The sequence below is a fragment of the Crassostrea angulata genome, chromosome 3, assembly GCF_025612915.1.
Source record: "Crassostrea angulata isolate pt1a10 chromosome 3, ASM2561291v2, whole genome shotgun sequence".
NCBI lineage: Eukaryota > Metazoa > Mollusca > Bivalvia > Ostreida > Ostreidae > Magallana > Magallana angulata.
The window spans coordinates 30054925-30199103 of NC_069113.1; the positions used below are offsets into that span (position 1 = coordinate 30054925).

General features: G+C 34.1%; 10 protein-coding genes, 1 long non-coding RNA gene and 1 pseudogene across 14 annotated transcripts; 5 read left to right on the forward strand and 7 right to left on the reverse strand.

The window, feature by feature from the left end:
- Positions 1–2863: 2863 nt before the first annotated feature.
- Positions 2864–12608, forward strand: LOC128175624 (neurofilament heavy polypeptide-like). Its single transcript, XM_052841398.1, has 4 exons — positions 2864–3534; positions 4563–4785; positions 7566–7698; positions 10927–12608. The coding sequence occupies exons 1-4, from the start codon at positions 2972–2974 to the stop codon at positions 12381–12383; spliced, it is 2376 nt and encodes a 791-aa protein (XP_052697358.1). The 5' UTR covers positions 2864–2971; the 3' UTR covers positions 12384–12608.
- A 5085-nt stretch (positions 12609–17693) lies between these two features.
- LOC128175625 (tubulin-specific chaperone C-like) lies at positions 17694–19431 on the reverse strand. The gene has a single exon (XM_052841399.1). The coding sequence runs from the start codon at positions 19407–19409 to the stop codon at positions 18393–18395; it is 1017 nt and encodes a 338-aa protein (XP_052697359.1). The 5' UTR covers positions 19410–19431; the 3' UTR covers positions 17694–18392.
- Positions 19432–24998: 5567 nt separating this feature from the next.
- Positions 24999–35198, forward strand: LOC128175623 (uncharacterized). The gene is made up of 10 exons (XM_052841397.1): positions 24999–25460; positions 26655–28378; positions 29000–29227; positions 30298–30423; positions 30988–31140; positions 32548–32677; positions 32840–32967; positions 33252–33329; positions 33657–33827; positions 34657–35198. Exons 1-10 carry the CDS (start codon positions 25070–25072, stop codon positions 35065–35067), a joined length of 3540 nt encoding a protein of 1179 aa, XP_052697357.1. The 5' UTR covers positions 24999–25069; the 3' UTR covers positions 35068–35198.
- A 2675-nt stretch (positions 35199–37873) lies between these two features.
- LOC128176833 (uncharacterized) lies at positions 37874–41876 on the forward strand (annotated as a pseudogene).
- A 6016-nt stretch (positions 41877–47892) lies between these two features.
- Positions 47893–68673, reverse strand: LOC128175694 (uncharacterized). The gene is made up of 10 exons (XM_052841516.1): positions 68435–68673; positions 62115–62290; positions 59010–59154; positions 57951–58057; positions 57142–57283; positions 55036–56720; positions 54398–54503; positions 52880–53140; positions 52500–52580; positions 47893–50657 (listed from the first exon to the last, which is right to left on the reverse strand). The coding sequence occupies exons 1-10, from the start codon at positions 68574–68576 to the stop codon at positions 50485–50487; spliced, it is 3018 nt and encodes a 1005-aa protein (XP_052697476.1). The 5' UTR covers positions 68577–68673; the 3' UTR covers positions 47893–50484.
- Positions 68674–76093: 7420 nt separating this feature from the next.
- LOC128175695 (uncharacterized) lies at positions 76094–91898 on the reverse strand. 2 transcript variants are annotated; one of them, XR_008242711.1, is made up of 4 exons: positions 91739–91898; positions 84819–84842; positions 81544–81656; positions 76094–76343 (listed from the first exon to the last, which is right to left on the reverse strand). It is a non-coding gene; the product is annotated as an uncharacterized LOC128175695 (long non-coding RNA). The 2 variants fall into 2 exon arrangements; XR_008242710.1 differs by lacking the exon at positions 84819–84842.
- A 3728-nt stretch (positions 91899–95626) lies between these two features.
- On the forward strand, positions 95627–108460 carry LOC128175552 (cell death regulator Aven-like). Its single transcript, XM_052841301.1, has 5 exons — positions 95627–95950; positions 99119–99278; positions 99612–99775; positions 107427–107742; positions 108018–108460. The coding sequence occupies exons 1-5, from the start codon at positions 95741–95743 to the stop codon at positions 108056–108058; spliced, it is 891 nt and encodes a 296-aa protein (XP_052697261.1). The 5' UTR covers positions 95627–95740; the 3' UTR covers positions 108059–108460.
- On the reverse strand, positions 99797–104714 carry LOC128175547 (uncharacterized). The gene is made up of 4 exons (XM_052841295.1): positions 102325–104714; positions 101837–102016; positions 101491–101676; positions 99797–101334 (listed from the first exon to the last, which is right to left on the reverse strand). Exons 1-4 carry the CDS (start codon positions 104605–104607, stop codon positions 100993–100995), a joined length of 2991 nt encoding a protein of 996 aa, XP_052697255.1. The 5' UTR covers positions 104608–104714; the 3' UTR covers positions 99797–100992.
- LOC128175550 (dehydrogenase/reductase SDR family member 7-like) lies at positions 108376–113338 on the reverse strand. The gene is made up of 9 exons (XM_052841300.1): positions 113242–113338; positions 112601–112741; positions 111999–112148; positions 111805–111911; positions 111102–111294; positions 109660–109706; positions 109451–109570; positions 108783–108949; positions 108376–108529 (listed from the first exon to the last, which is right to left on the reverse strand). The coding sequence occupies exons 2-9, from the start codon at positions 112722–112724 to the stop codon at positions 108454–108456; spliced, it is 984 nt and encodes a 327-aa protein (XP_052697260.1). The 5' UTR covers positions 112725–112741; positions 113242–113338; the 3' UTR covers positions 108376–108453.
- Positions 113339–113379: 41 nt separating this feature from the next.
- Positions 113380–128780, forward strand: LOC128175549 (thymus-specific serine protease-like). 3 transcript variants are annotated; one of them, XM_052841298.1, is made up of 12 exons: positions 113380–113529; positions 116737–116885; positions 117859–117973; positions 118886–119015; positions 119261–119381; positions 120683–120808; positions 121172–121435; positions 123072–123219; positions 124173–124355; positions 124699–124847; positions 126852–126913; positions 127969–128780. In XM_052841298.1, the coding sequence occupies exons 1-11, from the start codon at positions 113463–113465 to the stop codon at positions 126891–126893; spliced, it is 1494 nt and encodes a 497-aa protein (XP_052697258.1). In that variant the 5' UTR covers positions 113380–113462; the 3' UTR covers positions 126894–126913; positions 127969–128780. The 3 variants fall into 3 exon arrangements, with proteins under 3 accessions (XP_052697258.1, XP_052697259.1, XP_052697257.1); XM_052841299.1 differs by having other exon boundaries at positions 126852–126905; positions 127971–128780; XM_052841297.1 differs by having other exon boundaries at positions 126852–128780.
- On the reverse strand, positions 128669–140552 carry LOC128175548 (synaptotagmin-4-like). The gene is made up of 4 exons (XM_052841296.1): positions 139831–140552; positions 134498–135998; positions 131710–131821; positions 128669–130531 (listed from the first exon to the last, which is right to left on the reverse strand). Exons 2-4 carry the CDS (start codon positions 135959–135961, stop codon positions 130191–130193), a joined length of 1917 nt encoding a protein of 638 aa, XP_052697256.1. The 5' UTR covers positions 135962–135998; positions 139831–140552; the 3' UTR covers positions 128669–130190.
- On the reverse strand, positions 129060–129743 carry LOC128176834 (uncharacterized). The gene has a single exon (XM_052843381.1). The coding sequence runs from the start codon at positions 129741–129743 to the stop codon at positions 129060–129062; it is 684 nt and encodes a 227-aa protein (XP_052699341.1).
- Positions 140553–144179: the final 3627 nt, after the last annotated feature.

Below are 144179 nucleotides of genomic sequence, written 5' to 3' on the forward strand. Positions count from 1 at the left end.
ATCCGGGGGGGGGGGGGGTGTCTCATGGAACGGTCTTTAAAACGAACAAAATTTATATCAAACCATTTATTTACAACTATTTTGATTTCCATTATAATATTTTACAGATATTACAATAAAACATTGATTAGTTTGTGATTAATAAACATTCATTAATTTGGTCGTAAGTTCTTTTGTAAAACGCAGCCCAGAAACTGCCGGGAAACTCGTTTTTGAGATCGAATAGATATATGATTTAACAATTATTTTCGAAATAATTATTTTCAAATAATTACCAACACGTAGTTCATTCACACATTGCACTCGCCACAAACTCGTAGGACAATCGAGATAACTCGTGAAATATTTAATCGCAATATATCGCAAGTACTACGTACAGAACTCCACGAGTGTCCTACGAATGTAGTGCGAGAGTCTTGCGATTGTCTTTTAATCAAACACGATTGCATTGAGCAGACTTAATGATAACTTTTTTAAAATTCAGATATAAAACTAATTAATTTCATTTAAGTTATCATACATAATTAATAGTATTTTTAAAAATCATCAATTATTTTAAAACTATTATTTAACCAACCAGTGTTAGTTAGTTGCCATGCAATAGTATACAATTATTTAATGCTTGAGCAGTCAATAATTGTTTTATTACCTAATTCCTTTTTTAGCTTTCCGGGTTTACAATTTCCATATTGCAGATGGTTTTCGTGCCATTATGCAATATTCTAAGATTTTTTTTTCATCTTTTACATGCACCAAACCTGTTGCATGTGTTACAACATTTCAATTTGATATCAGTTTACACAAAGAAGGAGGAGTCTTCAACCCATTAGATTTTAAATAGTCTTTTACCTTATATGAGGCTTTAAAACTGTTGATTATTTGATACTGCATTTTGATAACATTGAATTTGGTTTCACCAAGTACTAAAACAGCGTCTATGTAAAGGAATATACATTCCCTGAGAAAGGATGTAACACTATAACATACACGCGTTCTGATATACGTTGCCGGTCCAATAGATCGCAGTCTATTGACCGGCGGTCCAATAGATCGCAGTCTATTGACCGGCAGTTCAAAATAGACGCAAATATTTAATTTGTAATAAAACAACAAAATCCCTTTGATTAGGTAATAATTATTGATATAAACTGCAGCTTACTCAAAATTTGTGACATAAAAGAACTCTGAGCCTCCGAAACATACTCTCAATATAACAGAGTATTTGGTACCTTTTACGAAGAACAATCTAAAGAACGTTGGCAAGCTTTTTTGTAGGTGTTCCTTTTAGACACTTAGGTAAAATTAAAGGGACTTGGACACAATTTTAGATCAAATTTTTTTATTTACTTTTGTTGTTGTTGAAATTACCATTTCTTTTGCTAAATAACTTGCACACGTAAGAAACACGACAAACTTTTATCAATAGAAGAAAGCAACATTTGATTGAAACTTATAACAATAAAACACATTTGTAAACAATAACAAGGCTCGAGCTTTGTTTACAAAACAAAGAACTCCAAACTCAATCTGTATCTTGCTTATAACTCAATATCTGACTTTCAAATTTTGATAAAGCATTAAAAATATCCATATTAACATTTCTTAACATTAAAAATGGAAAGATAAAATTTGAAATTATGAGCCCCAATCGAGTCCAAATACCTTTAAAGAAGACTGCATAAATTGCAACCTAAATTGCTGCTGTTACTCATCGTTTTAAAAACAAGTAAAGATACCTGGTGATACAAGAATTTAAAACATTGGATATTGTATACTTGCTGTCGGTTTTTCATCTAACAGATTGAATTGATAAAGTAATTGACTTGTAAGCCAACCAATCCAAAATGTACAATAGAGTTCACTACAATCCGATAATCCATGTTATGACGTGTTAGGTCCATGGACAGTCAAATCACTTCCCAATTGACGAGGGTTGTGGGCATTGTTCTGTGCAGAGAGCGTTGAGGAATAGGTGCCACCGCTTTCAAACTTCTGGTCGGGCGGATCTGCTAAATGAATTTTGCCTACATCAACCATCTTGGGTGTACAGGTGAAGGTTGTAGTCTTGGTTTTCACTCCAACAAATTGAACTCGTTTTGTCTGGGATTGGATTGGCGATTTCAACACAACACGAAAATCAGACCTCTTCTTTGTTCCGGCAGCGTTTCCCATTTACATGGAACAGCTGTAATTAAGAAATGTTATTAGTGTAGACATTTTGTCTTACATCGATTTTTCTAAGGACAGTCCCGAGCTTCATGTTTTGAAATCATATACGCTTTTCAACGGTTTCTGGTGTATTTACTTTTCTTTATATTAATGAGATCGTCATGAATGAAATAACATAAAGCTTTAACAGCTTCTAAACAGGACGACTTTTAGATTTAAAGTTTTGAATACAAGACATGACCCTGGCGATATAGAAAGGATATCTTAAAATTATGCAAAACAATTGTGACGTCATTTAATTGTAACCGAGACTGTGACGTAGTTGGGGCGCAAAACCCAAAATGTAAAATATGACACTGGGAACCCTTTGCTAGCGAAGATGTGAAGGGGAGGCTAAAAAATTTAATTTAACCTTACATAGTAAAATTACCGAAAATATGCCTCGGACCCCCCCCCTTCCCACCTTTACTAGCAAACTAAAATATATCCATCGGGCCCCCGCCCCTATAATAAAACATTCTATGGATCCGCACAGGAAGGCGCTACTGTACATGTACATGTGCATCCCCCTTGGGCGCCACCTTTTGTATAAACATCCCTATTATATTTTGTCATTATCAGGTTAAAGCATACAGTGTATGCAACCTCCGTTTTTTGGAGGATATATTAACGTTATTTTAAATACGTGTAACGCCCTTATGGATAAAGGGCAGTTAACTCTGTTTTAACAAAAGAAGCTGAAATCTACGTCACAGTAATGTGATTTATTACGTCATATCATTAATGGAATACGGTGCACAAAATGTGTTGTTCAATAGAACTCAGCGAAAGAGGAAGACGTATTCTTGGGTTGGTGATATGTTTTATAGACGCAATTCTGGCTGTTGCTGGTGTAATCGTTGCAGCACTGAGTGTTTACTTAAGCTCGCACCTGGAAACTAATATGAAATTTCTGCACGACTATGACACAGGGACGGTGCCAACCTTTCTTTTAATCGTTGGAATCGCTATGCTTATATTAGGATCACTGTTTTCTAAAGCAGCGTTTGACTCTGCATTTCCTGACTCAAGAGGAAGATTTCAAACCTTTTTAGTGTTTTTCCTTGCAGCAAAATTCATTATGACTGTGATCGTTTTCTCTGCATCAATGGTATGCTTTACTCATCGATCTGTAATTGATGAATCTCTTAAGAATGGGCTATATTCAGTAATGAGACTTTATAAGAAAGATATGGAACTTAAAGTATTGATAGATAAATTACAAATTCAGTACATGTGCTGCGGAAGCGAAAACTACGTAGACTGGTTCACAACTAGTTGGGTAAACGAAGAATTTCTTGATGTGGATGACGAAAATATCAAAAGGTAACACAAAGCATTACATGTCCTGATGTGGCAAAAAATGAATGTTTCGCATACATTAATCACGAATACCTGTCAGTGTTGTTCAGTTTGAAAAAGTTGAATCGTTTACTGATAATCCCCCCCCCCCCCTCAAAAAAAAAAAGAAAAAGAAAAAAGTAGAAGACCAAAAATTTGAGATAAACGTCACCCCTGTCAAGTATTCGAAACATACAAAATCTACATGGGTATCATCTTCGCTAGCCAAGTGTCCAATTCGTTTTTCTCATCTCGTGAGAAAAACGAATCGGACACTTGGCTAGCGAAGATGCATGGGTATTATAGGATTAAAGGTCACTATAAAAAAAAAAAAAGTAAACCTGTATGATTATGATTGATCAATATGTATACTTACTTGTATTATTTAACTGTTGTTGCAAAAGTTTCTCAATTCATGACACTGCATTGTATTGTTTATTTGCCAAAATTCATACGAATTATAAACTTCAGCATAACATATTATAGCATTGAATCATGATTTTTTGAAGTATACACTCTCATAACTGCCGCGGTGTGTGCATACAAATTGAGTAACGCGCGTTAGCGCGTTATGAAAATTTGTATGCACACACCGCGGCAGTTATGAGAGTGTATACTTCAAAAAATCATGATTTAATGCTTATATTTACATTTTTTAACTTCTTGCCTTGTCTGCAAATGTGAATTATACCTTAAAATTCCGATCTTATCCTAAGGGTAAGTTAACATTAATGGAAGAGCCACAGTAACAGCCACAAGCGTGAACTTTGATTTTCGCTTGTGACGTTGCAGTTTACAGCGTTCAACGTTTGTGACGTCATAATAAAACTCGTCAATTTGACCTTTGACTACTTGTTGCATTTAGAGGCATTTAAACATCACGGAATTTAATGGAAAAACACAGTAGAATGTAAATATTTATATATATTACACTGTACATTAACTAATACTATCATTAAGGCATAAAGAATTCCATAGTTGTATTACTGTAACAGTAGTACCTTTCGTTGTAGCAAAATGGAAAATGGACTGTATATGGGTAAAGATGTTCCATTTAGTTGTTGCCATGTGCACTCTTCTAAACCATGCATTCATCGTAATGTGGTCAAGGGAACTCGCGTTAAATACAAGCCAACATTGTACACTCAAGGATGTGCTGGAACCCTGATAGAATTCTTTGAATCCGAAATTCTGGAGCCTTCTGGATTTTTTATATTGACTGCCTTTTTTCTTCAAGTAAGAATATGTATGATACAAAATTAGATTTAATTATGATTAGTTATCAAGTGTAAAAATTATTGATTTACATGTACTTGACTGTATTGTATGTTAGATTGCACTGTTGTGCAAAAATAACAGTAAAAGATTTTATCTCAAATATTGCCATAGATTTTGAAATCATAAAAGGAGAAAAGGATAAATTCATAAACCACTAGCATCACTTTAAAACTTTCAGTTTTGTACATTCGTAATTCTTACTTAAATACATAAGGTTAATATCTTTGAGACAGAAGTCTGTCAGACAGCTACATAAAACATGTTAAATGGTATTTTTTTCCTAGGAAAACTACTGTAAACTGTGATTTATTCATGACGACTGTTATTTTGCGATTAATCGTAAATGCACTGCCGACTGATTCGCTTGTACTTTTTCACAATCAAAATGCAGACAATGAGAGTATCTTAAAAATTTACTAGAGATGTTTGAAAACTGGTTTGTGGCAAGAAATAAATGCGAAGACGAGGCTCTTGAGAACACATGATTATTTTTCGCATATTTTGCTAGCGAAGTTGGTTTACCATATTTTAGGGATATTTGCAGATATAAGCAATTACATGTGACATTTTCTCCCCTCTCAAAGAAATGAACGTGCATATCATTACTTCACAATCAAGTAAAACTGAAGTGTTAACAGAGAAAATGGCATTTAATTTCTTTTTGATGTAAAGGGATGCTTACTCCTCCTAGGCACCTGATCCCATCTCTATCCTTTTAGAGTTAAGTTAAAATGTCTTAGACTCTCTGTGGTCAGAGGTTATATAACTCACTATCAGAGCTGTATCTGAATATCTTAAACAAGTACATATAAAAAAAATTCACCATTGTCTGCCTCGTCACATTAGAATTAAGGGTTGTCTCTAAGACCATGCAGGCCGGGAATTCCCCTGCCTAAAGTTGATGTAATTACCCAGCTATTTTTTCATTTCAAACACAATCTAGCTATAAGCTAGACCTCCAGACCCCCTTCTACCTTATTTCTCCCTTCTACATCAATTTTTAGAGACAACCCTGTAATAGATCTATTATATACATGTAGCAATCACTTGCTCATTATTTAATGTGATTAAATCACATATTTCTTTAATTAAAAAACCCCCCAATATTACAGAATACTTTAATCTGTGTGTCTCTAATCTATGTGTCTCTGTGTGTGTGGGTAGGTAGGAGTGCAGTCTGATTCAAACCCCTTCCCAAAGGTTCACATTGCCATTTTAATATTAATAGTAACTATAAACATTGGAAATTTAATACCCCACACCCACTTGGAAACACAGTTTCCAACACAAGTTGGTAAAAAGTTACATATACATGTATAAAGTATGTTCAATAAGTGCTCTCTCTCTCTCTCTCTCTCTCTCTCTCTCTCTCTCAACAACAAAGTTACTGGAAAACCTCAAGTACTCATAAACATGCCTTGATAGGGGTTATTATGACTCAATATTTCTTTTTATCAAATTATGTTTTTATGAATGCAATACTAATAATCCCAGATATGTTTTCCGAGGTTGCCGGTAGGGCCCAAGAAGATATGATGTCTACAAAACAATACCAATGGTTATACTGGTCTCATATCTTTCACCTAAAAATTGAAATTACAGTACTAGTTACAAAACGATTAAAGCACAGTTAATGAGCTATGCCATTGCCGATGTGAAGCCCGGCCGCGCGCCACTCTATATTCACCATTCTTAAAAGAGAATCCCACCCCTCCCCATCCCACCCACCCCAACATAATTCCAGTGCACCACTGTGCCTTCCTATTACTCAGTATTGATAAATCAATATTTATATACCAATAGTTAAGAAATCTACTTTTTGTATAGCTACCAATCTTTTTTAAAAGATAAGCTTGTTTTGGATCAAATGTGTTTCTTTATTTAAATGAAACTTTGTGCTGGGACACTCCATCTAAATATGTATTTAAACACCCCCCCAGTAACACATCTTCTACCCCTCTTTGGTCACTGTGATAACCAGATGACAGTACTTCATTTGTAAAGCAATAGAGACTGCCTGGACACATTTGTGAGATCACACAGCTGATAACAGGGGAAACAACCAAGTGTTAGGTTACTCTCAGTGAGGTTTGATATTTTGATTAATTCCAGCTAAACCATAAATCCTACAAACTTGGGGGGGGGGGGGGGGGGGTTGACACTGTGTTTTAAATAATCAGATCAGTATTTTCACAAAATTAAAATTTTTGACTGGAGAACCAAGTTTAAGGGACAAGGTACCGGTAATTTCTATTTCAGTTAAAAAGGAGATTTCTGTATGCTTATTACTTTGTTTTACAACTGACAGATAAAATGCTTGTTAGATTTTAGAAACTCTTTATTTTATTAACCATAATAATATTATAATGTATATGTAGTGTACTATACAAAACTCTCAGACAAAAAAAAAATCATCAAAATATTAGGCTAATACATGAAGCTTCAACTCCATGAGTTTTACATGCAGTAGCTACCCTTGAGTACTAATTGAATGTGAATGATTTTTCTATAATTTGAAAATTTGTGACATAAGGTAACTTAAAATTGACCCTTAAGATCATATACCAAGATCAAAGATCAAGGTCACACTCAGGAATTTCTTTGTGATTTACAGACTTTCACGAATAATTTTTGTATTCATGCTTGTTATTTTTTGTGTCAATTTAAATAAATAGCTTTACTTACTCTTCACAGTTAACAGACAGTAACAGTATAGTTTTTCAACTTTTTTTTTCTAGATGTTTTCAGCAATCCTGTTGCGTTATTTGCACACATCCATTGATGATGCTGCACTAATGGACCCAGAAGGAATCGGAACGGCCAAATGTTGTCCAACAGTATGTGCAGGAGATTCTATGAAGTATGTTGAAAGTAAGTATTGGTATCATTCAGTTATACTTTCCATCATACCAATAATATACTGTAGTTTCATTAATATTTACAAATTTGATAGGATTAAGGTATTCGATGTATAATGACCACATTTTGTACCTTATAAATTAATGGTCCAATATTCTTAATCATGATATCATTTTGAAGGTGTTATCAAATAAAAATACTCCACCAGAGGAATATTCAAAATTTTAATTATGGTCCAACTAATTACACCTGGAATTTTGCATTGAAGTCTGTGGGCAATGTACATGTATGTTTTTTAAGATATTTTAAAAAGTAACTTTAAATTCGTAAAACTCTCTCAGTTAATACATGCATAAACTTTTTCTTTTTCTTTTTTAACATATGAAATAAATTGAATCATTTACAGCAGATATTTTGATGAAATTAAACTTTCTTTTTTTTCAAGGGCAGATAACTCTTTAAAAAAATTTAAGGTGCAAAATGACGGGCTTCTTATATGTTGTCATGTGAATTTGGTTCATTTCACTATTATAGTTATCTGGCAATACTTTTTTAACTAGTTTAAAATTATTCAAAAACTGTTCAATATCCCTTCATTATACATTGAATACTTTAAGTGAAAATTACAGTTTCAAGGATACATTAATTTTTTGGCCATTTGGCCAATGATTTTATCCTGTTTACTCTAAGGAACATTTTATTTCATGGAATAACTCAACCAGATATCCCCTAAAACTGGCATTCAACGAGATCAATATTGTTGAAGTTCCAGTACTCCCAATGCTCTATCATTTACCATTAAATAAACTGACATAGATTCTATTACAATTATAATTATGATAATATATGAACACTACTATAGTCTGTCCCAGATAATTTCAATCAGTTTTTTAATACCCGCACTTTCTAAAGAAAGTTTGGGTATATTGTTGTTACCCTGTTTTGTCTGTCCATTCGTCCCGAGTTTAGTAGGGGTTTACTCTGGTGCTAGATTGGGTCTGATTGGTACTGTATGTCATGTGACCCATTTAAGACGGGTTTATTCAAATATTTTGTATTTTTTACCGGTACAAAAAAGATAAAATATATTTTTTTTATTTCTTGTATCTTTGTTATGCAATTGACTTATACAGTGTAATTTATGTGAAAGTCATATCTCTAGATAAAGTAATGAAGCAAATAATCAGATCTTGTTATTGTTATTTACTAAAAATACACTGCATATACCTTTAATTTGGATAAAATGTTGTTAAATAATAAAGGTTTTAACATGATGTTCAACTCAGAATTTTTTCCTTTTCAAGAGTGATTGTAAAGTCAGTTCACCTTGGCAAATTAGGTTTTATAGTGTTGTCTGGTTGGCATTACTTTTAAAAACTCCCCCCGAAAATCAAGGGTCAGGAACACCCAAAATTCGCAAAAATCACAGGAATCTCTTAAAAAATCTATTAAATGTGAACATCCAAATGAGTGCAAGTTATAATTGTGTCTTACTCTCAGACTCTGAAGAAATTTTCTTATTCTAAGCTTTTTCATGATTTTGAGAGGATTTCAGATTTTTTTCATTCAATAGTTACAGTAATTACAGTTAGAGTTATTTACCCTTATTATAATATAACTGTGATGTCAGAGTTCATGTCGGTTTTGTGTCATCTGGCTCTCTAAAATCTTCCCTGGTTATTAAAACTAAGTATACAAGTATACTGTTTTATTTTCTTAAAAAGCATGATGTTCTGCCATTTACACATTACATTTTATCTGGTTCTCAAAGGTTTTACTTTAATTCTAACAAGAACTTGAAAACGCCATTTGCAATGCTTGGAATTGCATTGTGGGTTGAAATTTACTGACGCCGAAAAATTCTGATGGATCAATGTGCAAGAAAACCATTGTGACGTCACTCGATTGCATTGGTTAAAGGGCGATAACTCATGTAATGAAATTATGTATATATCCGTGTACGTTGTGTCAGCAGTATATTTACAATTCATGTACACAGTCTTTAATTATTGTTATCTTGCTTGTTCTCGTGAGAGCGTGGAATACGAAACCGTCTTTTAAGGGATCTGCTGGTCCGATAAAAACAGGGCAGTACTGGTCCAAGAAACTAATGCCAAAAAAATCTGTTGAATGAATGTGCAACTGGTCTGAATGTTTTATTCACAAATGCCTTGCCGGTAGAGCTCTCTTCAGCGCTATGTAGCGAGCTGTGCTCGCTATAAGATTTACTACTAGTTATTACTTCTCTTATCTGTTAAATTTCGGCAACTTCACCTATTTTTCTTGAACAATGGTAATTGTTAAAGTCTCTGCGCACAGAGATTTTTTCTCTCCAAAAAATAGCTAAATCAATATGAATTAAGGTAAATGCAAGAGCACTTTTTTTGCATGTGTTGATATGGCAACAGGGTTGTCTCTAAGACCCGGGAGGCGGGGAATTTCCCCGCCTAAAGTGACGTAATTACCCGGCTATTATTGCATTTCAAACACAATCTAGGTATAAGCTAGACCTCCAGATCCCCTTCTACTTTTTTATTTCTCCCTTCTACTTCAATTTTTAGAGACAACCCTGGGCAACATTTTAAAAGTCTTTTAAACTCATCAGAAACCCTATCTAAATATATAGTATATATATATATATATAAGAATATGTGCTTTAAAATATCAAAAAAAGGCCACATGCAATGCTAGCTCTTTTGGGTTTTAAATCTACCTATTTTTCTCCACTTGAAGTTAACATGTATGCATCTACAAAAGATTATTATTGAATTTCACTTATAAAGTCACGCCGATTTGATAATTTTAGAAGTTCCAGATAGAGTCATATGTGTACCTTTAGGTGGCTGTAGGTACAGCTTGTTTGTGACCAAATTGCTTACCAAAGTACCAAGCTTAAAAAAACACACACACATACTCCCTCTCTTAATAATATCTCTCATTATCTACTTAAGATACGAATTGAGGTTCTTTCTATTAAAAGCATATGGTTGCCAGATATTTTTTACAATGAGTTTAATCCTTTTTAGAAATCCAAACAATACTGTTATTACGATATGGAAAGTTTAGCCATGAATTTTTTACAGAAATTTGTGATGTATTGCTTTTTTGGTTATCTCCATTTCAATGAAATTAAATATGTTATGAAATAAGAATAAAAATACAATTAAATGTCAAATCATACATGTATATATGATAAACAGTTAAACACGGCGGACATTATATAACAAGTGACTTTCATAGGCAGCGGAGGGGCTCCTCTCCTTGATGATGATGATGATGATGATGATGATCGTCAACATGCTGGAAGAGAAGAAATGGGTGATTTTCAGACAGAAGATAATGATGACTCAGCAAAAGATATGACTGCTTTTGAAAATTTCATGGGTGGTGGAGGTGGTGGTGGTGGTGGTGGTGATGATGGTTCACATGATGGAGAAGGTAAAGACAAAGAAACAAAAAAGGAAAAGGGAAACAAAGATGAGAAAGAATCAAAAAAAGAAAAAGAAAAGAAAGATGAAAAAGAATCCAAAAAGGAAAAGGGGAACAAGGAAGAGCAAGACTCAACAAAGGAAAAGGGAAAAAAAGATGACAAAGAATCAGCAAAGGATAAAGATGGGAAAGATTCAACAAAAGAAAAAGGAAAAAAAGATGAGAAAGAAACAAAAAAAGAAAAGGGAAACAAAGATGAGAAGGAATCAAAAAAGGAAAAGGGAACCAAAGATGAGAAGGAATCAAAAAAGGAAAAGGGAAATAAAGATGAGAAGGAATCAAAAAAGGAAAAGGGAAATAAAGATGAGAAGGAATCAAAAAAGGAAAAAGGACATAAAGATGAGAAGGAATCTAAAAAGGAAAAAGGACATAAAGATGAAAAAGAATCTAAAAAGGAAAAGAAAGAAGAGAAAGGAAAAGGAAAAAGTGATGAGAAAGAAAAAAAGAAGGAAAAGGGAAACAAGGAAGAGAAAGACAAAAGAAAGGAGAAAGGAAACAAAGATGAGAAAAAAAAGAAAAAGTCATCTGAAGGTCAAGAGAAGGTTGATAAAAACAAAGAGACAAAAAATAAAACCAAAAATAAAGAGGAAAGCAAAAAATCAACAGCTGATAAATCACAAAGTAAAAAGAAAACAAAGGGAAAAGCAGATGAGAGGTCTCGCAAAGATAAATTTGAAAAGGATAAATCAAAAAAAGATACATCGAAAGACAAATCTAAGTCAAAGGAAAAGTCTAAATCTAAGGAAAAATCCAAATCAAAGGAAAAATCTTCATCTAAAGAAAAGTCAAAGTCTAGGGATAAATCAAAGTCTACAGAAAAGTCAAAATCTAGCAAGAAATCCAGAGAAGATAGGTCTAAATCAGGAAAAAGATCTACTCAAGATAAGTCATCAAAATCAAAATCTAGAAGCAAATCTCCTAAAAATGAGTCAAAAGGTAAAAAAAAGGCCACTTCTGGTAAAAGTAAATCCAAATCACCACCCTCTAGGTCTAAGACGAAGAAGAGCAAATCAGCGTCACCAAGAAATAAATCCAAGTCACCTGCTAAGAAGTCACCTGCTAAAAAGTCACCTGCGAAAAAGTCACCGAAAAGGAAGTCACCAGCTAAGAAGTCACCAAAAAGGAAGTCACCGGCTAAAAAGTCACCGAAAAGAAAATCTCCAGCAAAAAAAAAGTCACCTAAAAGACGTAAAACAAAGCGCAAATAGACTATTTCTATAAATACAGAGAAATATTATGTGTGAGTGTATAGAATGTTGCCGTATCTTATGGATCGAGTGCCAAAAAAAATGATTCACATAAAAGAAATTTTGTATTGTATATTCAATGTATTAAGTTGTTGTGTGTGAAAATTCAATTGTCATGAACCCATTCAATGTAAAGTGTTACATAATCAGATGTTATAATAATTATAAATGCCATCAACATTTAAATTTATGCAATTTTTGAACTTTTTTACTGCATCATTATTGGTACTAAGTCTTTCATTGATTCAAAGTTTGGAGATTTACTTTGTTTGCTTAGTTTCAATTACTCTGAATGTGCACCTCATTTTCTGTTCATGAGGTAAGCTCTGCCTGCATGGCTAAATTTTAAGGTACCATCCCTCCTTCCGAAAGTAAATATTTGCAAAAATTGGTTCTTCAGTATAGAGATCTCAACAATTTTAAAATGAACAGTTCCAACACACACTTATACCTTATAGAACAAAATGTGACCATATTTGTCATGTATTTTAATTTTTATCACTTAATGATTAAGTACTTGTATAAAATGCATTCAAGCTTTTTAAAATATTCAATATATGTTGCTAAAGATTATTTGTAATTTCTGTAAAAAATATATGATTTTGCTAAAACGGTCAAATTCCTACATCGATTCCTATTATGACGTCAGCAAACCCGCAGCTACATGTACCTTAAAACAATTAAAGGATATTATTCATAAACACTTGTAAGAGCAAAGTGAACTGTAAACAGTTACATGTAGATACCTGATTAGACTTTTACAATGGTAATTGTGATGTCATACAAAAGTACATTTTCTTGTCTTTTTCAAAAAACAGAGCAGAAGACACCAATTCTTCAGTAGCTTTTTTTTTTTTTATTAAAAAAAAATAGGCCCACAGCCGTCACCCACAACGGAATTCACATCATAACTTGATCGTGTGATATCACTTGAACTACAAAAGAGAGTTGATTAAAATCAACTCCCAAAATCAAAACAAGATACACAGACTTTTGGCGGTAATTCTCTTCCATACTAACCAGCTGCTAACGGCATCGCGATATTACGCCACAGGCAGTATTCGAGAACGACTAAACAAGTGAATATTCGTCAAAACAAAGAAGTAACAACAATAAACTGAGTACATTGCCTACATTCATCACCTTGAGCTTTTTGAAAATGTTTAAATACATATTTGTGTCTGTACATTGCCATCTAATATCAAAGATATCAAGCACTTGCGTATATAAATAAACAGAATACTAGTTTAATTAACCAAAGATAATGATCTATTACCAATATAATCAAATTTAATAAAAGAAATTAACAATTTGGGTTTTTGTAAATGCTTTTTAACGTATATGTAACGTACATATAAGCATGACGTCCTGAACGTCGTTTTACTCAATCACCATGATCACGTAGATTTCTTACTCGTTAGTTCAAAACTGTATAAATAAACACCGGATACTTTACTTCGATAAAGTATCGATAGGTGTTTTTTATTAATTTATAACTTTATATAAGAAATAAATGGTCCGTTGTACAAAATTCATTCTTTAAATAAGATATTTTCAAAAGCATTTATTGGAGATAATTGTAGTTGAGAAAAATCGCCTTTGAATTAAACATTAAATTTTTTTAAAATTCATATGCCTCAGAGATTGGGGGGGGGGGGTCCCGAATCTCCTCCCTTTCTGGATCCGCCAATGTGGAACAGTTTCAGGAATGAATGATTTTTTAGTACTTAACATGGAGTGATCCATTATACCCCAAATGAATGTACGGTAATTTCAAATGTATGCATGGAAATGTTAGTTCGTACCATTAACTTCAGTATCATTTTTTTTTTTGTACTTTAGTGAGTGACTCAGAGACCTATATGTTACGTAGGTTTTCAGAGCAAAAATTGTGAGAGGCGCTTCCACCTCGATTATAGACATGCATAGAAAAAGCTTTTTTTCAATACTGCTGCAGCCAAAACCAGAAATTATCTAGTACCTATACATTCTGTGTTTTCGACATCGAATTTGTCGGAGCGGATCAAAGATCTTATTTTAATTAGATTGTGTTTTGCGGTATAAATTAATTTTCCCATCAAAACAATCATGTGTTCCTGCATTTTTAACAAAAAAGACAATGTCCATCTATTACAGGAGACAAGAAGCGTAAGGAGGAAGAAGAAGAAAAGGAATTTAAGAAGAAATGAAGCAGGATTTGAGGATAAAATACATTGTCGTGATAGGCACCAATATATATAAAAAACCAAGAGACATATATATATTTCAAAATATGAAATACAAATGATTTCTTCAATATGGATGAAAGACATTGTTATTAAAGAAAATGAAAATTGTAAAAAAAAAAAAAAAAAAATGCGTTTTATCTTGTTATTTGGGGATTAAATTTTTTGACAGGCATCGGAGGCCAAACCACTTATAGTCCAAAAAGGCAACACAACTAGTAACGCAGTAGTACTTTCATCATTTTCTTCACACGTTCATTCAGTTTAAGGGAACCGACTTGGGCTTTTGTGTGTTAAAACGACAGAAGCAAATTATCTTAATAGTGTGTAGCATGTACATCCACTCTAGCGTACCTGCAACGTTTCATAAGTGTTTTATGCTTTATAGGGACCATCTCAAAATACAGCGTATAATTATTTTTAGAATATAATTATGGGGAATTGCCATTTTTCGCATTCAGAAGCAGATTATCAAAATTCTCAAAAAAGACATTTTCATCTCATACAGACAGTTATTGCTCTCCCATTTCTCCATGTATAGTATAAGGCATCTTTTTCAATCGTTGATATCAGTGTGAAGGGACTGAATATACATGTATCATTGACATGTCTTTTAAGAGATGTTCTGACATACGAGTAATGATATAAGTAATCAAAGAAATTTAGGGACACCCCTTGTTTGCAAATTCATATTATTAATTATTATTAATTCTACTCATATATCTTATAGACTCAAGTGAGCTTTTCTGTTCAAGATTTGTCCGTTGCCTGTCGTCGTCGGCGTAAACTTTTCACAATTGCATCTTCTCCAGAATCACTGGGCCAATTTCAACTAAACTTGGCACAAAGCATCACTGGGTGGAGGGAATTCAAGTTTTTTTCGAATAAAGGGTCACACCCTCTTCAAATGGGAGAAAAATTTTCTTTTCAAAAACTGTTAGGCCAGAAAAGCTAAAATTTGAATGGAAGCATCATCAGGTAGTGCAGAGTTAAGTGTTTAAATCATGGTCCCCGGGGGTAGGGTGGGTCAACATGGGCTAATTTTACTTAGAAATATATAGAGATAATTTCTCTTCTCAAAAACTTATGAGGCCTGAAAAGCTCAAATTTGTGTGGAAGCATCCTCCACATAAATTATGGTCTCTGGGGATGGGGTGGGGCCACAACATGAAGATCAAGTTTTACAAGAATATAAAGAGAAAATATTTAAAATTCCTTCCCGAAAAAAATAAGACCAGATAATCTTGAGCTTGTGTGAAAGCATCCTCAGGTAGTGTAGATATAAGTTATTCAAGTCAAGGTCCCCGGGAGTAGGGTGGGGCCACAATTGGGGGAGGGGGTCAACTTTACATAGGAAGATATAGAGAGAGATATTCAAAATTCTTTGGGAAAAGCATTCAGTCAGAAAGCAAAAACTTGCGTGAAAGCATAGGTTGTGCAGATTAATGTTTGATCAAACTATGATTCCCAAGAGGCCACAAAGGGGGGGATATATATGAATAGAGAAATTTTTTGGATATTGTAATGCTGATTTGCAATTGATCAGAGTTATGGCTATTGTTGCTCAGGGGTCCGTTTCACAAAGATTTCCTAAGATAGAACTTAAGATATGCCTAAGTTATAACTTAGGAAGTTCCTAAGATTTGTCATAGCTGTTTCACAAAATTTTCTTAGCGTAACGCAGTTGACCAAATTTTATACATTGTAAGCCACTTTTTAAATCATTTCATTAATTCCTAACTTACTAGTATATCAATCATGTAAATTCTTTTCAATATACCACGGATGTAAACTTTCATATGCATACACGAGTAGATAAAAATAACGTAATATAACCGTATATTCTTTAAAAACGGTATGTTTTTATTTGAGAGATCGCAGTATACAGTACATTCCGAAATGGAATACAATACTCACATGCAGTGACAAGTAAGATTTAGAATGGAAAGGTGTGGAACTTTAAAACTAAGTTTAATGTAATGCGTGTTTTCTTGTAATGGTTGATATAAGAATTTTTTTTAACAAAAGGAAACTGCATCTTGTCTGATAGAGCAAGCGAGGATAAAAGACAACAATTTTTTAATGAAACAACAGTCCCATGGATGATTAGTACTAAATCACTTGCCGGTCACTCCTACCCCTCCCAACAAAAACTGACATAAAGAACCCATCACCCCGACGCAAAGAAAACACCTCAAATTTCTTTCGTAAAAGAAAAGCTTATCTGGTGGGGGATATGACAAATCATCCAGTCATTCTGTAATTGATTTTTACTTAGTATTTATTCCTGTTTTTATCAAACTGCTTAAGATATCAGTGACTCTCGTGAATTACTAATTTCATTATCATCAGTGCACTAGCTATAACAATACCCACTAACCATCTGCGCGTGCGACCTGATAATCTAAAAAAAAAATGTTAAAATTAAAAGTCTACACGAGAGATGTTAATTGAAGAAATATATGTATATTTTGATCGTTCTAAAGTTTTCAGTTAAGAAGTAAAGTGAACAAGTCCTATAAATGATTTGTGTATTCTTGTATTTTTGTTAAACTTTAATGTGCATGTAATTCATTACAATACAAAATAAACAGTCGCTATATTTAGTTTGTTCCTAAGACATCGATTTACCTGTCTTAAATTTAAGACATAGCTTAGGAATTTCGCAAGATAAGACAAGAATAGTGAAACGGATAAGTAATGAACTTTCCTAAGATATAACTTAGTCCTAAAGCAATGTGGCCCCTGCCTCTTGTTATATTACGCAATGCCAAAAATGGTTAGGGTAACTACATATTTTGAGAGTATAGTAAGGCATTTTATTTTGTGGCGGAAGGTTTTCAAGAAGAAAATGAACAATTTTCTTGTCTCAACTGTACAAAAGTTAGTTCCCTTGGCCGCCACTTTTGGAGAAAACCCATAGATTTCTCAAAGTAGTCTGTAACCTTGTCATTTGACATTGAAATTCTGTTTCCGTTATTTTCTTCTATTAACTTGAACGGGTGCCGAACTTGAACTAATACATGTAATAAGAATGGATTAAGAATGTGAAAGCTATAAATTTATTAGCTGTTTAAGCATTCATTCTAAATCCATCAATAAAACTGGATTTCCTCTCTTATTGAATGGTCAATATATTGGAATTTCTGACAATTTTTATGTATGCATACATGCAGTCTTCATAAAATGTAAACATAGGTATTTAAAGACTACAGAGCTAACCAGGATGAGGCATCGCCTTTGTGAGATCACCTTTATCATATCACATGAAAATCAGTTATTGATCTTTATTAACATATGTATATTAATGTGCGGTTTGACACAATATTGTATAATATCATATATTACAATATTGCATCACGTTATATGTAAATTTCGCCTCGCCATCTACGAGATTGATCAAATCAATATATTTCCGTAGTGAGTCAGTAACTAACCTAATAAGTAATAATATTAGAGCGTGATATGACCTTCTTTACTACTTTGAACATTGCCAGAGACCCTAGACATCACTATTATATCTACATATGTGTTGATACAAAAAATGTTTAATGTGTACAATAGTTCTATACACCCTAAGAAAACTATTTTTCAAATGTTTTCATGACACAACCACTATAAAAGCAGAGCCAGCAGAGAGATGAAAGCAGCAAACCAATGAATTCAAATGAATGTGTTTTTTAGGGTCTCTTATGCAATCACATGACAGTTTTCTCCAAATGAAAAGTACCATATGGACTGTATCTCAAAATTTAAATTCTTCATTTTCCTCTTCTTTCATTACACTCCAATTAGGAGAGTGTACATCACATGCAAGCCAGTTGAAGTCATCAACGTCATTCCAATTATTTTTTGATTTGTCTAGTCCTGCAGTGACAAAATGCTTGTCCAAGTTAGGATAACTGAGACTGTATGGTGCAAATCGTAACTGTTCACAGTCTTCTATAATTGCCCGACTTGTAACATGCAGAAAAAATTTGCAGTCAACTGTTGAATGTGTTCTCAGCTGCTGGCAAGCAATTACAAAGGTACATTTTTTGCAGTCACTTATGAAAACGGAACTTGATACTGGCCCAACCAGAACAATGCAGTTATCAAGATTTTTCATATGAACTGTTGATGGTGCTCCAAATACTTTGATAGTGCAAAACTTGTTATCAATTAAGGAAACATCCTCCTTAAATACTATATTCTCACTCATTTCAATACATTCATGAGACCTCTTCTGAATTGAACATTCCGACAATTGTATATCAACAGAGTTGTCAACAATAGAGGGCACTGACTCAGTTTCAACCTTGCTTGATAACTTCTTCTTTGAAGAGAAAGCAAATTTCTTTTTGGGGAAGAGCTCTTCTCTCTTCTCTTGGACACGAGTTTGTAATACACCCAGTGCTTCCTGACTTTGTCTGACATCATAAGAAGGTAAAAACATGGTGGAATCCGCGTGAAATTTTTGAAGAGATTGAAGTTTTTGCGAAATTCTGTCAAATTCATTTAGCCTTTCATCCTTACTTAGATTGTCGATTTTTTCTAAGGAGTTAAGAATATCACACTTTTCCTTGTTGAAATTTTCCAAAAAATATTTCGCACCTTCGAGTGTAGATAAATCGTTTCCTCTTTCTTGTTTTCTCTTTTCCAATTCATTTAAACGTTCTTCGTCCCTTTTCGCTAATCTATCTGTTATCTCTGCCCTTTTCTGACTTGTAACGTTGTCCATGGTTTTTGGAATTTGTTGGGATATGACTGGCAAATAAATCATGGCAGCTTACATCACTAAGTAATTACAAAATATTAATTTGTCATAGTGAAACATCCAATTGATCCATAATGAATTATTTTTCTTCCCTTCTTTTCAAATTTCGTTATAATTAACGTGTATAAATCGAAATGAGTTGATATTAGGAAGGATTGTATATTTTTTACATTGTTATTTGCGACCAACGACAAGCGGTACCAACACGATTCGCCATACAAATTGTCAAACCGACGAATGTGGGATTTTCGCACCTAAAGACTGTTTTTAACATTTTTAATAAACATACAAATATATTTGGACATCTCCTAAATTCACATAATTATATACTAGTATTTGAACCAGGTTTATGCAAAATCTTGAAATGGTATGCAGGAACGTAGCATCGGTTTTTTTTAAAGTTGGGGGAGGGGGGAGGGAGCGTACAGAACTGTATATATGGCTTCTGTTTCCAATTTTACTGTTAATTTTCTACCTATCACTAAATTGTTTATGTGCTCACCAAAAAGTGGGCGGGGGGGGGACTCCATGTTAGTTCACTTTCTTAAAATATAGAGTCAATTTTAGAAAAATAATTGCTGCGAGAAAAAGTTGGGGGGGGGGGGGGGTATGCAGGGGGCAGGGGGGCTGCACATCCAAAACGACGAATGTGGGATTTTCGCACCTAAAGACAGTTTAAAACATTTTAATAAACATACAAATATATTTGGAAATCTCCGACCTTCACATAATGAAATAGTAGTATTTGAACCATGTTTATGCAAAATCATGAAAATATATGCAGGTACGTAGCATCGTTTTTGACAGTGGGGGGGGGGGGGGGGCAGACACGTCAAAAAAAATTTTGTCAAGCAAATAAAAAAAAGGGAATTTGCAGCTTTTCAAAAAACGGGCTCCATGTTAGTTCACTTTCTTATAGAGTCTATTTAATAAAAATGATTGCTGCGAGGAAAAGTAGGGGGATGCGGGTGGCGGGGGCTGCATATCCAAAAAATTTTGACAAGCAAATAAAAAAGGGAATTTGCGCAACTTTTCAAAAGCAATCGGGGGGAGGGGGGGCGTACTAAACTGTATATATATGATATGTGTTAGTTCATGTTACAATGTAGTTCACTTTCTTATAGGGTCAATTTAATGAAAATGATTGCTGCGAGAAAAAGGGGGGGAGCAGGGGGTCCCCCCTCCCCCCGACGCTACGTGCCTGATATGGAACGCCTCAATTGCCTTGTGGATGTTCTTCATTATAAGACGATATTTCAACATGACATGATGACACTTTAACATTATATACTGAAATAAACGTGAATGAAGCTTGTTTGAATTGTTGAGTAGCTTGACTTCAGTCCTATACTCTCTTCTTCGTAATATTTCCGAGTTTTACTAAATCGCGACTCCGCTGCTTATAGTTAATTAAGAACCACCACATTGAAATATCACCATTTAATTAAACATCAGCTTGTAATGTTAAAGTAAGAGCATATAATCCAGAAGTATCAGAATATGAAGACAAGGTATCATCATATATGTAACGAAGAAGTACCAGCATGTAATGTTAAAATGTCAGCGTTTAAGATAAAATATCATATAATAAAAATTATCAGCATATAATGAAGAATTATTAGTATATAATGTTAGAGTATCAGCATGAACTATATTGCAATGTTGAAATATCAACACAACGTTGAAGTTTCATTATATAAAGAAGATTTCCACCTAAGGCAGTTGAGTCGATTTGTAACATGTCTTCTGTGCTATTTCAGAAAACGGAGATAACAAATGCAGACTACAGATAGAAAATGCGTATTATAGTGACGGTTACATGTACACCATTTTACAGGTGCAAATATACATCTGTAGGAAGAATTAAATTGTAGGCCTGTGAAGTCAACTCTAAGAATTACACACATAATACACAGACTCGCGTGAACACACCAACACGATTGCATATTCGGATTTTCAAGTTCACATGACAGGATTTTCTAGCAAAATTATCCTCTCTATACCCCCCCCCCCCCCACACACACACACACTGCTTGGCAGTTTGTAAGAGAAATCAAATGAAAGATGAAAGTATAAAGAAATTAAGTGTGAAATTGAAGATTAGGTACACTACACCACCACTCCCATCTCCCCACCCTCCCCCAACAGATTAGGATTTTTATGAATATGGGAAGTTTTTTTGCTTGTCAAGATGTTTTGGATGAGTCTGACCTCCAACATTAAAAAACGATGTTGCGTGCATGTTTATATCTTTTAAATACTGTTATATAGATTTATTGTAAAAAAAAAAAAATTGTTGAATAATTACATGTAGATTGAAAATAATTTGTAAATTATAATTTGTAAATAAATTTGTAAATAAATATATCTATTCATTGATGCATTTAACATTAGAAAATCTATGTACTAATTATGTTTGTATACTGTATATGTATGACTTGCACCACACATGTGTTTTTTGTCAATAAATTGAATTGACTTGTGATTCCCCTTTGGTATTCCACGAGGTAATCTTGAAATGTTCTGGGTGGTTTAACGGCTAAGATTAATAAATTTATCGTCATATTTTTGGTTTCTAAACATTTCTCATCAAAGTTCGATATCATGTAAATCGTTACTTCCTTGTATATGGTATTTCTTTATGTCGTTAGTACTTAGAATTATAAAAAAAATCTTTATAGTCACAAAACGTTGACAAACTAAGGACGACGTCCGTGCCTAGAGAAGTGACTTTTGATCTCTTTTTCACTTGATAGCGAGACCTAGATTAAAATGTCAACAAATTAACCATAAGATCTTCCTTCGATTTTCAGATATGATTTGTTAAGTTATTTATATAAGTAATCAATTAGTTAAGAAAAAATATTTGCTATATCTTTATACTTAAAAATTAAAATAGTCTAAAATGGACAAGACAACCCAGCGAGCTTTGTCTGAGTTTTATGGTTCCTGGTCAGATATAGGCTACACGATTTTAATAAAGTCATTTTTTAAAGAAAGAAAATGTTTCATAATTCGCTTATTGATTGATTCATTAATAATGTGTGAAAAGTGTTTTTTTTTTAAGGAATACAGTATTGTTAAAATTTACGATTGATATTGACTAGGACAAATGAACGATGAACATGTAGTCATGTGTTACATTAAAAGTTTGAAATCGATGATTTCTGAACTTATCTGTATCAATCTGGTTATCGATTCAAAATTTACAAGCTGCTTTTAGAACTTAAGTTAATTTTTTTCTCTAATTAAACAGGGTTTTTTTGTCATCAGTACATCATGCAGCAGAAAAATGTTTTCCATTAAAGAAATTAGATTGCAGGCAATAGTGTAAGACATCAGTCTTCACTTTTTTCATTGTCTATTCTATTTATCAAACGTTTATTTAATTTCTATTTTTTTTTCAAACAACTGATTAATTAAGCAATATAGTTTGTAACAACAACAAAAAAAGAAAGAAAGAAAATGACCAAACAACGGTGCTTTAAATTTACACAAAAACGTGACACTGTATGTACCCAAGAACTTTATTTTAGATCAAGTCTTCAGAAAATCGATTCGCTTCATCTGTCAAAAAAATTAATACGTTCGGTCTGCGATTGTATAAACATGGGCTCCGCCATTACTATTGCCAATTAAAGGGTGAATATCGAGGTAAAAGGTGCTTAATTACTCAATACATTTAAATGCCATACATGTTTTAACGCGTTTTGAAACGGCGTTTTCAACTTTAAAGGGTACCTGCAGCCCAGCCGATGTGAAACATATGTTAAAGAGTTTATTTACCAAAATTTAATGCAAAAATACGCATCGAAATCGGTGCAAAAATAACGGAGTTACGCCTCTTCAAAGTGGCTATTTTTACCTGCTTTGGGAAATCTAATCAAGAGAAAACAGAATTAGGCGATAACGAGGCTTCAGCGGAAGTGACGTCACGGGGTCAACACGAGGGAAATTTCCTTACAAAGCTATACAAATTAAATTCGATTTTTCAGCCAAAATGATTGATATAGGTCTGATGTTTTGACGTATCTTGTTAATTTAAGTATTGTAGATCTAGAAATTTGTATCTGTTATTATTTTATTACAATCAGATTTCTTTTTAAAGGATTTTAAAATTTGTTATTCTCGTCGCCTTTTTACCGATGAATACGATATCTTAAAACGCTTACATGGGCAAATTTATGTTCATTATTCATTTTATTGATTACATAATATCCTTTCACACACGAGTGATCCGAGATAATGACACAGGTAAACAGGTAAACTAACGAAGCCACTGCTCCAGACACACGTGTATCTGGGGTATGTATACACAAGGTACACGAGTCTGGTGAACAAAGAGAGGGTTTCACACCTCTAGACTGGTAAATTGAATTGTGTATAATTAGCTTCTCAATTGTTAAAGATAAAAACAGAAAAATAAATTACACTGTGTAAAATCAAGCATTCGTCAGCTAAAACATGTGTATAGTCCGTCAATCAGTGAATAAAGAATCATGCATGATACTATTAAATAGTAAAACTAATGTTCGAAGAAAATGCCTTATTGTTACTTATCTTATCACTTAAATAATGACAAAAATTTACAATTCTGCAATTGAAGCCTTTTTTATGTGATCAAGTAATTATTTTGGATTTATAATTTCTTATTTAATAAAGTGCAACTTTCTTTCGAGCGCTATGGTCAGCAATTAAACGCTTTATAACTCCGTATAGCTTAAATTGTAATACTGACAACGAATCATTATGAAATCTAAATAAACTGGAACATTTTGACAAAGGATGTAAATAAATGTAAAATTAAATTTCATTATCGTATTTTTAAAAGAATACGAGACAGACATAATCATGCATGCAGCCATCTTGGACTTTCGCCTTGATCCGTTTATAATCCCGTGTTTGTTTGTTAAAGAATGCATACTATTTTGATTGTTATTGGTCCGATATCAATATTATTGAATAATCGGGCGACATCATTTGTAATGTTATGCCTTATACGAGGAATAGACCCCGAGTTACCTTTTACGAAATATCATTATGTATTATCAATATTATTAATCAGTTAATAATGTCACTGAGAAATCATTCGAAAGAATGACAATATTAACAAAATATGATTCTTATAACAATAATGCTTTGATTAATTGTCATTTTGCTACATATGGAGTGCATTTATATGTAAAATGTGTTACACATGTGACGAAATTCATGAAGCAAACAATTGTCCGAATTCGGCATTTTTGTTCGATAAAATACGGGTTAAACTCAAACGACAGTATAATTAGTCATCCAGGGTTGATAAGGAAATAAAATAACAGAAAAAATTGTTCATATATCGATAAAACAATGCAAGAAAACGAACGGTTTTCATATGATATTCCTGTTTCTCATACAGCGGCGTTGACCCCGTGACGTCACAGTTCATCTCGCGCCAAATCGGCTTGATTCAAAACTCGTTCAGGTGTGAAATCGGGTTTTCCCCAAATATCTCGAAAACTACTTATGCGATCGCTGTAAAATTTTCAGGATGATGTTTTTACACATAGATCTCCATTATATAAAAAATTGACCGGCACTGCAGGTACCCTTTAAGACGAAAAGAACTTGATTCAAAACAAGGTAAAAAAAGACCAGACTTCTGTCTGTGTATACAACAGAACTACATGTATGGTAGAATGTCACAGACGGAAATCGGAAGCCAATATGAGAATCATTCAACAGATGCGACACAAGCCAAAGACAAAGAACCAATAGTGAGAAATTGTGAGAATGGTTGTCAAAATACGGAATTTGAAGTTCCATGTAACTGTACTGTCTCTCAGTCAAAGTGTCGGAACAGACAGTACTCGCAGGCTGAACCAAAGCCCAACAGAAAGAGAAAAAAGAAGAGATATCTGAAACAATTGTCGTCTAAGGTTGGAATACCAAACGATTCATCTTCGGCAACAGAGAACAGAAAACACAGGGCGTTAAGTGAGACCGGGGAAGCGCTGGGGAGAGGCAGTCCGTTCATTTACTGTAGATTTATTGTCAAGTTTCCAATACTAGCCTTTTGTAAGTATGCCAAACAAATCATGTGTAATATGTCTATAGAATGGAGTATAAAGGTTACTTCTGTCTAGTTAAACTGGAACATGAAACGATAACTTTTAGTGTCATTGTATTTCAAAATATCGCTGTTCAACAGGGCATACTAGTACTTTATTGATTATTTCATGTTTCGTTTGTTTTGATAATACATGTGTCCGATAAATTGCTATACCTATTATATACCCGAAATACTTATTTGATAGTTCATATATGTTTTGTTTCTTTAAAATAAGTAATTGGGTGCGTGTATTTTATTTGACATGGCTTCCTGGTAAATTCAAGGGGGTTGGGGAGGGGGAGGGGGGGGGGGGGCACAGGTCCCAAAAATAATAAGCTGTGATTGAAGTTGGACTTTTTAAAATATTTTTGTTATAAAATCCACGTTTTTGCAATTGACTGTGTTATACTTACTAATTAATGAATATATATAACTCCGTCATCCGTATGTTTCGTTTACTTGTTCTAATGAATGAGTATAATATTTGGAATTAATAAGTTAATATATCTCAAATTGTAACATTAATTATAATTAGCTTTATTTATAACTTAATATTTATAACAACTCGGTAATTGGATCAAGTACTAATTAATAGATAGAGGCTCACGCAGTGTGTAAGTGGGTGGGGGGTAACTACATTGTACAGTCGCACCTGTACTTAAACGACGCGGTGTTGCAGTTTTTAAGTTTTCTAAATCTGTCTAATTGAATACAATAAACACATTTTTAAGTAACATAGTGATGCACACCCGACATTTTTACATTTTGTTCTTTTTTTGGACGATTGATCATTTCCACAAACTTTAGCTTTCATATGAAATTAATAGGACGATTTCGAATGACTTCCTCGTTACTTAAGGTGTTTTGAATATCCTAGGTTTGGGAAGGGGGGGGGGTGGTATATACGTGCTTCTTCAAAACTTTCTTTTTCTGTCAAACAATACGGTTAAATTTGATAAAAAGAAAGGGATTTTAAAGTTGGGGAGGAGTCATACTAAATGCGGGCAAGTGTTCAGAACATTCTTCTATCTGAAAAAAAACCCCTCAATGTTAAAGAATATAAGTTATGTCTTTGTCATGTTTATTTCTTTTTTTGTTGATTAAAAAGCATGTACCGCAATACACTCTACATTTTTACCAGCCTTTATCATGTTTTCCAGTGCTGTCGTCGACTCTACACGTGTTTGCAATTGTGGCTACTGTTTCCTTGGTTGTGACCGGGGACAACGTGTTTCCAACCGATTTCAAAAAGTTACCCTTGGTCTTGTACGATGACAGCAGCAGAAAGCGAGATTTGGCGTGGCGGAGCCGGGACGCCTTCTCTATGAGGATCACACGACCCGTGTACGGCATCTACTACCCTACTTGGGTGGGAGGACAGGTCAAGGACATTTTAGAAGTCATTTTAGAGGTCGACGATGGAAGCATATTTAGTAAAAATAATCTTTACCTAATTCAACAAATAGAAAATCTGCTGTTTAATTTCAAAGATTACAAGTCTACATACTGCCAAAGAGATGAGTTATATGAGTGTGTGAAGCCTTGGTCGATTATTCGGCTGTTTGATGGAACGTATAAAAGTGTTGATTCAAGTTTCTATAATCCAAATTTCGATCATCCAACAGACGTTTTATGTAATGCAAAGAAATTCACGGAAACAAAGGAATTTGTGGAGTATCTGTTTCCCAAAGGATATGATCCCTGTCAGTCCGGAAGTGATTCCTCTATGACGAGGATATTTTTAATCATGGGATATCCTTTGTTGGGCAGCAACAGTAACTCTCGAATCAACAACTTCTTAATAAATGAAGTTAAGCCACACGTGGAGAGCATACGAGATAATATTATTGGAGATAGAATGCATTTATACTACACCAGTAAAATGATATTTGACAGCGACGTTACTCAGCAGGCCTTTGACGACATGTTATTTGCAATTGGAAGTTTTCTCTTCATATTCCTTGTTATGTGGATTCAAACAAAGTCGTTCTTTATAACAACGTTCGGGATTTTCAGTATATTAACAAGCTTTCTACTGGCCAATTTAGTTTATCGATATATCTTCAGCTATGAATACTTTGGATTTTTTCACATTATTTCGATGTTCATTATCCTTGGAATCGGTGCAGACGACGTGTTTGTATTCTATGACTGCTGGCGCCTTACTGATGACGTCAACTATCCAAGTTTAGCTCACCGTCTGACTGACTGTTACTACAGGGCCGCCAAAACTACTTTTGTCACCTCAGTCACAACAATGGCAGCATTTCTTGTCAGCGGCATGTCTCCATTGCTGCCGGTGGCATCTTTTGGTCTGTTCACCGGCATTTTGGTTGGTGTTAACTATATATGTGACCTAGTCTACTTTCCAACGGCTATCGTTTTATATTCACAGAAAATAAGACCTAAAACCACAAAGTGTTATGATTGGATAAGTAAAAAAGTTCACTGTTTGAAAGGTATCAAATGCAAGCTAGACATGTGCAAGAAAAGCGAAAACTTGCGAGGAAAAGATTCAGAAAAAACGACGCCATCTAATTCATCTGTATCGTTTTTGTGCTCTCCGCGACAGACGGCCAAAGAGGATTCCAGTCGTCTGTTCCCGAAATTACCGCCAATTTCTCAAATAAGGAATTTAGATCATTTACAATTCTCCGATACTTTTAATACTGAAAAGAATTTTAAACCAAAACAATCCACTGACAAAACAAACACCACGCGAAAAGAATTTGAGGAACGAATGCTGGTTGTTCGGTTCCTTCGTCACGGGTTCTATTCGTTCCTTTCCCTTCGAATAGTGCGACTAGTTTTACTGGTCTTGTTCTTGGGGATGTCGGCCTTCTTGATCTATAGTGCAACCAATTTGGAACCTGACAGCAAGCAAGTATGTGTATAAAAGTACAATCTAGATTCTCCTTTATATACAGATTACGAACCGGTGTAAATTTAACATTTAACATCATTTAAAAACTTATTGGGCTCGTATTATAGTTGTTGAAAGTTGGGGGGGGGGGGGGGCAAACGTACCCAAAATCATAACAAATAAATCCAAGAATACTAATCACGTAGGGGGGATTAGTGCATGTATATAGTATCACAAGTTTCTATAATAATGTCTTTTACAAATTAACAATTTTTAATTGTCAGTGAGTTCATGACTAATTAATTAGTCATAGACTCATTGACAATTAAAAATGTGATAATTTGTAAAATATAATAATGTTAAGTTTCCCCATAATTCGAATCGGGGGGTGGGGGGTGGGGGGAGGGGAGTCCTTTAAAATTCCTATCTGCTTCCAGAAAAAGGGGAGGGGGCAAATCCCCCCCCCCCCTCCCCAACACTGCGCGCCGGTTTACTTATTTGTAGCTACTCACTGTTGCACATCTGCTACACGTGCAAGTCACTGCATGCCTACAAGATTTAATTAATGTACAAAAAATAAATTAATAATATGATATTGTTTTTCAACAATAACATACGTGTATACATCTTTTCCTTTTACAGGTTCAGATTTTCCGATCATCTCACAATCACGGCAAAGCATCCTTCCATCATTATTACTCGTTCCAAAGAAACTTTGAAGAAGAATACACCAGTGTGTATCTGGTGTGGGGGATGATGGAGAAGGACACCTCTCCGTGCAGTCGGAAGTCCTCGGATTTCTGCAGTGGAACAATGGTTTGGGACCAGTCCTTTAATTCTTCCTCACCAGAAGCACAAATGGCAATTTATGTAACTACTTTATCTCACATAAACTTCATTAAAATGAAAATCATGAAAAGATTTCATGAAATTAATTTTGCATGAAATTTGATTCCCTGCGACTCTTATAGAGTTCAACTATTTCAACTATTTGTAAACAAATACTTTTTTTTTTGTTGAATTCTCAAAATAAAAATCCCCAAACACCAAAAGCAGAAAAACAGAACATTCTTCTTTCAATTTTAATTTAGGATTATTTCCAATTTCTACACTTTAAAACAACATTTTTTTAAAACCACTATTTTTTTATGTAGCACATGCTATGTTTTACTACCCGGCGAAGCCAATACCGTTTTTCGGTTATTTTGTGTCACTCATGATTTATGACGTTACTGAGTTTTAGGGTTCAAAATTGATTCGTGATGTTATCACAGACAAAGACAGTCAAAAATGTAAATATATAGGAATAAATCTTTTAGACAACACTCTTGCACCCTTTTAAAACAATGATTCATTCGTATTGTAAAGCAAATCAGAATTAGTTTTAATTCAAAACATTTAAAGCAGGCATATTTTTATGAAACAATTTTTAAGTAGTTCATATGCATATCTTCTTATGATCAATAGAATATGGAATTTAATATGAAAATGATTATGTTTTATTTTTATGAAAATTATTCCATGACAGGCACGTATCATCAGCCCCCTCCTCCCCCCCCCCCCCCCCCGGATTAGGATTTGAAGGAATTTGGACCCGTTTTTTTTGCTTGTCAAGATTTTTTGGATGTCTGCCCCCCCCCCCCCCCCTTTCAAAAACGATGCTACGTGCCTGCATGATAACTTTTTCATTCCAGTGAATACGACAAAAAGGAATTCGACAACTTTACGTAGATCATACGTGCAAAATCATCTACATATATATCTGTATGTCTTTATTCAACGTTCTTCTTCTCAGGAGATCGATTTACAACAGTAGTTTAAAAATGGCAAAGGCTATCCATCCCCCTTAATCACCATTAATAATTTCTCTATGAGAAAGTCCTCTACCTAAAAGTTCATATAACCAATGATCATCTGTTGTCTTATTTCCTGTTGAATAGAATTTGTGTCGACGATTGGAAAATGCCAGCGATTCTGAAATACAACGACTGAAAATAAGAAGAAATTCGTTAACTAATAAACCGGAAGTCAGTTGCTATCTGACAGCCATGGAGCGATTCCTTCAGGTAAAAGATATAATTATTATAGTAAGATGATAAACCAATTAAAATCTGTCCCCAAGATATTTATGCAGCGCATTTGGCCGATTTTTAATAAAAATACACATACCTGTGAAAAAAGTGCAATTGAAACCAATGAAAGGGAAAATTTCCAAGATATCTTCATTGACACATTATCATTTTTCACTCGGAAAAAATCACAGGAACGAAAACAGATTTTTCACGGAGTTTTATAATGGGGAATGTTTTCATCTTTTCTCTATTCGGAAGTCACTCGGAATACCTCTTGCAATTTTTCAACCTTATCATCCGGGTCTGCTGCAATACAAAATCCTCGTAGGCATAACATTTTTAGCCGTTTTATGTGGAAAGCTGATAAGCTAAAGGGGGTCTTTCATATGAGAAATCTTACTTTTGAATGAACATCATTTGAATCCCGAGATATTATAAATATCGAGTAATTAAGCAAATTGCGAATTGAGGATATCTTGGGACAGAGTTTAGCTATTTCACAAGACTTTTGATTCCTGGGTGGTTGTATACGATTTCCTTTTATTATTTATTCGACAGGAAGATGTTACAAATAACAGACAAGGGTATCCACCAGATCTTGATGTCAACGTTCCAATGGATCGCGGAAACATGACAAAATTCATGATTTCCAACAAAAATATCTACAAACACCCAAACACTCTTCCGGCTCATTTCAATAGATGGCTTGAGGTAAGTCCACAGAGGGACCTTTGTCATATAATATTATTTCTCGTACTTTTTTCATGTTGTGATTATGACATTTATTTTAAATCACTGAAAGATATTATTTAAACAATGAAATGGGTTTTTTTTTGGTGATTCATGCGGGATATGAAGGTGGCGACATTGCAGAAAAAAAATAAATATTTAAACCTGTAACGTGGGTTATGTAATTTTTTTCTGCAATGATCGATATCGCTACCTTCATTACCCGTATAAATCATCAAAGAAAGCATTTTATTGTTTATATTTACATCTTTCTTTTAATAAATCATTTAATTGATTGTAAAAAGTCAGTAAAATTCACCAAATTACTGTTAATGTACATCAGTATGTTAGCTTAAAGAACCAGCCAAATCGTCTCCTATCGGGAATTGAATCTGACATCTTCATGATTATTTCGTGCAGTCCGTGATTTTTCTTAGGTCGCTGTAGGTTTCGACCAATCGATAAATGTGGCATGTAGATTTCAGTTCTGTCAGTTTCAGTTGCTGTAGATTTTGACCAATCGATAAACGGGGCGTGCTGATTTCAGTCTGGCTGTTTCTATAGAGCTATGAATTAACTGTAAGTATAAGAGGGAATCATACTCGGTGGATGTAAATAGTATGCTATGGAGGCTGGCCGGTTCACAATATTCAAACTACAACCATTGATATTTTTTGAAAATGCTAACATATCAATTTAATTCACATGGAATATAATAAGCATTCATAAGATTTTTTGATCAGCAGCTGACATTATATAAATAGTGCCTGTTTGGGAGGGTAACAGTTGAAATTGAAATTGTTGAAATTGTCAATTTCAACTGTTATCCTCCCAAACAGGCACTATTTATTTTGTTATACTGAATGTCTTTTTAAAAATTTTTAAGAAAATTTTACTGCTTTTATATAGGAATAACGTGAATTCTACAGCGAACTGTACGCGCATAATTTTCGCGCATGTAACATTTTTTAATGTTACCCGTTGCCAAGTGCGTTGCTAACGCTGAGGGTAATAGAAAATATTATTAGCTGCGTCTTAACCAATGAGATTTCAGTATTTAACATGAAAGTATAACAATAAATATTATTAACTGCGTCTTAACCAATCAGATTTCAGTATTTAACATGAAAGTATTACAAATGCATTTATGTCCGAGGGATCGGTTAATACGCCCAACAAACAGAAATGATCTCACTGTGTGATCTAAAGTTTTCGAGCCTTGTTGTCTATTCGACAATCCCCCAAGTCATTTCAACTCTGTCAACGATGACAATACGAGAAAAGAACTGTTCGGCAACTTTGGTTAACGAAGATGATTATACATGTATTTATCATCGTGCAACTTTTCATATTTCTCCTAAATAAATCATTGGTCTTTGTTGTATATAGATTGGACTTGGGTACTGGATAACCAACAGATATACAGGCACAATTCACGAAGACTACTTTCTGTACAACCACCTTATTGGCGAGCAATACGTCAGAGGAGAAACAACTATCGCACAGAACACGCATTTAGGTACAGAATATATTATATATAGTGAAATTGTAAAACGTATATAGTACAATTTTCTTTTCACGGAACTGTCAAACGAGTAATGCTTATTATGTGTATTTGGTTGACCAATATGTTTTCAAAACACTAAAATCATTCTTCTTTATTTTACACGAAAACGCGCAGGGTTGTTTTATGGTACCAAAATAAGATATTTCGGTATCCAGGTCAACTTGACAGTTAGCGTCTTCACCCTGGGCTTGGCTGAGGGCAAGCCAGTGTACCAGGCTTGGGAACAACTGATGGTCGATGCGGTAAGCGATTGATGTTGAAACATAACCAACTCTATAATAACTTTCCATTAAAGCAATCTTCTTTTAAGCAATATGTGTTGTATTTTTAATGTTAAAATGTGTTAATATTGTCTTTAACTAATAAACAATTTTTCAACTGTCAATGAGTCTATGACAAATTAGTCATGGACTCGTTGACAATTAAAAATTGCTAATTAGTAAAAGACAATATGGTAATCTGCCGTTAACCTACCTGGCACACAAAGTTTTTTACTATTCAGATCTCATTGTTTTTATTTCATTAGAAAGAAAAAATGCCAGCTTCCTTGGGGAATGGCTTCCAGTGCACTAGGAACACTTGGCATTGGATACGAGTACAGGAGGTGAGCAGAGTGAAAAAGATCAAAGATAAAATAACCGATTATAATTAGTCCCGTTCATCCAAACGCTCGGCTGTCTCCGTAAATCTCCGACGAGCTCGTCGGAGATTTACGGAGACAGCCGAGTGTCTGGTTGAACGAGACTAATAACCGATTACATGCATATGTACTGATTTTACAACCAGTTACCATCGTTTCTATACGATTAGACATTGTCATTTCAAATAGAGGCGTTAGCATGATTTGTTTCCATTTATATACTTAATTAAAATCTAGATGAAATCCTCTAGGGTAAAGAGCTGTGTAACTGCTATAGTCCTTTAATTCCAGGTACTCTCCGAGTCGGCTGTGATGGGGATCATTATTGGGCTGTCCGTGGCCCTGCCTGTCCTCGTCCTTACAACCATGAACATCATCATCGGGTTCATAGCATGGACCGTGATTGTCATGGTGACGGTGTGTGTCGTGGGATCTATACCACTCCTGGGCTGGAAATTGGGGGTACGTGTTGAAGATTAAGCTAACACCAACTTTCTGTTTTTCATGACACCAATGCCTTTAAGTATGGAATTAAAATATATTAAGAGCTTACATAATTTTTTCGTTAGGGTTGGTTAGAAAATCTTGATACATTTGTAGGTCAAAAAAAGAACAAGACTTGCTTCTTCATGCCCCCTTATATATGTATACTACAATAGATGTTTCTCTATTATCATGTATTACTGATATTAAATACATGTATGAACACATTGTCCATTTGACATATTTTATTTTTTTAAATAAAATCTGCAATATGACTAATCTAGTTAACGTTGATAAGTCGGGGGACTCGCTTGCTGTGACGAACCCTTAAAAACCCAGTCTCCAGTCCAAACAAATATTCATATCAGATGTTTTTTTAAAGAAATAAAATATATCAGATAGGACTGAGATATTAATATTACTAATTTATTTAAAGAAACATGGAAGTCAAAAGCAACCGTATTTCTTGGTTCCAAAATAATCAAATTTGATTAATATTTGACCTTTTCATGGGTATTGATGGTCATTTATGCAGATATAATAAAGTCTCATTTGTCGAAAGTTAAATGTATACAAACTTACAGTAAAAACATGTGCTGAAAGTCGACAATTCTTTATGATAATCTGAAAAAGTCCGACTTAATATTTAAGTATATAACAATATAAATACAAGAATACAACGGTTCCGAAGAATTTTTTCTCAATTAAGTATAGGAAAGTTTATAATATATGACACACTATCCGCCCTCCCCAGTTTTCACCTGCCTACAAGTCACATCAGTTAGATATGGTGCCTCTGTTGTTGTAGGTCCTGGAATCGCTCAACCTGTGTATGGTGGTCGGACTGGCAGTGGATTACGTGGTCCATCTCGCCGAGGCCTACAACGTGTCTCCATACATCAGACGCCAAGACAAGACGCGCAACATGCTGGAGAAGATGGGCCTCTCCGTCCTCTCGGGCGCTTTTACAACCTTTGGGGCTGCTCTGTTTATGCTGGGGGCCCAAATTCAGTTTATCTACCAATTTGGTATATTTGTTATGATCACAGTGTGTGCATCTATGTTATTTTCTATGTTTGCATTCACTTCCTTGATGTTAGTCCTTGGACCTGAGGGTAATACGGGTTCTGTAAAGGCATTGGTTAAATGGATTTTCTGCTGTCACGGTAAACAAAATGGTAAAAATCAAGATTCAGATGTACAACCAAATCCTGCATGAGGACCTATGTTTGACCTGCCTTTCTTCTTAGTGCCAAATATGATCCTTAATGTCTTTCATTGTATATGGGAACTATTTTATGTGCTGTTATAATTTTATTATGTTTATGAATTAAAAGACATTGAACTGTTTTGGAAATATATTATTGAATGACGTTTCATGAGACCAGGCTTTATAATTATTGTTAAAGTCTGTTCTAAAATGTTCAAGCTTGGAGAGCGCGGGAGGCTAGATCCAATCCAACCTTCATAAAAAGAGTCGAAGAAGCTGTAAGAATACAGCAAATACACATAGAACCATTTTAACAAGACCTTGGACTTTCAGTAGAACGTAACTATCTATTTCTTGTGTCAAAACAAGTAAAACATGACACTGGTTTCATGTGAAATATACACCGATTGCGTAGTCTTTGCTCAAAAGCCAGACAAATCTTGTTGATTTCAAAGAGCAATGGCAGAGTGGCCTTCAATGAAATAGACAAGCCTACGTCACACTGCTGTTTGCGGCAACTACTCAAAGTCCAAGCTCTTGTTAAAATGGTTCTATTTTCAAAAAATCCATTCAAGTAAAAAACCTAAAATAACACTAAATGGGTTATAGGGGCCAAGTTTATAGGAATATATAAACATCAGGTCCCTATTATGGTTTTTTCTTAAAGTTATTATCATATCGTTACAAGCTTATTTTTTTAAAAAGGTTAGGAAGCTAGCGCAGTTATCTGGAAAAAAAATCAGAGAAAAAGTTTATTTAAAATGTCTTCTTTATATATCAGCCATGTTACAATGCACTTTAATTGAAAAATTACACACTTTTAATTTTTTTTTAAAAAAGTGTGTTATTTTTTGGGATCAAGTCAACGCACTTTAATTTTTTTCAAAGTGCGTTGATATTTACGCACTTTGAAAAAAAATGTGCAGGGTTCGGTCGAACTATTTATACTTTCATTTAAAATAAACATAGGTAATCACAGATTACAAATCTCACCGAGACGGGGCATCACTATATGAGCACACCTTTATCATATTATATGAAAATTATAGTTAATAGTATTGTAGTGTAATTGACACAATATCATAAACGAGGGTTGTTAGAAAAGTTCGCGGACAAAGTGATTAACGGCAAAATTAATGTGTACTTTGTAGGATGACGTATGTTTTATTGAATGACTACCAATTTAAAAAAGTATGCAAAAAATCATATGATTTTGAAGTTGTTTTCAAAAGATACAGCGATTTTCATTTTGCATGAATTGGATTTATGGAGCACCATTTCATATTTCCACGACGTCAGACTACTGAAAGGCAATTTAAAACTGTCACTCTTAAACACATTTTAGTTCACACACTTTTCATGCTATTAACCCATTTATAAAACGCATGTTCATACCATTATTTGTCAATTTTTTATAATGTCTTTTGTTTCATATCGTAGATCATTTAGGTCCGAAAATCTCTGTCCACGCAGTCTCGACTTCAGATAAGGAAATAAAGCGAAATCCATAGGTGCAAGATCCGGGCTGTATGGGGGTCGGGGTGCTGCAAGAGCTCAATACATCAGTATTCTCATTTTCAAACCTTCAATTCGAATTGTGGCTCCAGTTGCAAACCTTCGTCCTATAAAAATAGCAGCATCTATGAAACTTTTGGTCTCCATCGGATATTTTTCTGTGTGCACACAAAATTTAATGACGACCCGGTACTCCAAGGTGTCCATTTACGTTAACGTTTTTGACTCGTTTTTCTAGCGTTGGCCGTCCATATTTGGCGATAAAACGAACAGAAATCCTTCAATTTAATTGAAACTTTTACCAAATGACCTTCATAACTTATTGTGATATTATATGAAATATCCTTTATTTTTATGCGCTTAAACTGTACATTTTCTTAATAAGGAAAAATGCGTGCAAAGTATAAAACAATTAAAAACTGACATTCTCCGTGAAGCATATCTTATCAAAGTAATTAATCTGTATATTTTTTAAGGTGCATTTAAAATAAAGAAATCTTTACATATTTCTTAGAAAATACATCAAGATTAAATATAACAAGTCTCGCTGGTATCATGCGAATAGTCCGTTCACAATCGAACTTGTCCGCGAACTTTTCTAACAACCCTCGTACATGTATCATATGTTAAAATATTGTTTGATAATCAAACGTTAATTTCATACGGTATATATTGTAAGAAACAATTTTAATCAATACAGTAATAAAAAAATTTGATGTTACTTCATATGATACTATACAATATTGTGCCACATGATATATCATATGATACAATACAACACTGTAATATATATAATGAAACAATATGAGATTTTGTCGAAATATATAATTGTATCATGAAATATATAGAGAGTAAAACATAACCTTCGGCCCTCGGGCTGAGATTGGAGTCTCGGGCTGATACTGGCTGTGATATGGGAAAAAGGCATCTATTATTATATTTATTACATGCTTTGTTATAAAAATATGATAAAGACCTAGTAAGTTGTCAGAACTTGTGTCCGAAGCATTTGTATATGTATCTTATATATATATGTATACAATAAAATATGTTCAAATCAAATCAAATCAATTTTTTTTAAACATCAACTTGAACAAATTGATTCTAAATATCAATTGAAAGTAGTCTGTACATGTATTAAATTAAAATATCAGATCTTATTGTTTAACCAAACTTGTAGTTACAGGGCCAGAATTTCCCCAGGTTTTCAAATTAACTGCTCCAAAACATTTGCTAGCATTTGTAGTTTTAAATGTCGACTGTAACAAATGTTTAATTTTTCGTTTGTAAACACGCACAAATGCCGAAACAAAAGAAGGCAGAGAAGGTGTGATACGGATCCGTATCATCCCCAGGGCTGATAACCTGTATCAGCCCCGGAGGCCGATATGAGTTGTGTGATGTCATCTGTATCATACATACAAAAAACCTGTATTTATTACTAAGTACGCAATAAACACCTTTAATAAATCATGGTCATTACCTCTACCTCTTTGCTTAAATCCTAAGTTAATTTTGCCATTGGAAAAATTGAGGAGCACTTAGAAACATTTGGCAAGCGAAGATGATTACATGTAAAATAAAGGGAGATGAAAGCCACCTCCTAAAATAAAAAAAAATCCTGGACACAGCCTTGGTCATATAATCATTTTATACCATGCGCGGATCTAAGGGTTGGGGAGGGTCGCGAGAGGGTATCCTACACACACTGGAAAATTTGATTTTTTTCTTAAATGAACATAGTAAAATTACCGAAAATATACCTGCCCCCCCCCCCCCCCACGGCAAATTCAAATATTCCCAGGATCCCTTTTGGAAAAACAATTCTGGATTTACGCATTTATATACACGTATTCGTGGTTTATAAACGCACCCAAACCATTTCATAAAACTGCTGAATTTTGAATTTATATCTTATAAAATAATGGAAAGATCTTTAAGAAGCCAAACTCTTTATTCTTTAGACCTATATAATTGATTAAATAGATTTATTTTCTCCGATCGATTATTAGAATCCTGTACACGTATAATCAGAATAAGAAAATTTCTCAAAAATATTTTTTTTTCAAAAGGGAGATTCCGTGCTCCAAATTTAGAATTGTATTTTTAGCATATAAACGTTCATTGGATATGGTTAGACTGATGACGTCATGATTACCAAGGCTTGCGTTGTGTTTTGGTTACATCACCAGTGTTTCAGCATCAGAAGTTGAGGCAAGACGTGTTTTTCGCAGAGCGAAATATTTCTGAGGATTACTGTATCGAAAGACTTTAGAAAGCCACAGAAATGAATAGCTATTCATCTAAGAGGGTAATGTTCAAGTTTATTCATTTTTACGGTAAAAAATCTCATATTTTGTTGTCTAGGCATCATGTTTTAAAATACCCGAATGTGAAGCATTCGATTTGGCAGAGTAACAAGATGTGCAGGTCATCATGTAGGTTTATCTTATGAAAGAAACTTATATCAATATCATTCATACATAATTTATCAAATAACAAAGTATATAAAACACTTGATTGAAAATTAATTAGCATTTTCTACAAAATTTTGTGTAAGGTACATCAGCTTTAAAATTATAAATAATCCTTTTTTTATTCATTCAAAATGGCTGCATAGCAACCATTTCTACTGCCAGAAATGTGAAGTAAAAATATACTTACAAATTAAAGATTTTTAAAAAAGAGATGTACGAATGCCACTTATGTTATCGTTTAATGAATGCGATGTAGTTTATGACAATTCACAATGAATTATAACCAATCTGAACACAGAACAGTTGAATTTTCATGAACAATAAGCCTACTGTATATCGATATATCACATTTACAAAAATAAACGTATTCAATTTTCAAATACAATGCGATGTAAAGTTTCGCTTAGTTTATCGTAAAGTTTATAACAACACAATTAAAATATGTATGTGAATAAACTTTTATATAAAAGAGAAAACAAACATACAGAATTCATAAGTAACATGACAAAATACACGTTTTCTGTTCTATAAATTAACGGATGGCCCTTTTTATTCCAGAAGAGAATGGATGAGCAGTGTTTGGCCCCGGAAGCTGCCTCCATTATTTACGAGAGGCCAGAGATGGGCTTCCTGACCACTCCCCTAACTTCCGGGACTCTTATGGAGGTCTCAGATTTATTCTTATGTAAAAAAAAATATTGGTGTAGGAAGTAAGTGAATAAAATCAGACCTAACTATCTTCTCTTCTTCTCACTCTCCTATCTGTCCGGCATACGTCGTTCTTCTGTACTGTATGTACTTCAATTCTTCTTCATCTCTATGATAATTTGTTTTTTGCTGAAATTACCTTGAATTATTTTCACAGCTATATGCATGTACACATATATATTCACAATCTTTTGAAGAAATTGGCTTTAAGTTAATTTGCTGCTTAATATTTAGGCTAACCAAGTGTTGAGTGATGAACAGATTCAGCAGTTCATCAGTTCCACGGTCCTTGCCCGCCACAGCCATAGATCAATTACAAAGCCTAGCAATGTCAGCTATTGGCCCTACTGCCAAGCAGAAAGCAGACCAACACTACAGGTACATCATAATATCAACGTATTCAAACATTTGTTTATCCTTATTGCATTTTACATTTGAAGAAAACAGGAATTAAACTGATAGACAATCATTTATTTTAGAATTTCCAAACTTCTACACAGAAAATCACTGTTCCACAAAATCAGGGCTCGTTGTCTTTGCAGACAGTCACTCCTCAGGTCCCTCGCGAACAACCCCAGCATTATGCTCAAAGAGACATGTTCTATGGACACCCTCAGTCAATTGTCAACACAGAATCATACAACAGTATTCAAAACGGACAATTCAGCCAATATGCAGGCATTACCTCTGACCAAATTTGTTCCAAGAACAAGAAAAATACCGAAAGACGACGAAAAAACTACAAATCCAAGGCAGGCCCGCAAGGATCTCAGAGATCTCCTAATGTCGACAAAAAACAGCCACCAATCGGTATAGCCACAACAAACCACGTGACAACTGGCGACCTCTCCCAGAATTCGCCAACAAACAAGCATGTAAGTACAGATAATCATGACAATTCGTTCCTTTATTGACTTTTTATTTCTATATTTAAATTTAAATGAATATAATTATATTGAGGCTATTTCTTTAGAAAAATAACACTGACTTTGTGTTTTAGGAGCCATGGAGTCTGGTTCCCAAACCCGTGCTTATGTACGTTAAGCCCATGGAGGCCCAGACAAACCAAACCCTTTCCAGACTGATGGCTCTCAGAGCAGCAGAAAGGGTATGTTGATTAAAGTTTCTATAAAAGCCCATTAATTGAAGTCCAGTAATAATTTTCTCTTATAGTTTAAACAGTTCAGAATGCATAAAACATTTACCACGTTTTCTAAGGTTGGTGGAGTTGGTTGCTTTGAAAACAATGGCTACAAGAACGTTGTTGCAAAAAGAAAGCTAGACCCAGAGCAAAGTGACAGTGGTGGCAGAACAAAGAAAAGGATGAGGGGTCAGAACCATGGTCATACAAGTGAACAACTATCCACAGAACAGACTGGTGGCAAGGTACTACTACTACTACTACTACTACTACTACTACTACTACCTCTCTCTCTCTCTCTCTCTCTCTCTCTCTCTCTCTCTCTCTCTCTCTGTGCTTTTAAATCGATATTATTATAAAAAGAATTGTGTTAATTTTTTTTTACTTGAAACAGAAGACAGTCAAACGTATCATAGTTCCACCGAAAACCAGAAACAACCCTGTGAGTCCCCCGCCTTACGTGTCCAGAATCATGAGGATCCTGGCCAGGGGACAGCAGACACAATCTGATACCTTGGATGATAACGAACACACCAACGAAAAACTGACCCAAAAGGGATCTGCTGAACTCAGGACTGAATCTATCTCAAAGGTTCGTCTTTTGCGTTTTCAAGGAAGTTATCTCTTATCAGAGTATCTATGAACATAGAATATTGTCAATAGGGAATTGTAACTTATTCGCTCAGTCTCAATAATGTTATCTTGACATGGGTTGATGCTTTTAATAATAACTAACTATAAATAACTATATAAGTTTATCCTTTTCTCTTTTTTATCAAATTCCAGGAAATCAAACAAGCGATCACATCAAGAACTGTGGACAATAAAACGTTCTTGAAGGACTTGTCATGTGACGCTCTTCTGAACACGGACAATTTCTTTGGACCGGAAATGTTTGTCACTTCCGGTGACCAATGCTTTGAGGGCCCCTCCTCCTTCCTGTAATCTCACGGTTGAGTCCGGGTCGAGGCAGGGATGGCCAGTTTTTGATTTGAGTGTAGAAACATCAACAGATACCTCACAGTCTTTCATCAATACTTTTAAATAATATCTGTGATCATATTTGTAAGACTTTCATCTGATCAATCTTTATTTTTCACTCATTTTCATGTGCCAAATGAATCGGATATATCGGGCAGGGATTTTTGTTTCGTAATTTCGTTTTATCTGTCATCTTTTTTTGGGGTGGGTGGGGGTGAGGTGAAGTAGGGGTGGGTCTTATTCTTGATAACATTATCTTTCATCTTTCATTTTTCATGAATTATTTCACTAGTATTTCCATTTTAATTAAATTTATGTTAACACTTTTTTTTTTTACCTTTTTCGAAAATTACTTGCGCCTGATATATCTGAAATTGATTTTACAATTGATATAAGCAAATGAAATGTCCATGCATGTTTATATTATAGCTTGTTGGTGTTTTTAATTACTTTAACATGTATCATATTTTCCTCAAAACATTTTTTTCCAGTTTGATAATCACTAAACAATGTGTGTTCAAAGCAGTTCTATCGAAACCTTTTATCATCATGTCATCAATTGAAAAATGAATAAAAAAAATGGAGAAAAACAATACAAATGTAATATTTTTAGATATACTGCTTTAACTGCAACTATATGCATTAATGTATAGACATATACCCACATACCACATAATCAGGACAACCACATTAGACTTGTGCATCTGAGAAATCGTTTCCAGACAGCAAGTTTGACTGCCCGTAGCATTCCAGGGCTTCGACCAATTAGTCCAAGAACTGTGCGTAATCGTCTGCGCGAGCAAAACATCAGACCAAGACGTCCAGCAGTGCGCCCAGTACTATTTCAACGTCATCGTATCGCCAGACTAGCTTTGGTGGAGGTAGCGTTATGGGGTGAAATATCAGCACGTGGAAGGACCCCTCTACAAATTGTCAATAGAAATCTGACCGGCGTACGCTATCGAGATGAAATTATTCAGCGTCATGTGATACCCTTCATACAGAGACATCAAAATCACATCACTCTGCAGCAAGACAACGCAAGGCCACACGTTGCACGTGTAGTCAGGAACTTGTTTGTTCAACAGAATGTCGATGTCTTGCCTTGGCCAGCTGTTTCCCCCGAATTTTCGCTGATCGAGCACGTCTGGGATGAAATGGAAAGACGTTTACGCCGTTTACCAAATCAGCCAGTGACATTGGCTGATTTAGGCCAGCCTTTAACCAACATCTGGAACAACATCCCTCAAGCATTTCTGAACACTTTAGTGGCATCAATGAGGCGTCGCTGTCAAGCATGCGTGAACGCAAATGGTGGTCAGACGCGTTATTAATTTTGTTATTTTAATTTCAAATAACAGTGACTTTCGAGTGTGTTGAAATTGACGTTCTTCGACATTGACATTAATGGGTTATTATACTTTCATGTTAAATACTGAAATACTGAAATACTCAAAAACCATTGTCAACCTCCGCTTCGCGTCGGTTGACAATGGTTTTCTCGGGGTGTCAATTTCAACTCTTACCCTCCCAAACAGGCACTATTTATATATTGTGAGATGTTGTTACGAATACATGTGTTAACAGTATCAAAAAAAATAAAATTTGTTCCTTGTAATTTTAAAATGTTTTTTCATATATTAAATAATGCACAGTTTCTTTTTTCCGATAGTATATATTCAAAGATTTGACAATACATTCAATGATGCAAAAAAAGAAGACTTCTCTTATTTTGATATTCATCTTCTAAGACCTATTAGATGCATCAACTGTGCAATCTTACTATCATATGTATCAGCGTATTAAAGTTAAAATAAAAATTGAAAATAAACTACACATGTACATGTATAAATAATCATAAATAGTGAAAGAATGTCACAGTGTCCTCTATATGAAGATTTGAGAATGTTAACGTAATTAAAATAACCAAGCGCACAAGTCAGGTACTCTAACCACTGAGCCATTTCAGACACAACAAAGTAGGCTGTTTAAATATTATGTGTGACTTTGACCACGAATTTACGGACTTGTATTATTTTTTCAAAACGTTCAATTGTTGGGATAAAAAAAAGATAATTTTAATGTAGAGTGGGTCATCTCTCCACGTTTTTTGTTGATTGAAATCGGTTTGTTTTCCAATAGACCTTATTTAGTCTATGAGAAAAATATGGAGCACAGACCCACTCTTTAAAAGAAAATGCATGAAGTTCTAAACAAGAGGCCCATGGGCCACATCGCTCACCTGAGGAACAACAGGTATGATAAAGTCAGCTTAATGGAGTCATAATACAATCTGGACAATGTACATTAATACATGTAGATCCTGTATAAATAAAATCCATTTTTCCCCCTTGGAACTCGGATAGCCCTGATTGCTGCCAATATTTACAAGAGCAGACTTTAATCACCGCTCCTGCACATATATAGGGACTCAACGTTACGCAGGCAGGGATGACCGCACACCTACGCAACTCAACAGGTACCAACGTTAACGCAAGCAGAGATAACGCAAACAGGGATGACCGCACACTTGCGCCAACAGCTCAACCTAACGCAGGCGCCGCAATCACCACCAATACAAGCAGGTATGACCGCACACTTGTATTAATGCGATACAGGGCAGAAATGACCACACATTCTGTATCGTTGGTTAGAAAAACACGAAGATTAGATAGACCAGGGATGTTAACAATCTCAATCTCTCCGTACCTGTTCAAGTTTAACCCCAAATAGTCGCTCGGTACAAAGCAATAGACACTGTCCCTATATATGTGCCGGCCTAAAATAATTCATAGTATCTAAAAATTGGAAATCAAAAATAAACAAACTAATCCAGCCTAACCCAAAACTACTTATGCAAAACAACTTATATATACATTGAATATTTATTATTGTATAAAAATAATCATCACAATAATTGGTTAACAGTGGATGCATTAATTAAAATAATCAAGAATCAATAAATCAAGGGCAATAACCCAAAACAGTAATACAAAAAGATTCTAATGAAAAAATAGCTGCCTGCTTCAATTTTATAGTCATATCACATGTTGAGTATTGCAGTTCTCAAAAAGATCCTTTACAATTGTTTATATATGGGATATTTCGCTACATCAAACTCTGAACCTTCTTGTGAGGCCGAATAATTGTCCTGGAGCCAAAGTCTTAACAATTATAAAGAATCATCTTGCTGATTAGTTTCTGAGAAGAAGATTTTAAAAGATTTACTCTTTATTCCTATGTAAAACTTTAACATCCCCCTCCCCCCTATGTGGCCTCACCCTACCCCCAGGGGTCATGATTTTCACAACTTTGTATATACACTACCTGAAGATACTTCCCACAAGTTTCAGCTTTCCTGGCTGATTAGTTTCTGAGAAGAAGATTTTTAAAGATTTACTCTATATATTCCTATGTAAAATTTTAACACCCCGCCCCCCAATGTGGCCTCACCCTACCCCTAGGGATCATGATTTTCACAACTTTGAATCTACACTACCTGAGGATGCTTCCACACAAGTTTCAGCTTTCCTGGCTGATAAGTTTCTGAGAAGAAGATTTTTAAAGATTTACTCTATATATTCCTATGTAAAACTTCGACACTCAATTGTGGCCCCAACCTAACCCCAGGGGTCATGATTTTCACAACTTTGAATCTACACTACCTGAGGATGCTTCCACACAAGTTTCAGCTTTCCTGGCTGATTAGTTTCTGAGAAGAAGATTTTTAAAGATTTACTCTATATATTCCTATGTAAAACTTCGACCCCCCACTGTGGCCCCACCCTACCCCTGGGGGTCATGATTTTCACAACTTTGAATCTACACTACCTGAGGATGCTTCCACAAAAGTTTCAGCTTTCCTGGCTGTTTAGTTTCTGAGAAGAAGATTTTTAAAGATTTACTCTATATATTCCTATGTAAAACTTTGACCCCCCCATTGTGGCCCCAACCTAACCCCAGGGGTCATGATTTTCACAACTTTGAATCTACACAACCTGAGGATGCTTCCACACAAGTTTCAGCTTTCCTGGCTGATTAGTTTCTGAGAAGAAGATTTTTAAAGATTTACTCTATATATTCCTATGTAAAACTTCGACCCCCCATTGTGGCCCCACCCTTCCCCTGGGGGTCATGATTTTCACAACTTTGAATCTACGCTACCTGAGGATGCTTCCACACAAGTTTCAGCTTTCCTGGCTGTTTAGTTTCTGAGAAGAAGATTTTTAAAGATTTACTCTATATATTCCTATGTAAAACTTCGACCCCCCATTGTGGCCCCACCCTACCCCCGGGGGGTCATGATTTTCACAACTTTGAATCTACACTACCTGAGGATGCTTCCACACAAGTTTCAGCTTTCCTGGCTGATAAGTTTCTGAGAAGAAGATTTTTAAAGATTTACTCTATATATTCCTATGTAAAACTTCGACCCCCCATTGTGGCCCCACCCTACCCCCGGGGGTCATGAATTTCACAACTTTGAATCTACACTACCTGAGGATGCTTCCACACAAGTTTCAGCTTTCCTGGCTTTCTGGTTCTTGAGAAGAAGATTTTTGAAAATTTCTCGAAATTTTTCATTAATTTCTTATTATCTCCCCTTGAAAACGGGTGTGACCTTTAATGTTCACAACTTTGAATCCCCTTTGCCTAAGGATGATTTGTGCCAAGTTTGGTTGAAATTGGCCTAGTAGTTCTTGAGAAGATGTTGAAAATGTGAAAAGTTTACGGACAGACGGACGGACGGACGGACAGACGGACAGACGGACGACAGACAAAATGTGATCAGAATAGCTCACTTGAGCTTTCAGCTCAGGTGAGCTAAAAATGACAGTATTTGCAGGTTTTGATACGCATGAGCCTGTTTGAGTCAACATATTCCAAGTATTGAACATATTTATAGGTTAAAAATCAATGATATGTTAAATAAAGCTTGCTGCAAGCAAATATGGCAGGCCCCGGATGCTACGTCCCTGTAACTAAGCAGAGTGTAGTGAAATTAATATTATTGTAGGCATAAAGCTTGGATGATCACGTGTAAATAAAACAATACAGCGTGTCGATGTATCTATTTCGTAAATGTCCGACATCATATGCAATGTCATCCCGTGCACGCACGGGTCAAAGTCTAGTACCATATCTTATAACATTCGAGTTTTTGAGAATAATTCTAACAAAATTTCTTATGTAAAATGGACTCCAAAAGTGGCCCCGTCATACCCCCAAATATCCTAGGTTTGATAAACTTGAATTGAAACTATCTGAGGATGTTTTTATAACAGTTGCTTCAACTGTTATAAAAACATCCTCAGATAGTTTCAATTCAAGTTTATAGGAAATTTTTTTTTAGAATATTTGTAAACTTTTTTTTCTATACATGTTTATTTTTATGTAATAAATCGACTTCCTCCTCCATAATGGCTCTAGTCTACAATCAGGGATCATCATTTGAACAAACTATAATCTACACTACCCGAGGATATTTTTACAAAAGTTACTAACAGCTTTTCTAGGCATAATACCTTGTGCACAGTATTATCTTTATAGCAATGGCAGCAGAAATAAAAAAAACTAAATTTCACACAAAAATAGCTTTTATTGACATTTCTTACAGAAAGCAATGATAGAATTCCATTTTAAAAAACGATTGTAGGCTATAAAGCCTTAAAATCTTAAAGCAAAATTAGAGCGACCAAATTATTTTAAATATAAAATGTTAGCTTTACTTTAAAAAAAAATGCAGAATTTTGCTATTACCTAAGAAAATTAACAATTAAAATATTGTACAGATTTTTACAACTGTCTAAACAAATGCTGTTATTAAAGAAGTATATAATTGGCAGAAATAATCTCTATTTGTACCAATAAATTTGCTAAGTTGAATGATGAAAACCGTAACACCAACACACAATAGATACACGATGGCTGCCTATCTGCAACTGTTATTCAATCTAACTTAAAAGATCATCTCTTTAACAAAGTTTCGACAGATCCACTTTTTTTAAAAATACATTTCTCAATAACAACCATTTTGCTGAAGTTTTTAATTTGATGATTATGAAAAAAGACATGACATCTAGAAACGGAGAAATAAACAGCGCAAATTTGTATTTACAACAAGTTCTTATAATTCTTGTTGTTCATATATATTGACTGAATAAAAGGCACACCATACACAGCCATTAATACAGCAAATACAATGATCAGCTACGGAAACATGGATGTTGAATGTATGTATATACAAAGCTACACCTTTGTCTGGAATGTGTGATTTTATCCACATATCAGTGGGGGTTCTTATCAAACATATGGAATGTGATTACAAAACAATAGATTTAACAACATCAGGAATGATTTGTCCAACGTCAATCTTGCCTTAAAGTTAATCAACTTTTAATAAGCGGTAGTCTGATCGCTTGCTATACATGTATTACTTTATTCAAATTTTAATATATTTTTTGTTTAAATTAATTTTTTTTTCATTACCAAACCCAATCAGACTCTCAAAAGACAACACAATAAAAACTCAGTAACAAAATCTGCTTTTCTCCAGATAAAAATATATCGACTAATTTCCCTGATGAGTTAAAAAACATTTGAACTTCTTTACATGTATGAGCTTCGAACAAAATGAAAATTAATATGGACACAGTTGATACACATACATCATAGGTAAATATATTACACATCTACAAAAAACAATCAACATAACCTCTTACTCTCAATAAAATCTCTACAAATATTAGTGGACGGAAAAATATTCCTGTCTTCCTTATGAATGCATTTGCACAAAGCCATCTCTTTCTTATATCAACTTTGTGACATAATGCAGATTCTTTCATCTATCAATTACCCAAACAAAAGAAGAAAAAAAACTTTTAAAAACCCCATAAAAAACAAACACTTTCATGAAATAGAAATTAAATTGAACCCCCCCCCCCAATAATGACCCCACCCCATCCATGTAGGTTCAATTAAAACTGATATGTTTAATGCGCATCCAAGATGGGTTTACTATCATATTCTGATTAATGTGAAACTTGAAGCGTTTTACCTTAACACAATGTTAGACAAGTTATTCACAAATCCTCTTTTATTTGGAAATAAAATCAAATTTATCTATAGTGTGGTTAGAATAATAAATTGAATCAAAATTTTTTGACAAAAAAAATACCAAGGAAGTTGCCTAAAGCGGCATGCAGGGGCTATAATACAGCATTGTTGTAAAATTATGATGATTTATTCAAAATAAAACCATTTATTTACTTACATGGTTTGCAAATACAAGTAACATTAAGCAAATGATATGAAAAAATAACAACAACTTATGCCTACTTTTTAAAGAGGAGAATATAATTTAAGTATTCTCTTAATGTTTAATTAATTTAACCAGGGATACATATGTTATGCACAAGATCATCAAAAGTGCTTACTTGCATGATGTAACATGTACTTATTTATTATATGTAGCAACAATGCAGTTAATAAATAGAGGACCAGTACTAGCAATACACGCAGCGTCTTAAGACATCATAAAACTGTTTCCAGCTCTCTCTTTTTAAAAATACTCACAGATATGACTCTATCTATCAAAATGTTTTGTTTGTTTTAAAAATTACTTGATTACTTATAAAAACGCCCCGTTATACGAATATTCAGCATATTTACCTTATTTCATTGAATTTTAGAATGGTCGTTACCTCAACCCCAACAATAAGTGCATGGGATGCACTCTCAAAAATATTTTACAAAATGAAACCTCAGAAGTATCCAAATCTTTAACAATTAAAAATCATGGTTGCCAATGTACATAGAAAAGATTCTATGAAACATGGGCAAAAGAAAAAAAAATCATCCGACTTATTTGTTTTCATTAGCTTTTGCAAAATTAAAAGTAATTCATAAAACATATCTTTTTACAATATTAGTACAAAGTGTCTTGTTTTTGTCTCCCAATTTGGTCAACAACTCTTAAATTGCACAGTGAATGTTAGTAAAATGTTCACGTCAGTCATTTCTCAATAATTGCAAACATTCTGAAAACATTATGCAATGGATAAACCCAGCAATAATATCTAATCTGTGTATAATCATATACACCTATTAAAAAAGCCAAAAACTTGAATCCCAAACGTCTGACCCAGGGTATAAAGCAGGATCAGGGGACGAAACAACTTCCATTATACATGTCATAGAAAAAAAGAAAAGAAAAACCAATTCTTTACCAAAAAAAAAAAAAATATAGCTATACATGTACTGAAACATGTAAATGTAGATTACAAAAATGATCAGTTCCAAAGGAACCTTGTCAAAAATATTAATCAAACACTCATTTGTTGTCATGTCAATGTCAAAAATGCCTCGATCTTGAGGCCAAACAACATGTCATTCCATTGACAGCTTGTCAATACGTTACCTACTAAATACATGTCCAAAGTGTGGACAATCGTCGAGTTTGTGTATTTAAAGCTGTGAATAGAACAATATGTAAATTTGTAACAACAATTCAATAGGACTCTTTGAAGTCCATGCCAACATGTGACAGTCACATGCTTATACAAAATTATAACATCTTTTCACAAGACCTTCCCAGAGATAGTCTTAAGACATGGGGTTTTCCAGGTCGAGTTTGTCAAACAACTGGTGCATCTCTTGATTTTCCATGTTGGTCTTCATCTTACTCATCAGCTGCTTGTGCCACATAGAGCAATGGCGGCAGTCTGGCATGACTCTGAATAGTTCCTGGATGCGTTGAATGGGGTCTACTCCTTGTGCTAAAATAATGAAAAGGCAATGACAAGATTTCAAATACATGTACCAAGTACAATATTTCAAGTTAGTCTAATATCATGATCAGTTTCAAAATGAGTACATATGTGTAAATGTATGTACCTGCCGTTATTTAACATAACATATTTGAAGAAACCTAAGATCATCTGTAAATAAGCTAGTATTCTAAGGTTTGTGTGCGTGTGTGTGTTTATATTGTCAGCATTATTGTGAGAATTATTATTAATAGCCAGAATTTGATTTTCCAGCAGTGTTTGGATTGTGACATAATAGAACTCATTATCGTTTATCAGACAACATGGCTGACTGCTTTGGTAAAGTCTCTCTACGTTTGAGAAATAACCTATTTACTTATACTAGTATGTATCTAAACAATAGCTACTCCTTCACTGTCATTGAAATGCCAATAAAATACTGGTAGTTGCTGTCTTGATCGACCAAAATTTGCTTGCCTGCGTTTTGTCCATGCAAGTAGACAAGTGTTTACCCTCAAAGGCCTAACATTTAATAGAATGAAGCCATCTTGTACAGCCTAGACTTGCAATCAGTTTGTCTGCTACATTCTCATAGATAGAGATTATTTTGACAATTTTTTTTTTAGCATCTTTACTACCCATACATTAAATTGTTACACAAGAATCTGATCTGACCTGATAGCTAGGCCAGGGCTGGGTCATTTTATATTGACCATTTTGATACCCATGTAAATTTTTACCAACCATTCGAAACTTTTGATATTTTTTGCTAGCTTTAATCCCTAGGTTTAAACATGTTCAGTGAGAAAGCAAATGTAGAAAAAAGCTTCAGTGAGGAAATGGTAATATGGAATGACTAGACTTGTCAGTGTCTGCAATTAATACTTCTGAGTAACCCCACCCTTGTAGCAAAGGATTCAACATTAATTTGCATTAATTTTTTTTTGGCTTACAAAACTTCAACAGAACTTTCACTTTCTCTCCTCCCATTATTTTTTTTAACATCCAAAGAAGACATTACATCAGTTTAAATTTGTTATTTCTTAAAGGTTATTTTTCAACATATTCCATCCCTTCAGAATTTTCATTACATGCATATGAAAAAATTCCGAGTGTCAACATAAGATATATTCAAAAGGTTAATTCTAAAATTTTATCGGATTAGAGCTTATATCAATGATATCAGAAAACTAAAATATGAAGATACCTGTTAACATTCAGTTGGTTTGTGCTTTACAAGAGTTGAAAATTGAATAGAATGAGATGCATTCTATTTTATCACCTGTCCTTTAATATGATAAACAATTTATTGCATGATTATGAGGGAGATATGGAGATTTATCCCTCCAGAAAAATCATATTTCCCTCGCGCAATATGATTTTTCCTGGGGGAATAACTCTTCATATCTCCCTCACAATTATGGAATAAGTGTATATTACCGAATATCTGGTAAATTTCGCGATAATGAATTTTCGGTTTTTTCCTGAACTCTTTTAAACCTCAAATAATTGAATACAGAATGCAGAAATTATACCCTATATTGTTTTTATAAGAATTTTTTAAATCGCAATTTAGCAAATTTTGTGACACACGAAATAAACCGGATATACGGTATTCATACATTGATCACTATTATTGCCAGGTACATCAGTAAGATGTATGTCTTGTGCAAATAAGGAATGAATGTTTTACTGTCCAGTAATGTAGATTTCAGCTTTGTCAGTTTTATAGAGCTAGGAATCACAATCTGTTTTCTTAAGAAATAAAGGAGAAAATACTTGGTAGGTGTAAATATAATACATGTTGTATAAACCGCATTGCCTGCTATCAGTCTAGAATTTTTTACTTACCTATCAGCTGTGCTTGGAAGATGTGAATCATCTTTTGTCTGAGTGATTCCAAAGTGGCAGGATCTCTCAAGTTTGTAATATCTAATGTAAAAATAAATTATTACAACACGTTAAAATTTTATTTGAATTTCTGTGCCAAGAAATCTTACCTGTATGCATGTTTACTGGTTCAAAGTAAGAATAGTAAAAATTGATAGCTTTTGATATTATCCCCTAAGAAATTGAGATGGTTAATGTATGATTTTCTTATCTTAAAATAACTATAAAATAATAAAGTAAAACTTAATGTAAAAAATGTCATCAAAATATCTAACGTAGATATAATTAGACTTCATTTTGTTAATTATTTGTTAATTGGAGTGAGACAATAGATAACTCACCAGTGCTTAGGAAAGTTATGACTGAAAGGAAAGTTTCCTCCATCGGTGTCAAATTGAGTCGGTTCAGATGTTCCCCGCACTGGAGCAGGCGAAGCTTGAAGAAGTACATGGGGTTGTTCGGGGACAAGGTCCAGTTCCAGAAATACTGAAATCTCTTCTGCTCTTTGTCATAGTAATTGTTGGCAGACAAAATGATGGCGATATGAAAGCTGTTCATGACACACAGCTCGGCTGCATCCTCACTGTTGATACTGTCAAAGCCTGAAGGATATACATGTACATATAAATTGTCTGACACTTAAGGTGAACCCTTTGGGAAAGATACACTATTAAGTAAGACATGGATTGTTAGGAAGTTTGTAATGGCATATCATTTATTTAACTAACTAATTTCTTCATTTTTTTATCTATCACATGAGGTTTTATTTAATACTGTGTTTTAAAGAATATATATTTACATCTAGTATTTTTTTAATCTATGATAACTGATACAGTAATTTATTCTTTATCACAGAATCTCATATAAGTATCTAAGCTTTATTCTTGAGTCTTAACCATAGGCTCCAGCTAGAGGCTAAAAAATCTAAAATATTGTTAGGACCTCTCCCTTCCTTCCCTGAAATCTTGCAATAAAGACTATTCAAAGTCTATAATTTTGGTGCATAACTTCAAGATCTTCCTGAATATATGTACAATTCCAATTCATGCAACATTTGCTTGACATATTGAGGAGAAAGCATGACCTAATACTGAAAAGGTGCAAAACTCTAATGATAGTAAATAACTTCCCTGAAATTTGTTCAATGTCAATATTGCTTTAGACATTTTTATTAATGGATTAGCTTGACAATAGCTATGCTATCTCAAAAATTGCACAGTGTTAATTACACGCAGTTACAGAAGAACTAAAGATGCTTAAGTATACCTGTCTTCTCCACTCATCCCCCACCCCATGGCCAGACAAAAATCCTTCCTTCAGGAAAATTGGTATACTGCCTTAATTATTTCCTCTCTAAATTTGCATTCAAAATATCAAAAGAGCCGAATTCAGGCCTTGTTTATCTTTTTACATTTGGCTCAAACCTAGAGTCAGCATACCTAACCTTGGGGTCAAGAAATTTACAATTTAAGAAGACCGTTTAATGGCCTTCCTAAATATGCACTCAGTTTCTATTTAACTTAACCAGATATCAACGTCTTGAAAGTTGTAATGAAAATGCATTAAAATATACAACTTTTTTAATGTTATACAGTTAAACCACTGACTGATACTGTAACCAGTTTTCATTGTTCTGTCCAAGTCAAGGATTAACCTTTTAGAAATCGCCATCCCTATACTTAAAACCGTATATTCAGCCCTAAAGTCTCTGATCTCAGAAGCATACATTTACTCCCCAAATTCATGACATAAAAAAATCACATGAGGGGAAATACAAGTTTAGTTACTGACAGAAATACATGGATGCTTGGATGGCGGTAGTTTATCTAGCCATCATTGGTAATGTCTGAATGCATTACCTGGAATAGTTTTCACAAAATTCATGAAGCCTGTGATATTTCTGATCACCCGCCGCTGTACATGATTCCAGTGACTTTCTTCCTTCCCAAAAGCAGGCCACTGACCCTTAAAATACAAGGTTACAAAAATTTGTATACAGCAGAATTAATTAATTCTGGTTTAACGTGGTATTTGATTGGATAGAAAAAATAAGTTAAATTTGTATAACCTGGTTTGCACGTCACAAGACACGTCACAATGCACCAACGTCAAAACCATACTAATCCGCTTGACGTTACGTTTGAATTTTGAACAGATTAATATCATTTTTAAAAGTAAAACGGCTCAATTTGTACTGCAAATTACAGAAAAATTAAATTATAAGGAATGAACTCAATACCTATCCAAGTTATACTCGTATAACCTGGGTTGGAGCAATTTACGCTTTTTTATAATCCGCTTTGCGGATTATATAGCGTAAATTGCCCCAACCCAGGTTATACGAGTATAACTTGGGTAGACATTGAATTCATTTCTTAAATATTTGTGAGGTTTGTTTACATTACCCTTGTCTTTTACATGGTTGTTTTCTTTCAATGTATGCCAAGAAAAGGGGTCATTTATTATTATACCGACCATTGACAGTCATAATACCTACCTTGAGCACTTCTTGCAAATTCTTTTTGCCCTCATCACAAGATGTGACAAATTTAGAGTAGCCAGCCATGATATGATTGGTAAAGGCCATCATTTCTTCTGTGAGTGGACCCTGTGTCATCAGTCTTTGTGGCTCATTCCAGTACCTCTGAGATTTCATCATGCTGTAGTTCTCACACTGAAAATCTTTATCATTGCCAGTGAAAAAGCTGCCACCTCCCATACTCTCATAGTGCATGCCAACTGTGTCATGGGATTTCCGCTTCTGACCACAGCTATTTGTGAAGTAAGCATCGCTCGAGTCATCGCTACTGTCATGATGGCTATGAGGAGAAGATTCAGGGCTGGAGTAGTACTCGGGACCATTCCCTCTATGGAGCTGTAGAGTTTTTATTATTAGATTTCTGTCAAATTCAGCTCTAGAAACAAACCCATCACTGTTTGAATCCTCTTGGAAATTCTGAATGTTATCATCACAGTTCATAAACATCTGATTGATTTTCATCTGACCTTTCATGTCCAAATAAGGCATAACTTTTTCTCCCATCATAGCCCCTGAGGGTGAACCTTGTCCAGCATATGCATTCTGTGGGTAAGGTGTCAGAGGGGTGTAAGCATTGTTGGATGGGGATGGAGGATAATTTGGACTGGCTGCCTGGGGTGAGTTAGCATGGTACTGATTTGAATCTAAAGGAGAGTTCTGATATTGACAGGGAGAATAGGGCGATGGCTGTTGCTGATACTGGGGAGATGGAGGCATGCACTGTGGAGAATGGGGACCATAGGAATGCTCTGGGGACTGCTGGCTGTAATGATTTGGAGATCCATTACCATACTGATAGGTAGGGCTTGGGTAGTTGATTCTGTTAGAACAAACAGAGTGCCCAGGGGACGTGTCAACATTCAGAGGGCTGTAACTATCGCTTTGAAGCATCTGATTGTTGAAGGCATTAATCTGTTGCTTAAACTGCTTTGATGATGGGACAGGAAAATTGGGCACAGATGAATGGGTATCAATCATGCATGACTGCTGCTGTTGCATTGGTGCATTAGGTGTAAAGCTTTGTTCCGATGACTGGACAGCAATGTTCTGGATGGAATTCTTTTTGGGTTCCAGTGGAGTCTGGTCTTGAGAAAGGTAAGCCAAAATGTCATCCATGTCATCTTCCTCATACACTACATTAGTGTTTTGAACAGCTTGACTTTGTACTGGCATAGAGTTGCTGACAGACATCACTGTCTGAGCTGTTGTAGCACTGGATACCATTTGCTGCTGAGCAACAGATTGTGCAATTTCTTGGTGCCAATTGATGTGTGAATTCCTCTGGTTCTGGGGCCAGTCCATATTGTGAGAGGCTGACGATGACCAGCTCTGTGTGTAAGGGACAGCATAAGATTGGGTAGTGTCAGCATAAGAAGGCTTCGCCAAGTTTCCATCTGCGGCGGGGCTGTTGAGAGATGGTGGAGACATTCTTGTGAGATCGCAGTTGGATGGTTCAGCCTTGACCTTTGACAGGTCAAACAAGTTGTCATTGACCTGGTGTCGGGAGGGAGAGGATCCTGGTGAAAAGTTGATGGGGGGTGAGGGAACGGGTGAAATGGAGGGAGATTCTGAAGCATCTGCAGCATTTGCAGAATTGTTTGATTCTGTTGTTTCGGCTTTCTTGGGACGACCCATCTTTATGGCTGAAACAGAGTTAGATAAAGCTGCGTAAGAAATCATGAAATAAATTTTTTTGCTTTTTTAAGTTACAATCAAGCATTAAAAAAATTCATAAATGAAAATGTGTGTTAATCTTTATTGATAAGATCATAATTTTTTTGCTTTATGTAATTTTTTTGTTTGGAAGAGCAGGAGGATTAGATAACTTGCATGGATACACACTTATTTTCTCAAATGGTGTTAAACAGAGCACAAAAAAAGGAAAAACAACACATTCACTATTTAGACTTAATGAATAATCCCACTTAGGTACTCCATTAATAACAATACATTGTACACAGGGTCACAAGGGAAGAAATTTTTTCTCAAAATAATTTGTGTATGTTAACCTTATTTCACAATGAAAAATAGAGGTAAATTAAAAAAAAAAAAACTCTGTCTCACCCTCTCGGGACATTCCAACACTGATGCATTTTTGGTAACGACAGTATCGGCAATTATTTCGGTTCCGTGGGTTGATTGTGCACTTTTTCTCACTTTTGCAAAGGTAACTTTGATTTTCAACTAATCCCCGACGGAAAAATTTCTGCAATTTTAGAACAAATATTCAAAATTATAAGGTAGTTTCTGAGATCTGGATAGTTGTCACAATATATTCCCACATATTCAATGAAAGTTTAAAACTATCTCATGATCTTACATGAGTATGTATGCAATATGCACTGAACATTAACTAGCTTAGACAATTTTTTTCCACTAAAAGCTAGAAATACCGTTTTTTATTTTATAAAGAACACTACTAGTTATAATTTTTTTTTACTTCACATATTGTAGAAGCAGAATTGAGAAATATTTGTTGAGGATTTAAATTCGTTATTTTCATAGGCAGTATTAATCAACGAAATTATATCCATGACGAATTTTTAACCCAAGTATCAACAAATACAAAGAGATTGCGATATGACGAAATAAATGCCAACCGAATTTTATTTGGTTAAAAAACAACAAAATTTTACCCAACAAAAATATGTGCTTAGAACTACAGTATATCTATATTCCATACAATCATGTATTTATATGACCACCAGTAGCAAATTCCTTGAATGATTAAAAAAAAAAGTGAAAGGAATTCATAATTCACTTCAAACTTCATTTTTTTGTTTGTCAAACAACATAACTTCTTTGAACTTGCATGTGCAGTCATAAAATACAAGCTATGTTAGGTTATTCAAACATTTTTTTGAGTTGCGTACCTTGCACCCTTCACATGTGTTCACTCCAAAATGGATACCATTAGCAATATCCCCACAAACTTTACACAAAACTTGGCCATCTGCTGGCTGGACTGTTTCAGGTTTCTCTATAAAAAGCCAGTGTTTTCATATGAATCAATAGCATTAATATATAACATAAAAGGAATTAAAAAGATTACTTTATCATTAATAATTACAGCGTGCCCGGCCCTTGGTGGACATAACCACACCTAAACTAGCGAGAGCGAGATTAACATAAGCCTTTTGGCTTGTTTCTCAGTCTTCTGTGTACTGTTATTATAATATGTATGATGAAATTCACTTAATAAATATTGTTTGCTTAAACTAAACTAGCTGTTATATAGACAATCGTGTTGAGTATCCTATATGTCATCCATATTGTGCCCTAGAAATTTCATATTTCTAAATTTTAGTTGCAAAAAGTAAAATCAAACTGGAAAAGACTATATACATTGGAAATGTATAGTGGTATGTTGTTGTTTTTTTAACAATGATTTCTCCTAAAGGCTAAACCTATGTGTGCAGGTGATATGTTAAACACAGAATTAACTTTGGATAGCCTAAGTTCTACAACTTTGCTGCCACTTGTAGTTCAATGAGAACTTGTAGGTTTTTTCAACATATGAATGAGTGTTGTTTGATATGAGCATTTTTTCTATAAATTCAACATAGTAGCATTTATTTTACAAATTTAACATAGCCATCTAGGAACGATTTTAAAAAAATTTCCTTTGCTTATATATTTATTTGACATACAGATGCATATGAGTTTTTTTAGTTTTTTTTTTTACTTTTTAAGGCTTATAAGTTTTAAGAAGTGGTATTTCATATAATAAAACTATTTGTTTTTTGAAGAAAGAAATGACAGCTAGATTTCATTGTGTAAGTTTTGTTTGATTATGGGTGTATTAATAAAGAGGGAAATCATTTTTCAATACATTAATAAGCAAGGATGCCAAAATTTACAAAGGGAAATATACTTAGGTAAAACTGTATACTGTTAAGACATTGCCTCAGAGTGAATACAGATAAACTAACCTTTCCTGCACATGCCTGCCATAAGACAGCGTTGGTAGCGACAATACTGACAGCGGATGCGTCCTTGCTTCGCAATGTCACAGTTCCCATTACATTGACAAGTAAAGGTGGGCTCGCCATCTTTTGTGCATCTGATATAAAAGCTCTAAAAGAAAAGTAAATTCTTTATTGTATTTTTAAACTGTCAAATTTTTCCAGTGAAGAAGTGAAGATCTGAGGGAAATTTAAGTTTTCCGGGGTGGTTGTAGTGATTTCCTAGGCATATTTTTAGTAATTTTACACAGTAAATTTATATAAAGAACTATATATGACATAAGTCAAATTTGGCCCCTATAATTCACCATTTTTTAAAGTGTTTCAGGTACATAAACTTGTTGTGTTATTTTTTAAGAGAGTTGACATAAAACATGTTTTTCACCTATTTATTTGATTAATCTGCACTCATTGGCAGTATATGGTGTCAGAGGTGACGCTATATTTATAACCTAATCAAAATCAGTCAGAAATTGACATTTTTCTTTTCATTTTTCAAATGGGAAATACAGATAGACTCTTTGAACAAGAACGAACTTTTCGTCAATTATTAGTACTGGAAAGATACATCTTTGGTGAAAATATTTTGTTTTTTCAAGCAGTCGCTCAATGTGTTTTTAAAGAAAAACTGCTTGAAAACAAGCCGTTTTTTGGCTAAAAACGCAAAAAATGGTAACCTTTATGATGTCATATTTTTAAATAAAGTGGGCATGCACTTAAATCAAAATGAAACTTATGAAATAACTTCAAATGTATATCTGTACAAATAAAACAAAGAATTACAGTAAAGTGACTATGTTCCGTTAAGGGGGTCGTTTTAGGCTCAAATCTTATAATTATAGTCCTTTGAATATTTTTCTTTAGGGGCAGGGACCTCTTTAGATCCTAGCCTGTTTATTCACGTGATAAACTGATATTGTTTAATTATAGGAATTTAATTTTCCAAAGCTTGAAATTTTAGTTTTAACTTGAAAGATTTCAAATCTTTCTTTGTTCTGCAGTTGCATTTTAATACCTGAAAAATACTGCAGAAAATACACAGTTATGTCACTATAGTACAGTGGTTCATTGGTCATTTTGACATCTCACCTGGTATCTTGAGAAGAAATATCTAAACAGCTGATTATTTATATAGATTTAAAAAGGTTAAAAGCTTAAAACCCACTAAAAGCTACCGTTAAATCAAAGATTGTGTGAGGACTTTGTAATACTTGTACATGGACAATATAACGCAAACACTGATGAGGGGTAACAGTTATCCTTAACTTAGAAAAATGGACTGGAGTCTTGGCTTTTTCGTGACACAGCAGTTAGCAATTCAGCCTTTATAAAAAATTTGTAATACATGTACTTGTATGCATAATGTTTTCATGATTTACCTGCATGATCATTAATGTGTCATTTCTTATTTTGTATTTATTGATTCAATGTTTTTAATAGTTTTGTACACAACAGTAAAAAAAAAAATTGATTAAAAATTTCACTACAAGTCAAGTTTCAACAAGTTGGTTTTAAATGAAAACATGGGGGATTTAATAAGTTTGAAGGATAAACACCAATGATAGTGTCTTTAAAAGCCAAGAAATCGGTCAAATTAAATGCGAAAAAAGCAGGTTACGGCATGCCGTGGAGCTTTTTATCAGACAGCCATGGCGTCCCTAGTGTTAATGTGAGTTTTTGTTCAGGCCTATGGATATATTGATGTTTTTCACCTGACACTTGGTGTTGCAATCTATAGTTACCACACTCTTAATGTGCACAACCTAACACCATAATTGTCTCAATAGCTATTACCAGTCAACATAGCAGATCCAAATGGGGGGAAAAAAAAAAACTTTGTTAAAAAAAAATACTCCGTTTCATTGATTATTGAAAAGTTATGTTTTGAAGTTTATTAGTTGTTGAGGCTGAGTTAATGGCAGATTGAGTACATTTACTAGACTTCTGAGGGGCACTTACTCTAAGTATATCAGATGTCATTTGAAAGCATATTATATACCAGGTAGATGCAAGACCTTTTGATATTATACTATAATATAGATACAGGTTTTCATATGACTGGTCTGACGAGCTGCAGATCTGACGCTATTCGAGAACATTTAATTCCAAATCACTGGTTCAATAACTGATGACACTTCCCACATATAAACTTATTTTTAAATCGTTCCCTGGTGTTAAATGACCTGAAATCCCCTGAATTTCATAACACTGATACTCTTTATAGTTTGGGATAGTAACAAACTATATAAAAATTTCTTTTAGTATGTGTATCAACAAGTCTACAAATAGACAATTACTGTTAGCATACCCATGCCACAACTGTTTCATTTGGGATCACACAAATTTAAAAAAAAAGTGCAACACCTTTTTTATAATAAACATTTGGTATATTTTCAAAGAACATTATTTGGCCAAAATGCAGTTTATTATGCGATTTCTTTTGAAATCAATGAATACCCACCAATAGCTATTCAAAATGGAAGAATTGACATATATTAAAAGGTCTGAATGATTAATGACTGGAAAACAGCCAAGCACCCCCTGCTTTGAATTATAAGATGCATGATCAGAAAATTAAAAAGTCTTAACAAATCCGAACATCAGAAATGAATTAAAGCAGAAACACCCCATTTAATCTTTATGCAAAGAAATAAAAGATATATTTTTGTCAAACCATTTAACTGTGGGGATTTTAATATGAAAATGTATATATGCATTTGAATCCACAATGATAAATAAATTTAATCTAAAAAGAATTTTTCAAAGTGTACGATGAAGTTCAATGACTCTTGCACAAAACAGTAAATAAATGTGGAACAATTCTACTGCTGTCATATATGTTTACATAAGGGGAAAATTTACACATTTTCTTGTCCCTAACATGTTGAAAACTACAAGCACACAAAAATGAATATACCTCAGAAAAACTGATCCATGATTAAATATTGCAAGAGTAAAATCAACACCTGATTAAAATTTCTGCAGTGAAACATAGAAACCGAGAAATCTGAACAATCAAACGCACACATTTGTCACAGTGTTCATCTAGAACGCAGCAGGGTGAACAAGTACCTTGCAGGGCAGACAGACGAGAGCCCCAAAGTAGTAGCCACTGGCCCGTTCACCGCAAACTACGCAGATCTTCAAATCCTTGTCCTCCTCAGGGGTACAGTCGTCGGCTCTTTCTAGTTTTATATCAGTGGGGAAAGCCACATCGTCATCTAATCTAGAGGGTAAACCGTACGGTCCTGCAAATAAAGAGGAAAATGTAAAAATAAGACATTGTATAAAGCTCCATTTAATTTAAAAAATCTGCACTAATAATATATATGAGCAATAAATTCAATAAAAAGTAAAAAAAATAATTCAATATCACTGATTACAACATATGTGCAATTACTGATTGTTATATTAATCCAACGATATATAAATAACATGATCACTGTCGACATTTGCGACAGGAAGTTTAAAGTGTTATATTTACATTCTACTGTGTTTTCCCATTAAATTCTGTGATCTTCAAATGCCTCTAAATGCAACAAGTAGTCAAAGGTCAAATTGACGAGTTTTATTATGACGTCACAAACGCTGAACGCTGCAAACTGCAACGTCACAAGCGAAAATCAAAGTTCACGCGTGTGGCTGTTACTGTGGCTCTTCCATTAATATTAACTTACCCTTAGAATAAGATAGGAATTTTAAGGCATGAATCACATTTGGAGACAAGGCAAGAAGTTGAAAAAATGTAAATATAAGCATTAAATCATGATTTTTTGAAGTATACACTCTCATAACTGCCGCGGTGTGTGCATACAAATTTTCATAACGCGCTAACGCGCGTTACTCAATTTGTATGCACACACAGCGGCAGTTATGAGAGTGTATACTTCAAAAAATCATGATTCAACGCTATATTGAATTGTTGTTGTCTTAGGTTCTCCGATCCTCAGCCTCAAAGTATTTTTTTCACGTAAAAATGTTATTTGTCCATCAAATTTTATAAATGAAATGAGACAAAATGATTTTTTAGGATGTTATCCATGCATTTTACAAAGTTATTGCAAATTTGCCCACGATGGATGTAATGTATTAAATATACAAGTTGACTTAAAAAATAAAAAAATATTGTACTAGTGCATCAGTGGCTTAAATTGAACCCCTTTGCCTTCATGTATTTTTAGTAGATCTCAGTGGATCCACTAAGCCAATTAGCATGTTGTTGAGTAACTGATCTTAATACTCAACACTAGAAGAAGACTAATTAAATTTGTCAGTATAAATGGCAGATTTATGGTATCAATAAAACAAATCTCCATAATTAAGAGTTAAAGAATATGGTTGAAGATCGCAGATTGTTAATTTCTTTCAGAATTATCCTCTGCCAACTTTGACCATTACTTTTAAGATTGATGATTTTACATACTTATATTTCCTTCCAATTTGCTCCCAAACATTTGTAAATTTAGCCATGTAATTACTCCCCTCTGCAAGTTGTGGAAAGAAATGATAACATACAGTAAAACTTAATTGGTTATAGGAAAATCCTAGAGACCAGTAGGCAATTGATACTTCATTTCTTAGTGGACATGCATGTACTTAGTCCAGAGCATCAGTGAATGAGAAATATTAACACTTGATTAAGGTGGCTCACTAACATCTTGAAATGTTTTCTCAAAACAGCAGAAAATTACTTGATTATGATAGATATCATAATGGATAAGAAGTATTTAAGTCAAATAGACAAAAAATGTGCAACTTTGGATCAAAAATTATATTTTCAAAAATTTAATTCCGTAAACATGATCGAACAAAAGCTCCAGGTGGATTCGAACTCATGATCTGCGGTTCAGAGGCCCGATACTTTAACCACTGAGCTACGATGATATACAACCGAATTGAATGATAAAATCAGTTAAACAAAATATTAAAATCGCCATCTTGTGACGTAGTGTCTTAAAAATCATAAGTATGGGCGTAGTAAGGTACCTTAAACAAGAGCTATGCCAAACAGAGAACCCCGTGTTGTGAATCGAGTTAACTCATTTCTGTTATGTTCTATATAGCTATTGTTATCTTCTCAAATAATAATTTCATTTTACGTATTTGTAATAACTGGTTTCTTCAGAAAGAATTGATAGATAACTTTGAATATTAAAAGGGTTTGACCAATTACAATGCTTAAGAAGTACAGTTGAACTTCGATATTTCCAACACTGATATCTCAAATACAATGGATATGTCGAAGTGATTTGTAAGTCCCAACTACTTACTTTTTAAGTATTTTACTCTCGATATTCCATATACTCAGATATCTCAGAGTTTTTATAAAGTCCCATCTAGTTCAAGATAACGAAGTTTGACTGTATGGGAATTCTAAACAGTCTTGGTACTAATTAAGATTTTCTTACCCACAACTTTTTGTACACTACGACACACACAATTAAATTCACAGTGTTAGCAATATGCCATATAATTGATTTGCAAAAAAATCTATGGGTGATTGGTGAGGAACTTCACAGTTTCAAAATATTTCTAAAAAGGGTTTATCTGTATGGAAAAGTAGAGAATGTTCAAGTTACATGTATATTACAGCTGTTTAATGATCTTCCTGTCAGATATAAAGGCAACAACCAGTGAGTATATCCAATATATAATCTATAATGTGCCCTAAATATTTTGAAATAATGCATTAATTTCTACAGAAAGTAGTTTTTTTAAGTTGCAACAAATATAATTAAACTGAAAAAGGATAATCAAGAAAGCAGGGGTTTGGTATTTTTTTTTGAATTTCTAGCTCCTAATTAACCTTTATATGCATGAATGTCGTTAAACAAAGAATTAAACAAAGCGCAGTCTTAGGACAGAATCATAAAGAAATAAGAAATAGTTTTTTCAGAATAAATGCATTTACAATATATTTATATATTTATATTACAATATATAATATTCCATATTAATTGAATTAAGTCCAGCTCTGGGAACCTCTAGCTCAGATACTCAAGGTTAGGAATTCGGTAATTCTATAAGAGATACACAGTATACAGGGAAATATTCGTCCCCATTTTATTTTCGCCCCTTTTGCCCTCATTGTCAGCCGGCCAATTTAAGTCTGGCCGAATTCATGTGTCTCATTATCACTCTTTAAATACAACTTTGTCTGGGCCAGGGCGAATTCAAGATGGAACCATTTGCAAGTGAGGAAGGGTAAAAATAACACAGCTAGGGCAAAAATAATCCTGCGTGTAGTACGTAACATTACTGAAATGTTTGAATGTACCAAATAAATGATGATTGTAAACAGAACCCAATATACAGTCAAACTTCATTATCTTGAACTAGATGGGACTGTTTAAAAACTTTGAGATATCCGAGTATTCATGATATCAAGGGTAAAATACTTAAAAAATAAGGGATTAGGACTTGCAAATCCTTCAAAATATACATTGTGTTCGAGATATCAGTGTTCAAGATATCGAACATTCCAGGGAATCAATTGATCTAAAACGCAACCATCACAGTTTTCACTGCTTGGTATTTATATCCTTAGATCATGTTCAGACTTTCATTTCTTCAAATTTTGGAATTCCCAGTGAGCCATTAGTTTGTTGATAAGGACCCATTAACAACCAAGATACACTACAACTGTTACTCCGTCCTTAAAATAGGAACTTAATCCAATGACAACATAGAACATGAGTCGATCTGTCTGCCTCCATAATCAACCTCTGTGGTATTGGTACCGACATGTGAATATTACACTTAAACATTGATATTCTATACCAAATTCACTTCACCCAAACCCTGTTATTTGATCAAACTGGGAAAATCTTATCACTGAAACTAATCAATAAAAACTCAAAACTATTGATACTTTATTCATGGGGTGTGTGAAAGACTTTTAAAGTAAAGTTAAGATTTTGCAATATTTCAACGCAGTCAATTGAGGCAATTGTTAAAAAATATGCAATGTTTTGGTTGACTGACCAGGGATTTGACAGTTATTCAATAAACAGTATAAAAATATCAGTGTTAAAAAAAATCAAATTGAATGTAAAGAATTTTGAAAAAAGGTTTACAGATGAGGTGTAGGTTTTTTTCTCCTGTTTCAATATATGACATCTGTAACCATTTTTTTTGTAACCAGGTTTTTGGGCAGAAAAACCAGCCAGCTTCCCTCACTGATATGAGTTCTCCTGCAGAAGTCTTCAGACAATTGATAAGTTTAAGTATATATATTGACTTCTTTTTTGACACTGGGCTGTTACATTACTGTGAAACTTATTTCAACAATACAAGAAATGGAAAATATTGATTAGCGGCACTCTGAACTTCTTTTGTATATTTTGTTTGGTTTCTTAAATTCTAAAAATCCTATTGAACTATATTTTTAGAAATGACTATTTGTGTATATACAATGTACACTTTAAAAATTTTGATAACTCAAAATAATCAATTGATATTCAGGGACTTCTTATATTGATGACTCGGTGTTCAGAGAGAGAGAAAAAAAATAAGAGAGAATAGCTTTACTATCAAAATAGAACAACTACTGTAGATTCCTTATTTTAAGCAAGTCCTAAATCTACGATTCAACCGTTCTGCATCAAACCACAAGTCATTAGAATATAAAATCACGAACACCAAAAATTTATCTAATTAGTTTTATTTAGCTTAACTCTGTCTGAAATATATTGAATAGCATTTCATATATCTTTGTAATTTCCAAAATATTGACATAAGATTATTGAATGTGCATATATATATATATATATAAATTTAGATTTCCATTATTTTTTATGGAATATTTGCTTCTTTTCCAACTAGAAGATTTACAATATTACTAAATATACTATGGAAACTGACAGAGTTTGTCAGCCTGAGCTCCCCATAAACCGTGAACTGAACAAAATTTCAAGAAACTTAGTAGTCTGATAATATATAAACAATGTACATTTAATGGTTTCAGAAGAGTTAAGCTGATAAAAAAAAAAGAAAAGAAAAGAAAGAAGATAGACTGATTTTTTTATGCTTGGGATATAAAAAATCAACCAATAAAAGACATATTATAATGTACACAGCTTTTTTTGAAACATTTCTTAAAACACAATACTGAAATAGAAGTTGATAGATGACAGTTTACATGTACCCATAAAACACAAAATTTACCAATCATATATTTGAGTAAAAATAAAATGAAATGTATTAACATGCATTTTCATATAATATTGCACTTCTTGAAAAATTGGATTTCGTTTCGGAAATGACAGCTTACTGTTAAAACTGTGAAAAATGATTAAAACAAAATCAATCTGAAGAATACGTCATACAATTAGATTTACAATATAATCAGTGTTCCATGTAGAAGTCATAAAAAATATATATATATATCTCTACTCCGTTTCCTTTTTTTTGGAGAGTATCATTTATGTAACACCGAGTTCTGGGTTAATTCAGTGAGTAGGTGGGGTGAATAAAGCTGTAGCTATTTAGGTCCCTAACAGCAGGAAACTTGCTCTTTGATGTCAAATCAATAGAAAGGTTTCATCAGGGCATGCTATGTAAAATGTATGTCGTCATTAATGGATATCTGCACATTAGTTTGAAGTAGGAAAAAAAAATATTATATGACTTTCAGCCATTCCTAAATCTACAATATAAAACCGACATTTCTAGTGATAGCATATATTGTTTATAAGACTGCTAAATTGAGCATTCGATCAAGAGAATAATTACGTATCAAAGTGTTCAACATTGACATCATCGAAGACTTTTGGTGTCAGATCTAGAGAATTATAACACAATTGATCCATTCCTGGGCAGACCATTTACTTAAATTACCTGGGTACATGTAAGTTAGTATAAACTCAATGTATGAGTCAACCATCTCAGTTACAGCAAACGAGTGAGTATGGGGACATAAAAGCAACCTATAAATGTGCTACTAATAGGTGGATTTATGAGGAAAACTTATTAATGATAATAACAACAGATATACGTATTTAATTAGTTTAAAAAAAATATTTTTCATTTAAACTTTTCATAACATTTTTTTGTATATCTATGTTGATTGACCAACAACTTGAAAATAACACACTAATAAACACTTTCTATATTCTGTCATCAGTACAAACAGGTTCTTTCACAAAGAGTTTGAAAAAAAACCCCAAAACTAGTTTCATAACATATTTAAAAATCTTGTTTATCATTTACGGTATTATGAAGAATAAACAACAACACACACAATTGATACCCGAATTACCGGGTAGTTTGATTTTCTACTGCTACCCATTTTTCAAATTTAATACACATTTTTGTAGAATTGTTCACCCAACCCTTCCATTGAATATCGATTGATTATCCACTAAGTAAACACAAACCAAACATGGAAATACCTGAGAAGTAGGAGCAGGAGAAGGAACTGCGTTTCCTGGGGATGTAGTATGGAGCGAAATAATGAGAGTGAAGAGAGGCAAGGCCACCGTGATGGTAGCCTCCTGTCCAAATTGGTTGCGGTACTATACAGTCCATTGTCATGATTGCAAGTTGTCCAGCCAGCTAAAATAACTAATGTTTCATGGCCGTCGTCCCGCGTTTAACTCTTTCAACTACAACGTCAATATTAAATGGCTTTACCTGGCTACCTATACATTCTATCTACCCGAGTTCTCTGAGTGAGGGGCTCCACACAGGGGTCTTTGCCAAATTATTTCATACGCTCAAAATTTAAATTCATATAAGTGTTAACTATTTTATAAATATTCTTAAATAATTTGTGTCCTTATTTTGCTCATCTTTGAATTTCGTTTTTGCCTTTAAATATAACATTTTCATAGTTTTTAAACAGTTTTTAAAACATCCCCCTTTTCCTACGTCTATTTGTGTATTGAATGAAGTCATTGCTTTGGGTTTAGTGGTAAAGGGTCACATGATCAAAATTAAAAAATGTAGATTATGATACACAATGTCGGCATTTAGCCACCACCCCGGGTCCTGTCCTACAGTGGGTATGCTAGGAGACAATGGTCTCAATGTGCTCCACATAAACAGGCAAAAAGATCAGCTCAGTGATAATGATTTAGTACTGGCAGTTTGTCAAGCCTTTTAATCTCTGTCTTTTATGAAGCAGAAAAAAAAATCTATTATTGTTGAAAGAAGCACAAAGGATATTATTGGTTGTAATAAGGAAATATTATGAAAAGAAGGCACTTGCTTTGGTTGTAGGCAATAGGATAACGTTTATCTTTTAAGAAACACAACCTTCTGACACACAGGAAACCAATCCATTTTTCTAAACAAGTTACGAAGTATACAAGAACCAAAAAATAATCTCTCTCTCTCTCGCTCTCGTCACAGAAACCAGAATATATAGAATCAATCAATTTCCTTGCTGCCGTGAGGCACTAAATGCTAAATGAACAGCATTCAAAAGAGGACAAACATAGATAGTACCCAGAAAACTGTTACAGCAAGGGTACATGCAAATCCGAGATAAAAGCATTTGATTACCCCCCCCCCCCCCCCCAATACTAGCCCAATCCTTCTTAATCATTCAAAAAAGACATATACTTCATAAGGCTTTAAAATTCATTTCACACAAAAATAAATATATTACATACAGAATGATTTATGAAAAAGTACCACCATCTACTTTTCATTAAAAAATATATTATGTAAACTATATACTCAAAAAGATATTCAATCAATTAAGTGTAAATGAATATGTACACTTGTCTGTAGCTCCATATAGAACCATTTTAACAAGGCCTTGGACTTTTGACGAAGTTAACCATCTATTTCTTGCGTCAAACCAAGTTAAAAATGAGGCTGGTTTTAGGCGAAATATACATCGATTGCATAGTCTTAGCTCAAAAGACAGACAAATCTTGTTGATTTCAAAGAGCAGTGGCTGGGTGGCTGACAATGAAATAGACAGGCCTACGTCACATTGCTGTTTGACACCACTATCAAACGTCCAAGCTCTTGTTAAAATGGTTCTAAAACTACATCTAAAACAAATAATTATACAACAATCATCAGAAGGTTTTTGGCTGTGTCTATCTCGGTGTAGAATCCATGAAATTTATATCTTAAAGGGCATAATTTTTCAGGTTAAAACAAATTGACTGAATGAAAAATACATAATTTTTATGGGCTAAAAGTCTAGAATTTGAAATATGTTGTGACAGTCATACTATACAATATTTTGATGAACATTTTAAAATAAATTCATGGATCAACTCGGCAACAACTAGTTAGAATTGCCCCTGATTATAAATAGACTAGAAAGGCTGTATTATTTGAATGCATTTCATATAACTCATGAAGACGAAATATTATATGTTTACCACAAAGTAATTTGTTAAAATTAAGACAAGCTTACAAACGATAATGTCTGCAGACTTTTGAAAGTAAAACTACAGTGTACTGCAAAAGCTTTCTTCACCTCTACATGATATATTTATCAAACATTAAAAAAACTCCAGATATCTACCCCCCAGTCTATAGCTTAAACACTGGTGACAAAGACCTTCCTGCTGGGCTCAGAAATTAAAATCCTTCGCAGGTTTTACAACCAAAAGTATAATCAAGCTATACATGGACACTGGTAAGGGGCCCGGTGTTTGTGTTAGTAAAACTTATGTCTAGTCTTGAGTTAACTGTTTAACAAACTTAAAAACTAGAGGCTAAATGGCAATTTTAAGTAAAAATTACTATACTGGGGCAGTTTACACTTAATAAACCACAAAGCTGTTTTACAAATGGCTGGCATAAAGTGTTCTAACCCAGTTCATATGAGAATATGTTTATATCTATTCAGTATTTTCTTAAGAAATCACATTAAATTTAACTACTGATATTGTCAAATCAATAAGCAGTTTCTCCAAGTGTTAATTTAACACTTAGATTTCTTAATCTTCTTCAAACTGCCTTCAAATGATATTTGAAGTTGTTTTGGCAATAATTACTAAATGTTACAAAACATATAATATTTATTTAGTTCCTTTATATTTTGCCACAATTAAGAATGTACCTTTTAATGTAAAGTTTGTTTTGTAAACAAATTTAATTGGTATATATATATATATATCTCTTTTTCTCATTGAAGGCTTAATTGACCAGGATAAAACTACTGCAATGTCTACCATTATACACATACTTGGCAATACTAAAGTTTAAGATCGTACACAAAATTTGATATAAAATCGGTCCAAGAAAACTATTTGGTTACTTATCAATATATATAAACAAAATAAAATGATGCATTGTTTCTCAGCTCCCATGAAATTATCAAGCAGCTATAGAGGTTTTTATACAATTCTTTCTACCATCAATAGTGACAAAGATAATGACCCACTTCACAAAACAGTGTCTGTTAGGCCAAATAAAATTAATTTTTAGATTATCATCCCCATGCACCCACCCCTCTGAAAATGGCCCGCCCCGATGTATTTTGATTATTTTCTCATCAAAGAAAAAAAAAAAATCTGGTTCAGTATACAAAAAATTCAAACATTTTAAAGTGGTATGGGACACTTCCATGTTGTGATGTATTGTTTTTCGAAATAAACAACAAAACCTAAAGTGTAATCATATTATTGTCACCAAACAGCATAGTGCAGTTGGTTAGAGGGCTTACTGCGAATCTGTAAGTCGATCATAAGTTCAAATCACGCTGGGAGGTTTACAATAAAATTTAAATCGTATATATTGGAATAGGCAGAAATCCTGTATTATTAGTCCCTTACCGGTTTTCACCGGAGGGGACTTTAGCTTTCCTCTGCGTCCATCAGTTCGTCCATCCATCCGTCCGTCTCTCTGTCCGTCCGTCTGTCTGTCCCACTTCAGTTTTCCGCACTTTTTTTCTTTATGCGTTTGAGAAATAATATGAAATTTGCTGAACAGCTTCAAAATGTCAAACTACAGATCAAGTTTACACTTTTGTAGAGTCTGGTTGACACATTTTTCGAGAAAATTAATTTTTTATATTCCAATTTTTTAATGTTCTGGCTCCAAATTCTGCATAACAGTGCATTGTTTTCACAACTTCCACAAACCGGTAGGGGACGTGTATTGCTTATGCAATACTCTCAGAATGCTTGTTTTCTATAACTTTAAGAAACTTTTAATAGCGCAAAAAAAAAAAATGCGTGCCATAAATTAAAGATGTTACAGATTTTCCCAATTTTTGCAAACTTTGTGACATGCGAAAAAAACAACAACCCAGATATCAGTATACACTGTTAAATCATAAGAGATTGTGCAATTTTTGTGGATTTTGTGGGTACTACTTGCAACAAGCTTTTTATCAATTTTTCATATAAGAGAACCCTGCTCCTAACCACTGAAAGCAGTGTAATGGATAAACAATCCATAGGTTCTAATGACATGAAAAACTGGCGTAAAAAAATATTCTCTTGAAATTTAGTGGCCTTCACAAATTTGAAGGATTCCACAGTAATAAGCTAAAAATAAGGCATTGTACATCCATGCAACACTATAATCAGCTTGAACACTCCAATTTTTTGGGCCTTAAAAATGCAATGTATATTTTGTGAGATAAAATAATTATCTTTTTTTCAGATTTTTAATTGAATTTTATTTTGAATACCCTGTAGTACTGTACACAGTAGCAAATTTCAAAGTATTTTTTGGGAAAGTTTTACGCTAACATACATTTAACATTACAATCTTTCACAGGAAAATCTTTATTTGTCATATACAAAGGCTCATGCTATCAGTTCATAAATATGCTTGGGACATATAAACTATATATTAGAACTGTTTTTACAAAAGGAAACTGTAGAAATTTAAAATGGGAATGCCATTTTGAGGTGTCTGTATAATCATCTTTTAAGATTTTTATCTTTTTTGTGAGCAATTTAATAAAATAAATGCATGTCAAATAAGAGTTTAATAACAAACCAATCTTCATCCAAAATTTTTTTTGTGCGTGCAAATTTTAAAAAGAGAAAATTTGCATGCTCATAAATTCTTTTTTGATGTTTTTGGCATCAAGAATTTCTACCAATATCTTGGCTAATATTATCTTTGTGAGCAAATGTCCTCTTTCATAGAATATATCATAGCAAATCATTGGTGATCAAAGGGGAGTAACTCCTCTACAAGCAGAGTAAAAAAAATATTAAGGTAGTATGGGTAAAAAAATATTAAGGTAGTATGGGACACCTCCATTTTTTTAAGGTTTTTCCTATCGAAATCAAGTATAATATTATAACAATTATTCTTTCCCAAAATTGTTACCTTTTAAAAGCAGCATTGTGCAATGGGTTAGAATGTTAACTACGAATCTGTAAGTCATGAGTTTGAATCCAGCTATAGGGATTTTATAATTTTATATAATTCTTTTGACACAGAATCATCAAGAGAAGAGAAACATTTTAAAAGTAAACATGATTTTTTCTCTTGCAATGTGATTAATATACACATATATAACATAATATATAATGCCACATCCTAGTGGAACCCCACCCTATGGACAATAGTCACAAATTATACAGATCTCTTGCTCTTCAAATGCGTTTGTTTCGCAATGAAATGTGAATGGCAACTTAATGAACTGCAGATCAACCAAACACTAATTAGATATACAGAAAACGTCAAACCTTGTTTCCAAATCTTTGCAGTAAACACATAGTTCTGGTAAACTGTCTTGAGGTTTGACATTACAATAGAAAACTATGTCAGATTGCAGCAATGAACACTTTATTGACAAATAAGTCAGAGAAGTAAACCAAAAAAGAACTCTTTGGTCAAAGTGTGATATCCCCCAACATATGTCACTGACCCCAGAGTTTAAAATTTGAAGTGAAATTGCATAATTTGAAGTAAAATAACATTGGGTTCAAAACTTTAAATACCAAATAAAACTTTGAATACCAAATCTGAACATGGGTAAAGATGCCTGAAACTAATCAATGTACCAAATCTGAATTTGCTGCAAAGTTGCAATAAGCAAACATGTTGCATACATCATACTGTCATTTGTGCAAATTGCTACCACTGTTTGCTAAAAACCTTTTATATCAATCAGGGAACGAGTATTGGATTTAGGCAACTATATGTAATCTTTTATATGCAAAGGTTATTGTAGAAGTATTTTAAAAAATTGACTTTTAATTAGGAAAGATATTATGTATTTCATCTTTCATAATACATGTAAATATTCAAAATGCTATTGTTAAAAAACATGCTGCAGTATATAAACAAGAGGCCCAGGGGCCACATCGCTCACCTGAGCAACAATTGCCTTAATTCTGATCAAATTAGCATTACAGTATCAAAATATCTTGACAACTAAGTACAGTAGATCTTGCTAAAAAAAAAAATTGAAAATCTGCCAATTTTTTTCCACCTCTTTTATTTTTGGTAAATACCAAGCCCCTTTTGTTGTTGTACCTGTAAGAAGATTTTTCTCTATTCCTATGTACCCCCCCCCCATTTCGTGGCCCCACTTTTCTCTAGGGAATCATGGTTTCATCAAACTTAAATCTGCATAACCTATGCTTTCACACTAAGTACTGAGTTTTGGACCGAAAACTTTCCCAGAATATTTTTAAAGATTTTCTCTATATATTCCTATGTAAAAATTCAAACCGCCATCACGGCCCTGCCCTACCACTAGGGACTGTGATTTTGTAAACTTGAATTTACACTACCCGAGGATGTCTCTACACAAGTTTAAGCTTTTCTGGCCAAATAGTCTTTAAACAGAAGATTTTTAAAGATTTTCTCAATATATCTATGTAAAAATTCATCCCCCATTATGGCCTCACCCTACCCTTGGACTATTATTTAAACAAACTGGAATCTATATGATCTGGGGATGCTTCCACTCAAATTTGGGCTTTCCTGGCCTAATAGTTTTGAGAAGAAGATTTTTAAAGATTTTCTCTCTATATAAAAATATATCCCAATTATGGCCCCACCCTACCCCCAGGGACCATGATTTGAACAAACTTGAATCTAAATTATCTGAGGATGGTTACATGCCAATTTGAGCTTTCTTCGCCGAATAGTTTTTGAGAAGAAGATTTTAAAAGATTTTCTCCATATATTCCTATGTAAAAATCCATTCCCCATTGTGGCCCCACCATACGACCAGGGACTACGATTTGAACAAATTTGAATCTACGCTACCTAAGGATGCTTCCACTTTAATTTGAGCTTTTCTGGCCTAATAGTTTTTGAGAAGAAGATTTTTAAAGATTTTCTCTATATATTCCTATGTAAAACTTGATCCCCCAATTATGGCCCCACCCTACCCCTGGGGACCATGATTTGAACAAACTTGAATCTACACTATCTGAGGATGCTCCCGTTTTAATTTAAGCTTTTCTGGCCTGATTGTTTTTGAGAAGATTTTTAAAGATTTTCTCTATATATTCCTATGTAAAACTTGATCCCCCTCTTGTGGCCCCTCCCTACCCCTGGGAACCATGATTTTAACAAACTTGAATCTACACTACCTGAGGATGCCTCTACACAAGTTTAAGCTTTTCAGGCCGAATAGTTTTTGAGAAAAAGATTTTTGAAAAATACCAACAAATTTTCAATAATTCTCAATTATCTCCCCTTTAAAAAGTTTTTGAGAAGAAGATTTTTGAAAAATACCAACAAATTTTCAATAATTCTCAATTATCTCCCCTTTAAAGAGGGCGTGGCCCTTCATTCTAACAAACTGGAATCCCATTTACCAAGTGGTGCTTTGTGCCAAATTTGGTTGAAATCTGCCCAGCGGTTCTTGAAAAGATGAAAATGTGAAACGTTTACAACGACGACGATAACGCCAACGACGACGACAGACAACAACAAATTGTGATAAGAAAAGCTCACATGAGCCTTTGGCTCAGGTGACCTAAAAAAATTGAAAGCCTAGTAAATGCTGTCTGCAACATACTGTATACAGGGAAATATTCGCCCCATTTTATTTTTTCGCCCGTTTTGCCCTCGTTGTCAGCGGGCGAATTTAAGACTGGGCGAATTCCAATGTTCCGTTTTATCTCTTTAATACACAAGCGTGTCTGGGTGAATTTAAGACGGGTCGAAACCGTTTGCAAGTTGAAAGGTGAAAATAACATGGGGTGAAAATAACCCTTTATACAGTATGTCAAATGAATTCTGATCACAACAGCCACAAGAGTAGACGTGGGTCTTCCACTCAAATGAACCAAAGAGATGATGCTCTACCTTTTTCCTGTGGTGACACTTGTGGCTCCTTGTCTTTTACGAAGTTGCTATCATCATTTACTAGTATAATTGGCTGGTCTCTACTGCTGCCCTCTGTCAAAAATATGAGAACATTATTATAAAAGAAAAACATTAAACTAACATTAATTACGAATCAAGCCAAATACTGATTCTTCTTATGAAGTGCCCCAGCATTTAATTCAGCCGTCATACTCCAAAAACTTTTTTTTATTCATAAAGAATAAAAGCTCAGGTATTAAATAATCAAATAATACTAATATAGGTAACTCTTGATGGTTTGAATTTCTATCGCTTAAAGTTTTTAATCACTCGAAGTAAGCTTCCAGTCATGTAACTAATCAAAGAACTAAATTTGCTATCACGGTAAATTATCTGCCCCCAATTTTAACCAATTTTTAAATAGTATCGTATGAGAACAAAATCTCTATAAATCATTGTACAGAGGATGCTTATCACTTTCATCTTGATTTTAGTCATCTTTGCTCACTCGCTGTTTATCTATGACATCACGTAAATGACCCAATTCTGTAATTTTACAAAGAAATGAAAATATTGTCATTTTTTTCCTTATACTTTGCATTTGAAAGTAATAGAACGCAGGTCTGCTCAAGTATGATTATAACATATGTTTTTCTTCATATAATTATACATATCATACTAAAAAATGGTACTTGAGCAAGCCTGCACAGTGCCCGATGTTTTCTGGACCAAAAACCATTGGAATACACCCAGATTTTACCAAAAAAACATCATTTTATCAAAATGATTTTAAAAGACTTTGTGACATCATTTCTATATAATGACGCCACTGTGGTGATAGCCTTTTACACATTTATTTTTAAAATGATTTCAAATATTTTCTACCTTATTTTAAAAACTCTTTATAAAACTTTAATTTTGGGGGCAAACAATGCATAATACCGCACATAGTCCTTTACTCTTGATTTCTCAAACTCCTAGCTGTTCTCTCAAAACCCTTGATCCCTCAAGTCAAACTGCAGTCCCGTTATTTATCTATTTTTCTGTGTGTGACCCATGTAACAGGATGTTTATTCCGGTGACACTTGTCCTGCAAGGTGATAGCTGATCGATGATCACCATATCTTTACCTTATCAAGAATAATTTAACACCGATCATCTTATGATAATTTGGAGAGGCAGTGAAAAAGAAAAATGAATTATGAGGCAAGAAGATAATTTTCAGTCAAAGTCAAAGCTTAATAAATTATAAAAAATGCAGAAATTATGCATATCAGCATCATTGTCATTATGACGATTATTACTGAACAAGTTCTTACAGAAATGAGTAGGACCACTGAGCGATCTGGCGAGGGACCCATACAGTGGGTAATACTAAGTCAAGTTGCCTTCCAGTGCAGTAGTACTGACCAATCTGGTCATAATATGATGCATCAAATAAATAAATATCATGACTTAATTCAATATCTGTTTCTCTGTAGTTTTTTAAAACATCAAAGTCTGTATAATTAACTGAAAATAACCCCAAAATTTAGCACTAAACATCTTTACTAGCCAAGGTTCGGATCAGAAAACCTTGGCTAGCGAAGATGAGCACTGAAATAAATAACTTAATTATGAACATCCAGTGTCTAATTTTAAAACCCATCGGTCATCCCCGAAAATTTTGAACTAGAAAACTTGAACTCTTAATCCCTCAAAGTTTTTCATTTGTCCCATGGACTTCAAGCTATCGAAAGTCACCTGTATAAGTTGGAGCATCTAAATTTCATGCTGCATGTTATCTTAAGGTGGTTTGGGACACCTGAGGATAATAAGGTGGATAAAAGTACAATATAATCAAAATACTCTCACCGGTATAGAATTTCAAATTTTGCATTATTTGACCAAAAAAAAAGTTTTAATTTTTTTTGGAAACGCAAAAATTATAAAAGCCCAAGTGGGATTTGAACTCGGGACTTACAGATCCGTAGTTACCACTCTACAACCCATTGCTCTACCTTGTTAGGTAATAACTTCAGGAAAGAAAATATTTCTAAACTTACACATGATTTTATTGTTTATTTCGATCGGAAGTACGTCACAACGAAGTTGGAAGTGTCCCATACAACCTAAAGTCTCAAAACATCACAATCACGTAATCGTTTTTCAATTAAAAGTCTCCTTTACCAATGTTTAAACTTTTTTGCACCCAAGGATGCTTGAGAAGATATTGTTATATCAATGAACAGTACATAGGTTGCTACAGAACATTTTATCATTGATTCATTTATCTAACATTAAAGTGGGCAAATATTTTCAGCCCTTCAAATAATCTCTACACTAAAACACAATTATCATGAACAATGTTTAAAACAAATTAACACTTCAACCAAGTTGTATGCCTTTGACATGTTTACCATATTAACAAGTGCGTTTTATTGACATATATCTTCCAAATCAATGTTAAAGATGTTTTGTAAAAAGTCAATCAGTGCTTTCAATAAACAAAGGGATTATCAAAGATTACAACTAGAGCTGAGCGAGATAAGGCATCACCTTTATGAGACCACCTTTATCAGTTGATATGAAAATCATAGTTATGTAATAGATATATATTCCGAAAACAGTTCAGTATAAAAAATATCAGCTCACTAATATTAGACCGTCACAGGAAAACCTAGATCAAACTTTACCCCTTTCAAGCCTCAAGAATTGTCTAGCCGCCAGAGTTTAAACAATTTTAAAGACTCAAAATGATGTCAAAGTGTTTGCATATAAGTAAAACCATATATTATAACATTTCAGTTTTTGTGAATGATGAAAATGTTTTCCTTTGTAAAATTGGATCCTCACTGTGGCCCCACCCTACTCCTCAAGATTTTGAATCTACAATATCTGCAGTTGCTTTCACTTAAGTTACAGCTTTTCTTGACATGGTTTTTTTTAGAAGATTTTTATAGATTTTTCACTACATATTCCTATATAAAAATTTACCCCCCCCCCCCCATTGTGGTTCAACCCTCCCCCTGGGAATCATAATTTGAACAAAATTAAATCTACACTACCTGAGAAACAAGTTTCAGCTTTCCTTGGCTGATTGGTTTCTGAGAAGAAAATCTCTGAAGATATACTCTACATCATTCCTATGTAAAAATCTGACACCCAATTGTGGCTCCACCCTAACCCTGGGGATCATGATTTTAACAAACTTGAATCTACCCTACCTTAAGATGTGCACAAATAAGTTCCTGCTTTTCTGGTTGATTAGTTTCTGAGAAAAAGATTTACCCTAAATATTTCTATGTAAAAATTCAACTCCCCTTTGTGGCCCCTATCTACTCCTGGGAATCATGGTTTTAACAAACTTGAATCATCACGACCTGAGGATGCTTCCATACAAATTTCAGCTTTCCTGGCAGATTGATTCTGAGAAGAACATCTTTTAAGATTAACTCTAAATATTTCTATGTAAAAATTCGACCCCCATTGTGGCTCCACCCTCCCCCCAGGGGTCATGATTTTCACAACTTTGAATCTACACTAACTGAGGATACTTCCAAACAAGTTTCAGCTGTCCTGGCTAATTAACTTCTGAAAAGATTTTTAAAGATTTACTCTATATTTTCGTAAGTAAAAATTTGCCCCCCCCCCTTGTGGCCCCACCCTACCCCTGTGGGTCATGATTTTCACAACTTTTGATTTACACTATCTGAGGATGCTTCTACACAAGTTTCAGCTGTCCTGGCCAAATGCTTTTTGAGAAGATTATTGAAAAATTCTAAAAAAAAAAATTCAATAATTCCTAACTATCTTCCCTGGAAAAAGGGAGGGTTCCTTAATTTTCACAATGTTGTCCCCTAATGTGCTTTGTGGCAAATTTCTTTGTGGCAAATTTGATTGAAATTGGCCCTGTGGTTCTGGACAAGATGTTGACAAGATGTTGAAAAAGTTTACAGAAGGACAGAGAGAAGGATAGACAGCAGATGACAGACAAATCTGATCGGAAAGGCCTCTTGAGCTTTCAGCTCAGGTGAGCTATGAAGGAGAATTTAATATTACAAACAATTCTTAAAAATTGCCAAAACACTTATTAATAAATTCAGTCATATCAATGACTTTGAATATCTTTTACATTAATGCCCATTTTACAGATTGTCAATTTTTCCTTGAGTTGATAAAATACTAATAAAACTATATATTTCCTTATGAAAAAGCCTCCATCTGAATGTACAAAATGTACTTATATAAATATATAACCGGTATTGAGATTGAGTTTACTATTAATTAATAAAATCTGTAAGGATTACCTCCCTTCCTTTTCAATATCAGTGTACAATATATAGGATAAGGAAAATGAAAACTGTCTTCAAATCAATAAATCTTGTCTGATCTTAAAAAATATTGCTGGTGAACATCTTCAGATGGTTTTCAATATATGTACAAATTTTCTAACTTTGTTTGCGGAGTTATTAATACCATGTCTACGACAGTTTCCCTATAATCCATGCATTTCATTACTTCAATTAATGCAAAATCAGGTTACTTTGTGGCTTTGGTTTGAAAAAGCAAGAAATTCTTTTTAATATCCATAAAAAAATTCTTTTTTACATCATTGCATACAACATCACGCATGTTAAGGCCCTTTCATAATTGGTGCATGAGCACTTTACAACACTTTGCAATCGGAATTTTTTAGTTGCATGAGCTCTCGCATACTTGCACAATGTCCTGTTGCATGCATTTTAGTGGTTGCATCAAGTCTTCTCAAAATAGTGAACAAGCACACTATTCAGACGCAACTGAATGCGATCCAAATTATCGCAATGCAACGCACAAACATCTTACAACATTTTGTGTACTCATAAGAGTGATGCCCGATTTTTAAAGGTCTTAAAATGAATTGCAGCTGTCTATGCAAGACTTAGTGTTTTGCAACTATGAGACTGTTGCTCAACGTGTCTCATGTAATCTTAATTGCAAGATTTACTATCATTGGACAATCTACCAACTTCAATTTGCCATGCGCCACACGTTCAATCGTCCGATCACTTGATCAGTTGTGCATTCCTTACGCATTATCTTTCAACACCCACTTTCATTGTGAAACAGTCATATATTGACAAGATATATCGCTTTTTAAAATTGTGAATTTAGTACGAATACTTCTTCATATGTTATTATTTCAACAACAGTTTTTGATCCAAATCAAAATTTTTCAGTCGCACAAATATTTTGTTGCTTTTGATTGTGCGCCAATGGTAAAAGGGCCTTTACTAAGCTGTGTTCTGTCAAATAAAATCAAATGTACAACCTGGCACTTTTAACGTCATGTCAGTAAGACTCCTTTCTACATCCGTTGTTTCAGTTTGAGATTTTTCCATACTTGTAACTAATGCCGATTCCAATCTATATTTGCATAATTACCTAGAAAAAAATTAAGAGAATGAATGAATACAAGTTTTAATATGCTGTTTGATAATATCACATAGAAAGCATAATTCAATTTAAAACAGAGACACCTGTAATCACAAAGCTCACCAAAACGAGGCATCACCCTTACGAGACCACCTTTATCATATTTTGTTATACCCCTGTAAAACAGTTACTATATATCTCTATACGAAAAAAAGTCCAGCATTTTGACTGTTGGACTGGAACTGTTAGATTGGAACTGTTAAATTCGACCGTTAAAAAAGACTGTTGACCGGTGACGTCACATTCCGCGAAAACGTGTTATTGATTAGAAGGGGTATAACAAAACAGTTGTTGACTGTGTCTCGGTCAACAGTTTGGGAGCCGCTCCGACAGATCAACTGTTGCCCTCGACCCCAGTCAACAACTGTATAATATGAAAATCATAGTAAATGATCTTGGATATTCATGGATACTGTTTTAACATAACACCGTATATCATATGTTTATTTAATACGGTATTGTAATATATAATGTTTATCAATACAATAATATAAAATATGATATCGCATCATATGAAACTATACAATGTACATCATATGATAAAATATAAAACTGTAATATATAATGATACAATATGATAATGTAACATGATATGACATTGTATTTGATCACCCTCAACCTTATTTGATCACCTCATACCCTTTGTTAGAAACTTTGGCATAAAAGCAAAGTTGTTTTCATAACTGTTAATCCCAACTCCAGTTATTGATAAACCTACATGTATATACTAGCTGTTATTGTATGTAATTTTCATGCCATTTTAAGATATTTCACTGTTATTGATTAATCTCAAGATGTCTGCTATCTAAAGATAAAAAGATTAACTTTGTAAACTTTTTAATTTACATTTATTAACTATAACTAGACAACACTGAGATGGTGACCATCGCAAAGGGCCCCACTTAAATAATGGACAATAGAATGAAAAGCATTGCAGAGAATTTTTCTTTGACCTATAACTTAGAATTTTTTCAACTGGCTTAAAACATTTAATTCAATCTCATTACCCCTTACAAACAGGCATTTTTATTTAACCTGAGCACGATTAAGCAAATGAGAAATAATCTATGGTCTAAAACTGAATATAAAAAGATCCACTATGACCTTCACAGATTGACTTGGTTCAAATTATAAAGTCACTACACACCAATAAACCAAAAGCCGTGTTAATGTGAAGTAAGAGCCGAATAGGGCCAAGTGTAGAGTATATAATGCTCTGAAAAAAGAATTTTGGGTGATCCAATACGACCTTGACACTTGACCTACAAACATCATTCAAGGTCACTGCACACTCTTTGATCGTAGGTAGTCTGTTAGTGAAGTGTCAGCCAGATTGGACAAAAGGGAGAAAAATATGCTCCTGATAAGGATTTTTCATATCATTCTGCTATGACCTTCACATTTGACCTTGAAACTTGGTTCAAGGTCACTGCACACCCTTCACTTAAAAGCTCTGTTTATGTGAAGTATTAACCCATATAGGGTTAAGTCGAGAGTATATGTGCTCTGAAAAAAAAGAATTTGTGCATGATCAAATATGACCTTGACCTACAAAGTTTATTCAAGATCACTGCACACCCTTTTAACAATAGACACTCTGCGAGTGAAGTTTGAGCAAGATTGGACCAAGGGGAAAGAAGATATGCTCTGGACAAGGATTTTTCATATAATTCTGCTATAACATTCAGCTTTGATCTACAAACATGATTCAAGGTCACTGCACACCTTTAACCCAAAGGTACTCTGTGGGTAAAGTAGCCAGATTAGGCCAAGGGAGAGAAGACATGCTCTGGACAAGAGATCTCGGAGGGACAGACAGACGGAAGGATGGATGGACAGAAAGGATGGAAGGAAGGACAGATGGATGGACAGACAGACGGATCACTATAGATCGCCTGCAGAGCGGGGCCCTAATTAAGAATTGGCAATCATAGTTTCACAAATCATGAAACTATATTTATGGTTGATTTTAATGTATAATCATAGTTTACACTTCTAAAACTTATATCATTGAAAAAAACATTTGTTTACAAATGTGAAATATAGATTAACTGCATATAGAAAAACTTGCTTATACATGTAAGAAAGTCCTGAGGACACTGATGACTAGTTCTTTTAAAATGAAAGTTTATGTGTCTATAAATAATAAGGAAATGTTAAAATCTGCACAGTTTATTAGTGAGAGTTATATATTTTGGTCCTGCAAGCATGGTTGTAAAATATTGTGTACTAGTTGTTTTCTATTTGTCTTTATAAAGCTGTTGTTGAATAAGTAGCAAATGTCATTTGCATTTACATACTTTTGAAATTTACCTAATCATTTAGAGTGAATGGGAAAAAAAAACTAGGGGCAAAATATTCCAGCATGCATACAAAAGAACTGAGTGTTTTATTTTTAGAACATTTCTTTATTTTTTTACTTCTTTCTTTTGCTCTTGATTTTGGCTGCATTTTGAATGCAATGATATCTAGAGAATCACAATACAAGAGTCCACATATAGCTCTCTAGATCTCCTAAAGCACAGAAAGTGCATGCATTAAAGTGTCCATTCTTATAAATAATGGATATTTGCCGAATACAGCAAGTCTGTATGAAAAAATATTAGACAGTTTCAAGGCCAGTTAATACCATACTCAGAACACTGCCTTTGAATTTCATTGTTGATTTACCTGAGACAGTCTGATTTTGAAGGATATCAGTTCTGTGACCACTCGATCGTTACAGTCTGATATTAAGAAGCTCACTAATATCGGACTGTCACAGGTATATAAAATTTTAGACTGCTGGAATAAAGGAGTGTTTCAAATATCATTATACATGTATTAACATATTATCCATGCATGTTAATTATTAAGTAATGTATTATGTTCTTCGAATGCAAAGTAAGAAATTATTCACAGCATGCATGAATATACATGTACATGTAAAAGAAGAATCCAATATCTAGGTGTGAGCTAGGACATGCTTCAGGATTGATCTATTTATTAATAAGAAAAAAAAAGAGAAAATTTTCTAAACACACTGTGCTTGTGCCATGGAAGTTATAACTTTTCACATAAAACTGTAGAGAATAGTGCATAACGGTTACAGAAAGGAAGAATCAAAATTACCTAGTTTGAGCTACCTGTTATGCACTGAAATTTGAATCACAACAAACATGAAAAGCAAACATTACAAACACATTATGCTTTTTGAAAAGAAGTACGAGGGGTATTGAAAAAACTCGATTGATTTTCAAGGCTAGGTTTATTCAATATGTTCTTTAGAATTCAAAAGCTAACTACCGATTTATAGAGACACATTAGCACATATGAATAACGTGGCTTTACAGTTTGCTAAACTAAGGGTTATTTTAAGATATTTTAAGTTGACAGATATATGAAAAATAAGCAGTGCATTACTCAAATGCTGCCTTAATCAATAAACCAGCTAGCTCATACACTGTTTTAAAAAGAATGGCTGACTACAATCTGACTCAAGAGTTGAATCATCATATGCAGTTATATACTGTTTGTTATATATTTACATTTTCCGAGTATGATTCGCTCTATTTCTTAGAAACGTATTAATTGTTACCAGTAATTCATAGCTCTTTAGAAACTGACAGGACTGTATGCATCTACACGTCCCATTTATTGATTGAAAAATAGATGCATTTCACATTCCATCCCATTACATTTTTTTAAAAATTAATGATTACAATGCATAACCAGTGCATTACACATTACACCCAATTACTTTTTAAAAATGTATACATAGGTAATCACAGATTACAAAGCTCACCGAGACGAGACATCACCCTTATGAGACTTCACCTTTATGAGACCACCTTTATCATATTAAATGAAAATCATACTTTATGATCTTGGATACTCATGGATTCTGTTTTGACACAATATCGTATATCATCTGTTAAAAAATTGTATGATAATAATATGTTCATATGTTAATCAATACAATAACATAAAATTAAATATTGCATCCTATCATATTTACAACATATATCATATAATACAATAAAATACTATAATAAACAATGATGAGATATGATATTGTAACGTATGATATGACATTGTATTGTGTTGTACGTTATTGTATTTGATCACATAATACAATATCATAATATATAAAACAATATAGTATTATATTACAATATCATATTACATAATACATCATAAAATTAAAACGTATGATATTATATTGTATAATATACAATGAAATTGTATGATACTGTATCATTTTTTATATATAATATGATATTGTATAATATAATACAATATAATTTGATACAACATTGTATCATATCAAATGATACAATATTATGTGATAAAGTAAAATATTATATAATATTTATATCATATCATACATATTGTATCATATGATACAATAATATATTTTACAATATCATACAATACAATTTCATGTGATATCATATCATAAACTAATATCAGATTATACAATATCGTATGATACGATATTATAAAGTATCACAGTATCATATTATACAATTTCATGTGATATAATTCTATATTACAGAAACTAATATCGTATTATACAATATCGTATGATACAATATTTATAGAATATACAATAATGTATCATAGGAATATCTTATGTAATAGTATCATGTGATAAAATAATAAATTAATAATACAATATAATATTATACAATATTGTATCATAATATACAATACTTTACATAACGATATCATGATACAATATCATAACAAAAAATATAAAAAAAATTGATATAATATCATATCGTATCATATAACTTTTTATAATATTACATATGATATTATATTGTATCATATTAAACAATATTGTTTCATACCATACAATACTATATCATAGGAATCATGTTATATCATTTATCAACAAACACATCTATCTATCGAGCAGGTTTGAGTGAGGTAGGAGATTTCTTTAGCATCCTTGATAATGGAGATCAGGCTCTGCATCTGAAGCAACCTCTGCGTTTCATTTATAATATAGTTAAATCAACTATGCAAGCTATCATCTATAAAACATGTGACCTGTTAAAAAAAAACTAAACCTCATCCAGCATCCGAAACCTATGGCTCAGATTCAGCATTCAAGCCTGTCAGGTGCATCAGTATACATAAGACACATCTCGATGCAAGTTTGGTAAAGTTCAGACCAGAAATAACTAAGATATCATCATCAGAGGGCACTAGCAATTTTAAAAAACCTTAACCTGCTCCAGCATCCGCAACCTATGGCTCAGATTCAACATCCATGCCTGTCAGGTGCATCTGTATCATAAGACACACCATCCATTCAAGTTTGGTGAAGTAACGACCTGTAATAACTAAGATATATTTTTTAGCATCCTTGATAATGAAGATCAAGCTCTGCAACTGAAGCTTTCTCTGTGATTCATTCATATTACAGTTTAATCAACTATGCAAGTTTGAAATAGTACCGGTACTATTATCTATTAAACATGTGACCTGTTTCAAAAAACTTAACCATATCCAGCATCTGAAACCTATGGCGCAGACTCAGCATTCAAGCCTGTCAGGATGCATCAGTATCATAAGACGCACCATCCATTGAAGTCTGGTGAAGTTAGGACAAGTAATAACTAGATATAATCATCAGAGGGCACCTGTTTCAAAACTTTTACAAGCTCCAAAAACCTTAACCTCCTCCAGCATCTGAAACCTATGGCTCAGATTCAGCATTCAAGCCTGTCTGGTGCATCAGTATCATAAGACACACCATCCATGAAAGTCTGGTGAAGTTAAGACAAGTAGTAACTAAGATATAATCATCAGAGGGCACCTGCAACAAAAACTTTAACCAGCTCTAAAAACCTTAACCTCCTTCAGCATCTGTAACCTATAGCTCAGATTCAGCACCCAAGCCTGCCTGGTGCATCAGTATTATAAGAAACACTATCCATGCAAGTTTGGTGAAGTACGGACCTGCAGTAACTTAGATATTGCTATCAAAGGGCACCTGCAACAAAAACTTTAACCTGGTCCAACAACCTTATCTTCCTCCAGCATCTGAAATTTAGGACTCAGATTCAGCATCCAAGTCTTTCAGGTCCATAAGTAGGTCCAGATGCATCATCCATGCAAGTTTGGTGAAGATAGGACAAGTAATAGCTTAGATACAGGACCTGCAACAAAAACTTTAACCAGGTCCGGACGCCGACGCCGACACCGACGCCGACGCCGAGGGTATAGCATAAGCTCCCCCTGACTTCGTCTCGGTGAGCTAATAATTACAATTCATTATCATTTCGCATTACCATATTTCACAGACATATGTCAAATTCCCAAGCTCTTATCTTTACAGTCTTAAGTAAACTTATGCAAATAAAACTCATACACAAGACGAACTACAGTATATTTTGCAAAACATACACAATTATAATGTTGGGTTTTTTTTCAAACATAAAGATTAAGACCTATCAATTTTAATATCGAGTATCACATCCAGTAGGTAAAAATTTGAGATAAAATTTAATTAGTATGGTATGTGCATCCATAATCCATTTATGTTTTAATTATTAAGTTTTTTTTATCATGTTTATTGCATATTTTGTTTGACATTTTGATTTGCTATTTCAATTTAAGGTTAAATTAGTAAGTTTACACTTGTATGTTTTTTTTGCTGATGTCACACTTCCTATTAATGTGCTAAAAATTAGTATCAATTCACTCAAATATTGTACAACGATTTTCTTGATGTGAACATTTTATTTTATTATCAGTAATTGATTTATATATTGTATATGGATTGAATTCAAAGCCTACAGAATTCAAACATATACAGTAAAACTCATTTATAATGAAATCCTAGGGACCAATGGATTTACTTAAGCATTGAATCATTATTTTTTGAAAGATATAATCTCATAACTGCAGCGGTGTGTGCATACAAATTGAGTAACGCACGCTAGTGCGTTTTGAAAATTTGCATGCACACACCGCCGCAGTTATGAGACTACGGTATATCTTTCAAAAAATAATGATTTAATGCTTATATTTACATTTTTTAACTTCTTGCATTGTCTGCAAATGTGATTTATACGTCAAAATTTCTGTTTTATCCTAAGGGTAAGTTCAAATTAATGGAAGAGCCACTGTAACAGCCACAAGCGTGAACTTTGATTCCCACTTGTGACGTTGCATTTTACTGCGTTCAACGTTTGTGACGTCATAATAAAACTAGTCATTCTAACCTTTGAGTACCCTGTGTGAGTTACGGTCTTATAACTGCAGTGTCTTTTCACACACTTTACATGCAAAAAATATTTGGAATGTAAATATTTCGTTATATCCGTAATTCATTATATCCGTATAACAAATTCATAATGATAACTATAGCGAATTCACTATATACATGTTTTCTTTCACCAGACTATAACTTTCGCTGATTGAGGCTTAAAATAAAAATTACAATACTTTGATACTTTTAATAATCGGATTGTGAGTCAAAAAAATCTATATAAAAATAAATTCATTCAAACTATTATGCTAAATGGTAGTGCAAACTTTTTTAACTGTAAAGAAATTCGTTATAAAATTGTTAAATTTCGTCATTATTTACCTCTACGGTACTCAAAATCAGTTCGCTATATCCGTAAATATGTTATATCCGAATTCGTTATAACCGTTAAATTTTGCAAAGATTTGTTAAGAATTTGACTTGGGACTAAAATAAACTTCGTTATATCTAAGAATACGCTATATTCGTTTCGTACTAAACGAGTTTTAGTGTATAAACTTGGTTTGAACAATTCATGCTTCTGGTTTTATTTAAGCATTGAATCATTATTTTTTGAAAGATATAGACTCATAACTGCAGCGTGTGTGCATACAAATTGAGTAACGCGCGCTAGCGCGTTATGAAAATTTGTATGCACACACCGCTGCAGTTATGAGACTATATCTTTCAAAAAATAATGATTTAATGCTTATATTTACATTTTATTTAACATCTTTCCTTGTCTGCAAATGTGATTTTTACCTCAAAATTTCTGTTTTATCCTAAGGGTAAGTTCAAATTAATGGAAGAGCCACTGTAACAGCCACAAGCGTGAACTTTGATTCTCGTTTGTAACGTTGCATTTTACAGCGTTCAACGTTTGTGACGTCATAATGAAACTTGCTATTCTAACCCATTGAGTACCCTGTGTGTGTTACGGTCTTATAACTGCAGTATCTTTTCACACACTTCACATGCAAAAAATATTTTGAATGTAAATATAAAGAGTTAACTGTCCAACCCATTTAACGAGGCCGGGTCTAATTTGTTCTGCCCTAGATTTTTGAATGAAACTTTTTACAAGAATTTCTACTGATATAATTATTATGTTAAGATAAAAAAATAAGACATTTACCACACCGTTTGTTTAAGGGGTCACCTCAAAGTTTGTTAATTTTAACACAGGACCCTATGGGATTTAGTTTGAAATGTACCAATTTTGCACATTTTTTAAACTTCTGCCCTAGGGATTTCTTTTTCTGTTCTACATATTAAAGTTATTGCTAAAAGGCATTAAATGGTAAAATAAAAAACCCTTTTACCTCCTGGTCTGTTCCAGGGGTCCTTTAAAAGTTATTTTTTGTATGCCCAATTTCCCAGATTTGTCAGATAATGGCTATTTTTTATTTGACAAAGGCGGAAATGGTGATCTCTATAGTATTATTAAAACATTCAGACATGTTAAAGTAATAAATGAATATACAACATCACATATTAAGGGTCATTAAAATGAAATACAAGGTTACTGTCTTGAAATATATGAATTAAGCTATATTTAGGCGGGTTAAGAAAACGTGACAGAGGGCTAGGCTTGCTGAACCCTCTTCACGTTTTCGACCCAAGCCCCAAAAAACCTATACTTCGAGACATTTATGTTTATTCCACAATATAATATCGATTTTACGCACACGAGCTATTTTCAACAATTTTCGCTGAATATCTGCAGTAAAAACTATCACGCCATGGCGTCAACCAAGCAAAAAGATGACGTCACAATACAAATGAAACGCTGCGCGAAAACGTGCGTACTCGTTCTGTACTCGGCCTCGTTAAAACTTGAATACATAAATAGAGGCAAGTAGCATATGAGATAATAATGCCATACCCCCCCCCCCCCCACCCACCCATCCACTTCAACAGATCAGGATTTTGAAGATGGGTAAAGATCATGTTAGAGTTTTCCTTTTCTGCTTGTCAAGATATAAGGTGTAGATCTGGTAAAAACAATGCTATGTGCCTGTACTATAATAAACAGTACAGTAATTCAAAATGGTGACTAGTACAACCCCCTTTCCCTTCTATAAAATATGATCCCCTTAAAAGAGGTATAAAGAATCATATGTATCTGAAGGCTTGTCACCTTCCATCCCCCCTCCCACAAGTAATGCATTTGTGGGACTCCTGGATAAGTACTCCTAAGAATGACAAATGACAATACAACCGGAAGGATGAAAATAAAATGTCTATGGGGATTATGCATAATTATGCATTAATTGCAAAAGAAATGAAACTACCCAGACAATTATATAACATTGAAATATTGTGCAAGGTGACTTCCAAATGGAGAAAAGATATGTCAGCATTGAAGCATTCAATAAGGCTGATGGATAATTTTAATTTTTTCTTTGATATTTTATGTCCCTTAACTAAATTAATGATCACAGAAATAAAAAGTTGACTTTATATTAATTATTTCGCACAAAATTACCAAAAATGTTCAATATTGGTAATAAAAGATAATCTTAGTTTTCTCTCGCGATTTCAGCAGGTGTGTTATCCCCGGCAGGTGTCGGCAGGCGTGTTTTAGTTTGACCCCGAGCCTGGATGAGCCTTGGTGAACCAGCCCACCCCCCCCCCCCCTCTCCCCCCACACATCCACATGCACCACACTTTCAAAAACGATGCTACGTGACTGCAGATGTTAAAGAGACACGGATGTTTCATGCCTTTTCATATTAAAGAAAACTTTGGTCTACATTAGGGAAAAGGGGACCACAGAACTTACCTCCTGTTCCTTGGTCTACTTTCTTGAAAGTAAGACAAGCTACATGAATAGAGCTATCAAGTGAAAAACGTGACCTATTTCTCGGTCCTCTCGTGTGTGTGTGTTTTACTACAGAAGGTGACAATTAGGCCTAGCGTTGATAAGGCCTATAGTATAAGCCTTATAACTAGAGCAGAGCTCGTGGCAAAGCCACGAGTAGGTCTTCCGTTGTTGCTGCGGGTTAAAAATATATGTGATATGGTGTCAAACGATTATAATGACTAAACTTTCAGTTCCGCTTTTGTTATAAAAACGTGTCGTCATTGAAAACCTGTATATAAAATGTGTTTTGAACAAGACAGGAAGAAAAAGTTTTTGGAAAACTATTTGTCGAACACAATCTGTGTAATCGTTTCAAAAATTCTATAAAAAGTGAGATGTTTAATGGCGAGTTAAATTTTCAAAGGGTAGCAAGCATTGTTATAAACAGTATGTACTCATGATTCATGTCAGGAATTGTAGTTTTTTTTTTAAACCTAACCCGCCTACAAAACACGTAACCTTTTCTCTAAGATAACTTGTTTATTTAAATCTTTCTAAATTTTTGAAGACTATTTGCAAGTTTAAAATTGTTACGTGCTGACAAAATTTTGTAATTTGTCAAAATTGATGACATCTTTGAGATTTTCTACAGGGAAATGTGTGTCGTCTGATATTATTTAATGATACGAGTAGAGTTGGACATTCAAAATAATATATAATCAGCTAAAAAAAGATGAGCGGGAGAATTTATGCAAAAGCGAGTATCTAAATTTTACACCAGATGGTACTGTTTCATAGGGACACCGCTATGTAATGTGAATTAAATAACCTTATTTACAGAAATGAATATTACTTCTCTCGACGATTTAATAATATGCAAAATCCTTATTTTTATGTCAGTTGGTTGACTAATTAAATTTTAAAAAAAACTTCAATTGCGCTTGCGTAAATTGGAATTCTGGGAAGGAATTAGACAGTCCGTGTTAGAGAAATTCGAAGAAGTTATGAAACTGGTCAGTTTCTATATCAAACTGTGCATTGATGTATTAAAAGACTATCATTGGTATCGTCTGTAGCCATGGTCCGGAATCCGTATGTGCAGTCATACATTGTATGTACATCGATACACCTATACCTCCTCACCTACAGCCATACAAATGAGGGTGCAATCTTCATATACACAAGCATATTTGTATTATAGTTTTGGAAACTATTTATCTTGTATTTTAATACATTGGGTATTCATTGTTCACATAAAAGCCACATATATTCCACTGGCTGTAGCTAACCTTGTAAGTAAATTAAGTTGCATTACAACCTCATAATACACAACTTCAATTAAAAATTTTTTTTAATCAATTTCCATACAATTAGCAATACTTTGAGAAGCGCATATATTTTTGGGAGGCAGATATGTCGCTATATTATAGTCTGCAAGTCAAGTGAATTATCATGGTCTTTCAAAGAAATAAGAAATCCGTCGACAGTTGCAGTACTTTGATGATTTCTTTGGGGATCGACTGCATTGCTTAATGTAGTCGTATTTCCGAAGAACAAAATTTTCTTTGTCTTCAAACTTTTAATTATAATATATTATGAATTATTATGTTCATAACTATAAAAGTTTAGCGTGTTCAACATGTTAATTTATTAGCCACATTCTTAGGTTACGATTTCACATCTTTAATGTGAAGATGATTGACTTCGAATAATAGTCTTATTGTTTATAAAAGCACCCTTCCCCTTCCAACTGTTACTCAATTACATATGTTCTGAGTTGTGTGCGCTGGAGCGACACAAGATCTTCGGTCGCACGTGGCGATTGAATTAACACAGACTGACCGAATAAACACACGGGTGGGAAAATGAAACACGTTGAGGAGAAAATGTTACACATAACAAGAAGTCACCAACAATTATTTTCGACAGATCTGGATATCTTTTCGCCAATTTAAAAAAAAATCCAGCGTGAGCACTTGTCAGAGGGGCGGGAGGAGGGGGAACGCAGGACTGAGTTCGCTTCCACACTGAAACGAACAACCATGTAGAAAATCTACAGAGTGATTAAAATGTGACTGATAGAATCTAATCTATAATATTCTTTTAAATAATCATCAAATGCCTCAATTCAGGACAATTCAGGACATTCTTTTATCGTGCTAGCACCTACCGCAAACATGTAACATGGAACTTTGATTATAATTTGATTTTTAAACTACCTTGTACGCTATCCTTTAATTAAATCAATGCTTAATCAACTGTACAAGTAAAATAAATTCATTTATTTTCGTCATAAATCTATATAATAGTTGAAAACGTAATAACGTGCAAAATATGAAACATGAACGCGTGATAAGGTACATGTAGAAGAACTGGATCGTGCTGGATCTCCTCGGCCATGTGCGAGGGATGATCATCATTTCATATTGGGGGGGGGGGGGGGTTAAATTTTATTAGAAATACAAACCAACCATTAATTTATGTCTGACTATGTTTCCGATTTGGAGTAATATCTTTCATTAATATTCAGTTACACTCAAATGTTTAATTAAATAAATACAAGATGGACAAACTTTTATAATATAAAATTAAAACAGTTCTTGTATTTACGGCTATATAAACTCAAACACATTCATCTTCATCTAAGTGTGCGTCGCGGTGTGCGAATCCCGTGTATTAGATAATCGCTTACCGCTAGTAGTGCAGCCGTGGCTGATCTTCTCGGCCGTGGACGAAAGATAGATTACGTAAAGGTACAACGCACAGACACGCACAGCTCAAAACCCAGGAAGATTTGAAAAGTTTGCAGTATAATGACCATATTCTATCAAATAGAAATTCTTTATTTTAAACTTAAAACCCACAATTGATCTATGTCTGATATTGCTTTAGATTGAGAATGACATTGCTTTTATTAATTAACTGAACGATTTCTTAATTGACACCAAATCTTTTAGTCCATAAACTTTTATGTGTAATCAAAACTAAAACAATTTTTGAGTTCGCGTCTAAAAAAACTCATTTATGAGAGACGCAACTCTCGTGTATTAGATAACCGCTCACCGCTAGGTAGCCCAGCCGCGACCACGGTGACCGATTTTCTCAGCCGCGGGCGAGGGAGAGTTTCGTTAACTTGGCCAAATTGCCGCGAGTACTGGTCAACACGAATTACTTTTTACCCTCATATTATGCAATACACGAACACAAAAACAGTTTTATGAGATCAATAAAGTCACAAACAACATTTTTTGCAGCGACGCCCATATCGAAAAATTTACCGTTTAAGAGTTATGAAGCAAAGACTTTTAAGGGATCTAGACCCCTCATTTTAGGGGCTAGCCCCTTTTTTAAGGTATCAAATGAAAGCTCTTAATATTCTGCACAACTTTTATTCTATATGTGTCTAGAAAAAAATTACAACTAAAAAGTTATTGAGCAAAGATATAGGCAAAATTTAACATTTTTTGAAACATAAATTTCGATGTAATTTTTTAAGCAGTATACGTGTGTTAATCAAACATGTAAAACTAGGAGGACAACGTTCAAGATGTCTACATTAAAGATTTGTAAATTAAAACTACTTGCTACGGATCAACTCGGAGCCTTTGCAGGTACACGAGACCCACTAAAAAAATATTCAAAGGGGAATAACTCAAAACCGGAAGTAGCAATTTCACCATATTTTTTGCTATAGTAAGCTATTGTCATTTACAATAAACCCTGAAAATTTGAATAAAATCTAATGACAAACAAGCGAGATATTACAGTTTAAAGAAACGTCTAGAAGAAAAAGAAGAAGAAAAATAATAATGAAGAATTTCCAACAGAATCAGTACAAGGTCTTCCGTTGGAAACGGAAGACCTTAATAATGGATTTTGCAAAATAGCAGAGATACATCTACCGTTGTAATCACGCGGATCAAACGACAAGCTCAACGATTAACTTGACTATTTTTATACAGAAGTCTACCTGTAACCTTAATGAAAAGGGAAGTAACCATCGGTACACCTCGGTTCATATTTGCACTTTCACTTTGGATAATAGAAATGCGACCAGATGAACACAAACGGAAGAAAAGTGCCCAGTATCAAAATAAAAAGAAACACACCGCTTCAGACAAGCATGAAGGGAAATTACCGGTAAAGAAAGATGTTGATGAAAATTTAAAGAGACCTGGTACCGAAAATTTGGTGAGTGAATAGGAATAAAAAACAAAATATAAAAATACGTCAAACATTATACTTATAGGCATAGTAATAAGAATTCCAAAAATACCAAGCTCAATACTTATGTATACATGGATAACATGAACCCAGTAAATGTATTGATTTTTGTACCTTGTAAATACGATAATAACCTATATCTACCTTTAAGCTTATTAATATGAATGCCGTAAATGGGGTTTACGGTTGCCTTAAAGTCAAGATCTAGTAAATGAAAAGTGCCTACAGGTTTATGAAATTCAACATATAAACTCTTTTAATGATGCTTCATTATCATAACAATATCTTTGTTTCATAGGGTGTACCGGGGCTTGATTATTTTGGTAAACACAATGAAAAATCATGTTTTAAACAATCATTTACTATCAAATATGAAGGATAAAAGTAACAAATATCAGAGTTTTGTCCAATTTTGACTAATGAAATATATCTAGATTGCCTACAGTCTCTCCAAAAATGGCATTAAACAAGCTCTTGACCTCCTCTTTAAAATGATGTCAAATTAAATATAGGTAACAGAATTACTTTTCCTGTGATTAAATATAGAATGTCAAAATATTGTTTTATTTTCTACATAATTCTTTTAAAGCCATTAAATACGGGGGGAAAATTCATCAAATCAATTATGACGTCATAATTTGGTTCTAGCACCAAAAAAACAATCTGGAATCATTTAAGGGATCTTGACCTTAACATGTTAAAGATATGCCTTAATCTATCGATAAGCTTTTCATAAAAAAATCTTTGGTCAACATAAGGGAAAAGGAGACCACAGAACTTACCTCTTCTTCCTCAGTCTAGATCTACTTTCTTGAGAGTAAGACGAGCCACATATAGAGAGCGATCTTGTGAAAAACATTACCTTTTTCTCGGTCATCACGTGTGTGTTTTTTACTAAGGAAGGTGACAATAGGCTTAATATAGTCTTTAATTGATGAAAGGGAATATATCCAAGATTTCTACATCTTCATAATCATTTTTCACTTGTAAAAGTTCACTGAGAGACAATAACAGATTTCTTATAGAGACTTATAATGGGTAAAGTTTACATCTTTTCTTCATTCGGAAGTCAGTGGGAATAATTCGCAGTATTTTTCAACATTATCATCCGGGTACTTATAACACTTCCTAAGAAGATGACGTCACAGCAAAATTGTGAATGATTGTAAGGTGGTAGAAGAATTTTATTTAGACTAACACAAGGAATACAATACGTAGCCAGATTCGGGAAAGTCAGAGATATTAGAGAGGTTAAGCAAAACAACGTGTACGCGTACGTGTACTAGTAGAAAGGAAAATATATGCATCATGTCATCAGTTTGTGTAATGACGAATTTCTACACGTATCTACCCGAATGAACATACATGTAAATTGCAATTAAAAGTACAGTGTAACTGAACGATCAAACTTGAAGCTTCTGTTTTGCCGTTTGCTATTCATTTTAACAAATATGTTTATTTTTCTTAAGCCTGAATATTTAATGTGAATACTGATATCAACAAACATAAATTTTCTTTAAAATCTAATTTGTTATTGAGTTATTATCACGTATCTCTTCCTCCAAAACATGCAATGGCTCTGTTATTTTATTCATCTGTGATAAATAAAAATTTACTTATACAAACAATGATGTATCATAAAATACACCAATTGAATGCAGAGTTCTCAATTATCGACTGTGACTAAAATTCTAAGCTTATAGTAGGAGAGGATATCTACATGTAGAATTACATTAAAACATTTACATGTACAGCTACATGTTACAACTGCTAAACAAGAAAAGTTATGTGAGCTGGTAAGCGTATATAGTTCTAACTTGTAACCTTCACGTACAAGTACGCATACCCATTGGTCTGCTAAACCTCTCTATTAATTTAAAGATGGTAAGATTGTAATTAACTTAACATCGGAACTGTCCTAATTAACTCCCAACAATTTACAAGAACAACTAACAGAAGTAACAGTGTTGTCCATTGGTGGTCAGAGTTTCTCATTCGTCAGGGTGCCAAATCTCCAGGTATGCTTCCAAAGGGCGGGAAAAAAGTGTGTCGTGACGACGTCCAAGGACTGCCCCCATATGATGTTTTTGAGGTCGCGAAAGAGGTAGCTGTAGAATGATAAATGCTGGGAATGACGTTATGGTTACACTTCCAATTCTTATGGTCCATGAATGTCTGTGACTTAGTAACACTGATGGATTTGTACTGTATGATAGGGTTTAAACTTGGTTATCGAGACCCAAAAGGTCGAAGAAGATTTTTGTACCCACTAATTAGTGTCAGTTATAAAATGAATTAGAGGATCGATACTTCCCCCCCCAGCATGTAGCCATGATAGTGGTTTGTTCTTTCTCTGACTATCCCCATAAGAAATAGTAAATTGATGAACACAAGAACGCATATTCTATATAACCATAAAATAGTTTCCATGCTTTCAGTGACTATGGTGAATAGTCACTGAAATTATTCACTGGCAGTATTCGATTTCCTTCGTTTTTAAATTCGGAACACCTCTGGTGGAATCTGACTCACTACTTTAAATTCAAAGTTTAATAACTCTTTATCATTAAGAAAATTAATCTGCATTGCCATTAAATCAAGTTTTCTTTGGTATAATAAACTACTTAGATACTGACTATTTGGACAATAGCAAGTTTATTGTCCCCCCTCGACAGCAACTATTTTCCTCGATCAGCTTTGCTTTGTGAAATAGTTGCTGTTTCTAGAGACAATAAGTTTGCTATCATCCTCATATCCAGTAAATAGGTATATAATATCTTATTGTATTTCATGATACAATATACTGGGTAATATCATACTTTACAAAACGATATTGTGCATATGCCATTATATAATTTTTACGATATAATTCAATATTGTATTTTACCATACGATACAATATTGTAATTGATATACATAGATTATTAACTATCATTTTCATGTAACATAATAATGGCGGTCTTATAGAGGTGATACCTTGTTTAATGTGAGCTCTATAATCTTTTTATTACCTAACTATATTTATTATATGCATTGGGTATATACTAGTGAACAAGAGGTCACAGGCCTGAACAGTCACTTGAATGATATGCCAACCTTTTAAATAATTGATAAACTTTCATTTCTGATTCTTAGGATGGTAAAAAAGAAGCAGCTGATAGCTCTGATGGTGCTAAATTTTCCAGAAGAAAACTGACAAGTAATTGGGAAAAGTATGAAATACAAAATGAAGAGGACCCTCATCTTGGAATTACACAGAGGGGGGAAAGCTTTGAAAAACTGTTAAAGTCTGCGGGTAAGATGGAACAAATTTCAAACAAGGTTTTATGTTTAATTCTAAAATGAAAAAAGAAACGCAAGCTACAAACCTTACTCTGTAAAGTGATTGAAAATAACAAAAACATGTACATTGTAGTTAGAAGCATGGATCATATTTGTGCAATATGCTTCTTATGGTAGTGATATACATATGTAGCAATACAGTGATTTTTGAATTTACTGGATTCAAAACGTTGAATTTACTGAAATCAAAATTCACTATATGACTTAGCCCTTTGGCCTTTTGAGTCCTTTGGCCTTTTGTTGAATTACATACTGATTTTAGCATGAACACACATTTTCATTGAAGGAGCCTCAAATTCTCAGTTTCGATTCAAGGATGAGACATTCTGGGAAGATGATGTATCAGATTTACCGACTACCTGGATGACAGTTGATGTAATGGCTCTGGCTGACAGTCTGGATTCTCTCACTCTCTGTCAAAAGTTCAGTATAAGCAAGGAACATTTCACAGTAAGATTTAAATGCAAAAGATTAGTTCATGTTCATCTTCACAGTGAATCTAATTGAATCATTGCTCTCTTTCTTTCTCTCTCTCTTCTTCCTCTTTAAACTACACCCGCAAGTCAGATACAGTTGAACTTCGTTATCACGAATACAATGAATATCTCGAATACAATGGATATGTCGAAGTCCTAACCACTTATTTTTAAGTATTTTACCCTCAATATCTGGCATACTCGGATATCTCAAAGTTTTAAAACAGTCCCATCTAGTCCGAGATAAAAAATAAAAAAGTTTGACTGTATGCCAGTATAGGTATTAATTCTGTTTCATGAATAAGTTTGTTTTTTGGAAAGTCCTTCTTTATTTTCATTGTATTGCTTATAAAACATGCATCTCCAGATACTTATCGCAAATCTAGCATGGATGTACATGCTGAGACCGATGGACTGATGCGTTAAGTGACGACACTATTGGGATTGCGAGTTAGAGTTTATGAAACAAGCATTTTCATTGGACGTTTTAAAACCCGCCCATCTTACCTGTTTATGTGGTATTGATAATTTATGCCAAACCACTAGTGGCATTCGATATCTCTTGCGTTTAGTCTATGAACTCCTCTGGTTTTATCACAGTCGCTATATCAAAGATATGGTGTATGTGACAGTAGCATTTTTTATTCGATAAGGAAACAAAGTGTCAAATAAATCAACTATTACTCACCTATCACTCGACTAAATCCCCAATTAATCGACAAAGTCACACGATTAAAATTGACATCCTTAAAAAATATCTTGTCAATGACATCTAAAGGCCACACCAATTTGATTTCTTGGTCTTCGGATTTAAGTCAAAAAAATATTGGGGCGAGCGAGCGATTTAATAATTTTAAAATTAAAATACTGAAATTTGAAAATTTAGGAGCGACATAAAAAAAATAGAGGCGAGCGATTACATTTTATTTTGAAATATCATTATTTTCTTTGAAATACATGTAAAAATCATTATTTCACTGTACTAATACCACTGTGCAATGTCTCACACCCTATTAGTCAAAACTGGAATTAAATATTAACAATAATGGTGCAAATTATGTATTTTGGGCACATGTATACAATATGAACAGCTTTTACCTTCGGACAAAATAATGAAATAAATTGTTAGCAAAGAATGCACACTGTTCTATTTGTTACAATTTCACTTCATCATGAACAACATTCAACAGTTTATCTTCTGCACTTCTTAGGCAGAAATTTTTTTCCCCATGTTCTTGCATCTTTGCCATTATTTTTACAAATCTGGCATATGGGTCTAACAATAGAATATTGCTCAAATAAGCTAGAAATGTAAGGGTCTGTATCATCTAAAAGACTGTCAACACTTCCGCAGTGAACACAAACTGGAGGTAAGTAGTGCTTTAAGGAGGTTGAGAAATAACTTGTTTCCACTTCTGTTGTGCAGTTTATGGCCTCACGAACAACCATGCCTGGATCTTCCACATCCTCTGCTACCATGGGGTCTCCACATGTGTAAACATGATCCTCCTTTAAACGCAGCAACAGTTCCTCCTACAATAACATGACATCATGAAAAAAAAGTTTCACAAATCTACTTTAATATCAACTTAAATTTAGCGTAGTTAAAAACTGCAGGTACTGAAGGCCTCTTAAGCTTGCTTAATGAGACAGTGAAGCCACCAATAACATACAATACTAATAACTTACTTGTTCACGGGTAAGCTTTTTATCACTGTAGACACATCTTGGTTTTGAGCACTCGCCACATACAATAACATCACGAACTTTTTGGGTCTTAAATGTATCTCGGTTACGCCTGTCGTTGGCAGTGGCAGGATCATCCTGTACTTGAGCACTCGGCCTGTATGTATCGCCTGTTACTTGTCCATACACCTAATAAATTTGATAGTTTTAGAATCATATATTATAACCCATAAACAAAGTACATGAAATTAATTCAATGCCTTATTAACATGAACGATATTAATGTTCTTTTTCATTTTATCTGATCTTACTATGTTTCGGAATCCTTTGAATGAAAAATTATGCCTACCTCCTCAAAGGTTTGATAATGGCCATCTCCTCCAGGAACAGGGTCAGGCAGAAAATGCAAACTCTGGAATTCAGCAACAGGAAGCCTTGGAGGGTTAATAACTGTGCAATAGGCACAGTTATTGCACTTTTTCAACTGGAACATGTAGTGACTACTCTTTCCATGGTCTGCCAAGAAGGTCTGAAATTATAATGCAGGTGTTACTGGTATATAATAATTTATCTCTATAATAACTGTGTTGCAAATAATATGATGATATTAGTGTTAAACTTCTCCATGGGTTTTTTCTCTACTCATTGATAGCTATTTTTCAAATATCAAAGTGCTATAAAGAATTCCATGGTAATGGTTTTGAAATTTTTCTTAATATATTACTATAATTACACTATTTATGATGTATTTTTATATTTTTTTATCAATGGTGAATACATGATACTGTACAAAATAAATCCTGAAGAGTTCAGTAAATTGACCATGGTCTTATTTACCTGCAAGTTCTTAACCTTACGTAAATCTCCCGTAGACATGTCAACAGTAAGATTGGAATTAAGGACCTGACCAACAACATCAAGAGAGGCTTGAATTTCTTCATCTGGAATGCCTGTGTATACTTTTAAATGTTCATCTTTCAGTTTCATTCTCTTGAAACGAGAGTTAACAAGTTCAATGACACTCCCAACAGATTCAGCAAAAGCATCTTTGAAACCAGTCTTAATGTTAGCCAAGTTACGCACAGCACCTAGTGTAGATTTGTGTTTGACAGCATTTTCATATGTGGGTTCCATTTCTTTTCTTGCAAGAGCAACATGTTGCAGTGCTAAATTTAAAATTGACATGCACCTTTCTGCTGGATTCATCCAGCTGTGGTTTGGTGCAGTTCTTAGAGCAACTAGCATGTCAAGGTCAAGTTGAATAAACAGTTGAACAAGGGATAACTTGACAGTTTCAAATGTCACTCTGTGGTCTGGCCCACCATCTGTCACCAAGCAAAGAATCGGAGTCTTCAAATCAACACTGTTTTCAGAATACTGTTCACGTAATATCTTGGTAAGTTCAGATGCATGACGGTGGGGTGTTGATGGCTGAAAGACCTTATCCTTCGTTGTAATGTAAACATTTCCTTTAAAGAAACTGTCATTACTGTTTCGAGGTATCCTAGATACAAAGGCTACAGATGGCACTAGACCTGCTATGTGAAAATCATGGTCGGTACATACTAGTTTTGGACCATCTGAAGGAGTCAGCACTTTATTATGCCCCCTAACACCAGTACTGATAGGTATTCCTGGCTCCCCAATGGGAACAATTGCTTTGTCATCTAAACATACTAGTGTAACATCATCCCGATTACTAACGCAGAACTCCTTCAGATATCTAAATGAGGTAGCTACATACCTTGCGTCAACATGGTTTACTCTTGCAAGTCGAGTTTGCACACGAAATTTCACATTAAATCTACCAGAATACTTTAAAGCAGTCTTTTGAAACGTACTGTTTGGTTGAAACTGTAAGCGAACAGTTTCACTGCATGGAATTGGTGTGCCATTTGGTAATCTCTTTGAAACTTGATTCCTCAAATCTTCAATTGATATTGCCATAGGTAAGTAAAGTTCTTCCCCATGTCGCCTTTCATTAACTGGCATTAACTGTTCATCAAAGTATTTACCCATTTCCTCAAAGAAAACTCCGTATTTGGAATCAATATCCTTTCCATTTAAAGATCTGTAATCAAGTAGAAGAGAGGGATCATCACCATTAAGTAATATAGATGCTACACGCTCATCAATTTCAGCTTGTTCACTAGATTCCCATGAAGGTTCACAGCCAGTAAGATCAAAGAATATGTTTCTCAGCACAGACTTCGTAGTCTTGACATTCTTAAAATAGCGGTTTATGAACTGCTTTCTCATGGACCTTGTTGAAAACTTTGGAAGTGATTTGTTGATTTTGTTAACAATTTTGATATTTTTTGTTGAAACATCTGGATCATTGCTGTCATCTCCAGGTACTTTCCAAATAAAGTTCAAGGTACCAATAGAACCACCGAATGCCATTCTATACAGCATCACTGGCACATCTAATTCCAAACTATTAATGTATTTCCTTCGTTTTAGTCTGTTTTCAGGCGTGTAATTATCTAGATCTATGAACTGAAAACTTTCTACACATTTCACATCTTCCTCTAGAGTCTTGTATACGCTGGACTCATCTAAACAATTTTCATTTTGAGGTTTCCCTGGTATATACTTTAGGGATGTGTCCGACTCAAGTGAGCGTGGAGGGGAACAAGATTTTCGTGAATTTTTATGACGAGCATTGTCTTTGTCTAATCTTGTTTTGTATTGACTTAAGGTGGCAAGAAGTGATTCCATGTCAGAGGAGAGTTGCTTGTTTCTAGAAAAGGACATTGATGGAAAAGATAATGCTTTTGTCAGATCCATCGAGAGTTCATTAAGTCTTTCTGATGTTATCTGTGGTATTCTGTGGTGCAATTTCTTAAATTCATTGTATCCATGAAATGTACAGAAACAGTTAGGAATTGGACAACCACTTTCCTTGAATTTTTCATGGGCATGATCTATATACCATAGAGAATTTCTCAAGATCTTGACAACAAAGTCAGCTGTATCCCTAGAACTTTGTGTCCACCCATAACCCTTTGAGGCCATCCAGTCTATTATATCACACTGAAGTCTTTGGGGACCATTTAACTTTTTGCCATCTTCAGGTTTTGGTTTAGGTGGTAGTATGATATTTTTGCTACCATGCATTAGTAAAGCAAAAGCGTTTTTGGTGCTAGTACTACATGAAGCAGGGTTAGGTTCTTTACATGCTGAGGAGCTGGTTAATGCTAGTTGCTGTGCAATAATAAATTGTACAAACTTACAATTAAGTGTAGAGGTTACTTCTGAAACGTCCATATCAGCATTATCTGCGATGATGAATTGGGCATTTTGTCCTTCACGCAGACGAACTTCCACAATCGAATCAACAGACAAGATAATGTTTTTCGATTCCACACACTTTTCAAACAACTCGTAGAATTTACCCCCCGAAAAGTTGGTGACTGTATTTGCCAATAAGTCAGTACCTTCCTGATCACTTATTCTGACCACAAGTACAGGCATTTTTAACTCTTGAACGTTTGTAAACCACCGCGAAACTTCGAAGAAATGTTCAATGTAAATAGAGACTTTCACACGCAGTATAAAAATGCTTTGATTTCAAGCGCAATCATGACTAAATAAAAAAATCTAAAAGTAAAAACCGAAAAATGGAGCGGAAAACGGAACGAAAATTTCCGGATGCGGGATTTATTTTTTAATATTATTTTTTAAAAAGCCATAAGGAACGTGCGCGCGGATCCGGCGACCAAGAAATCAAATTGGTGTGGCCTTAGTAGATTAATGTTTTGAAAAAAAGCTCTTAAAATTTTTCTCCACATTCTCTTACCTCAAAATTCAAACCCATTTGTTGTTTTAATTTTTTTAAATTTATTCCAATGTGAAAATTCAACTCCCCACTGTGGCCACATCCTTCCCCCGGAGATCTTAATTTAAACAAACTTGAATCAATTTACATTACTTGAATATGCTCTCACAAAAGTTTCAGCCTTTCTGTTTCTGGCTTACTGGTAATGGTTTTTAAGAAGACAATTTTTAAATATTTTTCTCCAATTAATCCTCTGAAAAAAATATAACCCCCTTAATGTGGCCCCATCCTACTATTTGGGGTCACAGTTAAACAAACTTGAATCTAAATTGCTTCCACACATTGATTCAGTTTTTTCTGGTGGAATGGTTATTGAGAAGAGGGTTTTTAAAACATTTTTTCTCCATTTATTCCTAAATTTCAACTCCCCATAGTGGCACCACCTACCCTCAGGGTCATGATTTGAACAAACTTGAATTTACACTACCTGTGGATGCTTCCATACATGTTTTAGCTTTTCTGGCCAAATGGTTTATGAGAAAAAGATTTTTAAAAAAAATTCTATTCATTTTTATGTAAAAAATATTACAATAATTCTTAATTATCTCCTTTTGAAAGAGGACATTGCCTTTCATTTGAACAAATTTGATTCCCCTTTATCTAGAACCATTTTAACAAGAGCCTGGACCTTCAGTAGGATGTAACGATCTATTTCTTGCATCAAAACAAGTTAAAATGATGCTAGTTTCAAGCGAAATATACACTGAATGCGTAGTCAGTGCTCAAAAGCCAGACAAATCTTGTTGATTTCAAAGAGCCATGGCTGAGTGGCCTTCAATGAAATAGACAGCTCTACATCACATTGCTGTTTGACTCAACTACCCAAAGTCCAAGCTCTTGTTAAAATGGTTGTAAGTATTACTTTGTGCCAGATTTGGTTAAAATTTGCCTAGTGGTTCTAGAGAATAAGGCCAACAATTTTCAGACAGACAAATGGACAGATAAATGTCGAAAAAAAAGGTGATCAGAAAAACTCACTTATGCTGTCAGCTCAGTTAAGCTAAAAACAATATACGAGGGTCAATCAAAAAATACGAAGACAATGTGGCTGTCTATCATATGTTTTTCATGAAAGTCATACTTAACAGATTAATCTTTGCACCGACACTTATGTTATTGATATGCGAAGTTTTAGTCCATTTGATGAAACGGTATTTTTGTTACCCCTTTTTAAAAACAACATGTTTTGTCACCACGGCGCACGGTAACGTTCAAAACATGACGTCAAGATTAAACATGCACAGTTTATAGATATACCCCATCTTTATATCATGCTTAGTCTCTTGTGCCTTTCTCCTTCCAATTTAAAATGACACTGAACCACTTAACATCTTATTTGCACACATTTGTTCAGAATCATAAGTTAGTTCATTAAAGTTTTCATTTTCTAACCGTGTATTTCTTAGTTTACGGTAAGGATAACCCTGAACGTCGATTTACGTTACTTATTTTTTGACCAAATATTTACAGATATTCTACTCTCTTTCGGACTGTTTTATATTCAAAATACAATGAGCACCACCCTCACAAAATTTATTACAGTTAAACACAAACTTGCAAATAATTGTTGACTTATTTTTTGCACCATTGAGCATTTTCACAGCTTCTATCGGCTTTTTCCTGAGTTAGATCCATTTTATTTGTACTTCTCGTTGCGCCGTGACGTCCGTCGACGTCGATGTTTTTAGTCAACTCTAAAGAGGACTATCTGTCTTTAGTTACTAATATCTGTTCGACAAAACAATATATCCCGTCATTATTTGGTACATAGAATACCATGACTATACTAAATTTGAAGTTTCAATAATATTTGGTTTTATGCCCAATTTATAGAGATATTACTTTCAACATTTTATGGTTTATTGTTGACATAACACAAATTTTGACCGTGCGCCGTGACCTCATTTTTGCAGGATTGAATTCTATATAATTCTTAGAAATAAAGAAATTAATTAACTTTTTTCCTTGCAAATTCTTTGAAACTATTGCTAAATTATGTCTACCAAATTTAGTAATGATACGACGTTAAGTAACATAACTATGACAAAAGTCTTCGTATTTTTTTATTGACCCTCGTAGATTTGAACCTCTTTTGCAGGATGATCAGTTAAAAGTCATGAAAGTGGAGACAGAGGAATGCTCTAAAGGTGTATCTGGATCCTCTCAAATAAAACTAAATCAAAGGGAGAATTCAAACTTAGTGACTCCAGCAAAGACAGAAGGAAGTCAACTAAATAAATGTTTAACCAGAGAAATAATCTCATCTGAACAGTCCCTTGATATGTTAGCTTCCTCAAACAATGACTCACCACACAGCTGTATCAATGACAAAGACCTAGATTCTTTATTGTCTGTGGAAACAGTGGAAAAATCACCAAACCTAAAGCATTCAGAAGCTGCAGATGACACATCAGGTGAGGATAGGCAGTACTATAATGCTGCTATAATATATTCTTTCCTCATTTATTTCCTTGAAAAAGTTTTCATGTATTCAGACAAGATCAATTTGGGTAGGATACATTGTTGCAGTTATTACCGGTACATCTACTCAAACGGCTAAAACTAATGAACTGACAAGGGTTTTAGATTCAATGCATTCTCCAAAATGGGATAAGGCTATAGTGGATTGTAAATCCTTGTCTAGCAAAGATGGTGAACTGTTAGCAATTATTTTACACTCTATTTACAGCAAATGAATTGGAAGACTGGCTAGACAGTGTGTTGGATTAGAGAACAGGAGGCAAGTCACAGAGAGTTACAGTTGCCATCCATTTTGTTCTTCCGATTCATTTAAGATTTAGGAGCAGCTTCTACTCTTCCACCCTCTCACGCCTTTGTAATTCATAACATGCATTTGATTATATGTGTTATATATTGATTGTATGTTGAAAAATGCATGCAAATGCAAAAACTACAAATTAAAACTGCATTATTGGCAAAGCAATTGAAATTTCTATTTTATTGATTGAAAAGTGTATTCATTAAGGTCTTGATAAGAATGCTATTGCCATCGTATTAAAGCAATCGAAAGAAAAAAGGACAAGAGCATATTTGTATTTTGTTTTATTAAAATTTTGTGAAATCAAAATGTTTTGCAAACATGCATTATTAATAAACATTTAAGTTTATGAAGTTTTATGTAAAGATTTAATTCCTCTTCGTACTTTAGAAACTCTGTCTTGTCCAAATATATTGGCAATTCTGAAACACAAAAACAATTGATCAATCTTCTGAAACAGGTTTTATTTACAATACTCATGCAGTTTCAGTTCCTTTGAATAGCTAGTAATGAAGTAATTTTAGGAACTTATTTGTTCCTTTGATAAAAAGCAATGTTAAACCGAATCAGTTCCTTCTAACAAACAAATTTTATTTGATTTACACTGTGTGCAGCAAAGAAAACAGCATAAGCCAAAGACAATTTACGTCTACAATCTTTTTTTTCTGTACTAACCTTTTGGCGATTGATGGAAAGTATTGAAAGAGGTATAAATACAGTAGCTCTGGATGGGGTGATACCCATACTTCATCCAGTCTGTTTGCTATAGCAACAGCTATCAGAGAGGCGCATCTCTCAGATGTCATTCTCCTCTCACTGGGATCCATAATGACCCCCAAAGACTAAGAAAGAAAGAAAAACTGATCTTGAGCTAAGAATGATTAATCATATGATACTGTAGATTCCTCATTTTAAGCGAGTACTTTATTTCATGATTAAATGGTTCTGCATCATATTGCGAGAATATAAAATCACGAAATCTGAATTTTTATCATGATTCCAGATAGTTTACACTGTTGAGATTTCAAAATTTGCGGGATGTGCTTCTTTCGAATTTACATGGATATGAATTCCTCGCATTTAATTAGAAATTTACAGTATGCTTAGATTAACAATGCACGACTTTATCTCCCACAACTAATACATTGTATAGTACCGTATAGTACCTGAAATCTGATATATCTGCCATTTTCCTGGCTTTTCTTAACGAGTTTAATATACCCTGATACTTGGAAAGTACATGTACATGTATCATCCATTTTTCTGACCTGCAGAACTGTGGGTGGAAAAATGACCAGTGAACCATAAATAACTTAAAATTCATGTATTTCATGATAACCCACTTGATCTGCACTATCTGTGAAAGCGTGGACCAGAGCCTCTGAGAACACTGGACCAGGACACACAGACGTCACATGTATGTTGTGGGTATACATCTCTATCCTCAGAGAATCAAGCCAGCCCTAAAACACAGAAATACTATATATAACCCATGACAAATTATGAATGCTAGAGAATATAATCATTCTAGCAAGTAAAACTTATTTCTTACCTGCATGGCATGCTTGGAGCAGGCATAGGATCCTAACCCTGGTGACCCTGCAGACAATTATTTCAACTGTGTTAGATTTTCATTTATCTGTTGAATAACTGTTCGCATGATGTTGAGCTTTTTAGCTGGGCATGTGGAAAAATGAACTTGGCATCAGTCATTTCTGCCTACACTGCCTAAATCTTGTCACAGTTGGAGAAAAACTTGGGTTATAGGCATTCACTTCTAACATCCTTGGTGATTTACGCTTTACTAGTAACTAATGGAAATGAAATTATCAATGCTATTGATAGGTGAAAAGGAGTTAAACAAGAGGCCCATGGGCCACTTAGCTCAACTGAGCAACAATAGATATCATAAAATCAGCTCTATGGAGTCATATACAAAATATCTGAACAATGTTGTGTAATATATCCTGTCTCAAAAAAATTCCTCTGCATATTCTATGTTTATCATTGAGCCCATTTGTAACAGGATGACTGTCATATCACATATTGAGCATTGCAGTTCTCAAGAAGATGATCAGACTTAAACAACTGTTTATATATGGTTTATATATAGTTTTTTGAGGGGAATATTTTTAAAGTTTTATTCTCTATATTCCTATATAAAAATTTGACCCCCCATTGTGGCCCACCCTACCCCTGGGGATCATGATTTGAACAAACCTCAATCTACACTACCTGAGGATGCTTTTACACAAGTTACAGCTTTTCTGGCTGATCAGTTTCAGAGAAAAAGATTTTTGAAGACTTACTATATATATATTAATATGTAAAAATCAGACCCCCCCCCCCATTGTGGCCCCATCCTACCCCCAAGGATCATGATTTGGACCTTCAATTTAACAAACTTGAATCCCCTTTACCCAAGGATGCTTTGTGCCAAGTTAGGTTAAATTTGGCCCAGTGGCTCTGGTGAAAAAAGTGATCTGAAAAGCTCACTTGACCCCCAAAATTAGACCCCCCATTGTGGCCCAACCCTACCCCGGGGGATCATGATTTGGACCTTTATTTTAACAAACTTGAATCCCTTTTACCCAAGGATGCTTTGTGCCAAGTTAGGTTAAATTTGGCCCAGTGGCTCTGGTGAAGAAGTCGAGAATGTAAAAAGTTTACTGACAGACGACGGACATCGGACAAAAAGTGATCAGAAAAGTTCACTTGAGCTTTCATCTCAGGTGAGCTAAAAATCTACAATGAGTAGAAAGCAAATGATACATGTATTTTAAGTTATACATTATGAATCCCTTACCCAGGTACTCTGCTTATGAAATGCAATTTGAAGTATATCAAAAAATCCATTGGAAACCTAGCCAAGACTTTACCGGTAAATAAAGTAAATGTTAATCTAAATTTCCTTTTCCAATTTTTCAATAGCCCAGCTAGCTAGCCAAGAGTATACCAGTAAATAAAGTAAATGTAAATCTAAATTTCCTTTACCAATTTTTCCAGCAACACTGCTAGTGTAAACAACATGGCCTGCCTTCCTCTCTATGAAATGGGGAAGAACAGCTTTGGTCAGGGATAGTGGACTAAGTGTGTTTATCTCCAAGACTTCTCGATCCACTTCCATAGGACATTTTTCTATGAGAGACCTTTGAGATCTTCCAGCATTGTTAACTAGAATATCAATCTAGAAAAAGATTACAATAGACATGATCATGATCTCCTGGCAATAATGAGAACTAAGGTCTAAAATCCATTCAATTTTCAGTAAGAAGATGAGCAAGACATTAACTGAGATATTCAACAGTGAATGGTCTCAAATGAGGGTGGAGTCTTCATTAGAGAGAAAGTGAATGATCTCAAGTAGGGGTGGAGTCTTCATTAGAGAGGTAATATTCTCTTTTGTCAAGTGAAAGAGCTTATAATGGATGAAAGATTTTGGCCCCCAATGGCCTCTAATTGGAAGGGTTTGCAGTTTTTCTTCATGTCAAATGAAAGTTATTGTAATTTTAAGCACAATTTGTAAAATTTTATAAATATAAATAATAGGAATCATTCTTTAAATATTATGAGGTAATAAAACACGGTTGGGATTTGATCACTCCCAACCCTTTTTGATCATCTCAAAATATCATATATTGACTTCATATTCCTAAATAAATCAATTGCTTTAATTAAGAGACCTGCATGAGGTTACCTTCTCAAAATGTTGCAACACTCTCTGCACTGTACTTGGATGAGAGCTGAATTGAAGCAAATCTATTGGGACAATTAGAATATCCTCCTGTGTAGAATATCCACCATCTGTTAATGTAAATGTTGTAGTAACAAAAGTACCATAATGACAATGAGTTGTATAAGTTGCCTGTACTGCTATGATCTAAGGTTTACCTATGATGGTCTGTTTAATTTGCTGCAGTCTTCCCTCTCTTCTGGCTGACAGCACAAGCCGGCACCCATCAGCGGCTAACCTGTAAGCTAGCGACTCTCCTATACCACTGGATGCCCCCGTTATCCAAACAACTTTACCCTTCAACGTACCTAGTGTAATAGATAAATTTTAATAAGTTATCTTCCGTGATTTAGCTGAAATTTAATAAATCTAATAAAAGTATCATTATATTTTGTTTTAATTTTAAATTAGTCATAAACAAGACAACTAGTATCAGAACTTTATAACTTGTGAAAATATTTGAAATGCAGTTATAATAAATCATCAGCTTTTGATCCATGAACAAATTTGATGATCTAGCTTGCTTTAATATTTATCTGCAACATCTATAAAGCTCCTAGGTCATAAAACCTTGACTGCATGCTTAAACTTTTGATCTCAGTCTAACTTTTTTAATAAATATATTAAAAAAGTGATTCATATGTTGATCATCCATGATGTTTATCATGAGGTTATAAATAATTCATTTAGAATACTATTAATAAAAATAAAGTCTAATAAGAATTATACAGTTAAAAGACCATAAAATAATCATATAAACCTGTTGAATTTCCAAATATTTCTGCCCATTGCAGTTGTAGGTCAGAGTCAGATAAAAATAATCGCACAAATTGAACAACCAAACATGTAACAAAAAAGATGAGGATTCCCGAGAACCAGTCCATCCCTGAACAGCTAGTTCCTGGAGGAGTAAAATATATATAGATTATTACATGGCAATTTTTATATCCCATCCTATATAACATCCAGCTCGTGTTTTATAAATATTTTATGTGGTTGATGTCTTCAAAGTTGAAAATAAGTTGGGTCTTTAACGTGGAATCAACATTAAATTATGGTTTGGGTTTCAATGTTTCAAAGTTTTAAGGCCCTTGGGCCTGGTCTTAGCCGATAACCCAGGTACACTATCAGTAGTAGTGCCTCCGTCTTTCAATACTTTCAGTACTTTAATTTTTATATTGGTGGAAAGGGGGGGGGGGGGGGGGCATGGAAAAAAGGGGAGGGGAAAGACCTGCTCTCTCTATATACATGTATGTATACATATATACCTACAACACTTGTTCTCATTCCGACACTTGCATTATTATAGAGACATATATAACAGTATAGTAATTATTTCATTCGTCATGTTACGTTACTGTGTATCACTGTATGTATACACTAAAATAACATCAAACAAACCAGTCAAAATTTTTCTTTATGCCGGATAGCAACGAATCTGTACTGTGTCTTTATGAATAGAAGAGTTTTCTCGGGGAGATAGACCAAATCAATTCACAATTAATAACTGTAATAACCACAATTAATAACCTTATTTTTGTTAATATCACGTGCGACTTCCGGCTCTTGGTAAACATCACAAGTTTCACTTTGACAGACAGTCATTATTAGGCCCAGTGATTATGATCATGTCGAATCTAAAAGGCATCTTGTTTATCATCTTATTCCATGATATTTCTGCATTGCCAGGTAAGTTTTATACAAATATTATACATCATCATAATAAATAGTATAACATTAAACTATGGAATAAATACAGGCAAATATCTCAACACGCATGTAATTCCGCGGGTTAACAAATGCACCACACCCGCTTATGCAGAATTAATAGGCTGCAAGACATTTCCCAAAATTAATCAAGTATTCATATTATTATTAAATTCGTCAGGCCTCAAGGTTCGAATGATATAATAAAACTATAAATGAAAAAAAGATTTCTCTTTTATAATATAAAGGGACATGGTCACGATTTTGGTCAAAAATTATTTTTTCGTTTTAAATTAACATGATTAAATGTTTACAATGCTTCAGTAAGGCATTTTTAATGGGCAATAATAATTCTGGTTGTAACGCGCTTTCTGATTGGCTAAAAAATTATTTTATATCGTATAAAGAATGTTACCTACGTCATAGTAAGTCTAACGTCAAAAACCTATCAATACGCCTGACGTTACGTTTTAATTTTGTACATTTTTTCGTCATTTCAAAGGTCAAATGACCGTTTTTATCTATAATGAAGAGTAAAAAGTTATATTATAAGCAATGAATTCAATATTTATGATAGTTTTATACGAGATAAAATGGTTTAAAACAGTTTACGCTTTTTTATAAACCCCTTCGCGATTTATAAAGTGTAAACTGCCCCAAACCATTTTATATCGTATAAAACAAATGAATATTGAATTCGTTCTTTAAATAAAAATTTGGGTGTTTTAGCCACGATATTGATGCAAGTGCGTCGGAACTGTGGAACGACAAATTGAAATTTACACCCCTGCGGGTGTTATTGTCATTTAAATTTGGAAGCTAAAATATTTTTAATAATTTTTTATCACATTAATCCACACGAAAGGTAAATTAAGCTTTAATTAATTACCAGTATATTTACCTTAAACATATATCAGAGACATTAATAACAGAGATTGGCAACTGATCGAAATCTCGTGGTCCTTACTGTAAAGTGTTCACAGTTTAATTCAGTATATCTTTCTAATAAACAATTATATCAAAATATAAACAGCTAAAACCTATTACAAAAACATTCAAAATATAATATTTTCATGTGTTTGTCATATAATCAATAATGAAAGAGGATATCAAGTTTTAGGAGGCAGTTAATTGGCCCGTCGTCCGAGATTTCGCTGATGTTTTATAGCTAGCCAATATATTTTTAATATATTAATCTTATTTTTCAATTTTTTGTTTAAAAAATGTCTAAAACCTATGCACACTTTTCATTAAAACAATATACTTTTGATTTAATATCATAATCTCAGTTAACTAAAATGTAGTTCTCAAAGTATTAGGTTGGTCCCGTACCATTTTTCAACAACAAAAAACGCTAATGGAGGAGTTGCCAATATGTATCCTTGGTATTTAAGGTGGTATGGGACACTGCCATGTTGTGACCTACTGTTTATCGAAATTAACAAACAAATCAAGTGTAATTTTATGAATAGTTTCTTTCCCAAAATTGTCACCTAACAGAGAAGCGCAGTGGGTAAGAGGGTTCATTAAGTATCTGTAAGTCATGAGTTCAAATCTCAATGGGGATTTTAAAATTTTTGTCTTTCCAAAAATATGTTAAACATATTTTTTGTTAAATATTGTGAAATTTTAAAAATACCACCTTAATTCAAATTAATATGCGGTGCTCTCCCCAATGGTCGCACCATAAAACAATATATTTTAAATTGACCTATTAATTTAAAAGCTATTTGCATTCTGCATGCTCCCCGCATTTCCCTCCATGTTCAAATCTGTGAGGGAGCATTCATTATTTTCAATAACACAAAACAAATTGAACCTAGTAGGTATTTTTGAATGGTATGTATCTTCAAATCTTTTGTGGATATGATCTATTTGTACTAACTTCCAATCAATTATACCTATTATCTTTAAACAAATATCATGAGTATACCTACATATGTATCTTCAAATGAATTAGAAATAGGTATAATTCATTTGGACCTATCTTTAATTGAAGTGAAGATAGGTGTAATTCCATTAAAGAAAGGTGTTATTTATTTGTAAGCAGTTGTAATATAGTATATATTATTTTATCAAATGAAAATGTATCATATTGGTATGATGCCAATGAATGCTGTTTCGAATTGTATTGTATCATATCATACAATATCATATTATGTATCAAATATGATACATTGTTTTCTCTTGGACTGAGATGTCACACTTTCATTGGTTTAGACATAGCACGTGATTGCCTCATATATCTCTATATTTGTTCGGTGAGAAATAATATGAGGCAATTAATATGGCCGTCATTGGCCGACACTTCCCTTACTCATTTCGACATTTCATAGTATTTAATACATCTTCACACAGTATCTCATGATATGAAATGCTATCCTTATATTAAATTCAGACTCAGGATTTTCTTAAGGATTTTGGAACAGAAATTCATCATTTAGAGCATACAGATTTATTACGTATGACTGAGTTATAAAATAGAGTTATGACATATATATACAATCAAAGGAGGGAAGGAAGCTGCATGCAGAACAGTTTTTGTACAAAGTTATTCAGTTATATGAATTTGAATTCTTAAATGTCTTGGAGATTTTGATCAGACGATGTTACAAATCCAAATATTCCAGCTCAGCTGACTTAGTCTTTTTTGAATATCATCATAATTACTTCCTTAGTTCCTAATTTTAAAAGTTTTTATTTTCTCACTCTCACACACATCTCTTTTCATACAAGCACTTATTAATAAGTACATAAAAGGCTATATTCTTCCCTTACATATGGAAGAAATCTCTCCAAGGACTTCAAAGCATGAACATTTGTTACCTTTCACTTTAGTAAATTGAATTATGGAAGAGGAAATACAATTTAAGCTCTAATTAATTAATGTGCACAGCCTCCACAATTAAAAAAAACGAGATGGATAATTTGAACCAAAATTTATCAGACCTATATAAATTATATCATTATTAAATATGTTTAGTTTTAAGGTCACTTGAGTCAATCAGGTTATGGTCACATAAAGGTGATGCCTTGTCTCGGTGAGCTTTGTAATTTGTGATTACCTATGTTTTAATTAGCCAATGAAATAGAGCATTTTAAGAACACATGATAAATTATATCTTAATTCAAATGTTATCATGATGTAATGCATGCCAGTGAGATTTATTCTTTTTTAAATGTTGAAAGGAAACAGCTTCTTAAAAATTCGAGAACTTGTCGAAAGTCAGAGAGATGAGGATGCAGTATTTGAACAACAGAAATTATATGGCAGCTCTCAGATTGTGGAAGAAGTTCAATTGCCTCAACCTATAGACCATTTTGATGCACTTAATTCAGTAAGTCTGTAATAAATAAAAAATGTAGTCTGCATCTAACTTGGTCTCTTAAACATAGGATTCAGGTACAGTCAATCATATTTGTATGCTATATGCATTTTTTTTCTTAATTAATACATTTTTGATTTTTTTTATTTCTATGCCAATCTGATAGAATTAGATCTTTTGGTCTGCTCCAGCAGATATCTAATTTGAATTAGATTGCTTCTCTGCATGAAATATTTCAACCAGGCGCAAAGTTGGAATGGAAATGAAGTGTACGCAAACAGTGGCTGGGTCTCCTCTCTCTCTCTCTCTCTCTCTCTCTCTCTCTCTGAGTCTATGTTTTTTTTCTTTAGAATGATTATGATGCGTATGCACTTACATATAGGCAGCTACACACCTGTCAGCTATAGTATTTCTTGTTGAAGAGATTTCAAGGTTGTTTGTTTAAAAAAGGACTAGACTTAGACCTTTCAAGGGAAGACACATGCAAATAGCCAGGTGTAAAAAAAATTTGCATATAAGTAGATTTGAGCCATGACCCATAGAGAGAAAAAAGACACAAATTTAAAAGTTTTCAATGTTTATCATACAGATAAATATCTTATTTATGTACAAATCATATCCGAAGAGCAAGATTTGTTTTAAGGCCTCCTAAAGTTAATTCTACATTAAACGTTATCTTTAAAATACCAAACATACGAGGTAGGGTGAAAAAATTAAATAAATGATTTTCATACAAATACAGTAAGTATTTAAATTACTTGTTCACTACCTCTTTAATAATGATCTTTCCTGGCAATCCCATTCCGTATCCTATATATAGCCCATAATGTGCACAAAACATATATTTTGAATTTCTAGTCAGATTGCAGTTTTGTGATGTGTCAAGGGGTTTGCAACTGTAATTTTGAGGTAGATTGTATAATTCTACGATTTAGTAAATATTTTTAATTATGAATCCTGATTTTCTTATGTAAATATTTTGTAGGAAATGTACAATCAGAAGGTATACATCAATACAGAGAACTGGATTAAACCTAGTGGTCCTATTTTCTTATTCATAGGAGGAGAGGGGGCTCTCCCCAATAGATCTGCTTATTCCGGTAAATAAAGCATAGAAAATTTTAAGTTAAGTTTCATCCGATAGTTTTAAATCACATGAGTCACTCAAGTGACCTATTGTAATTGGTCTTCGTCCGTCATCGTCCGTTGTTCGTTAAAATTTGACATTTTTAACTTGAAATTAAGGCCAATTTTTTGGTGTGAAGCATCTCTAGGATAAGAGGAATCTTAATGTGAAATTTATGACCCTACCACCCTCTGGACCTCATGAGGGGAGGTGGGGTGTGTGAAATATTTCAAAAAAAAATATTTAAAATCTTCTTCTTGAGCTTCTCTAACACATATGGGGAAAAAAATTAAATTTATGGTAATACTATTTGAGAAAAACTAATTGTATGATTTTGAATTCCATGAAGCCCTCTACCAAAATTGGGGAATTTTTTTAGATCTAGGGCAGGACTTTTTAAATGAAACAAAAAATGCAAACATGAGATTTTGACACGTCAATCTAATATTGGCTGTGATACTCAGGTGACCATCAAGGCCTGTAGGCCCCTTGTTTTATGTACATTATATAAATAGTGCCTGTTCGATAAGGGTAACAGTTGAAATTGACACCCCGAGGAAACCATTGTCAACCGACGCGAAGCGGAGGTTGACAGTGGTTTTCGAGGGGTGTCAATTTCAACTGTTACCCTCCCAAACAGGCACTATTTATTCTATTATACTGAATGTCTTTAATATTGCTTTTATATAGAAATGACGTGAATTCTACGACGAACCGTACGCGCATAACTAACGTGCATGTAACAATTCGTTGTGTTACCCGTTGCTAAGTGTGTTGCTAACGCTGAGGGTAATAGAACGGATTATCAACTGCGTCTAAACCAATCATATTTCAGTATTTAACATGAAAGTATAATAATATATTTTATGAGCTGTATGTTTTATAGGTCACCATGTTGAAATGGCTAAGCGGTTTGGTGCGATGGTAGTAGCCGCCGAGCATCGATTCTATGGTAGCAGCATCAATGACAATGGCTTACATCTAGATCAGTTGGAACATCTGTCCAGTCAACAAGGGTTGGTATTAAAGCCAGATTATTATTATGATAGATTATTTTTTGCTTTTTACCTGTCATCTAGTTTGACCAAAAAAACCTGTCAAGTGATATTTGGGGTTCTGTATTAAAATTTACACCGTTATTTCACTGATCAAGTCGATCAGTGAAATAACGGTGTAAATTTTGGAGCCTTCTACTTAGACAGAAGTCTAGAGTCTAAATATATACATGTATAACTAATATCTGTCTTTATATTTGAGCTAGATTGGCTGATTTGACAAGAGTCCACAAGTACATCACAGACAGGTATGAACTGACCAGCAACAAGTGGATTTCTTTTGGTGGAAGTTATCCAGGGGCTTTATCTGCATGGTTTCGCTTAAAGGTACATTCTTAATCTTGAAATGCTTGTAGACAAGCTTTAGAAAGTTTATACCTTGATGACGAAATCATAGAAAATAAATGTATACTGTGGAATCATTAGAATTCGTGGTGGTTCAGTTTTCGTGGAATTCGCGGGTTCCTATTGTCCATGAATTAAAATCCTCCACGAATTAATAAACTAGAATTATAAAGTCATTTTTCCTTTTCAGGGTATAAGATAATACACGAAATATCGTCCTCACGAACCTGTAAAATTTAAGCAATCCACAAAAATTGGCCCACACGAATTTAAATGATTCCACAGTAGTGACTATAAAACTTATGTGGATTATATTTAGATCACCTGAGCTTACTCAGTGAACTTTTCTGATCACTATTTGTCCGTTTGCCATCCATCCTAGTTCTACATAACCACTGCACCTAAAATCCCAAAATTTACAATAAAGCTGCTTTATGTGGTGTAAATTTTTTATTATTAAGAAAAAATCCATTTCACCAATATAAGGACAAGAAGTCTTGTACAAGAAACTATGTATATAGGGAATTGGCTATATATACTTATTATAATGAATTTGTTATACGGATAAAACAAATTATGCAAATTTTACTGTACAGGTATATGTATCACATTTGTACACCATGTTCCTAGAATAAGTAAAAGCTGTTAGTACCCTTATTCAACTTTTAATTTTAGCTGATTTTCTTATATTTACCATTAAGCCTCGCATGGGCTTTGCTTGCTTCTGCTGCGCACGGCAGGGTTGTCTCTAAGACCCGGGAGGCGGGGAATTCCCCCGCCTATAATGCCTTAATTACCCGGCTATTTTTGCATTTCAAACACAATGTAACTATAAGCAAGATACCCATACCCCCCTCTACTTTTTCATTTCCTCCTTCTACTTCAATTTTTAGAGACAACCCTGCAGTGCCATGTTATAACAACAAACCTTTAAAGTTACTAGGAACAGCTGTCTCAGTGCAGTACTTTGCCTCTCTTTAGAGAAAATAATAAACAGAAACTCTGAGCTGTTATTAGATTAGAAAATAATTGTTATCATTTTAATGCAATAATCCTGAGATGTCCACAAAAATTTGTTCAAATTGTGACCACTGCATGGACAAATTTAGAGGCTTTATGAAGGTTGCAAAGTCCAACTTTGTAAAACTGTAACATGTTGTGTACACTCAATGGATTAAAATTTTGCTCTGTTTTTAAGCAAGATAGGTATAGATGTTTGTTTAAGATCTGTTACTTAGGTGAGTGATGTGGCTTTTGGGTCTCATGGTTTTTTTTCCCTGCAGTACCCTCACCTTGTATATGGAGCAGTTGCATCATCAGCCCCCGTACAGGCACAGACCAACTTTGAAGGTTATAATGAGGTGGTAGCTCAAAGTTTAACTGACTCCACAGTTGGCGGGAGTCAACAGGTAAATATATCCTTGAGCTTGTCCCTCTGTCTATTCAACATCACTTGTCTTGATCATATTCTCTCTCCTCTATGCCCAATATGGCTCATAATTGAATTTTCAATAGGTAACAGATTTATACTTAAAATATAAACTGGTTTGAAACAGTTTAAGCATACATGTATTTATTATTATTATTCTATGATTATTATTTTTAACTGCTTCACAGTTTTCAGAGTATATATACTGCTGAAACTATTTTAAGGTGGCACACATACCAATCGATCTATCAAAAAATACACTGGTGTGTCAAGCCACCATAAACTTGTACATAGATAGATTTGGTAACTATTCATTTGTTTCTATCATGGATTCTTTACTCAGTGCATCAAACAAATTGTGGAGGCCTTCCAGAGAATCGACAGCATGATCCAAGCCAATCAGACCGTACAGCTGGAGAAGGACTTCCTTTCCTGTGGACCCTTGAGTGAGAAAAATGACCAAATGGTTTTTGTCAACAACTTAGCTGGAATTTTTATGGGAGTAGTGCAATATAATAACGAGGTTCCTGGACTCAACATTCAGTCCCTGTGTAAACAGATGACAAAGTCAGACGATTCATATAAAAACCTGCAGATGGTTTATAAGGTCAGAAGTATTGCATTAATTGTTAAGTTAAAACAATACCAATGAATGATATAATGATCAATCAATTTATACTATGCTTTCATTTTATAAGCTCACCTGAGCTGAATTTTTTTTTTTGAGATTTTTCTGTCCATTTGTCTGTCTGTCTGTCTATAAACTTTTTACATTTTCAACTTCTTCTCCAGAACTACTAGGCCAATTTCAACCAAGCTTAGCATAAAGCATCTTTAGACAAAGGGGATTCAAAATTGTAAGGGAAGATAATTCAAAATTATTAAAAAAATTGAGAAATTTTCAAAAATCTTTTTAAAAACTAATCAGCCAGGAAAGCTGAAACTTGGATGGAAGGATCCGATTTTTTTCATAGGATTTTTGAGGGTCAATATAGAGAAAAATCTTTAATAATCTTCTTTTTAAAAACTAATTGGCCAGGAAAGCTGAAACTTGTGTGAAAGCATCTTCAGGAAGGGTAGATTCAAGTTTGTTCAAATCATATTCCCCAGGGGTAGGATGTGGTCACAATGTGGAGGGGGACAAAAATTTATATAGGAATGTATTCTCTCTTGTTCCTCAGGTGAGCAATGTGGCCCATGGGCCTCTTGTTTTAAGGATGTTGGCACCTCAAATACTAGTAATGTCAATCATCCAAAAACCACTTGGGTATAAAGAAAGGGACCTAAAATGTTCATTTGTGACCCATGCCATTTTTTTGAATTAAGGGCCCCAAACAGAAATGTTAATTTTCCTTAAATTTTTGTTAAAATTTGGCATGGAAATTGATTATTTGAAGAAATCAAACAAATGTTTATAGTTGAAACTATTTTTTTATTATGATTTTAATACATTTTGAAGTTAAACACGTGTAGTGACTATAAAAGTAATATCCAAGTCAAAGTTTAAAAAATCTTGCTTTACTTATGGCTTCAAATGAACACAACAAAAGAGGTTTAAGATTGTTACCAAATTTTGGAGTAATCAAATTATAATGCAAAATACAAAAAAAATATTATCGTCATCTTTCCAAAACTTTGCATACAAATAGACATGATTATATTTAATGTCTCGGGTAAAAGTTAAAAAAAAAATAGAGGTCACATCTCAAAAATTTGAGATTAAGCATGAAATAAGCTAATTTGATGCCAAAATTTTAGTTAGTGTTTTCCTAACTATGCCAAAATATATCAATAGAAATATCAAAATATTATTCAAATATGTTTTTCATAACATCATATGTATTGGAATATACAAACTTTCTAGAAGTTTGGTCTGCGCTGATAATTATGAAGCTAAAGTACATGTAACAGTACTCTTAAACTATTGAGTTATAAAAATTGTTTATTCTTCCGCTACAAGATATAGTCCCTTACTAAACTCTGTAAAAATGTATTTTTTTAAAAAAAATTTTATTCAATAAAGGTTATTAGACATTGTAAAATATAAATACGGTATACGGTACATTGTACCACTAGAATTAATATGTGGTGCAGAATTTTCAGACTTTAGATGACCCAAAATGGCTTCCTTAAACCTGTGGAGTGAACCTCTTTTAGAATTGCCTGAGAACTAACTACATGAAGATTAATCTTTTTATAATTTTATGAGTACATGTAGGTATATATAATTTCTTCCTTTTTAGATGGCGATGAATCTATTCAATCAGAGTTGTGTGGACAACTCTTATTCCAAATTCCTGTCCCAGTTCAACAACCAGACGGTGGACCGGGCGGCCAGTGGGGTTGGAATCAGACAATGGACCTGGCAGACCTGCTCACAGTTTGGTTATTGTAAGATCCCCCCCTCAAACTTAGCTTTTGACCAGGGTTTGGTCACAATAAATTAAATATGTGTTGTATTTTTAGCAATTCTTTAATTTACTGTGCATTGTTTTTTTTACTTGTAGCAATAACTTGCTTTGTGCATTATAAATGAAAGACTAGTGTGAATATTATAAAAGATTGACCAATAAAGGTCTGCATGCATCTTTCTACCAAAAGTTTACAGTTTTTGCCCCTGGAGCTATGATGCAGATAATAACAAGCAGTGATACAATGTATTATAATTTAGTACTTGTATTGTCTTTTTTCTGATAGCAAGTGATCGTTCTTCAATTACCGGGTAATTACTCTTTTAAATTAGCTGTTAAAATTTTGTACTTTTTATCACAGAGTCAGTTTTTTAAAAAGTAAAAGGTAAAGGTCTCCGTGAAAATTTTGAACTTGACAAACCCAAGAGCTACAGTTACATGCATGCTAATTAACCTTGCAATGTAATATGCACAAAAACATGCACTTCAACGGTGTCAAAGATACTTATAATTTCATTCAAAATAAGATACAGTGTATATACATGTATTGCTAACAATTTATATTGATTCAAGTTTAAGAAACGATTAATACCACTGTACTTGAGACTAACTACAACAATATCATTTGCAGACATGGCGGAACAATTCGCGTCAATAGAGTATCAATGGTACATAGGAAATAAATTTGTTGATTCATCCCATATTGTATTCCATAATCTTAAGGCACAGTCAGAATTAGTAAAACATACACAACAAATGTCATAGAATCATAAGTTGATGGATTTTTTTTTTACTATATATATGATTTTATTCTCGCATTCAACCCTGGGCAATAGATTGGAAAATTTCATCTTTGACTGACCACAGACAATGAGCCTCAAGAATTTGAATGATACCACAATTCAATATTAAAAGTGAATTTTAATCCTGTAGATCAGACTTGTGATGAAGGCACCAGCTGTCCGTTCTCCAGACTCCTGACCCTGGAATCAAACCTTGTCATCTGTAGGGACATCTACAAAATCTCCCCGTCCTCGGTGCCAAACTTTGTAGAGTTTACAAATGAATATTATGGTGCCAACCGGCCAAAAGGAACCAGGGTTCTCTTTGTCAATGGTAAAATATAGTAGTACTTTGGAATCATTAAATTTTGTGGGGGCCAGTTTTCGTGGATGGTGTAATTTTACAGGTTCGTTGGGACATAACTTTGTGTATTCTCATATATCTACTGAAGGAAATATGACTTTATTACCCTAATTTATCACCTCGTGGAAGACGTTATTTCGTGGATGACAGGTACCCACGAATTCCACGAAAATTGAGCCACCACGATATCTAATGATTTCACAGTATGCTTTCAAAGTTATCAGAATCTTTGGCACTTTGCTTTGTATATTAATAATTATTCATTTATTAAGAAAATCACGTAATTAACAAGTGTGCTACATGTTCTTGCTAGGCTCAATAGATCCTTGGCATTTTCTGAGTGTCCTGAAATCAGACGTATCTCTGAATGAGACTGCTGTCTTTATTAATGGAACGGCGCACTGTGCTGACATGGCTAGTGACAGGTCAACCGACCCACAGTCCCTCAAAGATGCCAGACTGGTAAGTTCATTTCTTAACTGTCTTTTTATTATTTTTATTCTATATGTAAATTTTCGCAGACTTCAGACATGCAAAATTAATTACTATTTATAACATTTTTACAAACTTATAAATTCCCCAATCGCTATGTTGAATAATGATTACGGTTGTGACTCAGAGTATCTGCATAGCATTACATGATATCGACATATTTAAAACCCAATCCATTTAAAGCTAAAATGAGTTTGTTGTGTTGGTCATTGCATAGGCAACACTTCTTTTTAAAAAAAAAAGAAAAACTAAGTCAATTTGAGACAAAGAAAAACCAAGTCCAGTAGGTGGTACACTGCAAGCATTGTTTAGTCAGCAGAACTTAAGGTGGTATGGGACACCTCCATGTTGTGACGTATTGTTTATCAAAATATACAAAGAAATGAAGTGTAAATATTAAGTAGTTTCTTTCCCATTATTGTCACCTAACAGCGCAGTGACAGATATTGACAGATACCCCATACCTTCTTAATGTGTGTGAGTAAGATGTAGGTAGGAAAAATTGATCTCTACAAATTTTAAACATTCCACAGTTCAAGCTTCAGTAGTTAGTATAATTTGACAATATAAGTTTCAATACAATTCTCTTGCTCGTCTTTATTTGGTTAATAATTTGGACTAGCCATATACAGTGTGAAGCTTGTGTGCCTACAGTAACACTATATAAATAGTGCCTGTTTGGGAGGGTAACTGTTGAAATTGACACCCCGAGAAAACCATTTTCAACCGACGCGAAGCGGATGTTGACAATGGTTTTCGAGGGGTGTCAATTTCAACTGTTATCCTCCCAACATGCCCAAACAGACACTATTTATTTTGTTATACTGAATGTCTTAATTTTAAAGAAAACATCACTGCTTTTAGATAGGAATAATGTGAATTCTACGGCGAACCGTAGGCGCATGACGTAGGCGTTGCTAGGTGCGTTGCTAACGCTGAGGGTAAAAGAACAGATTATGAACTGCGTCTAAACGGTGTCCGGTCAAGTCGTACACAGACCAACTCGTATACAGGTCAACTCGTATACAAAATTTCCGCAAAAAAAAACGAAAGTCAACTCGTATACAAAAAAATTCCCGTATACCTAACCGAAAGTCAACTTGTATACAAAAAATCACCATAATTTGAAAGTCAACTCGTATACAAAAAGTTAGAAACAAAACGTAAAAGTAATTTAAAAGTAACTTAAAAACACTTGGTTTCTTGTAATAAAATTTCTTTATATATTGCTTCCGTAATTCAGCGTAAAAAGGACATATAAGAATAAAATGGATGTTATCAACTATTACAAAGATTGCAAAATTCATACATGTATAATTGTGCATTATGATTAAACTCGGTAACGGTGTGAAATTACAACAAAAAAATTAACGATAATTAATTGTGTCAATCCAATCATTATTATTTGGTAACTATTTCTACACATCAAAACAATAATTGTTAAAACAACAAGCGCAGTGTTTCTTGCTTCTCCAAACGGATTACTTCTCAAAGGCTAATTAAGATACTCCTCATTATTTTGTTTGAAAAAATATATCCATCTTTCCGCTTTTATATGTCATTTCCCAAACTTCTTTCAACATGGTACGACACCTGTGTGTTTCCTGTCGATTTAGTATACGGGAATTTTTTGTATACGAGTTGACTTTCGGTTTAGCATTCCTCTTTTATATTTGGAATTTTTTGTATACGAGTTGACTTTAAGTTTTTTAAGCGGAAATTTTTGTATACGAGTTGACTTTCGTTTTTTTATGCGGAAAATTTTGTATACGAGTTGACCTGTATACGAGTTGGTCTGTGTACGACTTGACTGTAAATCGTCTAAACCAATCAGATTTCAGTATTTAACATGAAAGTATAACAATATATATTAGTTACTGGTATGCATCAATTTAATATCATGTGATTTGCTTCTTGCATTAATTTTACAACATCTTTCCTTGTGCCATTCTAACAGATGAACGATTCTTTCAGATGATACAGAAAGTGGTTCACGGCTGGCTACAGGAATCCTAGCACCCAGACTCCAGTGATCAGTCTAGACGGGACTCCCAAACCGGAGTTAACTCCCAAAACGGAGTCTTTGGCTCCATCATGCATTGCGGTAAAATGGCGTTTCTAATGTAAACAACGTATGAGTTATGCCCCTTAGTTCTAAAAAAATCTCTAAAATTGGCCAAAAGCACGACAAAAATTAATTTTAAACTTTCAAAAACATTTCTAAAAGTTTATTTGTCATATTTATATCAAATTTTCATAACTGTTTACTTGTATTACGTAAGATTAATTTTTAAAATGAAAAATTCACCCATATCTTCGATCGCGTATAACTATAACTTTTTAGAAATAAATTAAATGCTTGAATATGATTATTAATCGTTGTTGGTTGATATATAGTCTCATTTACATCATTTTCAGGCTTAATTACTTAATTATCTCGAATATTTATGCATTTAATATGGTTAACTAACATCGGAAACGCCGCGAGCGATTATAATTGTTTTGATGATAATTATCTGTTTAATTTAAAGAGTTATTGTATCTAAAATGACAATTGGTTTAATTTTCTAGGTTTTTAAACTACCAATTCTATTTTTTTTAAAACAAATAAGACGTTTTTAATCATCGCTAGAGCAGCCAGTTTTTGTTAGTAGTCGGGACCCTTTTCGTTTATGCACTTATCAATTTGTGTGTTTGGTGACTTTAAATTATAACACAATACGAAGAAAGTACAATTTAATGCAATTTACCTTTTAGTAACGATAAAATTCCATGAAAAACACAAAAATATCACTTTTTAAGCATCGTCCAAACATCCAACTTCGGAGATAAATAACTTTCTTAAGTGCAAATAAACACCTATTTCGTGCAAATACGATCGATAGTAAATTATATCCTGGGTCTTTTAAAACATGTTAGAAGTCTGCCAACACATGCAGCACTTTGCAAGATGATTTCTCGTGGACCCCATGTTTTCATCGAAAAATCGCCATTTTTTGTACAAGTGCGCATGCGTAGACTCCCAAAACGGAGTCCAAAATACTTGCAGAAATTCACTTCCGTTGACTCCGTTTTGGGAGTCCGTCTAGACTGAGTGATACGACGTCACTGATTGGATACTTCTCAGCAGCTGATTAATGGTGCCCCAAATAACTGTACATCGAATCAATTTGCAGAGGATTTGTGTAGTAGTGTTAAATGACTGTGTATTTCTAAACAAAACTTAATGCTGTTTATTTTGAAAAATACCTTTTACAGTTAGACTCATTCATATCAGAGTCTGATACAATACTACAGTGCATATGAAATGCACATATTTTCCTTATAATGGTTTAACTTACTAGAATATGAAAGAAGGTGACATGGTGACGCAAACTCATTCATTAGACATTACTAACAGATCATATTGTTTTTGATAACAATAATTAACGTATCCTTTTTTCACATCATGTTTGTTTATAAGCACATGGAATAGCCGGTGACGATATCGACGCACTTTGGAAAAAAAAATTTCAAAGTGTGTGGACTTAGTCCCAAAATTAACGCACTTTGAAAAAAAATTTCAAAGTGCGTAATTTTCCAAAGTGCATTGTAACACTGCTGGCTATAGCATTGACAGAGTCACTCGTCTAAAGTGATATGCTTTGCGAACATGTGTTTCATAACAGTATGTCGCTCAACTCGATATAACAGTATATGGGCAAATGACACACCTCCGCACACGACCTCTTTTACCAGTTGTGGTCAAGTTATTAAAAAGTTCAGACTAAAATAAAAACTAATACCGGTCATAAAATTATAAACTGTACGTGTGTATTTATTTTGATATAATGATATACTTTTACATTATGTTGATCACGTTTTTATATGTATTTTTTGATCAAATAAAATCAACTTTATTCATTTATGACTCCTTTTTTCTTGTATCGAAATCTTATGAGCTAAATACATGGATGCAGGTGAACATCATTATAATTGAAATGATTCACAATATAATGAATTGGAATTATACAGCACCAGTTTTAGTCAATGTTATTACAGTGGTAATTTGAATAAGCTCAAGCAATGATAATGAAGCTAAATTGAATCAAAAAATGGTTAATATTTTATGAAAAACCTTATACGGAAACTTTTGCTTAAAACTAATTGTTGTAAGCAGCACCGAGTCTACATAGTGTCCCTCTATTTCATCTCCGCTTGAAAGGGTGCCCAAAATATCAACATTCCTTTACTATTACGACGACAGCGTAATTTCTCTGAGGAAACGTTCGGTGGGATTTTGAATTCCCGGTGGAATGAGCGTGATACTTTAATGCCGTCCTCATCCAGGCAATGGTCAGCCCTGACTATGACGTCAGGCCCACAGCGCTGCACGCTTATATGGTCCGGTGTAAAGGTCGACAGGTCCATGTCTTGTCTGAAACACGAAGACGTATCGTCTGCTGTTTCGTCATCAGTTTCCTCTATCGCAATCTCCTCCCCTTCGTTTTGACTTTTAGCTAGAAAGGGGGCTTCTACAACCAGTTGATGCCCATGGCTGTAGCAGTGTAGCCGAGATCTGTCTATGTCGGCAGGAAGTGTCACACTGCGCTTACTTTCACGAATATCGCAATTTTCATCGTCCTCCCCTCGCGCATGCTTGGCGTGCAGTCGCAATTTCCCATCTTTGATGAACACTTTGACCTCTCCTGGATGGAAATGATGGTGAAGCTGGAAGGACTGGGTCCACTTAAGCGGCTCTTGTTTAACCACGTGATTGTTACTTAATTCCTCGTGTAGCAAAGATTTTAGCAAATCTCTCATCGGCATGGGGTTATGCGGGGACCCCGAGTCCCGGTTCTGGTAAGTTATTGGTAGGTAATCCATAGTGTGTACACAGTAAAAAGCAGACAGTCACAAAATGGCTAGTCTCGCTTGTTCATAAACCCCACTTCACGTGACGAATAGGTGCATAGCGATAGAGATATTTAATTTCAAACTGCGTAATACCTGTGCTTTATTCATTTATACAAAAGATAAATAGTTTTCCCATCGCACATCGTGTAAATCTCTCTCTCTCTCTCTCTCTCTCTCTCTCTCTCTCTCTCTCTCTCTCTCTCTCTCTCTCTCTCTCTCTCTCTCTCTCTCTCTCTCTCTTAAAACGACATTTGATGCTCAATAGTAAAACAAAATGCTTCTAATAATTCGTTTTTCAGATTGGGACATGTCCTAAATTACTGAGTAGTCAACGAAATTATATCAATGTTTGTTTTAAGATAAAACAGCCTAAAAAAAGTTCAAGGACAGATTTGAGATAGAAGAAGTGACCTCCTACTACAGCTTTAGCTTTTGGTCGTCGTCAACATCCTGTAGGCTGTGGATTTTGGAGATATCATGACCTGGATTCTGCATCATTTCCCGCCAATGACTGACCTCTGACGTCTGCGTGGCCACATAACCAAGACCCATTTGTCCAATAACCTCGTCACTCTTGATGCGTTCATGATTGTACACGGTGAACGTCACGTACGTGAAGCTTATGTCCTCCATTTTGAACGACACCGGAAAATTATAGATCTCACCGAACACCGGGTCTGTCGTACATTTCTTGGTTTTAGTGACCTTTTTCTGGGGAGGTTTTCCTGGCTGAATGACTTCTACTTTCACATATGGATCTACAATGTTTTAATATTATATGAACTCTTTTATTTAAGAAATAAACAGCAGTTTAAAAAGTTCACCGGGATATAAACTTGGTTGGTCACGTGATCAAATCCTTGGAAGCCATAGGGGCTTCTCAAAAGATTTGATCACATACCAACCAAGTTTACATCCAGATGAACTTTTTAACATCGCTGTTTATTACTTACATTTACATTCGAAAAAGGCAAATAGTTCAGAATTTTTAAAATTACCGAAATATTATGTTTACAATAATCCAATCGACAAGCGCTAAGCGCGTGCCATAATTATTGTAGCGTCATGAAAAAGTTCACACAGAATTGAACGTTTACGCTATTCTGTAGGTTCATATATTAAAGAAACATACTTGCAAATGTTACGTTAAATATTAGAAACTTGAACGTACAAGTGGATGTAAATATTTACATACACTGAGTAAACTATTTTCTGGGTTTTTATCCTTGACTGTTGTTCATGTGTCAACCGGTTAACATGCGCGAGTTCGGATTTTTTTTCCGGAGAGGGGGTAGGGATCCGAGAAAAAAAATGTTTGTCAGCGGAGACCATGGCCCTATTTCTGAATTAAAAGAGTGATATTTTCGGGGAGGGGGTTGTGCAAGAAATGTGAATTGGCTTCACTGTCTACATGTAACATACACCTGAAGGATCAATGCTCCGAGGGAAGGATATATAGCTATGTAAAACGGTATTCAGTTCATACTGAAATTCTTGTGAAGAAAATATCCAGAAGATATACACAATTACGGTATGTAATTTATGAAACAATTAAAATACTTTTTTAGTGATTGATGCAGGTATAAAGGAAGCGAGCATTGCAGAAAATACACAAAAACCCCATAGCCTGTATGAATCATCAAATATAGGATTTTTTTGTTTAAGTAAATTAACTAAATAATTGTTAATGTTCATCGGTTCGTTAGATAGTAGTCAAGAAATAGCGAACTCTTCTTATCTAAGAATATGAGCATGAGTCTGCTATCATCATTAGTTCGTGCAGTCTGTGATTTCTGAAGGTTTCGACCAGTCGATGCGCTATGAATCGCACTTGGTTTGCGTAAAAAATAGAGAGAAAATACTTTGTGGATTTAAATATATGCAGTGAACAACTATGAATCTGTACAAAGATAATATTTATGTCTTTTTAGCTCACCTGGCGGCCCCTTAATCTGATGCTCCGGAAGTCCAATCCCCCTCTGTACAGCAATAACAAGACAGCCCTCTTTTGGTTCGAACTTCATACTAATTTCTAGTGATCCCAGGTCCTTAAAAAATATAAAAAATTTAGATTGATAGAAACCAGCTATTCCATCAATGAGAGAGAGCCTATGCTTTCGACTTCTTGTAAAGAGGTTTTTTCCCATGATACTGAAATCGAAAAAGTAATTAATGACTCATTTTCTAGCTTCAAAGATTAAGGTTATCATGACGGTGTCCAATTTTCTTAGGGAATGTCGAAAATGTCCTTTATATCAAAGAAAGAAAGAATGAGAGAGAGAGGCGATATTTTGTAGGTGTCCACTGGATGTACAGAGAGGCCGGCCTGTGGGGACTGAGACGTCGATTATATCACCTCCTGTGAAATACCACTGTCTGTACAACTGATAGGTATGTCGGTTTATATGAAGAAATCGATTTTGGTTACTGGTTAATAGAAGTTATTGAATCCACTATTACAAATGTACTTTTCTCAATCTGATCAAAATTCACATTTTTCCAATTGTGCTAATGTAGAGATTTGTATTTTAATCAGATTGACGAATATATATATATATATATATATATATATATATATATATATATATATATATATATATATATATATATATATATATATATATATATATATATATATATATATATATATATATATATATATATATATACACATGTACATGTATATACATAATATATTGTTTATATTTGCAAACCTCGTTATGAAATGTGTAGGTACAACGAGACAAGACCGTTTCTTAACAACGGTTTCTTCTTTATAAAATTCTATATTGACTAAAAGAAAAAGAATTCTAGGGACTCGTGCTTTGGTAAGCTTGGCTAGTAATCAGTTAATCAACCACAACTTACATGATGTTAGAAGATTAGGACCAATCTTAGTGCAAATAAAACGTTAAAAAAAATATACCTATTCTGCATACCGGGCTTTGTGTAATTTGATTATGTTAAAGTAATTTTAAGAGGGAGAGAATTTCACCATAATCGTTCAATAATGTCTCCAAATGACATGTAGTCTTTCGAATACCAGTGAGAATCAATGAAATCAAAGCCTCAAATTGATGCTAAACACGAAAATGACATTTAGTGAAGACAAGGACTTATCAGATAGTCGGGTAACAGGTAATGGGGTAATAGCATTGATACATCCCACGTAAAGTAGATATGTCAGTTTTATTTTGTACAAAGAGGCATACTTTCTACCTAAAGACCTGATGCAGTAGGATGGTCGGAATCTTTATCCCTTACACTTTGAATACATTTGTTTTTCCTCTCTTTCCACTATTTTGGAAGTGTGATATTCATTTAATTTGACTCGCTTACCATTCTGATTCTGATTTAAATAAATGACTATATTTCATGCCCCTATTACTGTATGCTATATACAGCGACTTTATAGAAAAATTTATCATCTTGTATTGACCCTACTTGCTTCACATACACTTCTAGGACTACAGGATATATCTTATAACAAAAAATGTGGCATGTATCCACTAAACTGTGAATGCAGACACGTCTTGTATATAAACACGTAATGTATAGAAAATTATGCTTGATTTATGAAAGTCTTTTGGTGTATTTGTTTTGGTTCTGGATTTCTACATGTTAATTTTGATAAGAAAAGGTATCTGCGTGCAGCTGTACCCACGGCTCAGGGCAAATAGGTGGACAACACATGCGAAACGCCCCACGAAAAGGAGCCCTTGATTCCTTTAGAACCGTGTATTTAAGCCCAGCACTCAGGTTATATATTGCAGTTGGTTGCAAATAAAATTGAAAAAAGTATTTTCCATATGTATAAATAAGCATTGTGTCAATGGATACGCCCGTATTTTGACTTGCCTTATGATGGCATGAGCTTTCCCGTCCGTTAGTCTGTCCATCAGTATAGTAGCTTTTCATGTTCGGATCATATCAAAAACAAATAATGAATCCAAAAATAAAGAAACAATGAGCACCCTGGTTCAAAAATACAGAGCAGAAGAATCGTTATAATAGTGATTTCCGGTAGAGCGAAAAATGTATTAACATCACCGGATGTTAAAATTTTAACAAAATGAAGTCGCGTCCTATCAATTCAAGCAACGGCTAGCCTCATATTTCTTCTGGGGTGTAATATAAGATATGTCATCAAAACGAGCTCACATCTCAACAGATTATAAAATGTTGGATTTATATCTCGTTTTACAAAATGTGGAGGGGGGGGGGGTGGGTTATGTAATGAAAGGCTATCTAATAAATTTGGGTTGATTTTCGGCCGGAAAGGTTTCAGATGTTGCAATAGGTTGAAATTTTTAACTTCCAAGATGTCAGTTGGAATTTCCAACATAACAGTTGGCATTTTCAATATTAAAGTTGGAAAAGCAAGTTACAGGTAGAAATGTGTCGTACCTCAACACTTGTCTAGTGGTCAGCAACCACAACTCTTCATGAAGACATACTTTTTTTTTATGATACGTCACATGATGGCTAAGCTCAGTGGTCGTGAATGTTAAATCCCGAGTTCAAATCCGCCTAAGGTTTTTGTTCATATTTACTGAATCAAACCTTTTGAAAATTATAACTTATCCCTTAGGTTGCATTTAAGTATACCGTATTCGACTTGATACTATTTTAAAGTTAAAATGACCTGCTCGGTATACCCTATTGCTACTTATAGGAGACAGTGTGAGACCGTCTAGCACTTCTAGTACACATGTACTGATTACCTCGTTATCATTGCCACCATCTAAATCCCTCCACATCCTGTTCTCCGTCATCAGGTCAAAGTCTTCCAACTCTAGCGAGGTTTTCCCCACCAATTCCGGAGGGCGTAGATTATGAGATTTGTGATAAATTGTAATTTTCAGGGTCATAGCATGCAATTGCTCTAATGACATTCCTTGGAAGTAGAAATTTTGGTCAAACTCTGGTTTTCTTGTATGTTTGAATAGTTCGGATGTCTGTTTTTGCAGTTTACCTGGCATAAGATAAACTTTCACGTACGGGTTTAGATTGGAATCAGGTTTGTCGGAGCCACCAAGGTTGTCTGCTTTAATTAATGTCAATTTGAGTTGTTTTGTTGCGGCCAAATATTGAAAAGCAAATTTGAGTTCTCCGTGTTCGGATACATTCTGTGGAGATGGATTGCTAATGACGGAACACGAGGCGGACCTGTGAGCTTCGCACGCCTCCATGATCTCAGAGTCGCGTAACTGGGGAGAGGAGTGCCGTTTGAGTGTAACTAAATGCTTGTCGTTGTCTTCTGTTCGTTGACGCGTGACTTTAGGTTTACTTCGCTGTACTGGTGGACTGTCCGTGACGAGGGAATCCTGGGAGGATGTGTTGGAGTCGTCTGCGTCCAATCCGAGCAAAGAAGAACGTCGTCTGTAATACAAGTTGTTCTTTTTAAAGTTCCTATGTGTTGGGTTCCCATTTTTCATAAAAATACGTGAGGTCGCCAGCAGGTGATTAGGCTGTCGCTCTGGTGACAGCATCACTGACGTACACACGGGGGATGCGGAGGGAGTCACGATAACAGACGGAGTGTGCTTCTTGGTAGAAATCTCCGGGTCGGAGAATCTGATGATGTCGTCCATCATGTCTGGCCGGCCTCTGATTGACAAAGCCTCCAATGATTTTAAGCGCTGAGAGTCGTGAGAAGATAACCCATTCCCTTGGATGTGAAACAGGGACTCCTTCCGCCGGGTGTGAGGACTTTGTGATAGGGTACTAAATCCATATGTGGTTCTCGACCGGAAGTGGGGAAGTGACATCGCTGCCATTGAGAGGGGGTCAGAATTAGTGTCTCCAATACAGTTCATTGATTTCGAAGTTTTGTAACCAGTAATAAGGCCCTTCATTTCGTGTCTCGGTGATCCGGGAGCTGAGGATGTATACCTCGTTTCCAAGGCAATCGCCGAGGCGCTTGGGGAGATTCCTGGGCTGGTCCTGGTAGAACACAGGCTGCTTCGGCGGGACACAGAGACGTAGTGGTCGCTGTTCGAATTCTCTACGTCATAACTTCCTCTTCTGGAGGAATCGTTTGACCTCGGAATTACAAATTCTGGGATGGAATCGGGCGTTAAAGCACCGCCTACAGTGCAAGGGTCTTTGGGGTTCCTCTGAACAGTGGAAGCGTTTGCCTTACATTTGGTAATTAACCAGCCTTTGATATCCAGCATGGATTCCATACCCACTACATACCACACGGAATAACACAAGATTGACCTGGAAAAAAAGAAGAAAAAACTGTGTTGATAATATTTGGAATATATACTGGTCATAACTAAGTCCAACTGAAGCAAAACAGTGAGCTGTGTTATTTTGACAAGTGCTACATATAGTATATGCCGCATCTCCACTCTCTCCTTCTGTAGATTTGAATTCAGAAACTTTGTGTTATCTCGCCTCAATATAAGAACTTACACTTTTAATTTAAAGAATCCACTTTACCATTGGTTAACCTGTTTGGCGCTGTTACCTCATCATTAGATAACCATCTGGAGCTTAATTACCAGACCATTAATCAATCTGTTTGGCGCCGAGTTACATTCCTTTTAGTTACTAGTAACATGTTTGGCGCTGAGTTACCTGCCCATTAGTTACTAGTAACCTGTTTGGCGCTGAGTTACCAGACCTTTATGGACCTGTTTAGCGCCGAGATACTCGATCGTTAACATTTCAATCACTGAAATTTCGTTAAGGGCACCGAAAAACAGAAATGTTCTTACGCAAGCTATTTGAAAATATTCAACATTCAATTAAAATTGGTAAAAGCAGTGCACATATACTCACGTCAATTCATGAGTTTCGTATTTAATCGCGCAAAAAACTTTTGGACTTCATATGACCTGTGACGCAGATGGACGAACCAAACCCTAAGCATGATAATTAAAGTCTTTTTAAAAAGCTGCAGAAGAACTTCTGCTAGCAATAAAATGCCGATATTCTACGCTAATTGGCAATTTTCTTATTCGTAATGAAATAACAGCGAGTAAAAATGACAGAAATAGATCACATGTAATAAGAGACTTGTCGTCAAGACTTCCTGCTGCCAACAGCTGCCCAAATTAAATCATTCCACTATTAACCTGTGTACTCAATAACATAGTTTCGCGGATTTTTTTTTTTACTGTAAAAGTAAGATTTAAATTTTGATGTAAAAAAAAAACTTGATCACGGTTTCATAACACGTCGTGTATTAAATGGGCCCCAAGGGGGGTTAGATTATCTACAACACCACAAGTGCATCCAAATTCATGTCTGATAACACTGGCGTGATTTATGTTTCCTGTTGCTGGGTCACCAGATTCATTCATACCAACCATTATAAGAGATCTGTGTCATGCACGAACAGTGTATATACATAAAAGGTATCCCAAAATATATGGTACCATATATACGAATCATATCATAACAAAGTTGTATTCTAAACAATTATCAAATTAATGATTTTTTAATTTTTACATTTAAAGAAAAACACGTAAGAGAAGCAAAATTAACTAATATAGTACATGTACTAATGTTGTGAACTTCTTGATGCAACACCAAACAAATTATATGGAAATCTAAACTTTATTTGTTAGATGAATATGAATATCATTATTCATAAAATTTGGGATGTGATGAAGATTCAACCAGTGATAACAGACCCAATCAACAGCATATTAAAATTGCCAAAATTGCATAATAAAACTTGTTGACATCCGTTTTGAATATACATGCATATTTACTCGTTTCTTGCATACCCGTTATTTATTCAAACAGTTATCATCGTATAATGTTCTACGTCTTATTTGAAGTTTATTCCTTCGAAACGAATAAAACAACATTGAAACCGTCGGAATGACTGTTTGGCTCCTGCGTGTATATACCTGGCCGTTGATTTGAGATTTTTTAAAAGTACTTGTTCTTGTTCTAACTGTGCATGAATGATTTATAAGCGGTTCAAAGAGAAGTGTAAATATCAATATATAATTCTTTTTTTGGTACTTCATATGTGTTATGAAAATGATAAATGTACACAATGCGGAAAAAATAACATTACTATGCAATTCCCTTAAACTCCCCAAAGTGAGCATATGCATTTTATGGTTTTAATGTTTCTACAGGAATACAGAGTTGAGATTACACGTCCTTTTGTGAGGGAGGATGCGTAGGTGAGAGGGACCGGCGCACCACTGTTTATAATTGATGATGAAGAAGACTGGGGAAGGATCGTTACATGTAAATTAACGACGAATGTTGTAAGATTTCGTCCATGGCTCTATCGTTTGATCTAACATCACAATTTCATGCGAAATATCAATATCTACCCGCAGTAATAAGCTGTGCGTTTTAAAATAAGATATTTAACTGTAATGTTTCATGCGAAAAAAATAAAGTCAAATAAAAAAGAGTATTAAATGATCAAATGGGAGTGAGCTATTGTATGGGTTTGAAGGGTAAACAACGTTTAAGTCAGATATTAATTCAAAAGTTTACTTTTAATAATTGCAAAATTAATACGGTAGAAGGCTTTTAAGAAAAGTTAATCAATCATGCAAGGAATACAAGAAATAAAAAAACCTAATTCAGACCGTCATCGTCTGCTGCTTGTATGTCTTTACTTACATGTACAATCACCTGATGTGCTCAGCGTCCAAAACAACTTAATTTATTTAAATAAAAAGGCATGAAAAGAGTTTGTAATGCATAAATTTGCATCAAACAGATATCGATAGATTCATTAACGTAAGCGTAGATGTAAATATATAAACCTTTATACAACCCGCACTGGAAACACCTACAAAAATATATAATGTATATTACATCATGTGAGGATAAAACTGTTTTATTTTCTGATAGTTTCTTGATCCAAGCAGTTTTCACACTCTAATTAACAGTATAACTGTAGCTCTGCAGCAAAAATAAGTTCTGTCAACCTATGAAAAGCGTATACAGTTTCACTATAACAGAATTTTAAAAAAAGCATTGCTAGTTGAGTGTTTGAGACCGCTATAGGGTGTATAAGACACCAATAGAAGTCAATGATAAACAAAAGAGTACCACCCCTTATATAAGTACATGTACATTTTATATGGTATAAACAATTGGTGATGCGCGTCAGAACTTTTAAAAAGTTGCAAAATTCATTGCCAGAAAATACACTTTTGGCAGACAGACAAACAAACAGAAAAACAAGCGTAAATGAACGGTTTTCTTTCAATCTTACGGAGGAATTACATTGACTTAAAAAAATTCATGAATATATCAATTTTTCTCAATCGAAGTAAAACTAGTCTGTTGCTCGTTGAAATCGGAATAAATATCTATAACCAGATAAAATGGGAACAATGGTATTTTTATTTCATAAAGGTGGGTGTGTACATATGAACATCAGTTTTGTCTAAAAAAAAAGAAAAAAGTCGTTAAGTCGATTTTTATTGGGTTTGTGTTACTAAGCTTTTTGCCGCCATTATCTTGTTTAATGAAAAGAATCTATTTCCAGCTAGTTCTTAAACAGTACTGTAACAATTATAAAACTATTATTGACAATTCCGTTTCGAACGACTTTCTCCGCCAGGGGATACTGTCGCTGATGAAGCAAATGCCGTAGAATACAGATCATGCTGGTACTTGTAAATGTATGTTTATACAGCGATATGCTAAACGTATGGTTTCAACATCAATACAACTAATTTCACTACAATAGTCACAAGACGCATTTTTTAAAATTCCCATTTAATATGCTATGCTGTTATCAGTGCTGAGAAAGTGACACACTGATGATTAGTTTCTTATTAGAAAAAAAAAATCATTCTTTATACATATAAATAATTTCAAATTGCACTCTATTGTTATATTTTCTCTACTTTTTCCTTCAATACTTTTTTTCCAAAACTAATTTGTGACAATCTACAGGTAATTTAAAAAAAAACGTTTTACCTATGCAGACTCCTTTAAAGACACAATCCTTTATTTAGTTTAAATAAACTACATGTACTAGAACACAATAGGCAAGCAATATTTTGATAGACATAATTATGTTTGTTTTTATAAATATAAACATCGAACATACCTAACAATGTTGAGTATCTTCCAAGCCGGATATAAAGCACAGCGTAAAGCTTTAGTACCAGGTGTGTGAATCTGGTGACACAGCGCTGGAGAGAGGGCTCCCGGATCACAGGAGAATAAAATGAAATTGACGGTCCCCAATCCGCGGCCAATCAATATGCGCGCAAGAAAAGCTACTGAGATTTATTCATCATAAAAGGTACGGCCACGAACGTTGTTTTGATATCTATTTTTCTCCAATTCAGATCATAATCGCACAGACAAAGGTGGGTATCGTAGGACGTAGAAATAACTGCTGTTATACGGGCTTATTTACTCCGCACTTTTTTTCAAAGTGTAATTATAAACCTACAGAAATGGCATCGTGCTTTGAATCTGCAACATCGCCAGTCCCAGCCTTTCTACTAGCGATTTCATAGATTCATATTTTAAATGTCTCTCCTGCCCGGGGACAAAACCTAGAATGTCATAAAACGAGTGCGATATTATTTCAATGAATTCAATGAATTCTGATTTAGCTCTAATGGATCAGACTTAGAAATGGTCCCTGACTTCCCTCTCTGCACCCACACCATCCACCTTGTTTCGGAAAAGGTCGATGGTTACTTTGACATATAGGTCTTCACGTGCTAAATAGTCCGCTGATTAAAGGACAAAGGCATTTCATTCCAGAACAATTTAAAGGAAACTGGATGACATATTTCTATCATAGTACAACAATCGTTTCCGAAGTCTGGAAATCTTTCTCAGCCCATTCAATATACAGGTAGGTACCTGTAATTGTAAACACAAAATTCTTTCTTCAGCCAGTCATTTTCACCTCTTACAAGTACCTTTGATTGGAATTCTTGACTTTATGTGAAGTAATTGTAGAATCCACCTGTAAGCATGTATTCAAGTTTATTGACGGGATGTACGTCTTCGATATTAATTAAAACCCATGATTGTCACGCCGCCTCTTAGACGTCCATAATTTTGTTGTTTGCTAAGATTAAGTATAGTTCCCGATAAACCTTCATAAGTCATTCAGGTTGGGCTCCTTTCAAAGGCGTTAACTAATACCGAACTTTTCAAAATGAAAAATTGCCTGTATATTGGCTTTTGTGTGATTTAAAACAAAGTATATTGATGTAGTCTGGATTTCCTTATTAAACTCTGTCTGAATCCGGGTGAATACGTTTTGTGATGAACTAATGACGTAAAATGACGAATATAAAGGACAGTGTACACAGTTTTGTATCGTGCTGATAAATAAACTTAGGAAATGACGTCATGTCCATAATGCATGTAACTCAAGCATTCATATTATTCGTTTGACGTATTGATTAAAAATTGTAGCAGTGTTGACAACAGAATAAGCTATGTCCTTTATAAATTTTGAAGGTTTTGATTCTCAATAAACTAAACCATTGTAAAGGGCATAATTAATAAATATATAATAAAATAAATAAAGAAGTGTATGTTTGATTAATTTCGCAAGTAATGAATTAGACCAACAGTTATGGCCTGCCATTTTGCGTATATGTTAGATTTGAAAAATATCTTTCAAGACCTATTTTGAGTCATAAAAATGGACAGAAAGTGTACTTTAATCGATTATTTTTTATTTGAGACGTAGAAAATGGAGACAGCATGCCGCCCAACCCTAATGTCTTCTGCTGATCGTCAAATACTCGTAAAAATGGAACACGTCCCCTCCGATCTTCTTTATTCAGGACAGAAAAGTAAACAGTCTAATAAAAGAAAAACTGTCTTTCTTCCTACACAAACTGCATTACATGTTTATGTACTTGGAATACTTGTTGAACCATTATGAGGACAGCTAGCATCTACATTACTATGTTAGCTGAAAATATGCCCAAAGCAATGACTTGGCTTCTGGAATATATGCACCCGTGTTTAAGCCAATTCGTACATGTATGTTTGTCAAATTTCAACGGTACACGGAAATTTGAAAAAAAAGCTTTACAGTATTATTGGTCATACTTGTATGTAGCTCTTATTATCAAAACCGATTTGGTTTGACTTTTCCTATAGCGTCACGATCGTTTCTGTCAGCTACGTCATGCATAAATTATACACGCCGCTGGTGTGAAAACTATATGATTGGTTAACTCCTATTTTTAGGGAATATTCATTTTTAGGCCGAGTTATCAGTATACGCTTATGCAATGCCAGAGCTGAAGGATTTCTCAGAACAGTTTATTTCCCCCCAATATTATTCATTCAAAATCGACTATCCCGTATGTCTAAATTCTGTGCTAAACTCTCTCTCTCTCTCTCTCTCTCTCTCTCTCTCTCTCTCTCTCTCTCTCTCTCTCTCTCTCTCTCTCTCTCTCTCTCTCTCTCTGTGTGTAAACGGGCGTTAAACCATAGCCTCAAGCTACGGTCCAGAGTACGGCGTTATAAAAAATATAATATTTAAAAGTTGCATGTGCTAAGCGTTCATTTCATGTAAATACCGTAAATGTATAATGCACATGTATTACCTACTAACTTGCCAGTCAAAGTGATAGGTATGAATTCCTCGATTTCTACACATTTCGATCGGCAATCGACAGTCAATTAAAGTATTGAACGATGGTGTGAAAGAACGAGACGGAAGTGGAGAATGCAAGGAGGTTTGTACATGTGCGTCTTCATTAGGCAAGTGTCCGATTCGTTTCTCTTCTGTTGCCCTATCACTTTCGGTGTAAATATATATACTAAAATATCCACAAACCATTTACTGCAGATTTCTTTATTTTACCTGTCTCTGAACCCCCGATCACCCGCTCCATACATGAACACTGGTTTGTTTACATACATAAAAAATACAGTTCTTGATCCGCTTTCCGAGTACGGTTAAAGGTTGTTTAATAGGAGAAAGTTTGGGGCGGGTAAAGCTACAATTATTAACAGTAGTAAACTAAATGAAGAATTATTTAAATGGATTATTTGCACAAAATGTGGTATGGTATGATGTAAATATTTTTTAAAAATAGTGTTATTTTTATACGCGGCAAATTGCCGTAAAGTTTTTTTGTACATGTAAGTATTGTATGCACTGTAGCTTTATATTTTCTAACCCAAAATTTATACACAGAGCTACAGCTATATATGTTATGTACCGTATGTATTTTTTTACACAAGTGTACACTTTCGAAAAATAGCCCAATTTCGACAGTCACGAGAATGTGAATTTTTCATTCTCTGATATGTTGTTGTTCTGTCCGTGCATAATTTAGTTTTAGTTAACCAGCAGCCAATCAGCGGTAAGCTGAATCCACCAATAAAAAAACTGTGGTTAAGGTGCGGGTATTGTTTATGTATGACGTAGCTGAAAAAGTTGAACGCGACGCGATCGGAAAAGTCAAACCAAATCGGTTTTAGTAATAAACGCAATCACATTTTCTAGAGCCGTTTTAGGGCTTGGGAAAACATAAATATTTCTGTAGACATTAGGCAACATTGACTTGGAGTTTTCAATGATTCTTCTTCATACATTTAACAATCGGACAATGTGTTTTGAATTGTTGTTTGCATGCATTTTGCGGATTTTCACCTCGCCCTTCACTGATTCTAACGACCAGACGCAGAAGTCATGATCGGTAACCAAGCTTATATCAACAAAAAGTTGTACTGTAGAATCATTTTCATTCGTGGGGGTCAATTTTTCATGGGTAGCCAAAATGTTCTTGGTTCGTTGGGGCGTAATTTCGTTGGTAGAGTAACAGGATGATTTTGATATATATTAAACAAATGATTGTGTATTGGTTTTTTTTAAACATATTTTATTATGCAAATATATATTTACATAAATGGATTAGGCAGCAGGCATTACCTATGCAAGGCTTCTCCATTGTATACGTTCGTGGGGGATGTATATTCGTTGGCAAGGATTAGCCACGAACATTGGTCCCCACGAACAATGATCATTCACAGTATCATTCACAAATTCTTAAAGATTCTTCAAGATTTAAGAAACGAAATTTTGGCACCAATATACCCTTTTATTTGATTTGATTTATTGCAGTTTATAGTCATGGTGTTTTATAGCCCAGAATCAAGAAAACAAAAGGCAAAGTTTATCACGAATTTGGATCAAAAGTTATACTATGCTAATGCTTTTATTCAGTTTCTTGCAATTATTACAAAAAAGAAGCGTGCTTCATTTGATACGTTGTTACTTTACAGATGAAAAAATAAAGGCAAAAAGGTTTATGAGGTAGTGTCAATTGCATGTTGGAATATTGAAAAAAATAATAATTAAAACATCAACGTTTTCCGCTACCTTTCGATATTAATGGTTTTTTTTTTTAATACTAAGCTTACAATTAAGTGCATCTCTTTTAACAACTTAAGATTCTA

Excerpts from the sequence above, each read along its gene's own strand:
- LOC128175547 (XM_052841295.1), bottom strand. The coding sequence starts at position 104,607 with ATGCATGGTAGCAAAAATATCATACTACCACCTAAACCAAAACCTGAA. Across the intron at positions 101,677-101,836 it reads ATTATCAAACCTTTGAGGAG|GTGTATGGACAAGTAACAGG; the intron begins GTAGGCATAATT and ends CAAATTTATTAG. Across the intron at positions 101,335-101,490 it reads AAAAGCTTACCCGTGAACAA|GAGGAACTGTTGCTGCGTTT; the intron begins GTAAGTTATTAG and ends ATGTTATTGTAG.
- LOC128175623 (XM_052841397.1), top strand. The coding sequence starts at position 25,070 with ATGTATGGTAGAATGTCACAGACGGAAATCGGAAGCCAATATGAGAAT. Across the intron at positions 31,141-32,547 it reads ATTTCAATAGATGGCTTGAG|ATTGGACTTGGGTACTGGAT; the intron begins GTAAGTCCACAG and ends TGTTGTATATAG. Across the intron at positions 33,330-33,656 it reads ATTGGATACGAGTACAGGAG|GTACTCTCCGAGTCGGCTGT; the intron begins GTGAGCAGAGTG and ends CTTTAATTCCAG.
- LOC128175625 (XM_052841399.1), bottom strand. The coding sequence starts at position 19,409 with ATGATTTATTTGCCAGTCATATCCCAACAAATTCCAAAAACCATGGAC.
- LOC128176834 (XM_052843381.1), bottom strand. The coding sequence starts at position 129,743 with ATGGATTACCTACCAATAACTTACCAGAACCGGGACTCGGGGTCCCCG.
- LOC128175624 (XM_052841398.1), top strand. The coding sequence starts at position 2,972 with ATGTGTTGTTCAATAGAACTCAGCGAAAGAGGAAGACGTATTCTTGGG. Across the intron at positions 3,535-4,562 it reads GATGACGAAAATATCAAAAG|CAAAATGGAAAATGGACTGT; the intron begins GTAACACAAAGC and ends CTTTCGTTGTAG. Across the intron at positions 7,699-10,926 it reads TTCTATGAAGTATGTTGAAA|GCAGCGGAGGGGCTCCTCTC; the intron begins GTAAGTATTGGT and ends TGACTTTCATAG.
- LOC128175694 (XM_052841516.1), bottom strand. The coding sequence starts at position 68,576 with ATGACAATGGACTGTATAGTACCGCAACCAATTTGGACAGGAGGCTAC. Across the intron at positions 62,291-68,434 it reads CTCCTGCTCCTACTTCTCAG|GACCGTACGGTTTACCCTCT; the intron begins GTATTTCCATGT and ends CTTTATTTGCAG. Across the intron at positions 54,504-55,035 it reads ATTTGCAAGAAGTGCTCAAG|GGTCAGTGGCCTGCTTTTGG; the intron begins GTAGGTATTATG and ends TTGTATTTTAAG.
- LOC128175549 (XM_052841297.1), top strand. The coding sequence starts at position 113,463 with ATGATCATGTCGAATCTAAAAGGCATCTTGTTTATCATCTTATTCCAT. Across the intron at positions 113,530-116,736 it reads TGATATTTCTGCATTGCCAG|GAAACAGCTTCTTAAAAATT; the intron begins GTAAGTTTTATA and ends AAATGTTGAAAG. Across the intron at positions 116,886-117,858 it reads ATTTTGATGCACTTAATTCA|GAAATGTACAATCAGAAGGT; the intron begins GTAAGTCTGTAA and ends AATATTTTGTAG.
- LOC128175552 (XM_052841301.1), top strand. The coding sequence starts at position 95,741 with ATGAAAAGGGAAGTAACCATCGGTACACCTCGGTTCATATTTGCACTT. Across the intron at positions 99,279-99,611 it reads AAAACTGTTAAAGTCTGCGG|GAGCCTCAAATTCTCAGTTT; the intron begins GTAAGATGGAAC and ends TTTTCATTGAAG. Across the intron at positions 99,776-107,426 it reads TAAGCAAGGAACATTTCACA|GATGATCAGTTAAAAGTCAT; the intron begins GTAAGATTTAAA and ends CCTCTTTTGCAG.
- LOC128175550 (XM_052841300.1), bottom strand. The coding sequence starts at position 112,724 with ATGGACTGGTTCTCGGGAATCCTCATCTTTTTTGTTACATGTTTGGTT. Across the intron at positions 111,295-111,804 it reads TGTTGCAACATTTTGAGAAG|ATTGATATTCTAGTTAACAA; the intron begins GTAACCTCATGC and ends ATCTTTTTCTAG. Across the intron at positions 108,950-109,450 it reads TCACAGATAGTGCAGATCAA|TCTTTGGGGGTCATTATGGA; the intron begins GTGGGTTATCAT and ends TTTCTTTCTTAG.
- LOC128175548 (XM_052841296.1), bottom strand. The coding sequence starts at position 135,961 with ATGGAATCCATGCTGGATATCAAAGGCTGGTTAATTACCAAATGTAAG. Across the intron at positions 131,822-134,497 it reads ATGGTGGCAATGATAACGAG|GACCTGGGATCACTAGAAAT; the intron begins GTAATCAGTACA and ends ATATTTTTTAAG. Across the intron at positions 130,532-131,709 it reads TCAGATTAAGGGGCCGCCAG|ATCCATATGTGAAAGTAGAA; the intron begins GTGAGCTAAAAA and ends AAAACATTGTAG.